This window comes from Engystomops pustulosus, unplaced genomic scaffold, assembly GCF_040894005.1.
Source record: "Engystomops pustulosus unplaced genomic scaffold, aEngPut4.maternal MAT_SCAFFOLD_231, whole genome shotgun sequence".
NCBI classification, from domain to species: Eukaryota; Metazoa; Chordata; class Amphibia; order Anura; family Leptodactylidae; genus Engystomops; species Engystomops pustulosus.
The window spans coordinates 30,001-165,975 of NW_027285110.1; the positions used below are offsets into that span (position 1 = coordinate 30,001).

The window sequence follows — 135,975 nt, forward strand, 5'->3', positions numbered from 1 at the left end:
GAGAGAGAGAGAGAGAGAGAGAGAGACGGGAAGAGGGAGAGAGAGAGAGAGAGACGGGAATAGAGAGAGGACGGGAAGAGAGAAGGAGACGGGAAGAGAGAAAGAGACGGGAAGAGAGAAAGAGACGGGAAGAGAGAAAGAGACGGGAATAGAGAGAGAGATGGGAATAGAGAGACGGGAGAGAGGGAGAGAGAGAGACGGGAGAGAGGGAGAGAGAGAGACGGGAGAGAGGGAGAGAGAGACGGGGAGAGAGAGACGGGAAGAGAGAGAGACGGGAATAGGGAGAGAGAGAGACGGGAATAGGGAGAGAGAGAGACGGGAAGAGGGAGAGAGAGACGGGAATAGGGAGAGAGAGACGGGAAGAGGGAGAGAGAGACGGGAAGAGGGAGAGAGACGGGAAGAGAGAGACGAGAAGAGAGACGGGAAGAGAGAGAGAGAGAGACGGGAAGAGAGAGAGAGAGAGACGGGAAGAGAGAGAGAGAGACGGGAAGAGAGAGAGAGAGACGGGAAGAGGGAGAGAGAGACGGGAAGAGGGAGAGAGAGACGGGAAGAGGGAGAGAGAGAGACGGGAAGAGGGAGAGAGAGAGACGGGAAGAGGGAGAGAGAGAGACGGGAAGAGGGAGAGAGAGAGACGGGAAGAGGGAGAGAGAGAGACGGGAAGAGGGAGAGAGAGAGACGGGAAGAGGGAGAGAGAGAGACGGGAAGAGGGAGAGAGAGAGACGGGAAGAGGGAGACAGCGACGGGAAGAGGGAGAGAGAGACGGGAAGAGGGAAAGAGAGACGGGAAGAGGGAGAGAGAGACGGGAAGAGGGAGAGAGACGGGAAGAGAGAGAGAGACGGGAAGAGGGAGACGGGAAGAGAGAGAGAGACGGGAAGAGAGAGAGAGACGGGAAGAGAGAGAGAGAGACGGGAAGAGAGAGAGAGAGACGGGAAGAGAGAGAGAGAGAGACGGGAAGAGAGAGAGAGAGAGACGGGAAGAGAGAGAGAGAGACGGGAAGAGAGAGAGAGAGAGACGGGAAGAGAGAGAGAGAGAGAGACGGGAAGAGAGAGAGAGAGAGAGACGGGAAGAGAGAGAGAGATGGGAAGAGAGAAAGAGAGAGGGGGAGAGAGAGAGGGGGAGAGAGAGACGGGAAGAGGGAGAGAGAGACGGGAAGAGGGAGAGAGAGACGGGAAGAGGGAGAGAGAGACGGGAAGAGGGAGAGAGAGACGGGAAGAGAGAGACGGGAAGAGGGAGAGAGAGAGAGAGAGAGAGAGAGAGAGACGGGAAGAGGGAGAGAGAGAGAGAGAGACGGGAATAGAGAGAGGACGGGAAGAGAGAAGGAGACGGGAAGAGAGAAAGAGACGGGAAGAGAGAAAGAGACGGGAAGAGAGAAAGAGACGGGAATAGAGAGAGAGATGGGAATAGAGAGAGAGAGACGGGAATAGAGAGAGAGAGACGGGAAGAGGGAGAGAGACAGGAAGAGGGAGAGACGGGAAGAGGGAGAGACGGGAAGAGGGAGAGACGGGAAGAGGGAGAGACGGGAAGAGAGAGAGACGGGAAGTGAGAGAGACGGGAAGAGAGAGAGATGGGAATAGAGAGAGGACGGGAAGAGAGAAAGAGACGGGAAGAGAGAAAGACGGGCAGAGTTAGAGAGAGAGACGGGAAGAGTTAGAGAGAGAGACGGGAAGAGTTAGAGAGAGAGACGGGAAGAGTTAGAGAGAGAGACGGGAAGAGTTAGAGAGAGAGACGGGAAGAGTTAGAGAGAGAGACGGGAAGAGTTAGAGAGAGAGACGGGAAGAGTTAGAGAGAGAGAGAGAGACGGGAAGAGAGAGATGGGAATAGAGAGAGAGAGACGGGAAGAGGGAGAGACGGGAAGAGAGAGTGACGGGAAGAGAGAGTGACGGGAAGAGGGAGAGAGAGTGACGGGAAGAGGGAGAGAGAGACGGGAGAGAGGGAGAGAGAGACGGGAGAGAGGGAGAGAGAGACGGGAGAGAGTGAGAGAGAGACGGGAGAGAGTGAGAGAGAGACAGGAGAGAGGGAGAGAGAGAGACGGGAAGAGGGAGAGACGGGAAGAGGGAGAGACGGGAAGAGGGAGAGAGGGGAAGAGAGAGAGAGGGGAAGAGAGAGTGACGGGAAGAGAGAGTGACGGGAAGAGAGAGTGACGGGAAGAGGGAGAGAGAGTGACGGGAAGAGGGAGAGAGAGTGACGGGAGAGAGGGAGAGAGTGTCGGGAAGAGGGAGAGAGAGACGGGAGAGAGGGAGAGAGAGACGGGAGAGAGGGAGAGAGAGACGGGAGAGAGGGAGAGAGAGACAGGAGAGAGGGAGAGAGAGAGACGGGAAGAGGGAGAGACGGGAAGAGGGAGAGACGGGAAGAGGGAGAGAGGGGAAGAGAGAGTGACGGGAAGAGAGAGTGACGGGAAGAGGGAGAGAGAGTGACGGGAAGAGGGAGAGAGAGTGTCGGGAAGAGGGAGAGAGAGACGGGAGAGAGGGAGAGAGAGACGGGAGAGAGGGAGAGAGAGACGGGAGAGAGGGAGAGAGAGACGGGAGAGAGGGAGAGAGAGACGGGAGAGAGGGAGAGAGAGACGGGAGAGAGGGAGAGAGAGACGGGAGAGAGGGAGAGAGAGAGACGGGAGAGAGGGAGAGACGGGAAGAGGGAGAGACGGGAAGAGGGAGAGACGGGAAGAGGGAGAGACGGGAAGAGGGAGAGACGGGAAGAGGGAGAGACGGGAAGAGGGAGAGAGGGGAAGAGGGAGAGAGGAGAAGAGAGAGAGAGGGGAAGAGAGAGAGAGGGGAAGAGAGAGAGACGGGAAGAGAGAGAGACGGGAAGAGAGAGAGACGGGAAGAGAGAGAGACGGGAAGAGAGAGAGACGGGAAGAGAGAGGGAGAGACGGGAAGAGAGAGGGAGAGACGGGAAGAGAGAGGGAGAGACGGGAAGAGAGAGGGAGAGACGGGAAGAGAGAGGGAGAGACGGGAAGAGAGAGGGAGAGACGGGAAGAGAGAGGGAGAGACGGGAAGAGAGATGGGAGAGAGGGTGACGGGAAGAGGGAGAGAGAGAGAGAGAGACGGGAAGAGAGAGATGGGAATAAAGAGTGAGAGACGGGAAGAGAGTGAGAGATGGGAAGAGAGTGAGAGCGAGACGGGAAGAGGGAGAGAGCGAGACGGGAAGAGGGAGAGAGCGAGACGGGAAGAGGGAGAGAGCGAGACGGGAAGAGGGAGAGAGCGAGACGGGAAGAGGGAGAGAGCGAGACGGGAAGAGGGAGAGAGCGAGACGGGAAGAGGGAGAGAGCGAGACGGGAAGAGGGAGAGAGCGAGACGGGAAGAGGGAGAGAGCGAGACGGGAAGAGGGAGAGAGCGAGACGGGAAGAGAGAGCGAGACGTGAAGAGAGAGCGAGACGTGAAGAGAGAGCGAGACGTGAAGAGAGAGCGAGACGTGAAGAGAGAGCGAGACGTGAAGAGAGAGCGAGACGTGAAGAGAGAGCGAGACGTGAAGAGAGAGCGAGACGTGAAGAGAGAGAGAGACGTGGAGAGAGAGAGAGACGTGGAGAGAGAGAGAGACGTGAAGAGAGAGAGAGACGTGAAGAGAGAGAGAGACGTGAAGAGAGAGAGAGACGTGAAGAGAGAGAGAGACGTGAAGAGAGAGAGAGACGTGAAGAGAGAGAGAGACGTGAAGAGAGAGAGAGACGTGAAGAGAGAGAGAGACAGAGGAGAGAGAGAGAGACGGGAAGAGAGAGAGAGACGGGAAGAGAGAGAGATACGGGAAGAGAGAGAGAGAGACGGGAAGAGGGAGAGAGACGGGAAGAGGGAGAGAGACGGGAAGAGGGAGAGAGACGGGAAGAGGGAGAGAGACGGGAAGAGAGAGAGAGAGACGGGAAGAGGGAGAGAGACGGGAAGAGAGAGAGAGAGACGGGAAGAGAGAGAGACGGGAAGAGAGAGAGACGGGAAGAGAGAGAGAGAGACGGGAAGAGAGAGAGAGAGACGGGAAGAGAGAGAGAGAGACGGGAAGAGAGAGAGAGAGACGGGAAGAGAGAGAGAGAGACGGGAAGAGAGAGAGAGAGACGGGAAGAGAGAGAGAGACGGGAAGAGAGAGAGAGAGACGGGAAGAGAGAGAGAGAGAGACGGGAAGAGAGAGAGAGAGAGACGGGAAGAGAGAGAGAGAGAGACGGGAAGAGAGAGAGAGAGAGACGGGAAGAGAGAGAGAGAGAGACGTGAAGAGAGAGAGAGAGAGACGTGAAGAGAGAGAGAGACGTGAAGAGAGAGAGAGACGTGAAGAGAGAGAGACAGAGGAGAGAGAGAGAGACGTGAAGAGAGAGAGACAGAGGAGAGAGAGAGAGACGGGAAGAGAGAGAGACGTGAAGAGAGAGAGAGACGTGAAGAGAGAGAGAGACGTGAAGAGAGAGAGAGACAGAGGAGAGAGACGGGAAGAGAGAGAGAGACGGGAAGAGAGAGAGAGACGGGAAAAGTGAGAGATGGGACCGGATGAGAAAGACACTGACAAGATTTTAAGATTAATAGGTGGAGAGTGGCAGAAAGAGAGTGGCAGGAGGAGAAAGAGAGACAGGATTTTAGGCTATAAACAGGTTCAGAGTAATGGGCGGGAGAGTGACAGGAGGACAGAGACAGAAAGAGAATGACAGGATGACTGGTGAAGAGGAGTAACGAGGAAAGAGAAGAGTGACAGGAGGAGAGTGAAAGGAGTAACGGGGAGAGAGGAGAGTGACAGGAGGAGAGTGATAGGAGTAACGAGGAGAGAGACAGGAGGAGAGTGATAGGAGTAACGAGGAGAGAGGAGAGAGACAGGAGGAAAGTGATAGGAGTAACGAGGAGAGAGGAGAGTGATAGGAGTAACGAGGAGAGAGGAGAGAGACAGGAGGAGAGTGATAGGAGTAACGAGGAGAGAGGAGAGTGATAGGAGTAACGAGGAGAGAGGAGAGAGACAGGAGGAGAGTGATAGGAGTAACAGGGAGAGAGGAGAGTGATAGGAGTAACGAGGAGAGAGGAGACTGACAGGAGGAGAGTGATAGGAGTAACGAGGAGAGAGGAGAGTGACAGGAGGAAAGTGATAGGAGTAACGAGGAGAGAGGAGAGTGACAGGAGGAGAGTGATAGGAGTAACGGGGAGAGAGGACAGTGACAGGAGGAGAGTGATAGGAGTAACGAGGAGAGAAGAGAGTGACAGGAGGAGAGTGATAGGAGTAACGAGGAGAGAGGAGAGAGACAGGAGGAGAGTGATAGGAGTAACGGGGAGAGAGGAGAGTGACAGGAGGAGAGTTATAGGAGTAATGGGGAGAGAGGAGAGAGACAGGAGGAGAGTGATAGGAGTAATGGGGAGAGAGGAGAGTGACAGGAGGAAAGTGATAGGAGTAACGAGGAGAGAGGAGAGTGACAGGAGGAGAGTGATAGGAGTAACGAGGAGAGAGGAGAGAGACAGGAGGAGAGTGATAGGAGTAATGGGGAGAGAGGAGAGTGACAGGAGGAAAGTGATAGGAGTAACGAGGAGAGAGGAGAGTGACAGGAGGAGAGTGATAGGAGTAACGGGGAGAGAGGAGAGAGACAGGAGGAGAGTGATAGGAGTAACGAGGAGAGAGGAGAGTGACAGGAGGAGAGTGATAGGAGTAACGGGGAGAGAGGAAAGAGACAGGAGGAGAGTGATAGGAGTAATGGGGAGAGAGGAGAGTGACAGGAGGAGAGTGATAGGAGTAACGAGGAGAGAGGAGAGTGACAGGAGGAGAGTGATAGGAGTAATGGGGAGAGAGGAGAGTGATAGGAGTAATGGGGAGAGAGGAGAGTGATAGGAGTAATGGGGAGAGAGGAGAGTGACAGGAGGAAAGTGATAGGAGTAACGAGGAGAGAGGAGAGTGACAGGAGGAGAGTGATAGGAGTAACGGGGAGAGAGGAGAGTGACAGGAGGAGAGTGATAGGAGTAACGGGGAGAGAAGAGAGTGACAGGAGGAGAGTGATAGGAGTAATGGGGAGAGAGGAGAGTGACAGGAGGAAAGTGATAGGAGTAACGAGGAGAGAGGAGAGTGACAGGAGGAGAGTGAAAGGAGTAACGAGGAGAGAGGAGAGTGACAGGAGGAGAGTGATAGGAGTAACAGGGAGAGAGGAGAGTGACAGGAGGAGAGTGATAGGAGTAACGAGGAGAGAGGAGAGTGATAGGAGTAATGGGGAGAGAGGAGAGTGATAGGAGGAAAGTGATAGGAGTAACGAGGAGAGAAGAGAGTGACAGGAGGAGAGTGAAAGGAGTAACGAGGAGAGAGGAGAGTGACAGGAGGAGAGTGATAGGAGTAACAGGGAGAGAGGAGAGTGACAGGAGGAGAGTGATAGGAGTAACGAGGAGAGAGGAGAGTGATAGGAGTAATGGGGAGAGAGGAGAGTGATAGGAGGAAAGTGATAGGAGTAACGAGGAGAGAAGAGAGTGACAGGAGGAGAGTGAAAGGAGTAACGAGGAGAGAGGAGAGTGACAGGAGGAGAGTGATAGGAGTAACAGGGAGAGAGGAGAGTGACAGGAGGAGAGTGATAGGAGTAACGAGGAGAGAGGAGAGTGATAGGAGTAATGGGGAGAGAGGAGAGTGACAGGAGGAGAGTGATAGGAGTAACGAGGAGAGAGAGGAGAGTGACAGGAGGAGAGTGATAGGAGGGATAGTAGGAAAGAGTCTTTAGAATGGTTATAGGTGAGGACTGACAGGAGGACACTGTCTCACACATTGTGCACTCACCATATATTCATCAGATTTGAATTTTCCATCTAGAAGATTCCTGGTTTGCGCCTGGACTTCCTGGCGATTGTCTCTCTCTGTTCTCTCGTCATTTGGTACCTGTTTTCTTTTGTACAATATTAATTCTTATTCTCTTCCTCGAGACATCTTCACTCTCTGCACAAGTGTCTCTTTTCACTTTTTGGTAACTTTCTCATCCTACCCGCTGTCACTTAAGCATGACTGTCTAAACTCCCTGCCGATCTGCTACTTATGTCTCTTCCTGGTCACTGGATGACTGTCTCTCCCTGCAGTCTCTGGTCATTTGCAGTCAGTCTCTTCCTGCAGTTTCTTGTCACTTGCAGTCTGTCTCTCCCTGCAGTCTCTGGTCACTTGCAGTCTGTCTCTTCCTGCAGTTTCTTGTCACTTGCAGTCTGTCTCTCCCTGCAGTCTCTGGTCACTTGCAGTCTGTCTCTCCCTGCAGTCTCTGGTCACTTGCAGTCTGTCTCTCCCTGCAGTCTCTGGTCACTTGCAGTCTGTCTCTCCCTGCAGTCTCTGGTCACTTGCAGTCTGTCTCTCCCTGCAGTCTCTGGTCACTTGCAGTCTGTCTCTTCCTGCAGTTTCTTGTCACTTGCAGTCTGTCTCTTCCTGCAGTCTCTGGTCACTTGCAGTCTGTCTCTTCCTGCAGTCTCTGGTCACTTGCAGTCTGTCTCTCCCTGCAGTCTCTGGTCACTTGCAGTCTGTCTCTCCCTGCAGTCTCTGGTCACTTGCAGTCTGTCTCTCCCTGCAGTCTCTGGTCACTTGCAGTCTGTCTCTCCCTGCAGTCTCTGGTCACTTGCAGTCTGTCTCTCCCTGCAGTCTCTGGTCACTTGCAGTCTGTCTCTTCCTGCAGTCTCTGGTCACTTGCAGTCTGTCTCTCCCTGCAGTCTCTGGTCACTTGCAGTCTGTCTCTCCCTGCAGTCTCTGGTCACTTGCAGTCTGTCTCTTCCTGCAGTCTCTGGTCACTTGCAGTCTGTCTCTCCCTGCAGTCTCTGGTCACTTGCAGTCTGTCTCTCCCTGCAGTCTCTGGTCACTTGCAGTCTGTCTCTTCCTGCAGTCTCTGGTCACTTGCAGTCTGTCTCTTCCTGCAGTCTCTAGTCACTTGCAGTCTGTCTTATCCTGCACTCTCTGATGACTGACTGTCTTCTCTGTACCCTGCAGTCTATGTCACGGGCTGTCTCCCTGCATTGTGTGCAGTCTCTCATCCGTCCCTGGGAGTCTCCTCCTGCAGCCAGAAACCTCCCTGCACAGAGCATGATGGGAAGGATCTGCAGGGAGAGGGGGAGGAGACAGAGACATGCAGGAAGAGACTGCGCAGAGAGACGGGCAGGAAGAGACTGCGCAGAGAGACGGGCAGGAAGAGACTGCGCAGAGAGACGGGCAGGAAGAGACTGCGCAGAGAGACGGGCAGGAAGAGACTGCGCAGAGAGACGGGCAGGAAGAGACTGCGCAGAGAGACGGGCAGGAAGAGACAGCGCAGAGAGACGGGCAGGAAGAGACAGCGCAGAGAGACGGGCAGGAAGAGACAGCGCAGAGAGACAGGCAGGAAGAGACAGCGCAGAGAGACAGGCAGGAAGAGACAGCGCAGAGAAACATGCAGGAAGAGACAGCGCAGAGAAACATGCAGGAAGAGACAGCGCAGAGAGACAGGCAGGAAGAGACAGCGCAGAGAGACGGGCAGGAAGAGACAGCGCAGAGAAACATGCAGGAAGAGACAGCGCAGAGAGACAGGCAGGAAGAGACAGCGCAGAGAAACATGCAGGAAGAGACAGCGCAGAGAGACAGGCAGGAAGAGACAGCGCAGAGAGACAGCGCAGAGAGACAGGCAGGAAGAGACGGCGCAGAGAGACGGGCAGGAAGAGACAGCGCAGGGAGACGGGCAGGAAGAGACAGCGCAGAGAGACAGGCAGGAAGAGACAGCGCAGGGAGACAGGCAGGAAGAGACAGCGCAGAGAGACATGCAGGAAGAGACAGCGCAGAGAGACGGGCAGGAAGAGACAGCGCAGAGAGACATGCAGGAAGAGACAGCGCAGAGAGACAGGCAGGAAGAGACAGCGCAGAGAGACGGGCAGGAAGAGACGGCGCAGAGAGACGGGCAGGAAGAGACGGCGCAGAGAGACAGGCAGAAAGAGACAGCGCAGAGAGACAGCGCAGAGAGACAGGCAGGAAGAGACAGCGCAGAGAGACAGCGCAGAGAGACAGGCAGGAAGAGACAGCGCAGAGAGACAGGCAGGAAGAGACAGCGCAGAGAGACAGGCAGGAAGAGACAGCGCAGAGAGACAGGCAGGAAGAGACAGCGCAGAGAGACAGCGCAGAGAGACAGGCAGAAAGAGACAGCGCAGAGAGACAGGCAGAAAGAGACAGCGCAGAGAGACAGCGCAGAGAGACAGGCAGGAAGAGACGGCGCAGAGAGACAGAAAGGAAGAGACAGCGCAGAGAGACAGCGCAGAGAGACAGGCAGGAAGAGACAGCGCAGAGAGACAGGCAGAAAGAGACAGCGCAGAGAGACAGGCAGGAAGAGACAGCGCAGAGAGACGGGCAGGAAGAGACGGCGCAGAGAGACAGGCAGGAAGAGACAGCGCAGAGAGACAGGCAGAAAGAGACGGCGCAGAGAGACAGGCAGGAAGAGACGGCGCAGAGAGACAGGCAGGAAGAGACAGCGCAGAGAGACAGGCAGGAAGAGACAGCGCAGAGACAGGCAGGAAGTGACAGCACATAGAGACAGCGCAGAGAGACAGGCAGGAAGAGACAGCGCAGAGAGACAGGCAGGAAGAGACAGCGCAGAGAGACAGGCAGGAAGAGACAGCGCAGAGAGACGGGCAGGAAGAGACAGCGCAGAGAGACAGGCAGGGAGAGACAGCGCAGAGAGACGGGCAGGAAGAGACAGCGCAGAGAGACGGGCAGGAAGAGACAGCGCAGAGAGACGGGCAGGAAGAGACAGCGCAGAGAGACAGGCAGGAAGAGACAGCGCAGAGAGACAGGCAGGAAGAGACAGCGCAGAGAGACAGGCAGGGAGAGACAGCGCAGAGAGACAGGCAGGAAGAGACATCGCAGAGAGACGGGCAGGAAGAGACAGCGCAGAGAGACGGGCAGGAAGAGACAGCGCAGAGAGACAGCGCAGAGAGACAGGCAGGAACAGACAGCGCAGAGAGACGGGCAGGAAGAGACAGCGCAGAGAGACAGGCAGGAAGAGACAGCGCAGAGAGACAGGCAGGAAGAGACAGCGCAGAGAGACAGGCAGGGAGAGACAGCGCAGAGAGACGGGCAGGAAGCGACAGCACATAGAGACAGCGCAGAAAGACAGGCAGGAACAGACAGCGCAGAGAGACGGGCAGGAAGAGACGGCGCAGAGAGACATGCAGGAAGAGACAGGCAGGAAGAGACAGGCAGGAAGAGACAGCGCAGAGAGACAGGCAGGAAGAGACAGCCAGAAAGAGACAGGCAGGAAGAGACAGCGCAGAGAGACAGGCAGGAAGAGACAGCGCAGAGAGACAGGCAGGAAGAGACATGCAGGAAAAGACAGCGCAGAGAGACAGGCAGGAAGAGACAGCACAGAGAGACAGGCAGGAAGAGACAGGCAGGAAGAGACAGCGCAGAGAGACGGGCAGGAAGAGACATCGCAGAGAGACGGGCAGGAAGAGACATCGCAGAGAGACGGGCAGGAAGAGACAGCGCAGAGAGACAGGCAGGAAGAGACTGCGCAGAGAGACAGGCAGGAAGAGACAGCGCAGAGAGACAGGCAGGAAGAGACAGCGCAGAGAGACAGGCAGGAAGAGACAGCGCAGAGAGACGGGCAGGAGGAGACAGCACAGAGAGACAGGCAGGAAGAGACTGCGCAGAGAGACAGGCAGGAAGAGACAGCGCAGAGAGACAGGCAGGAGGAGACAGCACATAGAGACAGCGCAGAGACAGGCAGGAAGTGACAGCACATAGAGACAGCGCAGAGAGACAGGCAGGAAGAGACAGCGCAGAGAGACAGGCAGGAAGAGACAGCGCAGAGAGACAGGCAGGAAGAGACAGCGCAGAGAGACGGGCAGGAAGAGACAGCGCAGAGAGACAGGCAGGGAGAGACAGCGCAGAGAGACGGGCAGGAAGAGACAGCGCAGAGAGACGGGCAGGAAGAGACAGCGCAGAGAGACAGGCAGGAAGCGACAGCACATAGAGACAGCGCAGAAAGACAGGCAGGAACAGACATCGCAGAGAGACGGGCAGGAAGAGACGGCGCAGAGAGACATGCAGGAAGAGACAGCGCAGAGAGACAGGCAGGAAGAGACAGGCAGGAAGAGACAGCGCAGAGAGACAGGCAGGAAGAGACAGCCAGAAAGAGACAGGCAGGAAGAGACAGCGCAGAGAGACAGGCAGGAAGAGACAGCGCAGAGAGACAGGCAGGAAGAGACATGCAGGAAAAGACAGCGCAGAGAGACAGGCAGGAAGAGACAGCACAGAGAGACAGGCAGGAAGAGACAGGCAGGAAGAGACAGCACAGAGAGACAGGCAGGAAGAGACAGGCAGGAAGAGACAGCGCAGAGAGACAGGCAGGAAGAGACAGCACAGAGAGACAGGCAGGAAGAGACAGCACAGAGAGACAGGCAGGAAGAGACAGCGCAGAGAGACAGGCAGGAAGAGACAGCACAAAGAGACAGGCAGGAAGAGACAGGCAGGAAGTGACAGCGCAGAGAGACATGGGGCCCTCTGCCCCCCCAGTAATGTGCCCTCTGCCTCCCCCGTCATGTGCACCATGCCCCCCCAATAATGTACACTCTGCCCCCCAATAATGTGCCCTCTGCCCCACCCCCAGTTATCTGCCCCCCCAGTAATGTGCCATCTTTCCCCCGAAATGTGCCATCATTCCTCTGCAATATGCCTTCTGACCCCACAGTTTTGTGCCCCCCCTGACGCTGCACATAGTACAGACTACACAGGAGGGAGGACACTGCACAGGAGGGAGGACACTGCACAGAGTACAGACTGCACAGGAGGGAGGACACTGCACATAGTACGGACTGCACAGGAGGGAGGACACTGCACATAGTACAGACTGCACAGGAGGGAGGACACTGCACATAGTACAGACTGCACAGGAGGGGGGACACTGCACATAGTACAGACTGCACAGGAGGAGGACACTACACATAGTACAGACTGCACAGGAGGGGGGACACTGCACATAGTACAGACTGCAAAGGAGGGAGGACACTGCACATAGTACAGACTGCACAGAAGGAAGGACACTGCACATAGTACAGACTGCACAGGAGAGAGGACACTGCACATAGTACAGACTGCACCGGAGGGAGGACACTGCACATAGTACAGACTGCACAGGAGGGAGGACACTGCACATAGTACAGACTGCACAGGAGGGAGGACACTGCACATAGTACAGACTGCACAGGAGAGAGGAGACTGCACATAGTACAGACTGCACAGGAGAGAGGACACTGCACATAGTACAGACTGCACAGGAGGGAGGACACTGCACATAGTACAGACTGCACAGGAGGGAGGAGAATGCACATAGTACAGACTGCACTGGATGGAGGACACTGCACATAGTACAGACTGCACAGGAGGAAGGACACTGCACATAGTACAGACTGCACAGGAGAGAGGACACTGCACATAGTACAGACTGCACAGGAGAGAGGACACTGCACATAGTACAGACTGCACAGGAGGGAGGACACTGCACATAGTACAGACTGCACAGGAGGGAGGACCCTGCACATAGTAGAGACTGCACAGGAGGGAGGACACTGCACATAGTACAGACTGCACAGGAGGGAGGACAATGCACATAGTACAGACTGCACAGGAGGGAGGACACTGCACATAGTAGAGACTGCACAGGAGGGAGGACACTGCACATAGTACAGACTGCACAGGAGGGAGGACAATGCACATAGTACAGACTGCACAGGAGGGAGGACACTGCACATAGTACAGACTGCACAGGAGGGAGGACAATGCACATAGTACAGACTGCACAGGAGGGAGGACACTGCACATAGTACAGACTGCACAGGAGGAGGACAATGCACATAGTACAGACGGCACAGGAGGGAGGAGACTGCACATAGTACAGACTCCACAGGAGGGAGGACACTGCACATAGTACAGACTGCACAGGAGGGAGGACACTGCACATAGTACAGACTGCACCGGAAGGAGGAGGCTGCACATAGTACAGACTGCACAGGAGGGAGGACACTGCACATAGTACAGACTCCACAGGAGGGAGGACACTGCACATAGTACAGACTGCACAGGAGGGAGGACACTGCACATAGTACAGACTGCACCGGAGGGAGGACACTGCACATAGTACAGACTGCACAGGAGGAGGACACTGCACATAGTACAGACTGCACAGGAGGGAGGACACTGCACATAGTACAGACTGCAAAGGAGAGAGGACACTGCACATAGTACATACTGCACAGGAGGGAGGAGACAGCACATAGTACAGACTGCACAGGAGGGAGGAGACTGCACATAGTACAGACTGCACAGGAGGGAGGACACTGCACATAGTACAGACTGCACAGGAGGGAGGACACTGCATATAGTACTGACTGCACCGGAGGGAGGACACTGCACATAGTACAGACTGCACAGGAGAGAGGACACTGCACAGTACAGACTGCACAGGAGGAGGACACTGCACATAGTACAGACTGCACCGGAGGAGGACACTGCACATAGTACAGACTGCACAGGAGGGGGGACACTGCACATAGTACAGACTGCACAGGAGAGAGGACACTGCACATAGTACAGACTGCACAGGAGGGAGGACACTGCACATAGTACAGACTGCACAGGAGGGAGGACACTGCACATAGTACAGACTGCACAGGAGGAGGACACTGCACATAGTACAGACTGCACAGGAGGAGGACACTGCACATAGTACAGACTGCACAAGAGGAGGACACTGCACATAGTACAGACTGCAAAGAAGGGAGGACACTGCACATAGTACAGACTGCACAGGAGGAGGACACTGCACATAGTACAGACTGCACAGGAGGAGGACACTGCGCATAGTACAGACTGCACAGGAGGAGGACACTGTGCATAGTACAGACTGCACAGGAGGGAGGACACTGCACATAGTACAGACTGCACAGGAGGAGGACACTGTGCATAGTACAGACTGCACAGGAGGGAGGACACTGCACATAGTACAGACTGCACAGGAGGAGGACACTGCACATAGTACAGACTGCACCGGAGGGAGGACACCGCACATAGTACAGACTGCACCGGAGGGAGGACACCGCACATAGTACAGACTGCACAGGAGAGAGGACACTGCACAGTACAGACTGCACAGGAGGAGGACACTGCACATAGTACAGACTGCACAGGAGGAGGACACTGCACATAGTACAGACTGCACAGGAGGAGGACACTGCACATAGTACAGACTGCACAGGAGGAGGACACTGCACATAGTACAGACTGCACAGGAGGGAGGACACTGCACATAGTACAAACTGCACAGGAGGAGGACACTGCACATACTGAAGACTGCACAGGAGGAGGACACTGTGCATAGTACAGACTGCACAGGAGGGAGGACACTGCACATAGTACAGACTGCACAGGAGGGAGGACACTGCACATAGTACAGATTGCACAGGAGGACACTGCACACAGTACAGACTGCACAGGAGGGAGGACACAGCACATAGTACAGACTGCACAGGAGAGAGGACACTGCACATAGTACAGACTGCACAGGAGGAGGACACTGCACATAGTACAGACTGCACAGGAGGGAGGACACTGCACATAGTACAGACTGCACAAGAGAGAGGACACTGCACATAGTACAGACTGCACAGGAGGAAGGACACTGCACATAGTACAGACTGCACAGTAGGGAGGGCACTGCACATAGTACAGACTGCACAGGAGGGAGGACACTGCATATAGTACAGACTGCACAGGAGGGAGGACACTGCACATAGTACAGACTGCACAGGAGAGAGGAGACTGAACATAGTACAGACTGCACAGGAGGGAGGACACTGCACATAGTACAGACTGCACAGGAGGGAGGACACTGCACATAGTACAGACTGCACAGGAGGAGGACACTGTGCTTAGTACAGACTGCACAGGAGAGAGGACACTTCACATAGTACAGACTGCACAGGAGGAGGACACTGCACATAGTACAGACTGCACAGGAGAGAGGAGACTGCACATAGTACAGACTGCACAGGAGGGAGGACACTGCACATAGTACAGACTGCACAGGAGGAGGACACTGCACATAGTACAGACTGCACCGGAGGGAGGACACTAAACATAGTACAGACTGGGGGGGCGTGGCCAGCAACCGAAGAGAGCGGTCGCATGTAGCTCGAGCTCCGCTCTTGCCGGGCACCTACTAAACCATCCTGCCGAAAATATACGCTACCCACACCGGGGAACACGGTGGGACGCCGTCTACAACGAGGTCCGGCTGCCATGAGCAAGGCCAAGGCGTCAGGTACCTCAGCGAAGCTCCGCGAGTTCGCGTGGCGCGGCTCACAAGATGGCGCCGGCGCCCAAACTACTACAGCAGCGTCTGAGTCACCGAGACAGGCGCCAGGCTCATCCTCTTCTCCAGAATCGGAGCCGACGCTGAAAGAGGTAACCACCCAGCTACTGGCGGCTATACAAACCTCCACCACCTCTCTTACCACTAAAATAGAGGAAATACATGTGGATGTGGGCCTTCTCCGCCATGATTTCCAGCAATTACGAGAGCGGGTCAAAGAGGCTGAGACACGCATCTCTGAGGTAGAGGACACTCTAATCCCCATACCGGACAGACTGCGATCCCTAGAGAAAGCGGCCAATATGTGGGCTCAGAAGTCTGATGATCTAGAGAACCGGCTACGCCGGAACAATATCCGTATATTGGGCCTACCGGAAAGAGCGGAGGGTACTGAGCCTGCTGCATTTATTGAAAAATGGTTTCGTGACACCTTACCAGCGGCCGCATTATCCGCAACTTACTCAGTGGAGAGGGCTCACAGAGTTCCCGCCAAGCCACCACCGCCTGGAGCCCCTGCAAGGCCCTTCCTAGCCCGTCTCCTTTGCAGCAAGGACCGGGATGCATTACTGCAAGCAGCCAGAAGACATGGCACTATTACCTACCAAAATGCAAATGTGTCGCTTTTTCCAGACTTTTCAGCTACTCTGCAGAAGTCCCGAGCATCATTCATGGGAGTAAAGCGGCAGCTGAGGGATCTTCAGATATCTTACTCCATGATCTACCCAGCGAGGCTACGAGTAATACACGAAGACAAGACTATATTCTTTGATAATCCTAGTGATGCAGAATCGTGGCTGAATACCCGCAAGCGTCCTCCGCGGCGCTGAATTGAACATTAAGCCAACTCTAGTTTGCTGCGGAATACGCTGATACCTCCGGAGAAGCTTTGAAGAACAGTTTATCGTTTATACGTTCAATACTGATGAGTATAACAATAAGTTAACTAATATGTTGTATATACGTTGCACGCCTGATAGTGCCTGGTGGGTTCGCCCCTTAAAAGAGAATCCATATGTTAAATGATCTAACCCCTCCAGAAAGATCCTCTGTTAACTGGACAACACTAACCATAACATTCCTTCTCATCCCTCCTCCAAAACCTTCCTTCCCTGTTCCTCCCCTCACAACCCATTACTCCTTGGCTAACCCTAACATCCTAAAATGATCCATATAACCCGGTGTGGAGTAATGGTATGCAGGAAAAGTAATGGTGCTAGGCCAATGGAGCAATAGTCCGTCGCACTTACACCCTTAAGCGCGGACTTGCCCCGTATATATAGGCCAAGTAGTGTGGAAGTGGATTTATCCGCTGACAGACTATTCAGATCCCTTGACCGGGAGGCACTACCAGGCGCACTTTCTGCCCTACAGTGGTAACCCCCACGGTCGCAGGGTTCTAAATATTGTAAAACACCCGTTAGTACACGGGATTTAGTTATCTTACACTTGAATTTTATTAGTTTTAGTTGTTACTGTTAAGCTTTTCTAGGATTCGGATACGGTATGCCTATTACAGCTATAACATGGAATGTTAGGGGTATGAACAATCCCCATAAGCGTAATGTTGTTTTCTCAAGACTGCGTAAATACAATCCCTCTGTCATATGTTTAATAGAAACCCATTTGGTGGCTCATAATGTCTCCTGGCTACAGAAACCCTGGGTACAGTGGTCCGCACACTCCACTTATTCCACGCACTCACGCGGGGTCTCACTCCTAATACATAGGGGACTGAGATGGGAGGGAGTGGACCAACTGATTGATCCTGATGGAAGATATTTGTTTGTGTATGGTACGGTGGACTGTCGACCATTTGTCATCTTATGTCTGTATGTGCCCCCTCCCGGTAACCTCAATATCCTGTATGAAGCGGCTCAATTTGCCACTCGCTATTCTAGAGCCACGATTATTTGCATGGGTGATTTCAACTCGGTAATTGACCCAGCACAAGATAGGTTTCCCCCTCCCCCCTCTGACAGTAGGTCAGATGGTGTGACACCACTTGCGAGCTTTTTACGAGAAATGGGATGGTATGATTTGTGGCGCCTCAGGCATCCGAGCACACAAGAATTCACATGTTACACGGCTGGCCGGGGCACCCTGTCTCGCATTGACTACGTCTGCGGAAATGACCGAGCTTGCCTTAGCCTTGAATCAGTGGAAAATTTACCTAGAGAACCCTCCGATCACTCCCCTATCATGGCGATCTTTAAAACTACTGGTTCACTGTCCCGAGTGGGTCCCCGCAAAATCCATCCTTTCTGGCTTACTTTACTTACAGAGCTAGATAGAACACCGACTTTACTAGCTGAGTTTATATCATCTAACCTCCCCTATGAGAACCATTCCTTTTTCTGGGATGCCCTCAAATCGCATATACGGGGAAGTCTCCAGTCATCTATTACATACATCAAGAAAGAATCTGCCAAGGAGGAGGAGCATCTAGCTGGGTCTTGCGCTAATATGGAAGCAGTCTTTGTTGCTAACCCTACCCCCGAGAATAGACAGGCATGGCTCCAAGTGGGAAAACAGTATATGTATTGCTTACATGAGAAAGGGAAACGCCGTATGTTTTTCACTAAGCAACTATTCTTCGAACAAGGGAATCAGTCAAGTAGCCTTTTAGCCCATCTGATACATAGAAGCTCTGCTTCTCCTACGATTATTAGTGTCAGGGATGGAAATAGTCAGTTAGTCACCTCAAATGAACTCATATTAAAAACTTTCACAGATTTTTATAAAACCCTGTACGCAACTCGGTCTGACGCTACTAGTGCCCAGATTGACAATTATCTAGAAGCTATACCATGTCCCACCCTAACACCATCTCAGAGAGACTCTCTGGAAGCTCCCATAACCATGGAGGAATTAGAGGAGGCCCTGGGGGACCTATCCAAGGGAAAGGCTTCCGGCCCGGACGGTTTGCCCCTTGAGGTTTATATCAAATATCAAGGTGAGATGCTACCGGCACTCCTTGGGGTCCTTCAGAAATCTTTTGAAAAGGGAGAATTGCCTGCATCATTTTACGATGCTAACATAGTGATTATACTCAAGCCCGATAAGGATCCCCGGGAGTGCGGGTCATATAGACCTATCTCGCTATTGAATGCGGACTATAAGCTACTAACTAGGGTCCTAGCATCTAGAGTTAATAGGGTTATTGCATCGATTGTACACAGGGACCAATCCGGTTTCATCCCTGGTCGTAGCACAGCGGATAACCTGAGAAGGACTCAGATTCTCATGCAGTTGGGGGTTGAGAATAGGGAGGAATGGGCCTTGGCCTCGCTGGACGCGGCCAAGGCCTTCGACTCCATTGAATGGCCGTTCCTGATGGGAGCCCTCCGCAGGTTTGGGTTTGGCCCTTCGTTTATCAAATGGGTATCCATCATTTATAAATGTCCGACAGCCAGTATAGCTTTAAATGGGCAACATTCTGACAGTTTTCAACTTGAGAGAGGCACTCGCCAAGGCTGCCCCCTATCGCCTCTCCTTTTTGCCTTGGCAGTGGAACCCCTGGCGGTCCAGATTCGATCGGATGTGATATATACCGGGTTTCGGCATGGCGGGCTGGAGGAGCGTCTGGCACTATATGCCGACGATCTCCTGCTCTACATGTCGGATCCGGAAAAATCGCTGCCCAGAGCCATGCAACTCATTGATAATTTTGGGGTCCTGTCGGGATTGCGTATGAACTGGGATAAATCCTGTATTATGTACATGCCAAATGCTCGGATGCCTGACGCGCAAACCCAGGAAGGATTGAGTGTGGTCCCCCACTTCAAATATCTTGGTATTGTCCTTTCCCCAGACCCGGTCACATTACAGGAAAAGAATGTTACACCACTGTTGACTCTTTTTAAAACTAAATTTGACCTATGGGCCAGGCTACCTCTGTCGGTGGCTGGGAGAATTAATCTCATAAAAATGGTCATTCAGCCAAAGTGCCTATACGTCACTACACACCTCTTCCACCCTATCCCTAAGACATTTTTTGCCTCCCTTGAGACACTAATGATCCCCTTCATATGGGGTTCCGGTAGATCTAAATTACAATTAGCCAAACTACAGAGGCCAAAGACATTGGCCGGCATGGCCCTACCTGACCCTTTCCTCTATTATCTAGCTGGTCAACTGAAGTTCCTGCAATCCTGGCTATCAGCGGACCCCCCGCAATACCCTGAAACCCATCTATCATTGTATCTAGGTGTTGATAAATTGTGGTACCCCCTGACTACTCCGGTGTGGAAGGGTTCTAGACTCCTCCCAGCACACAGGTTGGCTAGGAATGTTTGGAGAGAGGCTAAGCTGGTCACCAAAACCACCTCGGTCCCCCTAGAAACCCCTCTCTGGAGAAATCCGGACCTCCCGCACATGTCAGAAGCCCTTGACCCCCAATTCTGGTCGTCACATGGAGTCCGCACGATTAGAGACATATGGGACAAAACATCCATCCTTCCCTATGATCAGGTTGAAAAAAAGTACCAACTTCCCCAACACAGCTTTTACAGATATTTACAGTTGCGACACGCAATGCAAGTTCAATTTTCCCCTAACAACATCTCCTTATCTGACAGCCCGCTGATTGGTGTTATAAGGTCACAGGGCCCTGGTGGATTAATTTCACTCATATATTCTCACCTAATATGTGCTAAAGCGCAGGCTAAGCCGCAGAGGGCGTTGGAGGAGTGGAAGACCTTGATCCCCTATTTGAGTGAGGAGGAACACGACGAACTTCTGGAATCACATAGATATGTGTCCCCTGCAATTAACAATAAGCTTATCCAATTATACATTATTCATCAAAGCTATTTAACTCCCATTAGACTACACAAGATGGGTAACCTCCCAAATCCCGGATGTCACAGATGTAAACACATGCCCGCAGGTTTTTGGCACATGATTTGGGAATGCCCTGAAGTGCAGGGGTTCTGGAAGCAAGTCACTTCCCTACTTACTGATGTCGTAGAGACACCGTTGGCACTAGACCCCAAGATATGCCTATTCGGGTTACTTGATGAAGAAATTTGGCCCCACTATACCAGAATTCTTCTTAGGGAAACACTGTTCTTTGCCCGAAAGGCTATCGCCCTACGGTGGATGGACACCCGTCCTCCACGAATTACTCAATGGAAGTCCCTAATTAATGCTGTAGTTCCTCTAGAGCGGGTGCTGTATAAACACCGCTCCCGCCCGGATAAGTTTGAGAAGATCTGGGGGAGATGGTGTGAATCACCCTTAACTCAATACTGTACGTCAGAGCCCCCCCCCTCGCTCATCATCCCTCCTATACCCGAATAAGACCCACTGCAGGTGTGAGACTTTTAATATCCACTAGACCGATAATCTTCTTAAGCAGGACATGTCTGTTAAGTGAACCTCAATTGAGTACCCCTGATGATGTGATATTTTTTAATGAAGTGCTGCCGTATCCGATCATTAGATGCTTATCCCTTTTAATTTCTGTAATGTTATAATTGTTGTTGCTATATGCTTGAAGCAATATCTCATATCCGCTCAATCTATGCTGTAGAGAGTGGTCAATAATGCATAATGCTTTGTAATAATTGAATATATCATTGTACTGTGTATTTATAATCTTATGTGTAAGATTGGCCTGTCTTCACCACTCATGACATGTATGGATATGTGAATTTTATTATTTAATAAAACGAGTTTAAAAAAAAACATAGTACAGACTGCACCGGAGGGAGGACACCGCACATAGTACAGACTGCACAGGAGAGAGGACACTGCACAGTACAGACTGCACAGGAGGAGGACACTGCACATAGTACAGACTGCACAGGAGAGAGGACACTGCACATAGTACAGACTGTACAGGAGGGAGGACACTGCACATAGTACAGACTGCACAGGAGGGAGGACACTGCACATAGTACAGACTGCACAGGAGGGAGGACACTGCACATAGTACAGACTGCACAGGAGGGAGGACACTGACCGGAGTACAGACTGCACAGGAGAGAGGACACTGCACAGTACAGACTGCACAGGAGGGAGGACACTGCACATAGTACAGACTGCACAGGAGAGAGGACACTGCACAGTACAGACTGCACAGGAGGAGGACACTGCACATAGTACAGACTGCACAGGAGGAGGACACTGCACATAGTACAGACTGCACAGGAGGAGGACACTGCACATAGTACAGACTGCACAGGAGAGAGGACACTGCACAGTACAGACTGCACAGGAGGAGGACACTGCACATAGTACAGACTGCACAGGAGGGAGGACACTGCACATAGTACAGACTGCACAGGAGGGAGGACACTGCACATAGTACAGACCGCACAGGAGGGAGGACACTGCACATAGTACAGACCGCACAGGAGGGAGGACACTGCACATAGTACAGACTGCACAGGAGGAGGACACTGCACATAGTACAGACTGCACAGGAGGAGGACACTGCACATAGTACAGACTGCACAGGAGGAGGACACTGCACATAATACAGACTGCACAGGAGGAGGACACTGCACATAATACAGACTGCACAGGAGGAGGACACTGCACATAGTACAGACTGCACAGGAGAGAGGAGACTGCACATAGTACAGACTGCACAGGAGGGAGGACACTGCACATAGTACAGACTGCACAGGAGGGAGGACACTGCACATAGTACAGACTGCACAGGAGGGAGGACACTGCACATAGTACAGACTGCACAGGAGGGGGGACACTGCACATCGTACAGACTGCACAGGAGGGAGGACGCTGCACATAGTACAGACTGCACAGGAGGGAGGACACTGCACATAGTACAGACTGCACAGGAGGAAGGACACTGCACATAGTAAAGACTGCACAGGAGGAGGACACTGCACATAGTACAGACTGCACAGGAGGGAGGACACTGCACATAGTACAGACTGCACAGGAGGAAGGACACTGCACATAGTAAAGACTGCACAGGAGGAGGACACTGCACATAGTACAGACTGCACAGGAGGGGTGTGATACAAATGTGAAGCATTTGGAGTGTGAATGATAATTACATCAATTAGAATGTGACAATGTGGCCTATTAAGTTTCTAATAAGGACTATACAAAATGGAGTAAAACCTTGTTCTTTGTCTCATCCATGATGTGATCACGCAGTTTTAAAAGCGAGAATCACGCGCTGCACAGGACAATAACAAGTCTTCTGCACATACCAGCGCGTGATCATTGAAACATATGTTACAAAATGATGATGTGACAGTATCTAGTACGAATAATGTCTTTGTTCATTTCATGTTACAAAATGATGCGGCAGTATCTAAAATAGATGATGCCTTTGTTTATGAAATGATATAAAAGCAAGGGGATCCTGACAGGGGGCAGGGACTTTTCCAGACTCTCGAGTGGACGCACTTCGGTCTGTGATGTTGATCCGGAATTTTCCTTGCCCTGCCGAGGTCCCCCGTCAGGATAAGTGATGCTACAATATCCGGTAATGTATTGATGCTTACTTTCTAATTAATATGTACTCAGTATATAAGCAATAATTGTTAATCTGTTATTCAGCAAATAAAAATATTACTGTTTAAGATTAAATTTGTATTGACCGTAGTTCCTTCCTAATTAGTATATTAGTGAGCGCAGTAAGTAGGACGCTAGGTCCACCTTATTTTTTGACAGGCAATACATAAATTGGCGTAGTCGGGCAGGATTCCGTATAAAAACGCTGTGTTAACGGTCCGTGAGAACAGGCCCAGGCTGGATATTCCGCAAAACTGTCCAGAAACTTTACCGTATGCAGCCCTATTGCACGGGTCGGTGGAGTTGAAGGATAGGTGGGATTGAAGGAGCGAGTGGAGTGGGCTCACGGATAACACAACAATATACGGGAGACTGTAACAAAAGAACCAAAGCCTTTGCAAACATTCTGAGATTATAGGGTGGTTGTAAAGAAGGTAGGGAACCCCTGTGCAAAATTTGACCTCTTGGCAAATTGCCAAAATTTTCGATCTTTTGGCACCGAGCCAAAACATCAGAAAATGTTCAGGAGGCGAAAAAATCACACCCCAGAGGGAATAGAAGTGCCCGGCTGGTCTGAGGCACCATATTCTATCTTAGCACAAGAATTAGGAACATCAGGGTTAGCTGAACCCTGGGAAAGTAAACTCAAAACCTGTGAACCCGTAGATCTAGTGAAAATACTAGAGGAGGTCCCTGTTAGGTCAGGTGATGCAGTAACCCCTCGATCTAGTACACATACTAGAGGAGGTCCCTGTTAGGACAGGTGATGCAGTAACCCCTTCATCTAGTACACATACTAGAGGAGGTCCCTGTTAGGTCAGGTGATGCAGTAACCCCTTCATCTAGTACACATACTAGAGGAGGTCCCTGTTAGGACAGGTGATGCAGTAACCCCTCGATCTAGTACACATACTAGAGGAGGTCCCTGTTAGGTCAGGTGATGCAGTAACCCCTCGATTTAATACACATACTATAGGAGGTCCCTGTTAGGACAGGTGATGCAGTAACCCCTTCATCTAGTACACATACTAGAGGAGGTCCCTGTTAGGACAGGTGATGCAGTAACCCCTCGATCTAGTACACATACTAGAGGAGGTCCCTGTTAGGTCAGGTGATGCAGTAACCCCTCGATTTAATACACATACTAGAGGAGGTCCCTGTTAGGACAGGTGATGCAGTAACCCCTTCATCTAGTACACATACTAGAGGAGGTCCCTGTTAGGACAGGTGATGTAGTAAGCCTTTCATCTAGTACACATACTAGAGGAGGTCCCTGTTAGGTCAGGTGATGCAGTAACCCCTCGATCTAGTACACATACTAGAGGAGGTCCCTGTTAGAACAGGTGATGCAGTAACCCCTCGATCTAGTACACATACTAGAGGAGGTCCCTGTTAGGACAGGTGATGCAGTAACCCCTTCATCTAGTACACATACTAGAGGAGGTCCCTGTTAAGTCAGGTGATGCAGTTGCTTTAGGCAGACATTGTTGGATATTGGCAAGTGCCTACAGCCATATGCATGAGCGCAATCAACAACTTCAAAGGAAAGAGTCTCAGTTAGAGCAGAAACTGAGTTGGGAGGGAAGAAGGTGGTGTTGGAGTGTAATACCTGCCTTCTGAATGATAAACTACAGCATTATAAGAGCATTGCAGAAAATACTGCTGTAAAAATAGCCCAGAATAAATACAGGAAAAGAAAGGGCAAAGTTAACAAAAACAAGGTGCACAAAATTATTGCAGAAGCTTCAATAGATTGGAATCCAGATAAGTGGGATGGGGATGTGTGGGAATCTTCCTCTAATTCAGAATGGGAGGACCCCCCAGACCCTGTAATAGACACCCCCCCCCCCCCCCGAGTGTGTTAGCCAAACCTATCAGAAAAAGATTAGAGAGAACAGGAGAAAGTGAGATACAGTGGTTGGTCAGAGTAAGTGAATATGGAGGAACGGGAGTAATGCTGGATGAGGGAGATGTGGGAAAGTTTATCAATCTATCCAAAGACCCTATTACACAATGTTCTTTTAAGACCTACTTTGTGGATACCGGGATAAGGGTGCAGAATTTACTTTTAATTCTGGCTCACTGTTTCCAGAACAGGTATCCGGCAGAGTTAGATTTGCCGTTGAATGAGAAACCCTGGTATACTATAAGGGATGGTCTTGAGAGACTAAAAGAGGAGGCAATGCGTAGCGCCTTATCTGTATTAGGGATGGAAGATGATTTCCTGAACTACCCTCTCACAGCCAGCATAAGAAATAGTCACACCTCCAGCATATAAAGCAGTCATTTTAACCCTTACGGTAACAATGACTGGAGAAGCTATTAGCACAGTGTTGGCCAGAATGAGAAAGTTGCAAGATATTAGAGATTTGAAAGAGCCTGCAGCCCCCAAACACTCGGGGAACAGTAAACCTTATAACTCAGATTGGAGGAAAAAACAAGAAGGGGATTCTAGTAGGGTCTTGAGGAAAGATATGTTCCAAGCTCTGCTGAAAGCTGGGGTGAAAAAGGAACATATCGATGGGAAGGAAACTCAGGAATTATAGAGAATGTATAAACAAAAAGTATCATCAGTAAAAAAGGCTAGCACAGGAGAGCCCCTAAAAGAAGGACGTTCTTAAACCATAGGAAATTTCTTGGACAGATTATCAAGATGTGTATCCTCGGGAGGAACTGGCGGCCGCGGTTGCAACCAAGGTAACACAAGAAATGGATTAAAAGTCATTAATCACTGATTTAGGATCAGATAATGAAACAGCATGAGTAGCCAGCCAAACCCCTGTGTTTATAAAAAGAGATGATCACCCCTATGTTAATCTTAGCATCCATTGAAAGGGGGTAATATTCAAAGAGTCCCAGCTTTGATTGATAAGGGGGCAAAGGCTACTTTAATATGTGGAAATCTCAAAAAATTTAGAGGTCCTAAAGGTAACTTGCCCATTAGAAACTACCCCGTTTTGGTGGTCCCGATACCAGAATACATTATTGACATTGATATTCTTAAAGGGATAACACTACATTTGAAAGAAGGAAAATTTGCATTTGGGGTAAGAAAAACGGAAAATTAAGCATGTCCGTTATTGGAAGGGAAGGTATAAATGCCCCCAATACATATTCTCCCGGCTTCTAAACTAGTTGCCCTGAAACAGTATCAAATTTCCGGGGGATACAAATAAATTCTTGAATACACCCCTACTACTGTTTTTCATGTTGATGCTCATGTACCAACTGATTCACTTGAACGTTTGTTTAATTCCAAAGCAGATAAACAAGCAGCGATCAGAACAGCAGACACTTCTTCCAAAAAGAAAAGCAATCATGGCTTCAGGGTACACAACAAAAGTGGGCACTTGAAAAAAAAAAAAAAAAAGCTACTTACAGGTGGACCCAAGATAGAGGAATTCCTCTAACCCTTGACATAATTAAAGGTACCATCCAGAATTGCCCAATATGTCAACATAGCCAGAAAAGAGAAGTTCCCCACACAGTAATGGGACACATAGGTCGAGGACAACTACCAGCTCAAATTTGACAAATTTATTTCATTGGCCCTCTGCCAGAAAGCAGGGGATGCAGATATTTGTGTACGGCAGTGGATACATACTCAGGATTGAGGGTAGGATTTCCTTGTAAATCTGCCACTCAATGGAGTACACTGAGAACTTTGGAAACTGTTGCCCAGTATTATGGAGTCCCGTTGCAGATGCAATCAGACAATGGGTCACATTTTACTGGAAAACAGGATAAAAAGTATGCACAAAACAACAACATCCACGGGGTATATCATATGCCTTACTATCCTCAAGCAGCAGTGTTAGTGGAAAGGATGAATGGGTTGCTTAAAAGCACCCTAAAGAAGCTAAACCCGTCAGACAGTGCATATGGGCAATGGAAGGATCACCTTAGTGAGGCTCTATGGATTTTAAATAATAGGCCCATTACTGATTCAATGACTCCTTTAATGAGGATGTTGACCCCTAATATCACTGTAAAAGTTAATAATATAATAGATTCACTGCTGTATAAGAAAATTCAGGAGAATGCAGTTACACCCATTCGAGCTACTCCACTGTCGGCAGGTTTGGATCTCAGCTCAATGGAGGTAAATCTTATCTCCTCAGGTAAGGTTCAGGAAATAGCCACTTGTTTAGGATGTAAAATTACAAAAGTTCACTATGAGCAAATAGTCACAAGATCTAGTTTAGCTCTGAAAGGATGTATAGTGTTGGGAGGCGTAATTGATGAAGATTATCAGGGTGAGATGACCAAATTGGGTACAGAGAAAAACCAAACAATTGCCCAGTTATTGCTTATTCCCATCAATAATGCTACTCCAAAAGAAGGGTCTGTCCCATTAGAAGTTAACATAAGGGGAGATAAAAGTTTTGGCTCTTCTGATGCTACCAATTTTGGAGCTAAAATATGGGTTCTAAATAACCAAGGACCGCCCTCTCCCACAGAAGTGATAGCAGTGGGGAAAGCTAGAACCTTGTTGATCATGAGACCTGGAGTAGAAAAATGGGAATATGTTCCACAGGAAAAATGTTACTTAAGAGAATGAGGAAATATAATGTTTGTGTTTCTTTCCCTTAGACGTACCTAACTATTGGAATCCTTGGAGGCGGGTATTTGGCCGGAAGTAAAACCTGAACGCCTGGTGCCTTATTGGAAAAGACTAACATCACCACACTAGGATGGAGTTGGAAAGGAAATCCTACTAATCGAACCTAGGATAATTTCACCTGTTTTGCAAAGAAAACATGTTTGGTTGCTGATATATCTTTTGAACAAGGACAAGGTTGGAGAGGACCACCGGAATCCTCCAGCAACCTATTTAGGCCTTGGTATTTGATGTACCAGGACAATTTGAATACAATCATTGATTCTAAAGTACAATTAAAATGTTGTAAACAGCTAGCAAATTAGCCATGTGCCATGTGCCTAGTCCTAATAACAAAAGTAGATCCAGGACATATTAAAAGAATACCCTCTACTTGTGCCAAAGTGGGAACAAAAAAAAAAACTGTTATAATGACTACAGTGACATTTCTTCCTCTACCTGAATGTAACAAGAAAAGTAAAAGAAGAGCTTGGTGTGATATTTTACTGGGAGGATACGGTGCAGTAACTGGTACTCTCAATGGATTTGATATTGAGACTATAGCCAACAAGCTAAGCCAAGCTGGAAAAAGAATTCAGGATGCATTGACTCTACAAGGACAATGGATGCCTACCATATGGCACCCTTGGCGATAAGCCATTGATGTGGACACTTTTCTATAAAGGACTGTTAATAGAACTGATAATATTTTAGAGGGTTTAGAGGTTAATACTGGCACAGTTTTGAATTTCACTCTATGTACTATGCAAGTAGTATACTATATACAACAGCATGATGCTATACAAACTAAGTTGATGACTGGGAATGAAGCAGTGTGGCGAGAAGTGTTTAAAACTGCCATACCGAGTCAATCCTGGCACAAGATTGATGCTCCAAAAATGATACATATATATATGGTATAATCAATGTATACAATGTAACCAAGGTAAAAAACTATGTGTAAATTTGTAGTAATGTTTATATTGTTGGGGCCCCCAGGATCTCAGCACTATTGGATGCAAGAGTTCCAGGGGACCTACATAGATTCACAGAATTATACTCATGATTTATCTTTTTGTGATGACACATTAGAGGGAAAGATTTGTAGATTACAATCCAAGACGTATGAATCATGCTTGTTACAGGGTTCTATTAATGTATGTAAATTTACTATATTGCCATTAACCTATCAGTTATTAGTTGAAGTAGCCCCTCAAGAAATATGTGTGGTCACTAATGTTCCTGTTATTCCAAGAATGGAAATGCCCTTTGTAGGATGCATTATCACATCATATCCAAAGATCTAAAATGGACTCCACTTACTCTAGAAGTGCAGTCATGGGATTTGAATTTGACTAAGTTAAAACAATTGATCCAACATTCAAAGTTTGGACAACATTTGATTCAACAATTGAATAAGAGTGTGCAATACCATACTGTCACAACAACTATAGTAGCTGATAAAATAGTTAAGATGGGTTCTTCCATCCAAGAAGCTACATCACATCACTGGTGGGACATTTCCATGGGATATTCTCCATCTGCAGAGAGGATGTTAAATTGGTTGATACATCCTGTGATTGTAATTGCTATTATTGTAATTACATTATCTGGAATTGCTTTATGGATATAAATTGTTTACCAGACCACGAGTTGTCATGGTCAACTACAGAAACATCAAATAGTCTACATTGTCAAGGACCGATTGTGATACAAATGTGAAGCATTTGGAGTGTGAATGATAATTACATCAATTAGAATGTGACAATGTGGCCTATTAAGTTTCTAATAAGGACTATACAAAATGGAGTAAAACCTTGTCCTTTGTCTCATCCATGATGTGATCACGCAGTTTTAAAAGCGAGAATCACGCGCTGCACAGGACAATAACAAGTCTTCTGCACATACCAGCGCGTGATCATTGATACATATGTTACAAAATGATGATGTGACAGTATCTAGTACGAATAATGTCTTTGTTCATTTCATGTTACAAAATGATGCGGCAGTATCTAAAATAGATGATGCCTTTGTTTATGAAATGATATAAAAGCAAGGGGGTCCTGACAGGGGGCAGGGACTTTTCCAGACTCTCGAGTGGACGCACTTCGGTCTGTGATGTTGATCCGGAATTTTCCTTGCCCTGCCGAGGTCCCCCGTCAGGATAAGTGATGCTACAATATCCGGTAATGTATTGATGCTTACTTTCTAATTAATATGTACTCAGTATATAAGCAATAATTGTTAATCTGTTATTCAGCAAATAAAAATATTACTGTTTAAGATTAAATTTGTATTGACCGTAGTTCCTTCCTAATTAGTATATTAGTGAGCGCAGTAAGTAGGACGCTAGGTCCACCTTATTTTTTGACAGGCAATACAAGGGGGGACACTGCACATAGTACAGACTGCACAGGAGGGGGGACACTGCACATAGTACAGACTGCACAGGAGGTAGGGCACTGCACATAGTACAGACTGCACAGGAGGGGGGACACTGCAAATAGTACAGACTGCACAGGAGGGGGGACTCTGCACATAGTACAGACTGCACAGGAGGGAGGACACTGCACATAGTACAGACTGCACAGGAGGGGGGACACTGCACATAGTACAGACTGCACAGGAGGGAGGACACTGCACACGGTACAGACTGCACAGGAGGGAGGACACTGCACATGGTACAGACTGCACAGGAGAGAGGACACTGCACATAGTAGAGACTGCACAGGAGGAGGACACTGCACATAGTACAGACTGCACAGGAGAGAGGACACTGCACATAGTACAGACTGCACAGGAGGAGGACACTGCACATAGTACAGACTGCACAGGAGGGAGGACACTGCACATAGTACAGACTGCACAGGAGGAGGACACTGCACATAGTACAGACTGCACAGGAGAGAGGACACTGCACATAGTACAGACTGCGCAGGAGGGAGGACACTGCACATAGTACAGACTGCGCAGGAGGGAGGGCACTGCACATAGTACAGACTGCACAGGAGGGAGGACACTGCACATAGTACAGACTGCACAGGAGAGAGGAGACTGCACATAGTACAGACTGCACAGGAGGGAGGACACTGCACATAGTACAGACTGCACAGGAGAGAGGACACTGCACATAGTACAGACTGCACAGGAGGGGGGACACTGCACATAGTACAGACTGCACAGGAGGGGGGACACTGCAAATAGTACAGACTGCACAGGAGGGGGGACTCTGCACATAGTACAGACTGCACAGGAGGGAGGACACTGCACATAGTACAGACTGCACAGGAGGGGGGACACTGCACATAGTACAGACTGCACAGGAGGGAGGACACTGCACACGGTACAGACTGCACAGGAGGGAGGACACTGCACATGGTACAGACTGCACAGGAGAGAGGACACTGCACATAGTAGAGACTGCACAGGAGGAGGACACTGCACATAGTACAGACTGCACAGGAGAGAGGACACTGCACATAGTACAGACTGCACAGGAGGAGGACACTGCACATAGTACAGACTGCACAGGAGAGAGGAGACTGCACATAGTACAGACTGCACAGGAGGGAGGACACTGCACATAGTACAGACTGCACAGGAGAGAGGACACTGCACATAGTACAGACTGCACAGAAGGAGGACACTGCACATAGTACAGACTGCACCGGAGGGAGGACACTGCACATAGTACAGACTGCACAGGAGAGAGGACACTGCACAGTACAGACTGCACAGGAGGAGGACACTGCACATAGTGCAGACTGCACCGGAGGGAGGACACCGCACATAGTACAGACTGCACAGGAGGGAGGACACTGCACATAGTACAGACTGCACAGGAGAGAGGACACTGCACATAGTACAGACTGCACAGGAGAGAGGACACTGCACATAGTACAGACTGCACAGGAGAGAGGACACTGCACATAGTACAGACTGCACAGGAGAGAGGACACTGCACATAGTACAGACTGCACAGGAGGGAGGACACACTGCACATTGTAGAGACTGCACAGGAGGGAGGACACTGCACATAGTACAGACTGCACAGGAGGGAGGGCACTGCACATAGTGCAGACTGCACAGGAGAGAGGACACTGCACATAGTACAAACTGCACAGGAGGGAGGACACTGCACATAGTACAGACTGCACAGGAGGAAGGACACTGCACATAGTACAGACTGCACAGGAGGAAGGACACTGCACACAGTACAGACTGCACAGGAGGGAGGACACTGCACATAGTACAGACTGCACAGGAGGAGGGAGGACACTGCACATAGTACAGACTGCACAGGAGGGAGGACACTGCACATAGTACAGACTGCACAGGAGGAGGACACTGCACATAGTACAGACTGCACAGGAGGGAGGACACTGCACATAGTACAGACTGCACAGGAGGAGGGAGGACACTGCACATAGTACAGACTGCACAGGAGAGAGGACACTGCACATAGTACAGACTGCACAGGAGAGAGGACACTGCACATAGTACAGACTGCACAGGAGAGAGGACACTGCACATAGTACAGACTGCACAGGAGGAGGACAATGCACATAGTACAGACTGCACAGGAGAGAGGACACTGCACATAGTACAGACTGCACAGGAGGAGGACACTGCACATAGTACAGACTGCACAGGAGAGAGGAGACTGCACATAGTACAGACTGCACAGGAGGGAGGACACTGCACATAGTACAGACTGCACAGGAGAGAGGACACTGCACATAGTACAGACTGCACAGAAGGAGGACACTGCACATAGTACAGACTGCACCGGAGGGAGGACACTGCACATAGTACAGACTGCACAGGAGAGAGGACACTGCACAGTACAGACTGCACAGGAGGAGGACACTGCACATAGTGCAGACTGAACAGGAGGGAGGACACTGCACATAGTACAGACTGCACTGGAGGGAGGACACTGCACATAGTACAGACTGCACAGGAGAGAGGACACTGCACAGTACAGACTGCACAGGAGGAGGACACTGCACATAGTACAGACTGCACAGGAGGGAGGACACTGCACATAGTACAGACAGCACAGGAGAGAGGAGACTGCACATAGTACAGACTGCACAGGAGGGAGGATACTGCACATAGTACAGAATGCACAGGAGGGCGGACACTGCATATAGTACAGACTGCACAGGAGAGAGGACACTGCACAGTACAGACTGCACAGGAGGGAGGACACTGCACATAGTACAGACTGCACAGGAGGGAGGACACTGCACATAGTACAGACTGCACAGGAGAGAGGACACTGCACATAGTACAGACTGCACAGGAGGGAGGACACTGCACATAGTAGAGACTGCACAGGAGGGAGGACACTGCACATAGTACAGACTGCACAGGAGGGAGGGCACTGCACATAGTGCAGACTGCACAGGAGAGAGGACACTGCACATAGTACAGACTGCACATAGTACAGACTGCACAGGAGGAAGGACACTGCACACAGTACAGACTGCACAGGAGGGAGGACACTGCACATCGTACAGACTGCACAGGAGGAGGGAGGACACTGCACATAGTACAGACTGCACAGGAGAGAGGACACTGCACATAGTACAGACTGCACAGGAGAGAGGACACTGCACATAGTACAGACTGCACAGGAGAGAGGACACTGCATTTAGTACAGACTGCACAGGAGGAGGACACTGCACATAGTGCAGACTGAACAGGAGGGAGGACACTGCACATAGTACAGATTGCACAGGAGGGAGGAGACTGCACATAGTACAGACTGCACAGGAGGGAGGACACTGCACATAGTACAGACTGCACAGGAGAGAGGACACTGCACATAGTACAGACTGCACAGAAGGAGGACACTGCACATAGTACAGACTGCACCGGAGGGAGGACACTGCACATAGTACAGACTGCACAGGAGAGAGGACACTGCACAGTACAGACTGCACAGGAGGAGGACACTGCACATAGTGCAGACTGAACAGGAGGGAGGACACTGCACATAGTACAGACTGCACCGGAGGGAGGACACTGCACATAGTACAGACTGCACAGGAGAGAGGACACTGCACAGTACAGACTGCACAGGAGGAGGACACTGCACATAGTACAGACTGCACAGGAGGGAGGACACTGCACATAGTACAGACAGCACAGGAGAGAGGAGACTGCACATAGTACAGACTGCACAGGAGGGAGGATACTGCACATAGTACAGAATGCACAGGAGGGCGGACACTGCACATAGTACAGACTGCACAGGAGAGAGGACACTGCACAGTACAGACTGCACAGGAGGGAGGACACTGCACATAGTACAGACTGCACAGGAGGGAGGACACTGCACATAGTACAGACTGCACAGGAGAGAGGACACTGCACAGTACAGACTGCACAGGAGGAGGACACTGCACATAGTACAGACTGCACAGGAGGGAGGACACTGCACATAGTACAGACTGCACAGGAGAGAGGACACTGCACATAGTACAGACTGCACAGGAGAGAGGACACTGCACATAGTACAGACTGCACAGGAGAGAGGACACTGCACATAGTACAGACTGCACAGGAGAGAGGACACTGCACATAGTACAGACTGCACAGGAGAGAGGACACTGCACATAGTACAGACTGCACAGGAGGGAGGACACACTGCACATTGTAGAGACTGCACAGGAGGGAGGACACTGCACATAGTACAGACTGCACAGGAGGGAGGGCACTGCACATAGTGCAGACTGCACAGGAGAGAGGACACTGCACATAGTACAAACTGCACAGGAGGGAGGACACTGCACATAGTACAGACTGCACAGGAGGAAGGACACTGCACACAGTACAGACTGCACAGGAGGGAGGACACTGCACATAGTACAGACTGCACAGGAGGAGGGAGGACACTGCACATAGTACAGACTGCACAGGAGGGAGGACACTGCACATAGTACAGACTGCACAGGAGGAGGACACTGCACATAGTACAGACTGCACAGGAGGGAGGACACTGCACATAGTACAGACTGCACAGGAGAGAGGACACTGCACATAGTACAGACTGCACAGGAGAGAGGACACTGCACATAGTACAGACTGCACAGGAGAGGACACTGCATTTAGTACAGACTGCACAGGAGGAGGACACTGCACATAGTACAGACTGCACAGGAGGTAAGACACTGCACATAGTACAGACTGCACAGGAGGGAGGAGACTGCACATAGTACAGACTGCACAGGAGGGAGGACACTGCACATAGTACAGACTGCACAGGAGAGAGGACACTGCACATAGTACAGACTGCACAGGAGGGAGGACACTGCACATAGTACAGACTGCACAGGAGGAGGACACTGCACATAGTACAGACTGCACAGGAGGGAGGACACTGCACATAGTACAGACTGCACAGGAGGGAGGAGACTGCACATAGTACAGACTGCACAGGAGGAAGGACACTGCACATAGTACAGACTGCACAGGAGAGAGGACACTGCACATAGTACAGACTGCACAGGAGGGAGGACACTGCACATAGTACAGACTGCACAGGAGGTAAGACACTGCACATAGTACAGACTGCACAGGAGAGAGGACACTGCACATAGTACAGACTGCACAGGAGAGAGGAGACTGCACATAGTACAGACTGCACAGGAGGAAGGACACTGCACATAGTACAGACTGCACAGGAGAGAGGACACTGCACATAGTACAGACTGCACATTAAAAAATGGTCTAAAATGTGGATCACAGCATTTCTGGCATAGACAGATTGATGAAGCATCCTCATTGTACATGTTAGTAGCGGCAGGCCTTTATACCACTCGGGGTGTGACCTCACACTGCTGTGCTTTGCGCAGCCAGTGTTATGTATTTCTCCTGGATAAATGCGTAATCTTACCTTAGTGTACATTGTTAGTAGCAGCAGGACTGTGAAATACAGAATTATATACCAGGATTGTAGGTTCTGCAAGTGCACTGGGGGTGTGTTCTTACACTGCTGTGCTCCTTTCTCTGTGTTATGAACTTCTGTAGTATCCAAGAAGCCTGCAGCAATTTTTACTCAAAGAGACTGCAAAGCAGTGTTGGGGCATTCGGTCGTAATGGGAACCGATATCCGGCTGCACCATTTGTGGCCCGGGTGTTGGTCCCCACTTTGCTCGGGGAGCACGGTCGACCTCTGACCACGCACGGGACATGACCTGTATGTTGCAGTGTTCCGGTGCACGCCTGCGCTGCTCTATGTAGACGAGTATCAGGGCAGGCTCTGGTGTCATGGAGGCTACGGCCGAGCTTCACTTCTGGGGGGCTCCTGACATTCTAGGCGCGGTCTGGGGAGGGTCCTGACATTCTAGGTGCGGTCTGTGGAGGGTCCTTACATTCTAGGTGCGGTCTGGGGAGGGTCCTGACATTCTAGGGGTGGTCTGTGGAGGGTCCTGACATTCTAGGTGCGGTCTGGGGAGGGTCCTGACATTCTAGGGGTGGTCTGTGGAGGGTCCAGACATTCTAGGTGCGGTCCGGGGAGGGTCCTGACATTCTAGGTGCGGTCCGTGGAGGGTCCTTACATTCTAGGTGCGGTCTGTGGGGCTCCTGACATTCTAGGTGCGGTCTGGGGAGGGTCCTTACATTCTAGGTGCGGTCTGGGGAGGGTCCTGACATTCTAGGGGTGGTCTGTGGAGGGTCCTGACATTCTAGGTGCGGTCTGGGGAGGGTCCTGACATTCTAGGGGTGGTCTGTGGAGGGTCCAGACATTCTAGGTGCGGTCCGGGGAGGGTCCTGACATTCTAGGTGCGGTCTGGGGAGGGTCCTGACATTCTAGGTGCGGTCTGTGGAGGATCCTTATATTCTAGGTGCGGTCTGGGGAGGGTCCTGACATTCTAGGTGCGGTCTGGGGAGGGACCTGACATTCTAGGTGCGGTCTGGGAAGGGTCCTGACATTCAGGTGCGGTCTGGGGAGGATCCTTATATTCTAGGTGCGGTCTGGGGAGGGTCCTGACATTCTAGGTGCGGTCTGGGAAGGGTCCTGACATTCAGGTGCGGTCTGGGGAGGGTCCTGACATTCTAGGTGCGGTCTGGGGAGGGACCTGACATTCTAGGTGCGGTCTGGGGAGGGTCCTGACATTCTAGGTGCGGTCTGGGGAGGGACCTGACATTCTAGGTGCGGTCTGGGGAGGGTCCTTAGATTCTAGGTGCAGTCCGGGGAGGGACCTGACATTCTAGGTGCGGTCCGGGGAGGGTCCTGACATTCTAGGTGCGGTCCGTGGAGGGTCCTTACATTCTAGGTGCGGTCTGTGGGGCTCCTGACATTCTAGGTGCGGTCTGGGGAGGGTGCTGACATTCAGGTGCGGTCTGGGGAGGATCCTTATATTCTAGGTGCGGTCTGGGGAGGGTCCTGACATTCTAGGTGCGGTCTGGGAAGGGTCCTGACATTCAGGTGCGGTCTGGGGAGGGTCCTGACATTCTAGGTGCGATCTGGGGAGGGTCCTGACATTCTAGGTGTGATCTGGGGAGGGTCCTGACATTCAGCTGCGGTCTGGGGAGGGTCCTGACATTCTAGGCGCGGTCTGGGGAGGGTCCTGACATTCTAGGCGCGGTCCGGGGAGGGTCCTGACATTCTAGGCACGGTCCGGGGAGGGTCCTGACATTCTAGGCACGGTCCGGGGAGGGTCCTGACATTCTAGGCACGGTCCGGGGAGGGTCCTGACATTCTAGGTGCGGTCTGGGGAGGGTCCTGACATTCTAGGCCCGGTCTGGGGAGGGTCCTGACATTGTAGGCGCGGTCTGGGGAGGGTCCTGACATTCTAGGTGCGGTCTGGGGAGGGTCCTGACATTCTAGGTGCAGTCTGGGGAGGGTCCTGGAGTCCCGGGCCAGACGTCTGGTCATTACAATTAGAGCAGAGGCTGCAGGGACCAGATTCTAGCGCCCCCTATGCGGCACTTCTCCTGCGCTGCCTCCATTCTCTGGAGTGTTCTCTCCCGGCCATTACCTGACTATACAGCGGAGAGGTGTCCAGGTCCCCTGTATAGGGGTCACAGGTTAAAGGTCGGGGAGCCGAGGATCATCTACAGAGACCTCACAAGGACCACGACACCACAAAGGTTTCAGAATTTTATTGGAAACGCCGTCGATGTCGCCATAAAATAAAATCTCTGACTCAAAAACTAAAATGTCTCCTCTGCCACCTCCGCCCTCCCGATGACATGACACTCCTTACATGACATCACCCGCTCCCCTCCTCCTCGGACACCTGCTCCATGGGAAGGATCCGCAGGTTGTTGGCCCTCACACTGCTGAGGGAGGAGCAACCACTCATGAGGTCCGATACCCCCGACAGAGTCACCCCAGAACCGTCCAGGCTCAGCTGTACAATGGAGGCGTGCGCCAGAAAACGAAGACCTAGTCACGAGAAAACGAGTGAGAGGTCATAGGTCACAGAGGAAAAAAGGGTATAATGGTGTACAGCACCAAGCACCTCCCCCAGGAATCCACAGACAGCAAAGAGCCCCTCCCCCGGGAATCTACAGACAGCACAGAGCCACTCCCCCGGGAATCTACAGACAGCACAGAGCCCCTCCCCCGGGAATCTACAGACAGCACAGAGCCCCTCCCCCGGGAATCTACAGACAGCACAGAGCCCCTCCCCCGGGAATCTACAGACAGCACAGAGCCCCTCCCCCGGGAATCTACAGACAGCACAGAGCCCCTCCCCCGGGAATCCACAGACAGCACAGAGCCCCTCCCCCGGGAATCCACAGGCAGCACAGAGCCCCTCCCCCAGGAATCCACAGACAGCACAGAGCCCCTCCCCCGGGAATCCACAGACAGCACTGAGCCCCTCCCCCAGGAATCCACAGACAGCACAGAGCCCCTCCCCCGGACACCACAGTATAGCTCCTCCCCCGGACACCACAGTATAGCTCCTCCCCCAGGCACCACAGTATAGCTCCTCCCCCAGGCAACACAGTATAGCTCCTCCCCCAGGCACCACAGTATAGCTCCTCCCCCAGGCACCACAGTATAGCTCCTCCCCCAGGCACCACAGTATAGCTCCTCCCCCAGGCACCACAGTATAGCTCCTCCCCCAGGCACCACAGTATAGCTCCTCCCCCTAGCACCACAGTATAGCTCCTCCCCCAGGCACCACAGTATAGCTCCTCCCCCAGGCAACACAGTATAGCTCCTCCCCCAGGCAACACAGTATAGCTCCTCCCCCAGGCACCACAGTATAGCTCCTCCCCCAGGCAACACAGTATAGCTCCTCCCCCAGACACCACAGTATAGCTCCTCCCCCAGGCACCACAGTATAGCTCCTCCCCCAGGCACCACAGTATAGCTCCTCCCCCAGGCACCACAGTATAGCTCCTCCCCCAGGCACCACAGTATAGTTCCTCCCCCAGGCACCACAGTATAGCTCCTCCCCCAGGCACCACAGTATAGCTCCTCCCCCAGGCACCACAGTATAGCTCCTCCCCCAGGCACCACAGTATATCTCCTCCCCCAGGCACCACAGTATATCTCCTCCCCCAGACACCACAGTATAGCTCCTCCCCCAGGCAACACAGTATAGCTCCTCCCCCAGGCAACACAGTATAGCTCCTCCCCCAGGCACCACAGTATAGCTCCTCCCCCAGGCAACACAGTATAGCTCCTCCCCCAGGCACCACAGTATAGCTCCTCCCCCAGCACACCTCGAGCAGACTCACCCTTGTTGGTGACTCGCGTGCGGCTTAGATTCAGTTTCAGAAGATTTTTGCATTTCTGGACACCAAACTTCAGGACATTGTCCCCAACCCCCGTGTCCGACAATCCCAGGACCTGCCCGAAGGAAAAGCTTGTAACTAGACAGCGAGACCCCAATATACTCATCACATCCCCAGACTCCTCTGTCCTCCTCCCCCTCCTCCAGACTCCTCCTCCTCCCCCGTCCTCCAGACTCCTCCTCCTCCCCCTCCTCCAGACACCTCCTCCCCCTCCTCCAGACACCTCCTCCCCCATACTCCTCCTGACACCTCCTCCCCTGTGCTCCTCCTCCTCCCCCGTCCACCACCACCTCCTCTGTCCTCCTCCTCCAGACTCCTCTGTCCTCCTCCCCGTCCTCCAGACTCCTCCTCCTCCCCCGTCCTCCAGACTCCTCCTCCTCCCCCGTCCTCCAGACTCCTCCTCCGTCCTCCCCCTCCCCCAGACCCCTCTGCCCTCCTCCTCCCCCAGACCCCTCTGCCCTCCTCCTCCCCCAGACTCCTCTGTCCTCCTCCTCCCCCAGACTCCTCTGTCCTCCTCCTCCCCCAGACTCCTCTGTCCTCCTCCTCCCCCAGACTCCTCTGTCCTCCTCCTCCCCCAGACTCCTCTGTCCTCCTCCTCCCCCAGACCCCTCTGTCCACCTCCTCCCCCAGACTCCTCTGTCCTCCTCCTCCCCCAGACCCCTCTGTCCACCTCCTCCCCCAGACCCCTCTGTCCTCCTCCTCCCCCAGACCCCTCTGTCCACCTCCTCCCCCAGACTCCTCTGTCCTCCTCCTCCCCCAGACTCCTCTGTCCTCCTCCTCCCCCAGACTCCTCTGTCCTCCTCCTCCCCCAGACCCCTCTGTCCACCTCCTCCCCCAGACTCCTCTGTCCTCCTCCTCCCCCAGACCCCTCTGTCCACCTCCTCCCCCAGACTCCTCTGTCCTCCCCCAGACTCCTCTGTCCTCCTCCTCCAGTCTCCTGGAAGCCCCCATGCCCCTGGGACAGTCAAATATATGATCTGAGTAGAAGATTGTGTAAAATCTGCATGTCAAGAGGGAGGGGCAGAGAAGAAGGGGTCAACCAATCTAAGGAACAGGGGGGGAAACCTGAAGATGTGGCAGATGGGGGATGCAATGGGACACCCCTCTGCTGGTCACTTTAGTCCGGTCCAAACTTAATTCCTCCAAAAGCTTCAGTCCCCGCAAGTGGAGAAGTCCAGCGTCTGATACGGACGTGTTACACAGGGAGAGAACACGCAACCTAAGGAGGCAACATACATGACTATGAGGGGGTCTCATCAGCCCTGACAGCCCCCTACCACCCCATAAACCTCCAACACTTCCCATCAAATTCAGCAGACCTCCAGGACCCTCACCAACCACCCATCATCTCCAACACACCTAAAAAACTCATGCAGCTCCCCCTACCCTCTCACAGCGCCCGCGTTTCCTCGCACGGCACCGCAGCCTCCTCTCACGGCGCCGCAGCCTCCTCTCACGGCGCCGCAGCCTCCTCTCACGGCGCCGCAGCCTCCTCTCACGGCGCCGCAGCCTCCTCTCACGGCGCCGCAGTCTCCTCTCACGGCGCCGCAGTCTCCTCTCACGGCGCCGCAGTCTCCTCTCACGGCGCCGCAGTCTCCTCGCACGGCGCCACAGTCTCCTCGCACGGCGCCACAGTCTCCTCGCACGGCGCCACAGTCTCCTCTCACGGCACCCAATCACCTGGTGAGCTCAGAGACATGCTGAACTCCTTGGTCTGTGATCTGCGTGTGATCCGTTAGGTCTAATTCTAAGAGACTGCTGAGATGAGACAGATGTGAGAGCCCGGCATCAGACAGGCTGTGTCTCCCTGGAAGCAGGAGGCGGGTGAGAGACAGCCCTGTGACACAGGAGAGAGGATATTACTAGGGACATCACTGAGATATAGACATCACTAAACAAGAGACATCCCAGCACTCACCAGACAGGAGCTCCAGCACTCTATTAGAGCTGAGAGACTGCACACCAGACAGTGTGAGTGTGGAGAGGAGCGGCAGGGAAGAGACAGTCTGCAGAGACTCCTCAGTCACAGAAGTGCTGTCTAAATGGAGAGTTGTCAGCTGCTTCATACCACACAATGAGGAGATGTCCGAAACCTAAGAGACAGCCAAAGAGACGGAGAATGAGTCCTGAGAACTCCATACATGAGGGGTTACTGGGACAGCCGGGCCCACCTGGGTGTGCTTCACACTCAGCACCCGCAGCTCCGGGCTCCGCTGCACCAGCAGGCCAAGGGTGCGCTCCGACACTGCTGTCTGGTTGACACTCAAGTGAGTGAGTGAGCACTCCGAGTTCAGCAGGAAATCACACACTCCGCTATCGCTCAGCTTGGTCTGGTCCAGGACAAGATGAGACAGATGCTTCAAACCTACAACAACACACACACGAAAGTCCAGAAGTGAAAAAGATACAAGGAAACCCAGACAGAGTGCAACGATGGCAGAGAGAGGAATCAGACAGAGCGCAACGATGGCAGAGAGAGGATTCAGACAGAGCGCAACGATGTCAGAGAGAGGATTCAGACAGAGCGCAACGATGTCAGACAGAGGAATCAGACAGAGCACAACGATGGCAGAGAGAGGAATCAGGAACAGCACAACAATGACAGAGAGAGGAATCAGACAGAGCGCAACAATGACAGAGAGGAATCAGACAGAGCGCAACAATGTCAGAGAGAGGAATCAGACAGAGCGCAACAATGGCAGAGAGGAATCAGACAGAGCGCAACAATGGCAGAGAGAGGAATCAGACAGAGCGCAACAATGGCAGAGAGAGGAATCAGACAGAGCGCAACAATGGCAGAGAGAGGAATCAGACAGAGCGCAACAATGGCAGAGAGAGGAATCAGACAGAGCGCAACAATGACAGAGAGGAATCAGACAGAGTGCAACAATGTCAGAGAGAGGAATCAGACAGAGCGCAACAATGGCAGAGAGGAATCAGACAGAGCGCAACAATGTCAGAGAGAGGAATCAGACAGAGCGCAACAATGGCAGAGAGAGGAATCAGACAGAGCGCAACAATGGCAGAGAGGAATCAGACAGAGCGCAACAATGTCAGAGAGAGGAATCAGACAGAGCGCAACAATGTCAGAGAGGAATCAGACAGAGCACAACAATGTCACAGAGAGGAATCAGACAGAGCGCAACGATGTCAGAGAGAGGAATCAGACAGAGCGCAACAATGACAGAGAGGAATCAGACAGAGCGCAACAATGTCAGAGAGAGGAATCAGACAGAGCGCAACAATGGCAGAGAGGAATCAGACAGAGCGCAACAATGGCAGAGAGAGGAATCAGACAGAGCGCAACAATGGCAGAGAGAGGAATCAGACAGAGCGCAACAATGGCAGAGAGGAATCAGACAGAGCGCAACAATGTCACAGAGAGGAATCAGACAGAGCGCAACAATGTCAGAGAGGAATCAGACAGAGCGCAACAATGTCAGAGAGGAATCAGACAGAGCACAACAATGTCAGAGAGAGGAATCAGACAGAGCGCAACAATGGCAGAGAGAGGAATCAGACAGAGCGCAACGATGTCAGAGAGAGGAATCAGACAGAGCGCAACGATGGCAGAGAGAGGAATCAGACAGAGCGCAACGATGGCAGAGAGAGGAATCAGACAGAGCGCAACGATGGCAGAGAGAGGAATCAGACAGAGCGCAACGATGGCAGAGAGAGGAATCAGACAGAGCGCAACGATGGCAGAGAGAGGAATCAGACAGAGCGCAACAATGGCAGAGAGAGGAATCAGACAGAGCGCAACAATGGCAGAGAGAGGAATCAGACAGAGCGCAACAATGGCAGAGAGGAATCAGACAGAGCGCAACAATGGCAGAGAGGAATCAGACAGAGCGCAACGATGGCAGAGAGAGGAATCAGACAGAGCGCAACGATGGCAGAGAGAGGAATCAGACAGAGCGCAACGATGGCAGAGAGAAGAATCAGACAGAGCGCAACGATGTCAGAGAGAGGAATCAGACAGAGCGCAACGATGGCAGAGAGAGGAATCAGACAGAGCGCAACGATGTCAGAGAGAGGAATCAGACAGAGCACAACGATGGCAGAGAGAGGAATCAGGAACAGCACAACAATGAAAGAGAGGAATCAGACAGAGCACAACAATGACAGAGAGGAATCAGACAGAGCGCAACAATGGCAGAGAGGAATCAGACAGAGCACAACAATGGCAGAGAGGAATCAGATAAGAGCACAACAATGGCAGAGAGAGGAATCAGACAGAGCGCAACAATGTCAGAGAGGAATCAGACAGAGCACAACAATGGCAGAGAGGAATCAGACAGAGCACAACAATGTCAGAGAGAAATCAGACAGAGCACAACAATGTCAGAGAGAGGAATCAGACAGAGCGCAACAATGGCAGAGAGGAATCAGACAGAGCGCAACAATGTCACAGAGAGGAATCAGACAGAGCGCAACGATGGCAGAGAGAGGAATCAGACAGAGCGCAACGATGGCAGAGAGAGGAATCAGACAGAGCGCAACGATGGCAGAGAGAGGAATCAGACAGAGCGCAACGATGGCAGAGAGAAGAATCAGACAGAGCGCAACGATGGCAGAGAGAGGAATCAGACAGAGCGCAACGATGGCAGAGAGAGGAATCAGACAGAGCGCAACGATGGCAGAGAGAGGAATCAGACAGAGCACAACGATGGCAGAGAGAGGAATCAGGAACAGCACAACAATGAAAGAGAGGAATCAGACAGAGCACAACAATGACAGAGAGGAATCAGACAGAGCGCAACAATGACAGAGAGGAATCAGACAGCACAACAATGGCAGAGAGGAATCAGACAGAGCACAACAATGGCAGAGAGGAATCAGACAGAGCACAACAATGGCAGAGAGAGGAATCAGACAGAGCGCAACGACGGCAGAGAGAGGAATCAGACAGAGCGCAACGACGGCAGAGAGAAGAATCAGACAGAGCGCAACGATGGCAGAGAGAGGAATCAGACAGAGCGCAACGATGGCAGAGAGAGGAATCAGACAGAGCGCAACGATGGCAGAGAGAGGAATCAGACAGAGCGCAACGATGGCAGAGAGAGGAATCAGACAGAGCGCAACGATGGCAGAGAGAAGAATCAGACAGAGCGCAACGATGGCAGAGAGAGGAATCAGACAGAGCGCAACGATGGCAGAGAGAGGAATCAGACAGAGCGCAACGATGGCAGAGAGAGGAATCAGACAGAGCGCAACGATGGCAGAGAGAGGAATCAGACAGAGCACAACGATGGCAGAGAGAGGAATCAGGAACAGCACAACAATGAAAGAGAGGAATCAGACAGAGCACAACAATGACAGAGAGGAATCAGACAGAGCGCAACAATGACAGAGAGGAATCAGACAGCACAACAATGGCAGAGAGGAATCAGACAGAGCACAACAATGGCAGAGAGGAATCAGACAGAGCACAACAATGGCAGAGAGAGGAATCAGACAGAGCGCAACAATGGCAGAGAGAGGAATCAGACAGAGCGCAACGACGGCAGAGAGAGGAATCAGACAGAGCGCAACGACGGCAGAGAGAGGAATCAGACAGAGCGCAACGATGGCAGAGAGGAATCAGACAGAGCGCAACGATGGCAGAGAGAGGAATCAGACAGAGCGCAACGATGGCAGAGAGAGGAATCAGACAGAGCGCAACGATGGCAGAGAGAGGAATCAGACAGAGCGCAACGATGGCAGAGAGGAATCAGACAGAGCACAACAATGGCAGAGAGGAATCAGATAAGAGCACAACAATGGCAGAGAGAGGAATCAGACAGAGCGCAACAATGTCAGAGAGGAATCAGACAGAGCACAACAATGGCAGAGAGGAATCAGACAGAGCACAACAATGTCAGAGAGAAATCAGACAGAGCACAACAATGTCAGAGAGAGGAATCAGACAGAGCGCAACAATGGCAGAGAGGAATCAGACAGAGCGCAACAATGTCACAGAGAGGAATCAGACAGAGCGCAACGATGGCAGAGAGAGGAATCAGACAGAGCGCAATGATGGCAGAGAGAGGAATCAGACAGAGCGCAACGATGGCAGAGAGAGGAATCAGACAGAGCGCAACGATGGCAGAGAGAAGAATCAGACAGAGCGCAACGATGGCAGAGAGAGGAATCAGACAGAGCGCAACGATGGCAGAGAGAGGAATCAGACAGAGCGCAACGATGGCAGAGAGAGGAATCAGACAGAGCACAACGATGGCAGAGAGAGGAATCAGGAACAGCACAACAATGAAAGAGAGGAATCAGACAGAGCACAACAATGACAGAGAGGAATCAGACAGAGCGCAACAATGACAGAGAGGAATCAGACAGCACAACAATGGCAGAGAGGAATCAGACAGAGCACAACAATGGCAGAGAGGAATCAGACAGAGCACAACAATGGCAGAGAGAGGAATCAGACAGAGCGCAACAATGGCAGAGAGAGGAATCAGACAGAGCGCAACGACGGCAGAGAGAGGAATCAGACAGAGCGCAACGACGGCAGAGAGAGGAATCAGACAGAGCGCAACGACGGCAGAGAGAGGAATCAGACAGAGCGCAACAATGGCAGAGAGAGGAATCAGACAGAGCGCAACAATGGCAGAGAGAGGAATCAGACAGAGCGCAACAATGGCAGAGAGAGGAATCAGACAGAGCGCAACGATGGCAGAGAGAGGAATCAGACAGAGCGCAACGATGGCAGAGAGAGGAATCAGACAGAGCGCAACGATGGCAGAGAGAGGAATCAGACAGAGCGCAACGATGTCAGAGAGAGGAATCAGACAGAGCACAACGATGGCAGAGAGAGGAATCAGGAACAGCACAACAATGAAAGAGAGGAATCAGACAGAGCACAACAATGACAGAGAGGAATCAGACAGAGCGCAACAATGGCAGAGAGGAATCAGACAGAGCACAACAATGGCAGAGAGGAATCAGACAGAGCACAACAATGTCAGAGAGGAATCAGACAGAGCACAACAATGGCAGAGAGGAATCAGACAGAGCACAACAATGTCAGAGAGAAATCAGACAGAGCACAACAATGTCAGAGAGAGGAATCAGACAGAGCGCAACAATGGCAGAGAGGAATCAGACAGAGCGCAACAATGTCACAGAGAGGAATCAGACAGAGCGCAACGATGGCAGAGAGAGGAATCAGACAGAGCGCAACGATGGCAGAGAGAGGAATCAGACAGAGCGCAACGATGGCAGAGAGAGGAATCAGACAGAGCGCAACGATGGCAGAGAGAAGAATCAGACAGAGCGCAACGATGGCAGAGAGAGGAATCAGACAGAGCGCAACGATGGCAGAGAGGAATCAGACAGAGCGCAACGATGGCAGAGAGAGGAATCAGACAGAGCGCAACGATGGCAGAGAGAGGAATCAGGAACAGCACAACAATGAAAGAGAGGAATCAGACAGAGCACAACAATGACAGAGAGGAATCAGACAGAGCGCAACAATGACAGAGAGGAATCAGACAGCACAACAATGGCAGAGAGGAATCAGACAGAGCACAACAATGGCAGAGAGGAATCAGACAGAGCACAACAATGGCAGAGAGAGGAATCAGACAGAGCACAACAATGTCAGACAGAGGAATCAGACAGAGCGCAACGATGGCAGAGAGGAATCAGACAGAGCACAACAATGTCAGAGAGAGGAATCAGACAGAGCGCAACGATGTCAGAGAGAGGAATCAGACAGAGCGCAACGATGTCAGAGAGAGGAATCAGACAGAGCGCAACGATGGCAGAGAGAGGAATCAGACAGAGCGCAACGATGGCAGAGAGAGGAATCAGAGAGAGCACAACGATGGCAGAGAGAGGAATCAGACAGAGCGCAACGATGTCAGACAGAGGAATCAGACAGAGCACAACGATGGCAGAAAGAGGAATCAGGAACAGCACAACAATGACAGAGAGAGGAATCAGACAGAGCGCAACAATGACAGAGAGGAATCAGACAGAGCGCAACAATGTCAGAGAGAGGAATCAGACAGAGCGCAACAATGTCAGAGAGAGGAATCAGACAGAGCGCAACGATGTCAGAGAGAGGAATCAGACAGAGCGCAACAACGGCAGAGAGAGGAATCAGACAGAGCACAACAATGGCAGAGAGAGGAATCAGACAGAGCACAACAATGGCAGAGAGAGGAATCAGACAGAGCGCAACAATGGCAGAGAGGAATCAGACAGAGCGCAACAATGTCAGAGAGAGGAATCAGACAGAGCGCAACAATGGCAGAGAGGAATCAGACAGAGCGCAACGATGGCAGAGAGAGGAATCAGACAGAGCGCAACGATGGCAGAGAGAGGAATCAGACAGAGCGCAACGATGGCAGAGAGAGGAATCAGACAGAGCGCAACGATGGCAGAGAGAGGAATCAGACAGAGCGCAACGATGGCAGAGAGAGGAATCAGACAGAGCGCAACGATGGCAGAGAGAGGAATCAGACAGAGCGCAACGATGGCAGAGAGAGGAATCAGACAGAGCACAACGATGGCAGAGAGAGGAATCAGGAACAGCACAACAATGAAAGAGAGGAATCAGACAGAGCACAACAATGACAGAGAGGAATCAGACAGAGCACAACAATGACAGAGAGGAATCAGACAGAGCGCAACAATGACAGAGAGGAATCAGACAGAGCACAACAATGGCAGAGAGGAATCAGACAGAGCACAACAATGGCAGAAAGGAATCAGACAGAGCACAACAATGGCAGAGAGGAATCAGACAGAGCACAACAATGGCAGAGAGAGGAATCAGACAGAGCGCAACAATGACAGAGAGAGGAATCAGACAGAGCGCAACAATGGCAGAGAGAGGAATCAGACAGAGCGCAACGACGGCAGAGAGAGGAATCAGACAGAGCGCAACGATGGCAGAGAGAGGAATCAGACAGAGCGCAACAATGGCAGAGAGAGGAATCAGACAGAGCGCAACAATGGCAGAGAGAGGAATCAGACAGAGCGCAACAATGTCAGAGAGAGGAATCAGACAGAGCACAACGATGGCAGAGAGAGGAATCAGACAGAGCGCAACAATGGCAGAGAGAGGAATCAGACAGAGCGCAACAATGGCAGAGAGAGGAATCAGACAGAGCGCAACAATGGCAGAGAGGAATCAGACAAAGCGCAACAATGTCACAGAGATGGCAGAGAGAGGAATCAGACAGAGCGCAACAATGACAGAGAGGAATCAGACAGAGCGCAACAATGTCAGAGAGAGGAATCAGACAGAGCACAACGATGGCAGAGAGAGGAATCAGACAGAGCACAACAATGGCAGAGAGGAATCAGACAGAGCGCAACAATGGCAGAGAGAGGAATCAGACAGAGCGCAACGATGGCAGAGAGAGGAATCAGACAGAGCACAACGATGGCAGAGAGAGGAATCAGACAGAACTTAATGATGGCAGAGAGAGAAATCAGCACATAGAAAAGGACCACACACATGAAGCAAGCGGTTCTCACCTCGGAGGTGGTGCAGGCAGGAATCTGTGAGCTTGCGGCAGGCGCTAAGGTTCAGGTGCTGTAATCTGTACAGATGCTGCAGCACGCTCAGGCCCTGATCTGAGGAGACACTTGGCCATTACAACACCTGATGTCAGGTAGTAGAATGGGGGAGGGGGTGCGAACTTACCTGTGATGAGGCTGGAGGAGCTGAGTTTGAGACGCCGCAGGCCCGGGAAGCCCCGCAGCTGTCGCATCAGATCATTGGTGCAGTAGGGGTAACAGTTCAGTGTGATCCTGCGGACGGGGCACCCAGCAAACAGCTCGAGGGTTTTTGGCCGCAGAACTTGTTCCTTAATCATGTAATCAATGATCATCTCAGCCAAATCTGGGGTGAGCCCAGACAGAGAGCCGGGGTACTGCATGCTGGGGGCTGAGGGGGCACACAAGACACATCAGTACTCCAAGACATATCCCAGAGACACCCCGAATACGAGGGGGGGTGACACCCCAAGTATGAGAGGAGCAACATCCCACCACTCCCCGAGTATGAGAGGGGCCACACCCCAAGTATGAGAGGGGCAACATCCCACCACTCCCCGAGTATGAGAGGGGCCACACCCCAAGTATGAGGGGCCACACCCCAAATATGAGAGGGGCAACATCCCACCACTCCCCGAGTATGAGAGGGGCCACACCCCAAGTATGAGAGAGGCCACACCCCGAGTATGAGAAGGGCCACACCCCAAGTATGCGAGGGGCAACATCCCACCACTCCCCGAGTATGAGAGGGGCCACACCCCAAGTATGAGAGGGGCCACACCCCAAGTATGAGAGGGGCCACACCCCAAGTATGAGAGGGGCCACACCCCAAGTATGAGAGGGGCCACACCCAAAGTATGAGAGGGGCCACACCCCGAGTATGAGAGGGGACACACCCCGAGTATGAGAGGGGCCACACCCCAAATATGAAAGGGGCCACACCCCAAATATGAGAGGGGCAACATCCCACCACTCCCCGAGTATGAGAGGGGCCACACCCCAAGTATGAGAGGGGCCACACCCCAAATATGAGAGGGGCAACATCCCACCACTCCCCGAGTATGAGAGGGGCCACACCCCAAGTATGAGAGAGGCCACACCCCGAGTATGAGAGGGGCCACACCCCAAGTATGCGAGGGGCAACATCCCACCACTCCCCGAGTATGAGAGGGGCCACACCCCAAATATGAGAGGGGCAACATCCCACCACTCCCCGAGTATGAGAGGGGCCACACCCCGAGTATGAGAGGGGCCACACCCCGAGTATGAGAGGGGCCACACCCCGAGTATGAGAGGGGCCACACCCCGAGTATGAGAGGGGCCACACCCCAAGTATGAGAAGGGCCACACCCCAAGTATGAGAGGGGCAACACCCCAAATATGAGAGGGGCAACATCCCATCACTCCCCGAGTATGAGGGGGCCACACCCCAAGTATGAGAGGGGCCACACCCCAAATATGAGAGGGGCAACATCCCACCACTCCCCGAGTATGAGAGGGGCCACACCCCAAGTATGAGAGGGGCCACACCCCGAGTATGAGAGGGGCCACACCCCGAGTATGAGAGGGGCCACACCCCGAGTATGAGAGGGGCAACATCCCACCACTCCCCGAGTATGAGAGGGGCCACACCCCAAGTATGAGAGGGGCCACACCCCAAGTATGAGAGGGGCCACGTCTCCCCATGCAGCACCCCATGATATGCACACACCATCCTGCAGACCCCCAGGACTTGCCGGTGATGACGGGCAGTGCCCGCTGCAGTGCCAGGCTCTTTAATGTGGCGATGGCCGATGTCCTGCAGAGTCTCGGGGGCTCCGGTCTCTCCGCACTCTCCTGCCGCATTTCTGCAGCCGCCCGCGCCATGACACGTGGAGGATGGGGGGAGGGGGCGCTGTCACGTGACGGCCTGAAAGACACAGGAAGGGGAGTCCCAGGAAACAGGGTGAATACCCATTATATAACCCATCACCCTATGAGAACAGCTATAAGAACCCCATAGATGTAGCCCCCCATTATACTATCACCCCAATACTCCGTCACCCCGTATAATCAGGGTAACTTGGTACAACAATGATATGGGGGGATACGTGAGATTGTGGGGTGCCCCATGACCCCAATACACTCCGTCACCCCGTATAATCAGGGTAACCTGGTATAACAATGATATGGGGGGATACATGAGATTGTGAGGCGCCCCATGACCCCAATACACTCCGTCACCCCATATAATCAGGGTAACCTGGTATAACAATGATATGGGGGGATACATGAGATTGTGGGGCGCCCCATGACCCCAATACACTCCGTCACCCCATATATTCAGGGTAACCTGGTATAACAATGATATGGGGGGATACGTGAGATTGTGGGGCGCCCCATGACCCCAATACACTCCGTCACCCCATATATTCAGGGTAACCTGGTATAACAATGATATGGGGGGATACGTGAGATTGTGGGGCGCCCCATGACCCCAATACACTCCGTCACCCCATATAATCAGGGTAACCTGGTATAACAATGATATGGGGGGATACGTGAGATTGTGGGGCGCCCCATGACCCCAATACACTCCGTCACCCCATATATTCAGGGTAACCTGGTATAACAATGATATGGGGGGATACGTGAGATTGTGGGGCGCCCCATGACCCCAATACACTCCGTCACCCCATATAATCAGGGTAACCTGGTATAACAATGATATGGGGGGATACGTGAGATTGTGGGGCGCCCCATGACCCCAATACACTCCGTCACCCCATATATTCAGGGTAACCTGGTATAACAATGATATGGGGGGATACATGAGATTGTGGGGCGCCCCATGACCCCAATACACTCCGTCACCCCGTATAATCAGGGTAACCTGGTATAACAATGATATGGGGGAGATACATGAGATTGTGGGGCGCCCCATGACCCCAATACACTCCGTCACCCCATATATTCAGGGTAACCTGGTATAACAATGATATGGGGGGATACGTGAGATTGTGGGGCGCCCCATGACCCCAATACACTCCGTCACCCCATATAATCAGGGTAACCTGGTATAACAATGATATGGGGGGATACATGAGATTGTGAGGCGCCCCATGACCCCAATACACTCCGTCACCCCATATAATCAGGGTAACCTGGTATAACAATGATATGGGGGGATACGTGAGATTGTGGGGCGCCCCATGACCCCAATACACTCCGTCACCCCATATATTCAGGGTAACCTGGTATAACAATGATATGGGGGGATACATGAGATTGTGGGGCGCCCCATGACCCCAATACACTCCGTCACCCCATATAATCAGGGTAACCTGGTATAACAATGATATGGGGGGATACGTGAGATTGTGAGGCGCCCCATGACCCCAATACACTCCGTCACCCCATATATTCAGGGTAACCTGGTATAACAATGATATGGGGGGATACGTGAGATTGTGGGGCGCCCCATGACCCCAATACACTCCGTCACCCCATATAATCAGGGTAACCTGGTATAACAATGATATGGGGGGATACGTGAGATTGTGGGGCGCCCCATGACCCCAATACACTCCGTCACCCCGTATAATCAGGGTAACCTGGTATAACAATGATATGGGGGGATACGTGAGATTGTGGGGCGCCCCATGACCCCAATACACTCCGTCACCCCATATAATCAGGGTAACCTGGTATAACAATGATATGGGGGGATACATGAGATTGTGGGGCGCCCCATGACCCCAATACACTCCGTCACCCCGTATAATCAGGGTAACCTGGTATAACAATGATATGGGGGGATACGTGAGATTGTGAGGCGCCCCATGACCCCAATACACTCCGTCACCCCATATAATCAGGGTAACCTGGTATAACAATGATATGGGGGGATACGTGAGATTGTGGGGCGCCCCATGACCCCAATACACTCCGTCACCCCATATAATCAGGGTAACCTGGTATAACAATGATATGGGGGGATACGTGAGATTGTGGGGCGCCCCATGACCCCAATACACTCCGTCACCCCATATATTCAGGGTAACCTGGTATAACAATGATATGGGGGGATACATGAGATTGTGGGGCGCCCCATGACCCCAATACACTCCGTCACCCCATATAATCAGGGTAACCTGGTATAACAATGATATGGGGGGATACATGAGATTGTGAGGCGCCCCATGACCCCAATACACTCCGTCACCCCATATAATCAGGGTAACCTGGTATAACAATGATATGGGGGGATACATGAGATTGTGAGGCGCCCCATGACCCCAATACACTCCGTCACCCCATATAATCAGGGGCGCCCCATGACCCCAATACACTCCGTCACCCCGTATAATCAGGGTAACCTGGTATAACAATGATATGGGGGGATACGTGAGATTGTGGGGCGCCCCATGACCCCAATACACTCCGTCACCCCATATAATCAGGGTAACCTGATATAACAATGATATGGGGGGATACGTGAGATTGTGGGGCGCCCCATGACCCCAATACACTCCGTCACCCCATATATTCAGGGTAACCTGGTATAACAATGATATGGGGGGATACGTGAGATTGTGGGGCGCCCCATGACCCCAATACACTCCGTCACCCCATATAATCAGGGTAACCTGGTATAACAATGATATGGGGGGATACGTGAGATTGTGGGGCGCCCCATGACCCCAATACACTCCGTCACCCCATATATTCAGGGTAACCTGGTATAACAATGATATGGGGGAGATACATGAGATTGTGGGGCGCCCCATGACCCCAATACACTCCGTCACCCCATATAATCAGGGTAACCTGGTATAACAATGATATGGGGGGATACATGAGATTGTGGGGCGCCCCATGACCCCAATACACTCCGTCACCCCATATATTCAGGGTAACCTGGTATAACAATGATATGGGGGGATACATGAGATTGTGGGGCGCCCAATGACCCCAATACACTCCGTCACCCCGTATAATCAGGGTAACCTGGTATAACAATGATATGGGGGGATACGTGAGATTGTGGGGCACCCCATGACCCCAATACACTCCGTCACCCCATATAATCAGGGTAACCTGGTATAACAATGATATGGGGGGATACGTGAGATTGTGGGGCGCCCCATGACCCCAATACACTCCGTCACCCCATATATTCAGGGTAACCTGGTATAACAATGATATGGGGGGATACGTGAGATTGTGGGGCGCCCCATGACCCCAATACACTCCGTCACCCCATATAATCAGGGTAACCTGGTATAACAATGATATGGGGGGATACGTGAGATTGTGGGGCGCCCCATGACCCCAATACACTCCGTCACCCCATATATTCAGGGTAACCTGGTATAACAATGATATGGGGGAGATACATGAGATTGTGGGGCGCCCCATGACCCCAATACACTCCGTCACCCCATATATTCAGGGTAACCTGGTATAACAATGATATGGGGGGATACGTGAGATTGTGGGGCGCCCCATGACCCCAATACACTCCGTCACCCCATATAATCAGGGTAACCTGGTATAACAATGATATGGGGGGATACGTGAGATTGTGGGGCGCCCCATGACCCCAATACACTCCGTCACCCCATATAATCAGGGTAACCTGGTATAACAATGATATGGGGGGATACATGAGATTGTGGGGCGCCCCATGACCCCAATACACTCCGTCACCCCATATATTCAGGGTAACCTGGTATAACAATGATATGGGGGGATACGTGAGATTGTGGGGCGCCCCATGACCCCAATACACTCCGTCACCCCATATAATCAGGGTAACCTGGTATAACAATGATATGGGGGGATACGTGAGATTGTGGGGCGCCCCATGACCCCAATACACTCCGTCACCCCATATAATCAGGGTAACCTGGTATAACAATGATATGGGGGGATACGTGAGATTGTGGGGCGCCCCATGACCCCAATACACTCCGTCACCCCATATATTCAGGGTAAATGGTATAACAATGATATGGGGGAGATACATGAGATTGTGAGGCGCCCCATGACCCCAATACACTCCGTCACCCCATATAATCAGGGTAACCTGGTATAACAATGATATGGGGGGATACGTGAGATTGTGAGGCGCCCCATGACCCCAATACACTCCGTCACCCCATATAATCAGGGTAACCTGGTATAACAATGATATGGGGGGATACGTGAGATTGTGGGGCGCCCCATGACCCCAATACACTCCGTCACCCCATATATTCAGGGTAACCTGGTATAACAATGATATGGGGGGATACATGAGATTGTGGGGCGCCCCATGACCCCAATACACTCCGTCACCCCATATAATCAGGGTAACCTGGTATAACAATGATATGGGGGGATACGTGAGATTGTGGGGCGCCCCATGACCCCAATACACTCCGTCACCCCATATAATCAGGGTAACCTGGTATAACAATGATATGGGGGGATACGTGAGATTGTGGGGCGCCCCATGACCCCAATACACTCCGTCACCCCATATAATCAGGGTAACCTGGTATAACAATGATATGGGGGGATACGTGAGATTGTGGGGCGCCCCATGACCCCAATACACTCCGTCACCCCATATATTCAGGGTAACCTGGTATAACAATGATATGGGGGGATACGTGAGATTGTGGGGCGCCCCATGACCCCAATACACTCCGTCACCCCATATAATCAGGGTAACCTGGTATAACAATGATATGGGGGGATACATGAGATTGTGGGGCGCCCCATGACCCCAATACACTCCGTCACCCCATATATTCAGGGTAACCTGGTATAACAATGATATGGGGGGATACATGAGATTGTGGGGCGCCCCATGACCCCAATACACTCCGTCACCCCATATAATCAGGGTAACCTGGTATAACAATGATATGGGGGGATACGTGAGATTGTGGGGCGCCCCATGACCCCAATACTCCGTCACCCCATATATTCAGGGTAACCTGGTATAACAATGATATGGGGGGATACGTGAGATTGTGGGGCGCCCCATGACCCCAATACACTCCGTCACCCCATATAATCAGGGTAACCTGGTATAACAATGATATGGGGGAGATACATGAGATTGTGGGGCGCCCCATGACCCCAATACACTCCGTCACCCCATATATTCAGGGTAACCTGGTATAACAATGATATGGGGGGATACGTGAGATTGTGGGGCGCCCCATGACCCCAATACACTCCGTCACCCCATATAATCAGGGTAACCTGGTATAACAATGATATGGGGGGATACGTGAGATTGTGGGGCGCCCCATGACCCCAATACACTCCGTCACCCCATATAATCAGGGTAACCTGGTACAACAATGATATGTGGGGATACGTGAGATTGTGGGGCGCCCCATGACCCCAATACACTCCGTCACCCCATATATTCAGGGTAACCTGGTATAACAATGATATGGGGGGATACGTGAGATTGTGGGGCGCCCCATGACCCCAATACACTCCGTCACCCCATATATTCAGGGTAACCTGGTACAACAATGATATGGGGGGATACATGAGATTGTGGGGCGCCCCATGACCCCAATACACTCCGTCACCCCATATAATCAGGGTAACCTGGTATAACAATGATATGGGGGGATACGTGAGATTGTGGGGCGCCCCATGACCCCAATACACTCCGTCACCCCATATAATCAGGGTAACCTGGTATAACAATGATATGGGGGGATACATGAGATTGTGGGGCGCCCCATGACCCCAATACACTCCGTCACCCCATATATTCAGGGTAACCTGGTATAACAATGATATGGGGGGATACATGAGATTGTGGGGCGCCCCATGACCCCAATACACTCCGTCACCCCATATAATCAGGGTAACCTGGTATAACAATGATATGGGGGGATACATGAGATTGTGGGGCGCCCCATGACCCCAATACACTCCGTCACCCCATATAATCAGGGTAACCTGGTATAACAATGATATGGGGGGATACATGAGATTGTGGGGCGCCCCATGACCCCAATACACTCCGTCACCCCATATAATCAGGGTAACCTGGTATAACAATGATATGGGGGGATACGTGAGATTGTGGGGTGCCCCATGACCCCAATACACTCCGTCACCCCATATATTCAGGGTAACCTGGTATAACAATGATATGGGGGGATACGTGAGATTGTGGGGCGCCCCATGACCCCAATACACTCCGTCACCCCGTATAATCAGGGGAAACTGGTATAACAATGATATGGGGGGATACGTGAGATTGTGGGGCGCCCCATGACCCCAATACACTCCGTCACCCCATATATTCAGGGTAACCTGGTATAACAATGATATGGGGGGATACGTGAGATTGTGGGGCGCCCCATGACCCCAATACACTCCGTCACCCCATATAATCAGGGTAACCTGGTATAACAATGATATGGGGGGATACATGAGATTGTGGGGTGCCCCATGACCCCAATACACTCCGTCACCCCATATAATCAGGGTAACCTGGTATAACAATGATATGGGGGGATACATGAGATTGTGGGGCGCCCCATGACCCCAATACACTCCGTCACCCCATATAATCAGGGTAACCTGGTATAACAATGATATGGGGGGATACGTGAGATTGTGGGGTGCCCCATGACCCCAATACACTCCGTCACCCCATATATTCAGGGTAACCTGGTATAACAATGATATGGGGGGATACGTGAGATTGTGGGGCGCCCCATGACCCCAATACACTCCGTCACCCCGTATAATCAGGGTAACCTGGTATAACAATGATATGGGGGGATACGTGAGATTGTGGGGCGCCCCATGACCCCAATACACTCCGTCACCCCATATATTCAGGGTAACCTGGTATAACAATGATATGGGGGGATACGTGAGATTGTGGGGCGCCCCATGACCCCAATACACTCCGTCACCCCATATAATCAGGGTAACCTGGTATAACAATGATATGGGGGGATACATGAGATTGTGGGGTGCCCCATGACCCCAATACACTCCGTCACCCCATATAATCAGGGTAACCTGGTATAACAATGATATGGGGGGATACATGAGATTGTGGGGCGCCCCATGACCCCAATACACTCCGTCACCCCATATAATCAGGGTAACCTGGTATAACAATGATATGGGGGGATACATGAGATTGTGGGGCGCCCCATGACCCCAATACACTCCGTCACCCCATATAATCAGGGTAACCTGGTATAACAATGATATGGGGGGATACATGAGATTGTGGGGCGCCCCATGACCCCAATACACTCCGTCACCCCATATATTCAGGGTAACCTGGTATAACAATGATATGGGGGGATACATGAGATTGTGGGGCGCCCCATGACCCCAATACACTCCGTCACCCCATATAATCAGGGTAACCTGGTATAACAATGATATGGGGGGATACATGAGATTGTGGGGCGCCCCATGACCCCAATACACTCCGTCACCCCATATAATCAGGGTAACCTGGTATAACAATGATATGGGGGGATACATGAGATTGTGGGGCGCCCCATGACCCCAATACACTCCGTCACCCCATATAATCAGGGTAACCTGGTATAACAATGATATGGGGGGATACATGAGATTGTGGGGCGCCCCATGACCCCAATACACTCCGTCACCCCATATAATCAGGGTAACCTGGTATAACAATGATATGGGGGGATACATGAGATTGTGGGGCGCCCCATGACCCCAATACACTCCGTCACCCCATATAATCAGGGTAACCTGGTATAACAATGATATGGGGGGATACATGAGATTGTGGGGCGCCCCATGACCCCAATACACTCCGTCACCCCATATAATCAGGGTAACCTGGTATAACAATGATATGGGGGGATACGTGAGATTGTGGGGCGCCCCATGACCCCAATACACTCCGTCACCCCATATAATCAGGGTAACCTGGTATAACAATGATATGGGGGGATACATGAGATTGTGGGGCGCCCCATGACCCCAATACACTCCGTCACCCCATATATTCAGGGTAACCTGGTATAACAATGATATGGGGGGATACGTGAGATTGTGGGGCGCCCCATGACCCCAATACTCCGTCACCCCATATATTCAGGGTAACCTGGTATAACAATGATATGGGGGGATACGTGAGATTGTGGGGCGCCCCATGACCCCAATACACTCCGTCACCCCATATAATCAGGGTAACCTGGTATAACAATGATATGGGGGAGATACATGAGATTGTGGGGCGCCCCATGACCCCAATACACTCCGTCACCCCGTATAATCAGGGTAACCTGGTATAACAATGATATGGGGGGATACGTGAGATTGTGGGGCGCCCCATGACCCCAATACACTCCGTCACCCCATATAATCAGGGTAACCTGGTATAACAATGATATGGGGGGATACGTGAGATTGTGGGGCGCCCCATGACCCCAATACACTCCGTCACCCCATATAATCAGGGTAACCTGGTATAACAATGATATGGGGGGATACGTGAGATTGTGGGGCGCCCCATGACCCCAATACACTCCGTCACCCCGTATAATCAGGGTAACCTGGTATAACAATGATATGGGGGGATACGTGAGATTGTGGGGCGCCCCATGACCCCAATACACTCCGTCACCCCATATATTCAGGGTAACCTGGTATAACAATGATATGGGGGGATACGTGAGATTGTGGGGCGCCCCATGACCCCAATACACTCCGTCACCCCATATAATCAGGGTAACCTGGTATAACAATGATATGGGGGGATACATGAGATTGTGGGGTGCCCCATGACCCCAATACACTCCGTCACCCCATATAATCAGGGTAACCTGGTATAACAATGATATGGGGGGATACATGAGATTGTGGGGCGCCCCATGACCCCAATACACTCCGTCACCCCATATATTCAGGGTAACCTGGTATAACAATGATATGGGGGGATACATGAGATTGTGGGGCGCCCCATGACCCCAATACACTCCGTCACCCCATATAATCAGGGTAACCTGGTATAACAATGATATGGGGGGATACGTGAGATTGTGGGGCGCCCCATGACCCCAATACACTCCGTCACCCCGTATAATCAGGGTAACCTGGTATAACAATGATATGGGGGGATACGTGAGATTGTGGGGCGCCCCATGACCCCAATACACTCCGTCACCCCATATATTCAGGGTAACCTGGTATAACAATGATATGGGGGGATACGTGAGATTGTGAGGCGCCACATGACCCCAATACACTCTGTCACCCCATATAATCAGGGTAACCTGGTATAACAATGATATGGGGGGATACATGAGATTGTGGGGCGCCCCATGACCCCAATACACTCCGTCACCCCATATATTCAGGGTAACCTGGTATAACAATGATATGGGGGGATACGTGAGATTGTGGGGCGCCCCATGACCCCAATACACTCCGTCACCCCATATAATCAGGGTAACCTGGTATAACAATGATATGGGGGGATACGTGAGATTGTGAGGCGCCCCATGACCCCAATACACTCCGTCACCCCATATAATCAGGGTAACCTGGTATAACAATGATATGGGGGGATACGTGAGATTGTGGGGTGCCCCATGACCCCAATACACTCCGTCACCCCGTATAATCAGGGTAACCTGGTATAACAATGATATGGGGGGATACGTGAGATTGTGGGGCGCCCCATGACCCCAATACACTCCGTCACCCCATATATTCAGGGTAACCTGGTATAACAATGATATGGGGGGATACATGAGATTGTGGGGCGCCCCATGACCCCAATACACTCCGTCACCCCATATAATCAGGGTAACCTGGTATAACAATGATATGGGGGGATACATGAGATTGTGGGGCGCCCCATGACCCCAATACACTCCGTCACCCCATATAATCAGGGTAACCTGGTATAACAATGATATGGGGGGATACGTGAGATTGTGGGGCGCCCCATGACCCCAATACACTCCGTCACCCCATATATTCAGGGTAACCTGGTATAACAATGATATGGGGGGATACGTGAGATTGTGGGGCGCCCCATGACCCCAATACACTCCGTCACCCCATATATTCAGGGTAACCTGGTATAACAATGATATGGGGGGATACGTGAGATTGTGGGGCGCCCCATGACCCCAATACACTCCGTCACCCCATATATTCAGGGTAACCTGGTATAACAATGATATGGGGGGATACATGAGATTGTGGGGCGCCCCATGACCCCAATACACTCCGTCACCCCGTATAATCAGGGTAACCTGGTATAACAATGATATGGGGGGATACGTGAGATTGTGGGGCGCCCCATGACCCCAATACACTCCGTCACCCCATATATTCAGGGTAACCTGGTATAACAATGATATGGGGGGATACATGAGATTGTGAGGCGCCCCATGACCCCAATACACTCCGTCACCCCATATAATCAGGGTAACCTGGTATAACAATGATATGGGGGGATACGTGAGATTGTGGGGCGCCCCATGACCCCAATACACTCCGTCACCCCATATATTCAGGGTAACCTGGTATAACAATGATATGGGGGGATACGTGAGATTGTGGGGTGCCCCATGACCCCAATACACTCCGTCACCCCATATAATCAGGGTAACCTGGTATAACAATGATATGGGGGGATACGTGAGATTGTGGGGCGCCCCATGACCCCAATACACTCCGTCACCCCATATATTCAGGGTAACCTGGTATAACAATGATATGGGGGGATACGTGAGATTGTGGGGCGCCCCATGACCCCAATACACTCCGTCACCCCATATAATCAGGGTAACCTGGTATAACAATGATATGGGGGGATACGTGAGATTGTGGGGCGCCCCATGACCCCAATACACTCCGTCACCCCATATAATCAGGGTAACCTGGTATAACAATGATATGGAGGGATACATGAGATTGTGGGGTGCCCCATGACCCCAATACACTCCGTCACCCCATATATTCAGGGTAACCTGGTATAACAATGATATGGGGGGATACATGAGATTGTGGGGTGCCCCATGACCCCAATACACTCCGTCACCCCATATATTCAGGGTAACCTGGTATAACAATGATATGGGGGGATACGTGAGATTGTGGGGCGCCCCATGACCCCAATACACTCCGTCACCCCATATATTCAGGGTAACCTGGTATAACAATGATATGGGGGGATACATGAGATTGTGGGGCGCCCCATGACCCCAATACACTCAGTCACCCCATATAATCAGGGTAACCTGGTATAACAATGATATGGGGGGATACATGAGATTGTGGGGCGCCCCATGACCCCAATACACTCCGTCACCCCATATAATCAGGGTAACCTGGTATAACAATGATATGGGGGGATACGTGAGATTGTGGGGCGCCCCATGACCCCAATACACTCCGTCACCCCATATAATCAGGGTAACCTGGTATAACAATGATATGGGGGGATACGTGAGATTGTGGGGCGCCCCATGACCCCAATACACTCCGTCACCCCATATATTCAGGGTAACCTGGTATAACAATGATATGGGGGGATACGTGAGATTGTGGGGCGCCCCATGACCCCAATACACTCCGTCACCCCATATAATCAGGGTAACCTGGTATAACAATGATATGGGGGGATACGTGAGATTGTGAGGCGCCCCATGACCCCAATACACTCCGTCACCCCATATATTCAGGGTAACCTGGTATAACAATGATATGGGGGGATACATGAGATTGTGGGGCGCCCCATGACCCCAATACACTCCGTCACCCCATATATTCAGGGTAACCTGGTATAACAATGATATGGGGGGATACGTGAGATTGTGGGGCACCCCATGACCCCAATACACTCCGTCACCCCATATATTCAGGGTAACCTGGTATAACAATGATATGGGGGGATACGTGAGATTGTGGGGCGCCCCATGACCCCAATACACTCCGTCACCCCATATATTCAGGGTAACCTGGTATAACAATGATATGGGGGGATACGTGAGATTGTGGGGCGCCCCATGACCCCAATACACTCCGTCACCCCATATAATCAGGGTAACCTGGTATAACAATGATATGGGGGGATACGTGAGATTGTGGGGCGCCCCATGACCCCAATACACTCCGTCACCCCATATAATCAGGGGCGCCCCATGACCCCAATACACTCCGTCACCCCATATATTCAGGGTAACCTGGTATAACAATGATATGGGGGGATACATGAGATTGTGGGGCGCCCCATGACCCCAATACACTCCGTCACCCCATATAATCAGGGTAACCTGGGATTATTATTACCCCCATTATAATCGCCCTGTAATCTACTCACCGGAGGCGAACGCCGTTTACTGGCCACTGGTGGGACCCTGCAGCCACGTCCTCAGCACCTGCAGGAGGAAAGAGGTGCAGGTAAGCGCCCCGCGGAGCTGGAGGTAAGCGCCCCGCGGAGCTGGAGGTAAGCGCCCCGCGGAGCTGGAGGTAAGCGCCCCGCGGAGCTGGAGGTAAGCGCCCCGCGGAGCTGGAGGTAAGCGCCCCGCGGAGCTGGAGGTAAGCGCCCCGCGGAGCTGGAGGTAAGCGCCCCGCGGAGCTGGAGGTAAGCGCCCCGCGGAGCTGGAGGTAAGCGCCCCGCGGAGCTGGAGGTAAGCGCCCCGCGGAGCTGGAGGTAAGCGCCCCGCGGAGCTGGAGGTAAGCGCCCCGCGGAGCTGGAGGTAAGCGCCCCGCGGAGCTGGAGGTAAGCGCCCCGCGGAGCTGGAGGTAAGCGCCCCGCGGAGCTGGAGGTAAGCGCCCCGCGGAGCTGGAGGTAAGCGCCCCGCGGAGCTGGAGGTAAGCGCCCCGCGGAGCTGGAGGTAAGCGCCCCGCGGAGCTGGAGGTAAGCGCCCCGCTGAGCTGGAGGTAAGCGCCCCGCTGAGCTGGAGGTAAGCGCCCCGCTGAGCTGGAGGTAAGCGCCCCGCTGAGCTGGAGGTAAGCGCCCCGCTGAGCTGGAGGTAAGCGCCCCGCTGAGCTGGAGGTAAGCGCCCCGCTGAGCTGGAGGTAAGCGCCCCGCTGAGCTGGAGGTAAGCGCCCCGCTGAGCTGGAGGTAAGCGCCCCGCTGAGCTGGAGGTAAGCGCCCCGCTGAGCTGGAGGTAAGCGCCCCGCTGAGCTGGAGGTAAGCGCCCCGCTGAGCTGGAGGTAAGCGCCCCGCTGAGCTGGAGGTAAGCGCCCCGCTGAGCTGGAGGTAAGCGCCCCGCTGAGCTGGAGGTAAGCGCCCCGCTGAGCTGGAGGTAAGCGCCCCGCTGAGCTGGAGGTAAGCGCCCCGCTGAGCTGGAGGTAAGCGCCCCGCTGAGCTGGAGGTAAGCGCCCCGCTGAGCTGGAGGTAAGCGCCCCGCTGAGCTGGAGGTAAGCGCCCCGCTGAGCTGGAGGTAAGCGCCCCGCTGAGCTGGAGGTAAGCGCCCCGCTGAGCTGGAGGTAAGCGCCCCGCTGAGCTGGAGGTAAGCGCCCCGCTGAGCTGGAGGTAAGCGCCCCGCTGAGCTGGAGGTAAGCGCCCCGCTGAGCTGGAGGTAAGCGCCCCGCTGAGCTGGAGGTAAGCGCCCCGCTGAGCTGGAGGTAAGCGCCCCGCTGAGCTGGAGGTAAGCGCCCCGCTGAGCTGGAGGTAAGCGCCCCGCTGAGCTGGAGGTAAGCGCCCCGCTGAGCTGGAGGTAAGCGCCCCGCTGAGCTGGAGGTAAGCGCCCCGCTGAGCTGGAGGTAAGCGCCCCGCTGAGCTGGAGGTAAGCGCCCCGCTGAGCTGGAGGTAGGCGCCCCGCTGAGCTGGAGGTAAGCGCCCCGCTGAGCTGGAGGTAGGCGCCCCGCTGAGCTGGAGGTAGGCGCCCCGCTGAGCTGGAGGTAGGCGCCCCGCTGAGCTGGAGGTAGGCGCCCCGCTGAGCTGGAGGTAGGCGCCCCGCTGAGCTGGAGGTAGGCGCCCCGCTGAGCTGGAGGTAAGCGCCCCGCTGAGCTGGAGGTAAGCGCCCCGCTGAGCTGGAGGTAAGCGCCCCGCTGAGCTGGAGGTAAGCGCCCCGCTGAGCTGGAGGTAAGCGCCCCGCTGAGCTGGAGGTAAGCGCCCCGCTGAGCTGGAGGTAAGCGCCCCGCTGAGCTGGAGGTAAGCGCCCCGCTGAGCTGGAGGTAAGCGCCCCGCTGAGCTGGAGGTATGTGCCCTGCTGAGCTGGAGGTAAGTGCCCCGGAGTGTCATTGTGCCTCCTCTGTGATTATATAACAAGGCACTGATCAGGATTAGAGACGTGTTCAGACCCTGCAGGTATAAATGTTCTGCCGCTCAGAGGAGACTGGACCCTCTGGCACCGGTCGCCCCGATGAAGGATAACGGGGGAACCTATCAGCCAGGACAGAGAAGAAGCTGCCAGTCTGTGATTTCTAGAATATTCCGTCTCACAAACTGATTGCGGTCCCCCCCGAAACACAAAGAGAGGACGGGATAATGCAGAGAATCTCCGTGAGGAATCCCCTCTTCCCGGCAGCTGCCCCCATGTTTAACCCCTTCAGGACTAAGGGCTTTAGGAGCCCCCAGCTCCGTGTCACTATCAGTGGTTATAACATTTCCCGGGATCCTGGTGACACATTAAACGTCTAATTAGGAGAAAGATTTGGATGAAATCTTCTGCCTGTAGTTATGGAACAGAAGGGGCGGGGGACAGAAGGGGCGGGGGACAGAAGGGGCGGGGGACAGAAGGGAGGGCGGGGGATAGAAGGGGCGGGGGACAGAAGGGAGGGCAGGGGATAGAAGGGGCGGGGGATAGGAGGGGCGGGGGATAGAAGGGAGGGCGGGGGATAGAAGGGAGGGCGGGGGACAGAAGGGAGGGCGGGGGACAGAAGGGAGGGCGGGGGGCAGAAGGGAGGGCGGGGGGCAGAAGGGAGGGCGGGGGGCAGAAGGGAGGGCGGGGGGCAGAAGGGAGGGCGGGGGGCAGAAGGGAGGGCGGGGGGCAGAAGGGAGGGCGGGGGGCAGAAGGGAGGGCGGGGGGCAGAAGGGAGGGCGGGGGGCAGAAGGGAGGGCGGGGGGCAGAAGGGAGGGCGGGGGGCAGAAGGGAGGGCGGGGGGCAGAAGGGAGGGCGGGGGGCAGAAGGGAGGGCGGGGGGCAGAAGGGAGGGCGGGGGGCAGAAGGGAGGGCGGGGGGCAGAAGGGAGGGCGGGGGGCAGAAGGGAGGGCGGGGGGCAGAAGGGAGGGCGGGGGGCAGAAGGGAGGGCGGGGGGCAGAAGGGAGGGCGGGGGGCAGAAGGGAGGGCGGGGGGCAGAAGGGAGGGCGGGGGGCAGAAGGGAGGGCGGGGGGCAGAAGGGAGGGCGGGGGGCAGAAGGGAGGGCGGGGGGCAGAAGGGAGGGCGGGGGGCAGAAGGGAGGGCGGGGGGCAGAAGGGAGGGCGGGGGGCAGAAGGGAGGGCGGGGGGCAGAAGGGAGGGCGGGGGGCAGAAGGGAGGGCGGGGGGCAGAAGGGAGGGCGGGGGGCAGAAGGGAGGGCGGGGGACAGAAGGGAGGGCGGGGGACAGAAGGGAGGGCGGGGGATAGAAGGTAGGGGGATAGAAGGGAGGGCGGGGGATAGAAGGGAGGACGGGGGACAGAAGGGAGGGCGGGGGGACAGAAGGGAGGGCGGGGGACAGAAGGGAGGGCGGGGGACAGAAGGGAGGGCGGGGGACAGAAGGGAGGGCGGGGGACAGAAGGGAGGGCGGGGGACAGAAGGGAGGGCGGGGGACAGAAGGGAGGGCGGGGGACAGAAGGGAGGGCCGGGGACAGAAGGGAGGGCGGGGGACAGAAGGGAGGGCGGGGGACAGAAGGGAGGGCGGGGGGCAGAAGGGAGGGCGGGGGGCAGAAGGGAGGGCGGGGGGCAGAAGGGAGGGCGGGGGACAGAAGGGAGGGCGGGGGACAGAAGGGAGGGCGGGGGATAGAAGGGAGGACGGGGGATAGAAGGGAGGACGGGGGATAGAGGGGCGGGGGATAGAAGGGGCGGGGGATAGAAGGGAGGACGGGGGATAGAGGGGCGGGGGATAGAAGGGAGGGGGTCCTGCGGCCCGGTGCTGAGTAATTTTGCCCGGGGCTGGGGTCCATGTAGTGACCTCTCCCTCTCCCCCGGTCACTGCTTTTCTCTCATTATCATCAGGTTTTACGTATAATAAAGGTTTGATGCTGATACTTTGGTGATTGTGTAAATCCCTGCTCTAGTGACCGGGAGACCCCGTACATCCATCACATGTGATTTGTAGTGTAATTAGTGCTCAGCTAATGAGCCCCTCAGTCCTATCATTACCAGCTCCGTCCTCTGCCTCCTCCTCCTCCTCCTCATCACTTCTATTCTCCTCCTGATGAGCCAAGCGCTGCCCCCGACCTGAGAATGATGAAGAGAACATACATTATACACCCCCATTATATTATACCCGCCCCCCGTTATATTATACCCGCCCCTCGTTATATTATATCCGCCCCCCCGTTATATTATACCCGCCCCTCGTTATATTATATCCGCCCCCCGTTATATTATACCCGCCCCCCCTTATATTATACACCCCCGTTATATTACACCCGCCCCCCCTTATATTATACACCCCCGTTATATTATACCCGCCCCCCGTTATATTATACATCCCCGTTATATTATACACCCCCGTTATATTATACACCCCTGTTATATTATACCCGCCCCCCCTTATATTATATCCACCCCCCGTTATATTATACCCGCCCCCCGTTATATTATATCCCACCTGTTACATTATATCCGCCCCCGTTATATTATACACCCCCGTTATATTATACCCGCCCCCCGTTATATTATACACCCCCGTTATATTATACCCGCCCCCCGTTATATTATATCCCACCTGTTACATTATACCCGCCCCCCGTTATATTATACACCCCCGTTATATTATACACCCCCGTTATATTATACACCCGCCCCCCCTTATATTATACCCGCCCGTTATATTATACCCGCCCCCCGTTACATTATATCCGCCCCCCGTTACATTATATCCGCCCCCCGTTATATTATACACCCCCGTTATATTATACACCCCCGTTATATTATACACCCCCGTTATATTATACCCGCCCCCCGTTACATTATATCCGCCCTCCGTTATATTATACACCCCCGTTATATTATACCCGCCCTCCGTTATATTATACACCCCCGTTATATTATACCCGCCCCCCGTTATATTATACACCCCCGTTATATTATACACCCCCGTTATATTATACCCGCCCCCCGTTACATTATATCCGCCCTCCGTTATACTATATACGCCCCCCGTTATACTATATCCGCCCTCCGTTATACTATATACGCCCCCCGTTATGTTATATTATATCCGCCCTCCGTTACATTACATCCGCCCCCCGTTGTATTACATCCGCCCCCCGTTGTATTACATCCGCCCCCCCGTTGTATTACATCCGCCCCCCGTTGTATTACATCCGCCCTCCGTTGTATTACATCCGCCCTCCGTTGTATTACATCCGCCCCCCGTTGTATTACATCCGCCCTCCGTTGTATTACATCCGCCCTCCGTTGTATTACATCCGCCCTCCGTTGTATTACATCCGCCCCCCGTTGTATTACATCCGCCCTCCGTTGTATTACATCCGCCCTCCGTTGTATTACATCCGCCCTCCGTTGTATTACATCCGCCCCCCGTTGTATTACATCCGCCCCCCGTTGTATTACATCCGCCCTCCGTTACATTACATCCGCCCTCCGTTACATTACATCCGCCCTCCGTTACATTACATCCGCCCTCCGTTACATTACATCCGCCCTCCGTTACATTACATCCGCCCTCCGTTACATTACATCCGCCCTCCGTTACATTATATCCGCCCCCCGTTGTATTATATCCGCCCCCCGTTGTATTATATCCGCCCCCCCTGTTATATTATATCTGCCCTCCGTTGTATTATATCCGCCCCCCGTTATATTATATCCGCCCCCCGTTATATTATATCCGCCCCCCGTTATATTACATCCGCCCTCCGTTACATTACATCCGCCCTCCGTTATATTATATCCGCCCCCTTTAATATTATATCCGCCCTCCGTTGTATTATATCCGCCCTCCGTTGTATTATATCCGCCCCCCGTTGTATTATATCCGCCCCCCGTTATATTATATCCGCCCCCCGTTATATTATATCCGCCCCCCGTTATATTATATCTGCCCCCCGTTATATTATATCCGCCCCCCCTGTTATATTATATCTGCCCTCCGTTGTATTATATCCGCCCCCCGTTATATTATATCCGCCCCCCGTTATATTATATCCGCCCCCCGTTATATTATATCCGCCCCCCGTTATATTATATCCGCCCCCCGTTATTTTATATCCGCCCCCCGTTGTTTTATATCCGCCCCCCGTTGTATTATATCCGCCCCCCGTTGTATTATATCCGCCCCCCGTTATTTTATATCCGCCCCCCGTTATTTTATATCCGCCCCCCGTTATATTATATCCGCCCCCCGTTATATTATATCCGCCCCCCGTTATATTATATCCGCCCCCCGTTTTATTATATCCGCCCCCCGTTTTATTATATCCGCCCCCCGTTTTATTATATCCGCCCCCCGTTATTTTATATCCGCCCCCCGTTATTTTATATCCGCCCCCCGTTGTTTTATATCCGCCCCCCGTTATATTATATCCGCCCCCCGTTATATTATATCCGCCCCCCATATATAATCACACCCCCGTCATACACACCCCAGCTGTGCTGTAGTGCGGGTTCTGCCCTCACGTGGATGTTGTGGGTCACGTTGTGGGCAGTTGAGCGGAGGATGGGCAGCAGCTGGTCCCCCTGCATCATTAGCTCCGATGTGTCACACAGGGGGGATTCGGGGGGCTGTGGGGAGGGTGCAGGGGGGTTTCCGGGGTGCACACAGAGGGTGGCGCTGGGGGTGAGGCCGAGCTCCTGGAGGCTCCGGGTCAGGTCCTGCTCATCAAAACGTCTGGAGGGAAACGTCTGCAACAATCGGCAGGAGGCGAGGGAGGGCTGCAGCCCCTGCACATGCTCATACACGCACTGCAACTGCGAGTCCCCCCGCAACGCCAGCCGCAGCGACTGCCCGCATGGGAGGCGCACCTGCAAGAGAGGAGGCGGGGTCACGTGTGCAATGTACAGAGGAGGCGGGGTCACGTGTGTAATGTATAGGGGAGGCGGGGTCACGTGTGTAATGTAGAGAGGAGGCGGGGTCACGTGTGTAATGTATAGGGGAGGCGGGGTCACGTGTGTAATGTATAGAGGCGGCAGGGTCACGTGTGTAATGTATAGAGGAGGCGGGGTCACGTGTGTAATGTAGAGAGGAGGCGGGGTCACGTGTGTAATGTAGAGGGGAGGCGGGGTCACGTGTGTAATGTATAGGGGAGGCGGGGTCACGTGTGTAATGTACAGAGGAGGCGGGGTCACGTGTGTAATGTACAGAGGAGGCGGGGTCACGTGTGTAATGTAGAGAGGAGGCGGGGTCACGTGTGTAATGTCGAGAGGAGGCGGGGTCACGTGTGTAATGTATAGGGGAGGCGGGGTCACGTGTGTAATGTATAGAGGAGGCGGGGTCACGTGTGTAATGTATAGGGGAGGCGGGGTCACGTGTGTAATGTATAGGGGAGGCGGGGTCACGTGTGTAATGTACAGAGGAGGCGGGGTCACGTGTGTAATGTACAGAGGAGGCGGGGTCACGTGTGTAATGTACAGAGGAGGCGGGGTCACGTGTGTAATGTACAGAGGAGGCGGGGTCACGTGTGTAATGTACAGAGGAGGCGGGGTCACGTGTGTAATGTACAGAGGAGGCGGGGTCACGTGTGAAATGTAGAGGGGAGGCGGGGTCACGTGTGTAATGTATAGGGGAGGCGGGGTCACGTGTGTAATGTATAGAGGAGGCGGGGTCACGTGTGTAATGTACAGGGGAGGCGGGGTCACCTGTGTAATGTATAGAGGAGGCGGGGTCACGTGTGTAATGTACAGGGGAGGCGGGGTCAAGTGTGTAATGTATAGGGGAGGCGGGGTCACGTGTGTAATGTACAGAGGAGGCGGGGTCACGTGTGAAATGTAGAGGGGAGGCGGGGTCACGTGTGTAATGTATAGGGGAGGCGGGGTCACGTGTGTAATGTATAGAGGAGGCGGGGTCACGTGTGTAATGTACAGGGGAGGCGGGGTCACCTGTGTAATGTATAGAGGAGGCGGGGTCACGTGTGTAATGTACAGGGGAGGCGGGGTCAAGTGTGTAATGTATAGGGGAGGCGGGGTCACGTGTGTAATGTATAGGGGAGGCGGGGTCACGTGTGTAATGTACAGAGGAGGCGGGGTCACGTGTGTAATGTATAGAGGAGGCGGGGTCACGTGTGTAATGTACAGGGGAGGCGGGGTCACCTGTGTAATGTACAGAGGAGGCGGGGTCACGTGTGTAATGTACAGGGGAGGCGGGGTCACGTGTGTAATGTATAGAGGAGGCGGGGTCACGTGTGTAATGTATAGAGGAGGCGGGGTCACATGTGTAATGTATAGGGGACGCGGGGTCACATGTGTAATGTATAGGGGACGCGGGGTCACATGTGTAATGTATAGGGGACGCGGGGTCACGTGTGTAATGTACAGAGGAGGCGGGGTCACGTGTGTAATGTATAGAGGAGGCGGGGTCACGTGTGTAATGTACAGAGGAGGCGGGGTCACGTGTGTAATGCATAGAGGAGGCGGGGTCACGTGTGTAATGTATAGGGGAGGCGGGGTCACATGTGTAATGTACAGAGGAGGCGGGGTCACGTGTGTAATGTATAGAGGAGGCGGGGTCACATGTGCAACCTATCCCATCCAGGGGAAGCACAACCTATCCCATCCAGAGGAAGCACAACCTATCCCATCCAGGGGAAGCCCAACCTATCCCATCCAGAGGAAGCACAACCTATCCCATCCAGAGGAAGCCCAACCTATCCCATCCAGGGGAAGCCCAACCTATCCCATCCAGGGGAAGCCCAACCTATCCCATCCAGGGGAAGCCCAACCTATCCCATCCAGGGGAAGCCCAACCTATCCCATCCAGGGGAAGCACAACCTATCCCATCCAGGGGAAGCACAACCTATCCCATCCAGAGGAAGCACAACCTATCCCATCCAGGGGAAGCCCAACCTATCCCATCCAGAGGAAGCACAACCTATCCCATCCAGAGGAAGCACAACCTATCCCATCCAGAGGAAGCACAACCTATCCCATCCAGGGGAAGCACCACCTATCCCATCCAGGGGAAGCGCAACCTATCCCATCCAGGGGAAGCGCAACCTATCCCATCCAGGGGAAGCCCAACCTATCCCATCCAGGGGAAGCCCAACCTATCCCATCCAGGGGAAGCCCAACCTATCCCATCCAGGGGAAGCCCAACCTATCCCATCCAGGGGAAGCCCAACCTATCCCATCCAGGGGAAGCCCAACCTATCCCATCCAGGGGAAGCCCAACCTATCCCATCCAGGGGAAGCGCAACCTATCCCATCCAGGGGAAGCGCAACCTATCCCATCCAGGGGAAGCGCAACCTATCCCATCCAGGGGAAGCGCAACCTATCCCATCCAGGGGAAGCACAACCTATCCCATCCAGGGGAAGCCCAACCTATCCCATCCAGGGGAAGCACAACCTATCCCATCCAGGGGAAGCCCAACCTATCCCATCCAGGGGAAGCCCAACCTATCCCATCCAGGGGAAGCACCACCTATCCCATCCAGGGGAAGCACCACCTATCCCATCCAGAGGAAGCCCAACCTATCCCATCCAGAGGAAGCCCAACCTATCCCATCCAGGGGAAGCACAACCTATCCCATCCAGGGGAAGCCCAACCTATCCCATCCAGGGGAAGCACCACCTATCCCATCCAGAGGAAGCCCAACCTATCCCATCCAGGGGAAGCACCACCTATCCCATCCAGAGGAAGCACAACCTATCCCATCCAGAGGAAGCACAACCTATCCCATCCAGAGGAAGCACAACCTATCCCATCCAGAGGAAGCACAACCTATCCCATCCAGAGGAAGCACAACCTATCCCATCCAGGGGAAGCACAACCTATCCCATCCAGGGGAAGCGCAACCTATCCCATCCAGAGGAAGCACAACCTATCCCATCCAGAGGAAGCACAACCTATCCCATCCAGGGGAAGCACAACATATCCCATCCAGGGGAAGCACAACTTATCCCATCCAGAGGAAGCGCAACCTATCCCATCCAGAGGAAGCGCAACCTATCCCATCCAGAGGAAGCGCAACCTATCCCATCCAGAGGAAGCGCAACCTATCCCATCCAGAGGAAGCGCAACCTATCCCATCCAGAGGAAGCGCAACCTATCCCATCCAGAGGAAGCGCAACCTATCCCATCCAGAGGAAGCGCAACCTATCCCATCCAGGGACAACACAACCTATCCCATCCAGGGGAAGCACAACATATCCCATCCAGAGGAAGCACAACCTATCCCATCCAGGGGAAGCACAACCTATCCCATCGAGAGGAAGCACCACCTATCCCATCCAGGGGAAGCACAACCTATCCCATCCAGAGGAAGCACAACCTATCCCATCCAGAGGAAGCACCACCTATCCCATCCAGGGGAAGCACAACCTATCCCATCCAGAGGAAGCACAACCTATCCCATCCAGAGGAAGCACAACCTATCCCATCCAGGGGAAGCGCAACCTATCCCATCCAGAGGAAGCGCAACCTATCCCATCCAGGGGAAGCACAACCTATCCCATCCAGAGGAAGCACAACCTATCCCATCCAGAGGAAGCACAACCTATCCCATCCAGAGGAAGCACAACCTATCCCATCCAGGGGAAGCACAACCTATCCCATCCAGGGGAAGCACAACCTATCCCATCCAGAGGAAGCACAACCTATCCCATCCAGGGGAAGCACAACCTATCCCATCCAGGGGAAGCCCAACCTATCCCATCCAGGGGAAGCCCAACCTATCCCATCCAGGGGAAGCACAACCTATCCCATCCAGGGGAAGCACAACCTATCCCATCCAGAGGAAGCACAACCTATCCCATCCAGAGGAAGCGCAACCTATCCCATCCAGAGGAAGCGCAACCTATCCCATCCAGGGGAAGCGCAACCTATCCCATCCAGGGGAAGCACAACCTATCCCATCCAGAGGAGACACAACCTATCCCATCCAGGGGAAGCACAACCTATCCCATCCAGGGGAAGCACAACCTATCCCATCCAGGGGAAGCACAACCTATCCCATCCAGGGGAAGCACAACCTATCCCATCCAGGGGAAGCACAACCTATCCCATCCAGGGGAAGCACAACCTATCCCATCCAGGGGAAGCACAACCTATCCCATCCAGGGGAAGCACAACCTATCCCATCCAGGGGAAGCACAACCTATCCCATCCAGGGGAAGCACAACCTATCCCATCCAGGGGAAGCCCAACCTATCCCATCCAGGGGAAGCACCACCTATCCCATCCAGAGGAAGCACAACCTATCCCATCCAGAGGAAGCCCAACCTATCCCATCCAGAGGAAGCCCAACCTATCCCATCCAGAGGAAGCACAACCTATCCCATCCAGGGGAAGCACAACCTATCCCATCCAGAGGAAGCACAACCTATCCCATCCAGAGGAAGCCCAACCTATCCCATCCAGAGGAAGCACAACCTATCCCATCCAGAGGAAGCACAACCTATCCCATCCAGGGGAAGCCCAACCTATCCCATCCAGAGGAAGCCCAACCTATCCCATCCAGAGGAAGCCCAACCTATCCCATCCAGGGGAAGCACCACCTATCCCATCCAGAGGAAGCCCAACCTATCCCATCCAGGGGAAGCACAACCTATCCCATCCAGGGGAAGCACAACCTATCCCATCCAGGGGAAGCACAACCTATCCCATCCAGAGGAAGCACAACCTATCCCATCCAGGGGAAGCACAACCTATCCCATCCAGGGGAAGCACAACCTATCCCATCCAGGGGAAGCACAACCTATCCCATCCAGGGGAAGCACAACCTATCCCATCCAGGGGAAGCGCAACCTATCCCATCCAGGGGAAGCCCAACCTATCCCATCCAGAGGAAGCACAACCTATCCCATCCAGGGGAAGCACAACCTATCCCATCCAGAGGAAGCACAACCTATCCCATCCAGGGGAAGCACAACCTATCCCATCCAGAGGAAGCACCACCTATCCCATCCAGAGGAAGCGCAACCTATCCCATCCAGAGGAAGCACAACCAATCCCATCCAGGGGAAGCACAACCTATCCCATCCAGAGGAAGCACCACCTATCCCATCCAGAGGAAGCACAACCTATCCCATCCAGAGGAAGCCCAACCTATCCCATCCAGAGGAAGCCCAACCTATCCCATCCAGAGGAAGCACAACCTATCCCATCCAGAGGAAGCACAACCTATCCCATCCAGGGGAAGCACAACCTATCCCATCCAGGGGAAGCACAACCTATCCCATCCAGGGGAAGCACAACCTATCCCATCCAGGGGAAGCACCACCTATCCCATCCAGAGGAAGCCCAACCTATCCCATCCAGGGGAAGCACAACCTATCCCATCCAGGGGAAGCACAACCTATCCCATCCAGAGGAAGCACAACCTATCCCATCCAGAGGAAGCACAACCTATCCCATCCAGAGGAAGCACAACCTATCCCATCCAGAGGAAGCACAACCTATCCCATCCAAGGGAACACAACCTATCCCATCCAGAGGAAGCACAACCTATCCCATCCAGAGGAAGCGCAACCTATCCCATCCAGGGGAAGCGCAACCTATCCCATCCAGAGGAAGCACAACCTATCCCATCCAAGGGAACACAACCTATCCCATCCAAGGGAACACAACCTATCCCATCCAGAGGAAGCACAACCTATCCCATCCAGGGGAAGCCCAACCTATCCCATCCAGGGGAAGCCCAACCTATCCCATCCAGGGGAAGCCCAACCTATCCCATCCAGAGGAAGCACAACCTATCCCATCCAGGGGAAGCACAACCTATCCCATCCAGGGGAAGCACAACCTATCCCATCCAGGGGAAGCACAACCTATCCCATCCAGAGGAAGCACAACCTATCCCATCCAGAGGAAGCCCAACCTATCCCATCCAGGGGAAGCCCAACCTATCCCATCCAGAGGAAGCCCAACCTATCCCATCCAGAGGAAGCCCAACCTATCCCATCCAGAGGAAGCCCAACCTATCCCATCCAGGGGAAGCACAACCTATCCCATCCAGGGGAAGCACAACCTATCCCATCCAGGGGAAGCCCAACCTATCCCATCCAGAGGAAGCACAACCTATCCCATCCAGAGGAAGCCTAACCTATCCCATCCAGGGGAAGCCCAACCTATCCCATCCAGGGGAAGCCCAACCTATCCCATCCAGGGGAAGCCCAACCTATCCCATCCAGGGGAAGCACAACCTATCCCATCCAGGGGAAGCCCAACCTATCCCATCCAGGGGAAGCACAACCTATCCCATCCAGAGGAAGCACCCTGTGCACGGGCTATGCTGCTGCCTGCTCTCACCATCAGAGTGCAGTGATTGTGGGCTGTCGGGTGGGCGGCCGGATGCTCCGGGTTCTCCGTTTTTGCACTCGCCACCATATTCTCTTTATCGTGCTGGATCTGCCGGTCCTCAGCGATCCGCTGGAGCACCAGATCCCGATCCTTAGGAACAAGGTTCACATGATGAGAATCACCGGACAACTCCAGAGCTGCACTCACTATTCTGCTGCTACCTCATGTCTTATCCTCCAGAGCTGCACTCACTATTCTGCTGCTACCTCATGTCTTATCCTCAAGTCACCTCCAGAGCTGCACTCACTATTCTGCTGCTACTTCATGTCTTATCCTCCAGTCGCCTCCAGAGCTGCAATCACTATTCTGCTGGTACTTCATGTATTATCCTCCAGAACTGCACTCACTATTCTGCTGCTATTTCATGTCTTATCCTCCAGTCACCTCCAGAGCTGCACTCACTATTCTGCTGCTATTTCATGTCTTATCCTCCAGTCACCTCCAGAGCTGCACTCACTATTCTGCTGCTATTTCATGTCTTATCCTCCAGTCACCTCCAGAGCTGCACTTACTATTCTGCTGCTATTTCATGTCTTATCCTCCAGTCACCTCCAGAGCTGCACTCACTATTCTTTTGCTATTTCATGTCTTATCCTCCAGTCACCTCCAGAGCTGCACTCACTATTCTGCTGCTATTTCATGTCTTATCCTCCAGTCGCCTCTAGAGCTGCACTCACTATTCTGCTGCTATTTCATGTCTTATCCTCCAGTCGCCTCCAGAGCTGCACTCACTATTCTGCTGCTATTTCATGTCTTATCCTCCAGTCGCCTCCAGAACTGCACTCACTATTCTGCTGCTATTTCATGTCTTACCCTCCAGTCGCCTTCAGAGCTGCACTCACTATTCTGCTGGTACTTCATGTCTTACCCTCCAGTCACCTCCAGAGCTGCACTCACTATTCTGCTGGAACTTCATGTCTTATCCTCCAGTCGCCTTCAGAGCTGCACTCACTATTCTGCTGGTACTTCATGTCTTACCCTCCAGTCACCTCCAGAGCTGCACTCACTATAACTAGCAGCACAGCAGGAGGCAGAGGAGAGGTGTTGTGTCAGTGTGTCAGTCCTTGTTCCTCACCTTTTTCTTCAGACGTTTTAGCTCCTTCACCTCCCTGGCCAGGCTGGCGCTGTGCCGCTCCTCGTACTCCCTCCTCTGCTGCAAGCGCCGGGAGCTGGAGAGAGGTTGGAGCTCCGGAGATGACGGAGAACCTGGAAGAGATAAGACAAAGCAATGACACCGGGGTATCCGGGCCCCCCCCCCCCCCATGACTGCCCCCCAGGAGGGACGTGGTCAGACCTGAAGAGGACGACTCCTGGGACTCTCCTCCAACCTCCAGAGGTGGATTAAAGGCGGACACGGCCGACACTCCAGACTCTGCTATCGGCTGGTGAAGGAGGACGCCCCGTGGCTGCCCGCCCTGCAGGATCCTAGGACAGAGAAGACAAATGTCACCCCCGGCGAGGAGACAATGCCAGCTGTGCCCCAAATACACCGGGACGGGGACAATCATCTCCCGGGGAGCGGCACAGGGGCCAAACAGCTGCATCAGTCACCACAAGTGTCACACCGGCCACCAGGGACCGATCCACCAGGGAGACCCGGCCACCAGGGACCGATCCACCGGGGGAGACCCGGCCACCAGGGAACGATCCACCAGGGGAGAGCCGTACACCAGGGACCGATCCACCGGGGAGACCCGGCCACCAGGGACCCATCCACCAGGGGAGACCCATCCACCGGGGGAGAGCCGTACACCAGGGGAGACCCGGCCACCAGGGACCGATCCACCGGGGGAGACCCGGCCACCAGGGACCCATCCACCAGGGGAGACCCATCCACCGGGGGAGAGCCGTACACCAGGGGAGACCCGGCCACCAGGGACCCATCCACCGGGGGAGACCCGGCCACCAGGGACCGATCCACCAGGGAGACCCGGCCACCAGGGACCGATCCACCGGGGGAGACCCGGCCACCGGGGGAGAGCCGTACACCAGGGGAGACCCGGCCACCAGGGACCCATCCACCGGGGGAGAGCCGGCCACCAGGGACCCATCCACAAGGGGAGACCCGGCCACCAGGGACCCATCCACCGGGGAGACCCGGCCACCAGGGACCGATCCACCAGGGGAGACCCGGCCACCAGGGACCGATCCACCAGGGGAGACCCGGCCACCAGGGACCGATCCACCAGGGGAGACCCGGCCACCAGGGACCGATCCACCAGGGGAGACCCGGCCACCAGGAGACCAATCCCTATACTATCTCTGCAGGGGGATATATCACATATTATCTATCACACTGATCCCTATACTATCTCTGCAGGGGGATATATCACATATTATCTATCACACTGATCCCTATACTATCTCTGCAGGGGGATATATCACATATTATCTATCACACTGATCCCTATACTATTTCTGCAGGGGGATATATCACATATTATCTATCACACTGATCCCTATACTATCTCTGCAGGGGATATATCACATATTATCTATCACACTGATCCCTATACTATCTCTGCAGGGGATATATCACATATTATCTATCACACTGATCCCTATACTATCTCTGCAGGGGGATATATCACATATTATCTATCACACTGATCCCTATACTATCTCTGCAGGATATATCACATATTATCTATCACACTGATCCCTATACTATCTCTGCAGGGGGATATATCACATATTATCTATCACACTGATCCCTATACTATCTCTGCAGGAGGATATATCACATATTATCTATCACACTGATCCCTATACTATCTCTGCAGGGGATATATCACATATTATCTATCACACTGATCCCTATACTATCTCTGCAGGGGATATATCACATATTATCTATCACACTGATCCCTATACTATCTCTGCAGGAGGATACATCACATATTATCTATCACACTGATCCCTATACTATCTCTGCAGGGGGATATATCACATATTATCTATCACACTGATCCCTATACTATCTCTGCAGGGGGATATATCACATATTATCTATCACACTGATCCCTATACTATCTCTGCAGGGGGATATATCACATATTATCTATCACACTGATCCCTATACTATCTCTGCAGGAGGATATATCACATATTATCTATCACACTGATCCCTATACTATCTCTGCAGGGGGATACATCACATATTATCTATCACACTGATCCCTATACTATCTCTGCAGGAGGATACATCACATATTATCTATCACACTGATCCCTATACTATCTCTGCAGGGGGATATATCACATATTATCTATCACACTGATCCCTATACTATCTCTGCAGGAGGATACATCACATATTATCTATCACACTGATCCCTATACTATCTCTGCAGGGGGATATATCACATATTATCTATCACACTGATCCCTATACTATCTCTGCAGGGGATATATCACATATTATCTATCACACTGATCCCTATACTATCTCTGCAGGGGATATATCACATATTATCTATCACACTGATCCCTATACTATCTCTGCAGGAGGATATATCACATATTATCTATCACACTGATCCCTATACTATCTCTGCAGGGGGATATATCACATATTATCTATCACACTGATCCCTATACTATCTCTGCAGGAGGATACATCACATATTATCTATCACACTGATCCCTATACTATCTCTGCAGGGGGATATATCACATATTATCTATCACACTGATCCCTATACTATCTCTGCAGGGGATATATCACATATTATCTATCACACTGATCCCTATACTATCTCTGCAGGAGGATACATCACATATTATCTATCACACTGATCCCTATACTATCTCTGCAGGGGATATATCACATATTATCTATCACACTGATCCCTATACTATCTCTGCAGGGGGATATATCACATATTATCTATCACACTGATCCCTATACTATCTCTGCAGGGGATATATCACATATTATCTATCACACTGATCCCTATACTATCTCTGCAGGAGGATATATCACATATTATCTATCACACTGATCCCTATACTATCTCTGCAGGGGGATATATCACATATTATCTATCACACTGATCCCTATACTATCTCTGCAGGGGATATATCACATATTATCTATCACACTGATCCCTATACTATCTCTGCAGGAGGATACATCACATATTATCTATCACACTGATCCCTATACTATCTCTGCAGGAGGATATATCACATATTATCTATCACACTGATCCCTATACTATCTCTGCAGGGGATATATCACATATTATCTATCACACTGATCCCTATACTATCTCTGCAGGGGATATATCACATATTATCTATCACACTGATCCCTATACTATCTCTGCAGGGGATATATCACATATTATCTATCACACTGATCCCTATACTATCTCTGCAGGGGATATATCACATATTATCTATCACACTGATCCCTATACTATCTCTGCAGGGGGGATATATCACATATTATCTATCACACTGATCCCTATACTATCTCTGCAGGGGATATATCACATATTATCTATCACACTGATCCCTATACTATCTCTGCAGGAGGATATATCACATATTATCTATCACACTGATCCCTATACTATCTCTGCAGGGGAATACATCACATATTATCTATCACACTGATCCCTATACTATCTCTGCAGGAGGATACATCACATATTATCTATCACACTGATCCCTATACTATCTCTGCAGGAGGATATATCACATATTATCTATCACACTGATCCCTATACTATCTCTGCAGGGGATATATCACATATTATCTATCACACTGATCCCTATACTATCTCTGCAGGGGATATATCACATATTATCTATCACACTGATCCCTATACTATCTATGCAGGGGATATATCACATATTATCTATCACACTGATCCCTATACTATCTCTGCAGGAGGATATATCACATATTATCTATCACACTGATCCCTATACTATCTCTGCAGGGGATATATCACATATTATCTATCACACTGATCCCTATACTATCTCTGCAGGGGATATATCACATATTATCTATCACACTGATCCCTATACTATCTCTGCAGGAGGATATATCACATATTATCTATCACACTGATCCCTATACTATCTCTGCAGGGGGATATATCACATATTATCTATCACACTGATCCCTATACTATCTCTGCAGGGGATATATCACATATTATCTATCACACTGATCCCTATACTATCTCTGCAGGAGGATATATCACATATTATCTATCACACTGATCCCTATACTATCTCTGCAGGGGGATATATCACATATTATCTATCACACTGATCCCTATACTATCTCTGCAGGGGATATATCACATATTATCTATCACACTGATCCCTATACTATCTCTGCAGGGGATATATCACATATTATCTATCACACTGATCCCTATACTATCTCTGCAGGGGATATATCACATATTATCTATCACACTGATCCCTATACTATCTCTGCAGGGGGATATATCACATATTATCTATCACACTGATCCCTATACTATCTCTGCAGGAGGATATATCACATATTATCTATCACACTGATCCCTATACTATCTCTGCAGGGGGATATATCACATATTATCTATCACACTGATCCCTATACTATCTCTGCAGGAGGATATATCACATATTATCTATCACACTGATCCCTATACTATCTCTGCAGGGGATATATCACATATTATCTATCACACTGATCCCTATACTATCTCTGCAGGGGATATATCACATATTATCTATCACACTGATCCCTATACTATCTCTGCAGGGGATATATCACATATTATCTATCACACTGATCCCTATACTATCTCTGCAGGGGGATATATCACATATTATCTATCACACTGATCCCTATACTATCTCTGCAGGAGGATATATCACATATTATCTATCACACTGATCCCTATACTATCTCTGCAGGGGATATATCACATATTATCTATCACACTGATCCCTATACTATCTCTGCAGGGGGATATATCACATATTATCTATCACACTGATCCCTATACGATCTCTGCAGGAGGATACATCACATATTATCTATCACACTGATCCCTATACTATCTCTGCAGGGGATATATCACATATTATCTATCACACTGATCCCTATACTATCTCTGCAGGGGAATACATCACATATTATCTATCACACTGATCCCTATACTATCTCTGCAGGAGGATATATCACATATTATCTATCACACTGATCCCTATACTATCTCTGCAGGAGGATATATCACATATTATCTATCACACTGATCCCTATACTATCTCTGCAGGGGATATATCACATATTATCTATCACACTGATCCCTATACTATCTCTGCAGGAGGATATATCACATATTATCTATCACACTGATCCCTATACTATCTCTGCAGGGGATATATCACATATTATCTATCACACTGATCCCTATACTATCTCTGCAGGGGGATATATCACATATTATCTATCACACTGATCCCTATACTATCTCTGCAGGGGGATATATCACATATTATCTATCACACTGATCCCTATACTATCTCTGCAGGGGATATATCACATATTATCTATCACACTGATCCCTATACTATCTCTGCAGGGGGATATATCACATATTATCACACTGATCCCTATACTATCTCTGCAGGGGATATATCACATATTATCTATCACACTGATCCCTATACTATCTCTGCAGGGGGATATATCACATATTATCTATCACACTGATCCCTATACTATCTCTGCAGGGGGATATATCACATATTATCTATCACACTGATCCCTATACTATCTCTGCAGGGGGATATATCACATATTATCTATCACACTGATCCCTATACTATCTCTGCAGGAGGATACATCACATATTATCACACTGATCCCTATACTATCTCTGCAGGGGGATATATCACATATTATCTATCACACTGATCCCTATACTATCTCTGCAGGAGGATACATCACATATTATCACACTGATCCCTATACTATCTCTGCAGGGGATATATCACATATTATCTATCACACTGATCCCTATACTATCTCTGCAGGGGGATATATCACATATTATCTATCACACTGATCCCTATACTATCTCTGCAGGGGGATATATCACATATTATCTATCACACTGATCCCTATACTATCTCTGCAGGGGGATATATCACATTTATGAATTGTACTTCTTGTGCTGTATTTATGTAGGGCGCTTGGTTCTTGTGCTGTATTTATGTAGTGCGCTTGGTTCTAGTGCTGTATTTATGTAGTGCGCTTGGTTCTTGTGCTGTATTTATGTAGTGCGCTTGGTTCTTGTGCTGTATTTATGTAGTGCGCTTGGTTCTTGTGCTGTATTTATGTAGTGCGCTTGGTTCTAGTGCTGTATTTATGTAGTGCGCTTGGTTCTTGTGCTGTATTTATGTAGTGCGCTTGGTTCTTGTGCTGTATTTATGTAGTGCGCTTGGTTCTTGTGCTGTATTTATGTAGTGCGCTTGGTTCTAGTGCTGTATTTATGTAGTGCGCTTGGTTCTTGTGCTGTATTTATGTAGTGCGCTTGGTTCTAGTGCTGTATTTATGTAGTGCGCTTGGTTCTTGTGCTGTATTTATGTAGTGCGCTTGGTTCTAGTGCTGTATTTATGTACTGCGCTTGGTTCTTGTGCTGTATTTATGTACTGCGCTTGGTTCTTGTGCTGTATTTATGTACTGTGCTTGGTTTTAGTGCTGTATTTATGTACCGCGCTTGGTTCTTGTGCTGTATTTATGTACTGCGCATGGTTCTTGTGCTGTATTTATGTACTGCGCTTGGTTCTTGTGCTGTATTTATGTACTGCGCTTGGTTCTAGTGCTGTATTTATGTACTGCGCATGGTTCTTGTGCTGTATTTATGTACTGTGCTTGGTTTTAGTGCTGTATTTATGTACCGCGCTTGGTTCTTGTGCTGTATTTATGTACTGTGCTTGGTTTTAGTGCTGTATTTATGTACCGCGCTTGGTTCTTGTGCTGTATTTATGTACTGTGCTTGGTTTTAGTGCTGTATTTATGTACCGCGCTTGGTTCTTGTGCTGTATTTATGTACTGCGCATGGTTCTTGTGCTGTATTTATGTACTGCGCTTGGTTCTTGTGCTGTATTTATGTACTGCGCTTGGTTCTAGTGCTGTATTTATGTACTGTGCTTGGTTCTGGTGTGGCTTTAGCGCTGCAGTTATGTATTAAGCTTGCATTGTGTGCTGTATTTACATAGTGAGCTTGGTTCTGGTACCGTATGTACTGAGCTGGACTGTACATGTACTTTGGTGTGACACGAGGGGCGTGCCTATAGTACTTAGGAGGATAAGAGTGGTAGTAGTGGAGGCACGAGGTGATGCCTCACACTGCTGTGCACTCTGTGCCTCCCCGGTACTCACCACTCTGCAGCATCGTGCACCTGGAAGCACCCGGCCCCGAAGGCGGCCTCCACCTGAGACTCCTCAAAGCCCATCTCATAGAGCGCCAGGAAGAGGTCACCAACCGTCTGCAGGAAGAAGAGAATGTCAGCTCTCCTCCGAGACCCCCCCAGAGTGACCTACGACCCTCACCCCAGAACACCCCCAGTGTGACCTACGACCCTCACCCCAGAACACCCCCAGTGTGACCCACGACCCTCATCCCACTCCTCCAAGACCCCAGAACACCCCCAGTGTGACCTACGACCCTCACCCCAGAACACCCCCAGTGTGACCTACGACCCTCATCCCACTCCTATAAGACCCCAGAACACCCCCAGTGTGACCTACGACCCTCATCCCACTCCTCCAAGACCCCAGAACACCCCCCAGTGTGCCCCACTCCTCCGAGACCCCCAGAACACCCCCAGTGTGACCTACGACCCTCACCCCAGAACACCCCCAGTGTGACCCACGATCCTCACCCCACTCCTCCAAGACCTAAGAACACCCCCAGTGTGACCTACGACCCTCACCCCAGAACACCCCCCAGTGTGCCCCACTCCTCCGAGACCCCCAGAACACCCCCATTGTGACCTACGACCCTCACCCCAGAACACCCCCAGTGTGACCTACGACCCTCACCCCAGAACACCCCCAGTGTGACCTACGACCCTCATCCCACTCCTCCAAGACCCCCCCCAGAACAACCCCAGTGTGACCTACGACCCTCACCCCAGAACACCCCCAGTGTGACCTACGACCCTCACCCCAGAACACCCCCAGTGTGACCTACGACCCTCACCCCAGAACACCCCCAGTGTGACCTACGACCCTCATCCCACTCCTCCAAGACCCCCCCAGAACACCCCCAGTGTGACCTACGACCCTCATCCCACTCCTCCAAGACCCCCCCAGAACACCCCAAGTGTGACCTACGACCCTCACCCCAGAACACCCCCCAGTGTGCCCCACTCCTCCGAGACCCCAGAACACCCCCTGTGTGACCCTCTCCTCCGAGACCCCCAGAACACCCCCAGTGTGACCTACGACCCTCACCCCACTCCTCCGAGACCCCCAGAACACTCCCAGTGTGACCTACGACCCTCACCCCACTCCTCCGAGACCCCAGAACACCCCCCAGTGTGACCTACGACCCTCACCCCACTCCTCCGAGACCCCAGAACACCCCCCAGTGTGACCTACGACCCTCACCCCACTCCTCCGAGACCCCAGAACACCCCCAGTGTGACCTACGACCCTCACCCCACTCCTCGCAGACGCCTCCATCCTCAGAAGACTTCACAGCCAGGACTGGAAAAGAGAATCACAAGAGGGAATAACGCAGCGCACAGGCAGTCTCATCCTGTCTATATACCATCCCCAGCTGTCTCTCTCTCCTCCGTCTCCTCTGTCTCCTCCGTCTCTCTCTCCTCTGTCTCCTCCGTCTCTCTCTCCTCTGTCTCCTCCGTCTCTCTCTCCTCTGTCTCCTCCGTCTCTCTCTCCTCTGTCTCCTCCGTCTCTCTCTCCTCTGTCTCCTCCGTCTCTCTCTCCTCTGTCTCCTCCGTCTCTCTCTCCTCTGTCTCCTCCGTCTCTCTCTCCTCTGTCTCCTCCGTCTCTCTCTCCTCTGTCTCCTCCGTCTCTCTCTCCTCTGTCTCCTCCGTCTCTCTCTCCTCTGTCTCCTCCGTCTCTCTCTCCTCTGTCTCCTCCGTCTCTCTCTCCTCTGTCTCCTCCGTCTCTCTCTCCTCTGTCTCCTCCGTCTCTCTCTCCTCTGTCTCCTCCGTCTCTCTCTCCTCTGTCTCCTCCGTCTCTCTCTCCTCTGTCTCCTCCGTCTCTCTCTCCTCTGTCTCCTCCGTCTCTCTCTCTCTCTCCCTCCGTCTCTCTCTCTCTCTCTCTCCTCCGTCTCTCTCTCTCTCTCTCTCCTCCGTCTCTCTCTCTCTCTCTCTCCTCCGTCTCTCTCTCTCTCTCTCTCCTCCGTCTCTCTCTCTCTCTCTCTCCCTCCGTCTCTCTCTCTCTCTCTCCCCTCCGTCTCTCTCTCTCTCTCTCTCCTCCGTCTCTCTCTCTCTCTCTCTCCTCCGTCTCTCTCTCTCTCTCTCTCCTCCGTCTCTCTCTCTCTCTCTCTCCTCCGTCTCTCTCTCTCTCTCTCTCCTCCGTCTCTCTCTCTCACACTCCTCCGTCCCTCTCTCACACTCCTCCGTCCCTCTCTCACACTCCTCCGTCCCTCTCTCACACTCCTCCGTCCCTCTCTCACACTCCTCCGTCCCTCTCTCACACTCCTCCGTCCCTCTCTCACACTCCTCCGTCCCTCTCTCACACTCCTCCGTCCCTCTCTCACACTCCTCTGTCTCTCTCTCACACTCCTCTGTCTCTCTCTCACACTCCTCTGTCTCTCTCTCACACTCCTCTGTCTCTCTCTCACACTCCTCTGTCTCTCTCACACTCCTCTGTCTCTCTCTCTCTCCTCTGTCTCTCTCTCTCTCCTCTGTCTCTCTCACACTCCTCTGTCTCTCTCACACTCCTCTGTCTCTCTCTCACACTCCTCTGTCTCTCTCTCACACTCCTCTGTCTCTCTCTCACACTCCTCTGTCTCTCTCTCACACTCCTCTGTCTCTCTCTCACACTCCTCTGTCTCTCTCTCACACTCCTCTGTCTCTCTCTCACACTCCTCTGTCTCTCTCTCACACTCCTCTGTCTCTCTCTCACACTCCTCTGTCTCTCTCTCACACTCCTCTGTCTCTCTCTCACACTCCTCTGTCTCTCTCACACTCCTCTGTCTCTCTCTCTCTCCTCTGTCTCTCTCACACTCCTCTGTCTCTCTCTCACACTCCTCTGTCTCTCTCTCACACTCCTCTGTCTCTCTCTCACACTCCTCTGTCTCTCTCACACTCCTCTGTCTCTCTCTCTCTCCTCTGTCTCTCTCTCTCTCCTCTGTCTCTCTCACACTCCTCTGTCTCTCTCACACTCCTCCGTCTCTCTCTCACACTCCTCTGTCTCTCTCTCACACTCCTCTGTCTCTCTCTCACACTCCTCTGTCTCTCTCTCACACTCCTCTGTCTCTCTCTCACACTCCTCTGTCTCTCTCTCACACTCCTCTGTCTCTCTCTCACACTCCTCTGTCTCTCTCTCACACTCCTCTGTCTCTCTCTCACACTCCTCTGTCTCTCTCTCACACTCCTCTGTCTCTCTCTCACACTCCTCTGTCTCTCTCACACTCCTCTGTCTCTCTCTCTCTCCTCTGTCTCTCTCTCTCTCCTCTGTCTCTCTCACACTCCTCTGTCTCTCTCACACTCCTCTGTCTCTCTCTCACACTCCTCTGTCTCTCTCTCACACTCCTCTGTCTCTCTCTCACACTCCTCTGTCTCTCTCTCACACTCCTCTGTCTCTCTCTCACACTCCTCTGTCTCTCTCTCACACTCCTCTGTCTCTCTCTCACACTCCTCTGTCTCTCTCTCACACTCCTCTGTCTCTCTCTCTCTCCTCTGTCTCTCTCTCTCTCCTCTGTCTCTCTCTCTCTCCTCTGTCTCTCTCACACTCCTCTGTCTCTCTCACACTCCTCTGTCTCTCTCACACTCCTCTGTCTCTCTCACACTCCTCTGTCTCTCTCTCACACTCCTCTGTCTCTCTCACACTCCTCTGTCTCTCTCACACTCCTCTGTCTCTCTCACACTCCGTGTCTCTCTCTCTCCTCTGTCTCTCTCTCCTCTGTCTCTCTCTCCTCTGTCTCTCTCTCCTCTGTCTCTCTCTCCTCTGTCTCTCTCTCTCCTCTGTCTCTCACACTCCGTGTCTCTCTCTCCTCTGTCTCTCTCTCTCCTCTGTCTCTCACTCTCTCCCCTGTTTCTCACACTCCGTGTCTCTCTCTCCTCTGTCTCTCACACTCCGTGTCTCTCTCTCCTCTGTCTCTCACACTCCGTGTCTCTCTCTCCTCTGTCTCTCACACTCCGTGTCTCTCTCTCCTCTGTCTCTCTCTCTCCTCTGTCTCTCACACTCCGTGTCTCTCTCTCCGCTGTCTCTCACACTCCGTGTCTCTCTCTCCTCTGTCTCTCACACTCCGTGTCTCTCTCTCCTCTGTCTCTCACACTCCGTGTCTCTCTCTCCTCTGTCTCTCTCTCCTCTGTCTCTCTCTCTCTCCTCTGTCTCTCTCACACTCCTCTGTCTCTCTCTCACACTCCTCTGTCTCTCTCTCACACTCCTCTGTCTCTCTCTCACACTCCTCTGTCTCTCTCTCTCTCCTCTGTCTCTCTCTCTCTCCTCTGTCTCTCTCACACTCCTCTGTCTCTCTCACACTCCTCCGTCTCTCTCTCACACTCCTCTGTCTCTCTCTCACACTCCTCTGTCTCTCTCTCACACTCCTCTGTCTCTCTCTCACACTCCTCTGTCTCTCTCTCCTCTGTCTCTCTCTCCTCTGTCTCTCTCTCCTCTGTCTCTCTCTCTCCTCTGTCTCTCACACTCCGTGTCTCTCTCTCCTCTGTCTCTCTCTCTCCTCTGTCTCTCACTCTCTCCCCTGTTTCTCACACTCCGTGTCTCTCTCTCCTCTGTCTCTCACACTCCGTGTCTCTCTCTCCTCTGTCTCTCACACTCCGTGTCTCTCTCTCCTCTGTCTCTCACACTCCGTGTCTCTCTCTCCTCTGTCTCTCTCTCTCCTCTGTCTCTCACACTCCGTGTCTCTCTCTCCGCTGTCTCTCACACTCCGTGTCTCTCTCTCCTCTGTCTCTCACACTCCGTGTCTCTCTCTCCTCTGTCTCTCACACTCCGTGTCTCTCTCTCCTCTGTCTCTCTCTCCTCTGTCTCTCTCTCTCTCCTCTGTCTCTCTCACACTCCTCTGTCTCTCTCTCACACTCCTCTGTCTCTCTCTCACACTCCTCTGTCTCTCTCTCACACTCCTCTGTCTCTCTCACACTCCTCTGTCTCTCTCTCTCTCCTCTGTCTCTCTCTCTCTCCTCTGTCTCTCTCACACTCCTCTGTCTCTCTCACACTCCTCCGTCTCTCTCTCACACTCCTCTGTCTCTCTCTCACACTCCTCTGTCTCTCTCTCACACTCCTCTGTCTCTCTCTCACACTCCTCTGTCTCTCTCTCACACTCCTCTGTCTCTCTCTCACACTCCTCTGTCTCTCTCTCACACTCCTCTGTCTCTCTCTCACACTCCTCTGTCTCTCTCTCACACTCCTCTGTCTCTCTCTCACACTCCTCTGTCTCTCTCTCACACTCCTCTGTCTCTCTCACACTCCTCTGTCTCTCTCTCTCTCCTCTGTCTCTCTCTCTCTCCTCTGTCTCTCTCACACTCCTCTGTCTCTCTCACACTCCTCTGTCTCTCTCTCACACTCCTCTGTCTCTCTCTCACACTCCTCTGTCTCTCTCTCACACTCCTCTGTCTCTCTCTCACACTCCTCTGTCTCTCTCTCACACTCCTCTGTCTCTCTCTCACACTCCTCTGTCTCTCTCTCACACTCCTCTGTCTCTCTCTCACACTCCTCTGTCTCTCTCACACTCCTCTGTCTCTCTCTCTCTCCTCTGTCTCTCTCTCTCTCCTCTGTCTCTCTCACACTCCTCTGTCTCTCTCACACTCCTCTGTCTCTCTCACACTCCTCTGTCTCTCTCACACTCCTCTGTCTCTCTCTCACACTCCTCTGTCTCTCTCACACTCCTCTGTCTCTCTCACACTCCTCTGTCTCTCTCACACTCCGTGTCTCTCTCTCTCCTCTGTCTCTCTCTCCTCTGTCTCTCTCTCCTCTGTCTCTCTCTCCTCTGTCTCTCTCTCCTCTGTCTCTCTCTCTCCTCTGTCTCTCACACTCCGTGTCTCTCTCTCCTCTGTCTCTCTCTCTCCTCTGTCTCTCACTCTCTCCCCTGTTTCTCACACTCCGTGTCTCTCTCTCCTCTGTCTCTCACACTCCGTGTCTCTCTCTCCTCTGTCTCTCACACTCCGTGTCTCTCTCTCCTCTGTCTCTCACACTCCGTGTCTCTCTCTCCTCTGTCTCTCTCTCTCCTCTGTCTCTCACACTCCGTGTCTCTCTCTCCGCTGTCTCTCACACTCCGTGTCTCTCTCTCCTCTGTCTCTCACACTCCGTGTCTCTCTCTCCTCTGTCTCTCACACTCCGTGTCTCTCTCTCCTCTGTCTCTCTCTCCTCTGTCTCCTCTGTCTCTCTCCTCTGTCTCTCTCTCCTCTGTCTCTCACACTCCGTGTCTCTCTCTCCTCTGTCTCTCACACTCCGTGTCTCTCACACTCCGTGTCTCTCTCTCCTCTGTCTCTCTCTCTCCTCTGTCTCTCACACTCCGTGTCTCTCTCTCCTCTGTCTCTCACACTCCGTGTCTCTCTCTCCTCTGTCTCTCTCCTCTGTCTCTCTCCTCTGTCTCTCGCTCTCTCCTCTGTCTCTCACACTCCGTGTCTCTCTCCGCGGTCTCTCCGTATTTCTCTGTTGCTTCCTCACACGCATCTGTCACCTCTTCCCTTGCGTCCGCGGATCTGCTCTGGGATTGGTTGCTGCACTTGTCACTCACAGATCCCTGTGAAATGATTGCTCATGGTTCTTTTGTCTCCACCTCCTCTCTTTAGTCATTGGTTAAGCCTTAATCAACTGACCCCGCCCTCACTGTTTACACGCAGATCTCCAGCAATGTCCTTCATAGCCAATGAGAGAGCGTTATCTGATCCCTTTCCGCTGATTGGAGCAGGTAACTCCTAGCCCCGCCCAGCAGCTGGCTTCAGGAGCCCCGGAAGTTGGTCGCAGGATTGTGACGTCACTGAGGCCGGGCGCGCCATGTTTGCTTGCACTGGCAGGTCCCCAGTGTGTCCAAGGTCTTGCTGCGGCTGATAGTTCTCGCATGTTCTGTGTCTTCTATAGCTGGAGATAAGACTTGATGAGCCTATGGGGGGCGCTGTTATTATACATGAGGGGTGATTATTATATGTCTGGTATGTTCTTTCCAAGGACTTTATTCACATGTGTTTTATCCTAGAATATGGACGGATGAAGAATGCAAAGCGTCTGATCCGTTACTGAGCGTCATCCGAAATAAAGGGGAATGCTAAAGGTCAAAGGTCGGGAAACCATCGGCTCTAATCCAAAAACTGATGATTGGGACACAAAACCTCCCCGACCTTTAACCTCTCACCTCGTTTCCGATGTTCATAGTGGAAATGATTCCAGAGAACAATAATCTGAACATCGGAGAATTATCTACACGTCCACGAGAAATGATCCGTGACCTCCGGAGACGCCTGATATCACGCAGTGCGAACACGAGGGGCCGAGGATGCATACCGTGTCACCTGGGGGTCCCGCGAGCCTTCTCTCCTGTGGATAACCAGGTTTCGCAGGGCAATCGCTCGTTATTACCCCTATTTTGCCGCCATTTTGGGGTCACAAGGTTTGGGTCCTCATTGAGTTTAATAGGGTACAGATTAGGGTCACATCCGGGTGCCGAAACCAAACTATTGATCGAAGTTCAGCCAAACTTGTCGCACCCGAGTTTCGAGGAGTTCGCCAACACTTTTCATACAGATCGTTCAGTGCTGGAGTCTCCAGCGATTCCCCATGGATGACGGGAGATGACGGGATTCATGGCAGAAAGCGAAGGGATCGGATAGGAAGCCGCGACTCTCGGGGTCTCTAGTAGGATGGAGATCTGTGCCCAGCCCTAGCAATGAGGTGCAATGGTTTAGGCCTGGAGCCTTAATAACATCTGTGTGGGGCTTATTTACTAAGGGTCATGGATCGCATTTTCGTCGGTCTGTTCACTGTTTTCCGGATTTGCAATGCTGTGACAGGTATTTAAAAGGGGATTGTGTCACACATGATCGGAAATGGGGGGAGTGGGCCCTTGGACGATCCGACTGATTGGGACTAAGCGCGCGATTTAACTTTCAAATAGTGTCGCATCCAATGCACTTTCATGCAGCAGGGAGAAGAAGGAGAACTCCGGGGACCTGAGCGGGGAAGCGACACATGCAGGATATCGGGCGCAGGATCTTAGTGACTCCCCGCACAGCGCATTATACATGGACAATGCACTTACATGCACCAGGAAGAAGAAGGTGAACTCCGGGGACCTGAGCGGGGAAGTGACACATGCAGGATATCGGGGGCAGGATCTTAGTGACTCCCCGCACAGCGCATTATACACGGACAATGCACTTACATGCACCAGGAAGAAGAAGGTGAACTCCTGGGACCTGAGCGGGGAAGTGACACATGCAGGATATCAGGCGCAGGATATTAGTGACTCCCCGCACAGCGCATTATACATGGACAATGCACTTACATGCACCAGGAAGAAGAAGGTGAACTCCAGGGACCTGAGCGGGGAAGTGACACATGCAGGATATCGGGCGCAGGATCATAGTGACTCCCCGCACAGCACATTATACACGGACAATGCACTTACATGCACCAGGAAGAAGAAGGTGAACTCCAGGGACCTGAGCGGGGAAGCGACACATGCAGGATATCAGGTGCAGGATCTTAGTGACTCCCCGCCCAGCACATTATACACGGACAATGCACTTACATGCACCAGGAAGAAGAAGGTGAACTCTGGGGACCTGAGCGGGGAAGTGACACATGCAGGATATCGGACGCAGGATCTTAGTGACTCCCCGCACAGCGCATTATACACGGACAATGCACTTACATGCACCAGGAAGAAGAAGGTGAACTGCGGGGAAGCGACACATGCAGGATATCAGGCGCAGGATATTAGTGACTCCCCGCACAGCACATTATACACGGACAATGCACTTACATGCACCGGGAAGAAGAAGGTGAACTCCAGGGACCTGAGCGGGGAAGAGACACATGCAGGATATCGGGGGCAGGATCTTAGTGACTCCCCGCACAGCGCATTATACACGGACAATGCACTTACATGCACCAGGAAGAGGAAGGTGAACTCCAGGGACCTGAGCGGGGAAGCGACACATGCAGGATATCGGGCGCAGGATCTTAGTGACTCCCCGCACAGCGCATTATACACGGACAATGCACTTACATGCACCGGGAAGAAGAAGGTGAACTCCGGGGACCTGAACGGGGAAGCGACACATGCAGGATATCGGGCGCAGGATCTTAGCGACTCCCCGCACAGCACATTATACACGGACAATGCACTTACATGCACCAGGAAGAAGAAGGTGAACTCCGGGGACCTGAGCGGGGAAGCGACACATGCAGGATATCGGGGGCAGGATCTTAGTGACTCCCCGCACAGCGCATTATACACGGACAATGCACTTACATGCACCAGGAAGAAGAAGGTGAACTCCAGGGACCTGAGCGGGGAAGCGACACATGCAGGATATCGGGCACAGGATCTTAGTGACTCCCCGCACAGCGCATTATACACGGACAATGCACTTACATGCACCGGGAAGAAGAAGGTGAACTCCAGGGACCTGAGCGGGGAAGCGACACATGCAGGATATCGGGGGCAGGATCTTAGTGACTCCCCGCACAGCGCATTATACACGGACAATGCACTTACATGCACCAGGAAGAAGAAGGTGAACTCCGGGGACCTGAGCGGGGAACGACACATGCAGGATATCGGGCGCAGGATCTTAGTGACTCCCCGCACAGCGCATTATACACGGACAATGCACTTACATGCACCAGGAAGAGGAAGGTGAACTCCAGGGACCTGAGCGGGGAAGCGACACATGCAGGATATCGGGCGCAGGATCTTAGTGACTCCCCGCACAGCGCATTATACACGGACAATGCACTTACATGCACCAGGAAGAAGAAGTTGAACCCTGGGGACCTGAGCAGGGAAGCGACACATGCAGGATATCAGGCGCAGGATCTTAGTGACTCCCCGCACAGCACATTATACACGGACAATGCACTTACATGCACCAGGAAGAAGAAGGTGAACTCCGGGGACCTGAGCGGGGAAGCGACACATGCAGGATATCGGGCGCAGGATCTTAGTGACTCCCCGCACAGCGCATTATACACGGACAATGCACTTACATGCACCAGGAAGAAGAAGTTGAACCCTGGGGACCTGAGCGGGGAAGTGACACATGCAGGAAATTGGGCGCACGATCCAGACGGACAATGCACTCTTGGGGATCGCACAGGACAGGTAAGTAAATGTGTTCACTAATATCTACTAACCAACCTGCTAATTAACCTTTTACATTTGTTGGTGTTTATTTTATTATGACAATAGTCTCTGACCTGATGAAGACACGGATATGGTGTTGCAACGCGTTGTCAAATAACAATCATTAATAAAAACATATCTAACTCTGGATGTAGCGCGTCAATCAATTGTACCCCACAGTTTTCTCCTCAACCTGTATATCCTGGGCAGTGTCACTCAGATGGGGCTGTCCCAGGAGGCCCTCATGTACTTCTGTTAGATGGAGCGGTGGTTGAGCATTGTGGTCCCTATGTGTCCAGGGTGGAGACACTTCCTGTGGATTACAGACTGAAATGTTATTCAGATCAATGTTATGTCGGGGTCTCTACGATTTCGAACGTAGAACATGTTCCTTATTCCCTGGTTGATCGCAGTGCGGCCTTTGGCCAGTGCCTCCTCTGCCATGTCTCTAGGGAAGTAGTCGTGGAAGGCGTGTTGTATGGCATGGACCCGTCTTGGGCTCAGGGGCATCTTATGATCGGTGCCATTGAAGTTGTGCCCATACAGTTCTTCCTCCATGAACAAGAGTTTTGCCAGCTGCCAGCCAAAAGGTCCTGGGTTATTGATGTCCACTTGACGTCTGATGGACATGGCGAGGTCTTTGTCCACCCTCAGCTCGGTGGCATTAGAGGGTACATTGGGGGAACTGATGAAGGTTATGGCTCCTTCCCAGTCACAATGAAAACGTTGCTTTCTCCGGCGTTTGACGACATGTAATTGGGGGCTGGAGGTTGGTGAGTAGAGTGCTGTGGGTTGTGGGTACAGGTGCGCGACCGCAGGCTGCTCATCATCATCTTCATCAATTTCCAGTTTCGGAGTGTGATTATCACTGGATGACGTCGCCTCTCCCGGGTCACTATCTTGGGAGGTGTCCTCCAGACTCTGCTCCTCAGACTTGTCACCATTCAGAAATGTCATCATCTCACTGACTGTGCTGAAGCAATAGACTGGGAGAGTCTGAGTAGCCGCCTCGTTCTGCTGGAACCTGGTGCACAGACCATCCTCCACAGGTGATGGCAGCCGAGGTGGGCCCTCTGCCCCATTGCCCACAATCCTGATCCCCTGGAATGAAAGGCATAATAGTCACCACAATGTCCCTCCCTGTGTTATATCCACACGGGGGTCAGGGCACATAAGGATGCGGCTCCTAAGCCAGGAGGAGCCACTAGATTGACATCAGATGTGCCCTGATCTGTTGATTCCCTCATCATCAGGGGGCAGCAGAGAGAAGGAGGCAGAGGGGGAGGATTCAGATTGTTGGCTGATGATGTGACCACATATTGTGCTACGTAGGGAGTTATTACAGTGCAGGGACCACGGAAAGGGCAGATGTAGAGTCCGGCCCGGAGCAAAGCCAAGGAGAGAAGTTACATACGGCTTTAGCTATTACTTATCACTTCTGTTACGCCACCAGCAGTGTCCGATAAGTTTCCTATATAAGTGTCTAACACCAGAATCGCACGTATTACCTTGCTGTTACCAGTAGAGATCATAGATCCCTCGTCCTCCCCCATGGATAAGATGACTTGCACTTAGCTCCCCATATGTTACCCCTTCTACAGTATCGTACTCCCGTATCCCCCTCTCTTTCTTCCCCCTCTCTATTCTATCTGCCTTAGATTCTGGGTACGCTCACCCTGCAGGCTCCTCCGGGTGCTTCCTATACCCATGGCTACGGCTGGGGCCTCTTCTAGACCTGGGGCATTAGTAGTGACGCCTCCCCTGGTCGAGCCGCATCTGCACATCCTATCTCCTATCACAGCAAACCTTTACCCCTCCCCAGGCCACGATCATTTACCCGATCCCGATGGAAGCCTCCAGGGGCCCCGCTCACTGTGGTTTGGCAAACGCCTGTTTGGGGCCGAAGTGTGACCAAGTTTTCTACTTTCTTTACTGAAAATTCACTCTGCATCTTTCATTGTAAGGAATGAATGGTGTCACTATAAGCTGCTGGAAAGATGGAGCTGGTGACCATAAGGGAACAGGCAACTTATAAGCTGCGGCACAGAAGTATATACTGGGGTCAGGATAATCAGGTGTAGTAATATGGCGGCCGTGTTAGTGAGGTCCGGGATACTTCCACCATGTTACTACACCTTCTGTGGCCAATACTAGAAGTGATGCGTCCGGCGTAGCTGACAGCTGTCGCCTCCTCCACTGCGGGTGATCCACGTTTCTCCTCCTCGGCCAGCGCTACAACAGTACATCCGCTTATAATCGGGTGAGTACCACTATCCACCAATGTGTTGGATGTCCTAGTGATGCTACATCCACATTGTAATATGTGATCCCTACCACTACCAAACCTCACTACTTACTGATCCTCCTAGATCCTGACCATTCACAACTGCACCAGGTCTCTGTATCATTGTACCATTTATACAGGTGGAAGATATCGTGTGCAATATGTATGTATCATAACTGTTGTATCAGATCATGTGCCTTATATATTCCCATTCACGTCTTCTGGAATGATCTACTTCATTCAACATGTGCACCGTAGGCCTTCGTTTGTGTCTTCTGTGTTATCATTTATGTACATGATGTCATATGCTGATGTATCTGTATTTATCCTCCATGTTACTGTGTCTGAGGAAGATCCTACTACGGATCGAAGCTCAGACCAGGCCACAGATCACTGAAGAGACAATCATGAAGCATAGATCTGCATCCTATCAATGGAAGCTCAGACCAGGCCACCGATCATGGAAGAGACAATCATGAAAAACAGATCTGCATCCTATCAATGGAAGCTCAGACCAGGCCATGGATCATGGAAGAGACAATCATGAAAAACAGATCTGCATCCTATCAATGGAAGCTCAGACCAGGCCATGGATCATGGAAGAGACAATCATGAAGAACAGATCTGCATCCTATCAACGGAAGCTCAGACCAGGCCACAGATCATGGAAGAGACAATCATGAAGCGTAGATCTGCATCCTATTAATGGAAGCTCAGAGCAGGCCACAGATCATGGAAGAGACAATCATGAAGAACAGATCTGCATCCTATCAATGGATGCTCAGACCAGGCCATGGATCATGGAGGAGACAATCATGAAGAACAGATCTGCATCCTATCAATGGAAGCTCAGACCAGGCCATGGATCATGGAGGAGACAATCATGAAGCGTAGATCTGCATCCTATCAATGGAAGCCCAGACCAGGCCATGGATCATGGAAGAGACAATCATGAAGCATAGATCTGCATCCTATCAATGGAAGCTCAGACCAGCCCACAGATCATTGAAGAGACAATCATGAATGACAGATCTGCATCCTATCAATGGAAGCTCAGACCAGGCCACCGATCATGGAGAAGACAATCATGAAGCGTAGATCTGCATCCTATCAATGGAAGCTCAGACCAGGTCATGGATCATGGAAGAGACAATCATGAAGCGTAGATCTGCATCCTATCAATGGAAGCTCAGACCAGGTCATGGATCATGGAAGAGACAATCATGAAAAACAGATCTGCATCCTATCAATGGAAGCTCAGACCAGGCCATGGATCATGGAAGAGACAATCATGAAGAACAGATCTGCATCCTATCAATGGAAGCTCAGACCAGGTCACCGATCATGGAGGAGACAATCATGAAGAACAGATCTGCATTCTATCAATGGAAGCTCAGACCAGGTCACGGATCATGGAGGAGACAATCATGAAGAACAGATCTGCATCCTATCAATGGAAGCTCAGACCAGATCACCGATTATGGAAGAGACAATCATGAAGAACAGATCTGCATCCTATCAATGGAAGCTCAGACCAGGTCACGGATCATGGAGGAGACAATCATGAAGAACAGATCTGCATCCTATCAATGGAAGCTCAGACCAGGTCACCGATCATGGAGGAGACAATCATGAAGAACAGATCTGCATCCTATCAATGGAAGCTCAGACCAGGTCATGGATCATGGAAGAGACAATCATGAAAAACAGATCTGCATCCTATCAATGGAAGCTCAGACCAGGCCATGGATCATGGAAGAGACAATCATGAAGAACAGATCTGCATCCTATCAATGGAAGCTCAGACCAGGTCACCGATCATGGAGGAGACAATCATGAAGAACAGATCTGCATTCTATCAATGGAAGCTCAGACCAGGTCACGGATCATGGAGGAGACAATCATGAAGAACAGATCTGCATCCTATCAATGGAAGCTCAGACCAGATCACCGATTATGGAAGAGACAATCATGAAGAACAGATCTGCATCCTATCAATGGAAGCTCAGACCAGGTCACGGATCATGGAGGAGACAATCATGAAGAACAGATCTGCATCCTATCAATGGAAGCTCAGACCAGGTCACCGATCATGGAGGAGACAATCATGAAGAACAGATCTGCATCCTATCAATGGAAGCTCAGACCAGGTCATGGATCATGGAAGAGACAATCATGAAAAACAGATCTGCATCCTATCAATGGAAGCTCAGACCAGGCCATGGATCATGGAAGAGACAATCATGAAGAACAGATCTGCATCCTATCAATGGAAGCTCAGACCAGGCCATGGATCATGGAAGAGACAATCATGAAGAACAGATCTGCATCCTATCAATGGAAGCTCAGACCAGGCCATGGATCATGGAGGAGACAATCATGAAGCGTAGATCTGCATCCTATCAATGGAAGCTCAGACCAGCCCACAGATCATTGAAGAGACAATCATGAATGACAGATCTGCATCCTATCAATGGAAGCTCAGACCAGGCCACCGATCATGGAGAAGACAATCATGAAGCGTAGATCTGCATCCTATCAATGGAAGCTCAGACCAGGTCATGGATCATGGAAGAGACAATCATGAAGCGTAGATCTGCATCCTATCAATGGAAGCTCAGACCAGGTCATGGATCATGGAAGAGACAATCATGAAAAACAGATCTGCATCCTATCAATGGAAGCTCAGACCAGGCCATGGATCATGGAAGAGACAATCATGAAGAACAGATCTGCATCCTATCAATGGAAGCTCAGACCAGGTCACCGATCATGGAGGAGACAATCATGAAGAACAGATCTGCATTCTATCAATGGAAGCTCAGACCAGGTCACGGATCATGGAGGAGACAATCATGAAGAACAGATCTGCATCCTATCAATGGAAGCTCAGACCAGATCACCGATTATGGAAGAGACAATCATGAAGAACAGATCTGCATCCTATCAATGGAAGCTCAGACCAGGTCACGGATCATGGAGGAGACAATCATGAAGAACAGATCTGCATCCTATCAATGGAAGCTCAGACCAGGTCACCGATCATGGAGGAGACAATCATGAAGAACAGATCTGCATCCTATCAATGGAAGCTCAGACCAGGTCATGGATCATGGAAGAGACAATCATGAAAAACAGATCTGCATCCTATCAATGGAAGCTCAGACCAGGCCATGGATCATGGAAGAGACAATCATGAAGAACAGATCTGCATCCTATCAATGGAAGCTCAGACCAGGTCACCGATCATGGAGGAGACAATCATGAAGAACAGATCTGCATTCTATCAATGGAAGCTCAGACCAGGTCACGGATCATGGAGGAGACAATCATGAAGAACAGATCTGCATCCTATCAATGGAAGCTCAGACCAGATCACCGATTATGGAAGAGACAATCATGAAGAACAGATCTGCATCCTATCAATGGAAGCTCAGACCAGGTCACGGATCATGGAGGAGACAATCATGAAGAACAGATCTGCATCCTATCAATGGAAGCTCAGACCAGGTCACCGATCATGGAGGAGACAATCATGAAGAACAGATCTGCATCCTATCAATGGAAGCTCAGACCAGGTCATGGATCATGGAAGAGACAATCATGAAAAACAGATTTGCATCCTATCAATGGAAGCTCAGACCAGGCCATGGATCATGGAAGAGACAATCATGAAGAACAGATCTGCATCCTATCAATGGAAGCTCAGACCAGGCCATGGATCATGGAAGAGACAATCATGAAGAACAGATCTGCATCCTATCAATGGAAGCTCAGACCAGGCCATGGATCATGGAGGAGACAATCATGAAGCGTAGATCTGCATCCTATCAATGGAAGCTCAGACCAGCCCACAGATCATTGAAGAGACAATCATGAATGACAGATCTGCATCCTATCAATGGAAGCTCAGACCAGGCCACCGATCATGGAGAAGACAATCATGAAGCGTAGATCTGCATCCTATCAATGGAAGCTCAGACCAGCCCACAGATCATTGAAGAGACAATCATGAATGACAGATCTGCATCCTATCAATGGAAGCTCAGACCAGGCCATGGATCATGGAAGAGACAATCATGAAGAACAGATCTGCATCCTATCAATGGAAGCTCAGACCAGGCCATGGATCATGGAAGAGACAATCATGAAGAACAGATCTGCATCCTATCAATGGAAGCTCAGACCAGGCCATGGATCATGGAGGAGACAATCATGAAGCGTAGATCTGCATCCTATCAATGGAAGCTCAGACCAGGTCACAGATCATGGAAGAGACAATCATGAAGAACAGATCTGCATCCTATCAATGGAAGCCCAGACCAGGCCATGGATCATGGAGAAGACAATCATGAAGCGTAGATCTGCATCCTATCAATGGAAGCTCAGACCAGGTCATGGATCATGGAAGAGACAATCATGAAAAACAGATCTGCATCCTATCAATGGAAGCTCAGACCAGGCCATGGATCATGGAAGAGACAATCATGAAGAACAGATCTGCATCCTATCAATGGAAGCTCAGACCAGGCCATGGATCATGGAAGAGACAATCATGAATGACAGATCTGCATCCTATCAATGGAAGCTCAGACCAGGCCACCGATCATGGAAGAGACAATCATGAAGAACAGATCTGCCTGCATCCTATCAATGGAAACACAGACCAGGCCATGGATCATGGAAGAGACAATCATGAAGCATAGATCTGCATCCTATCAATGGAAGCTCAGACCAGATCACCGATTATGGAAGAGACAATCATGAAGAACAGATCTGCATCCTATCAATGGAAGCTCAGACCAGGTCACGGATCATGGAGGAGACAATCATGAAGAACAGATCTGCATCCTATCAATGGAAGCTCAGACCAGGTCACCGATCATGGAGGAGACAATCATGAAGAACAGATCTGCATCCTATCAATGGAAGCTCAGACCAGGCCACGGATCATGGAAGAGACAATCATGAAGCGTAGATCTGCATCCTATCAATGGAAGCTCAGACCAGGCCACAGATCATGGAAGAGACCATCATGAATGACTGATCTGCATCCTATCAATGGAAGCTCAGACCAGGCCACAGATCATGGAAGAGACAATCATGAAGAACAGATCTGCATCCTATCAATGGAAGCTCAGACCAGGCCACAGATCATGGAAGAGACAATCATGAAGCGTAGATCTGCATCCTATCAATGGAAGCTCAGACCAGGCCACAGATCATGGAAGAGACCATCATGAATGACTGATCTGCATCCTATCAATGGAAGCTCAGACCAGGCCACAGATCATGGAAGAGACAATCATGAAGAACAGATCTGCATCCTATCAATGGAAGCTCAGACCAGGCCACAGATCATGGAAGAGACAATCATGAAGAACAGATCTGCATCCTATCAATGGAAGCTCAGACCAGGTCACAGATCATGGAAGAGACAATCATGAAGAACAGATCTGCATCCTATCAATGGAAGCTCAGACCAGGCCACCGATCATGGAAGAGACAATCATGAAAAACAGATCTGCATCCTATCAATGGAAGCTCAGACCAGGTCACGGATCATGGAAGAGACAATCATGAAGAACAGATCTGCCTGCATCCTATCAATGGAAGCTCAGACCATGCCACAGATCATGGAAGAGACAATCATGAAGCGTAGATCTGCATCCTATCAATGGAAGCTCAGACCAGGCCACAGATCATGGAAGAGACCATCATGAATGACTGATCTGCATCCTATCAATGGAAGCTCAGACCAGGCCACAGATCATGGAAGAGACAATCATGAAGAACAGATCTGCATCCTATCAATGGAAGCTCAGACCAGGCCACAGATCATTGAAGAGACAATCATGAAGAACAGATCTGCATCCTATCAATGGAAGCTCAGACCAGGTCACGGATCATGGAAGAGACAATCATGAAGAACAGATCTGCATCCTATCAATGGAAGCTCAGACCAGGCCATGGATCATGGAGGAGACAATCATGAAGAACAGATCTGCATCCTATCAATGGAAGCTCAGACCAGGCCATGGATCATGGAAGAGACAATCATGAATGACAGATCTGCATCATATCAATGGAAGCTCAGACCAGGCCACGGATCATGGAAGAGACAATCATGAAGAACAGATCTGCATCCTATCAATGGAAGCTCAGACCAGGTCACCGATCATGGAAGAGACCATCATGAAAAACAGATCTGCATCCTATCAATGGAAGCTCAGACCAGGCCATGGATCATGGAAGAGACAATCATGAATGACAGATCTGCATCATATCAATGGAAGCTCAGACCAGGCCACAGATCATTGAAGAGACAATCATGAAGAACAGATCTGCATCCTATCAATGGAAGCTCAGACCAGATCACCGATCATTGAAGAGACCATCATGAAAAACAGATCTGCATCCTATCAATGGAAGCTCAGACCAGGTCACGGATCATGGAAGAGACAATCATGAAGAACAGATCTGCCTGCATCCTATCAATGGAAACTCAGACCAGGTCATGGATCATGGAAGAGACAATCATGAAGAACAGATCTGCATCCTATCAATGGAAGCTCAGACCAGGCCACAGATCATAGAAGAGACAATCATGAAGAACAGATCTGCATCCTATCAATGGAAGCTCAGACCAGGCCACAGATCATGGAAGAGACAATCATGAAGCGTAGATCTGCATCCTATCAATGGAAGCTCAGACCAGGCCACAGATCATGGAAGAGACAATCATGAAGAACAGATCTGCATCCTATCAATGGAAGCTCAGACCAGGCCATGGATCATGGAGGAGACAATCATGAAGAACAGATCTGCATCCTATCAATGGAAGCTCAGACCAGGCCATGGATCATGGAAGAGACAATCATGAATGACAGATCTGCATCCTATCAATGGAAGCTCAGACCAGGCCACAGATCATTGAAGAGACAATCATGAATGACAGATCTGCATCTTATCAATGGAAGCTCAGACCAGGCCATGGATCATGGAGGAGACAATCATGAAGCGTAGATCTGCATCCTATCAATGGAAGCTCAGACCAGGTCACCGATTATGGAAGAGACAATCATGAAGAACAGATCTGCATCCTATCAATGGAAGCTCAGACCAGGTCACCGATCATGGAAAAGACAATCATGAAAAACAGATCTGCATCCTATCAATGGAAGCTCAGACCAGGTCACCGATTATGGAAGAGACAATCATGAAGAACAGATCTGCATCCTATCAATGGAAGCTCAGACCAGGTCACCGATCATGGAAAAGACAATCATGAAAAACAGATCTGCATCCTATCAATGGAAGCTCAGACAAGGTCATGGATCATGGAAGATACAATCATGAAGAACAGATCTGCATCCTATCAATGGAAGCTCAGACCAGGTCACAGATCATGGAAGAGACAATCATGAATGACAGATCTGCATCCTATCAACGGAAGCTCAGACCAGGCCACAGATCATGGAAGAGACAATCATGAAGAACAGATCTGCATCCTATCAACGGAAGCTCAGACCAGGCCACAGATCATGGAAGAGACAATCATGAAGCGTAGATCTGCATCCTATTAATGGAAGCTCAGACCAGGTCATGGATCATGAAAGAGACAATCATGAATGACTGATCTGCATCCTATCAATGGATGCTCAGACCAGGCCATGGATCATGGAGGAGACAATCATGAAGAACAGATCTGCATCCTATCAATGGATGCTCAGACCAGGCCATGGATCATGGAGGAGACAATCATGAAGAACAGATCTGCATCCTATCAATGGAAGCTCAGACCAGGCCATGGATCATGGAAGAGACAATCATGAAGCATAGATCTGCATCCTATCAATGGAAGCTCAGACCAGATCACCGATCATGGAAGAGACAATCATGAAGAACAGATCTGCATCCTATCAATGGAAGCTCAGACCAGGTCATGGATCATGGAGGAGACAATCATGAAGCGTAGATCTGCATCCTATCAATGGAAGCTCAGACCAGGCCATGGATCATGGAGGAGACAATCATGAAGCGTAGATCTGCATCCTATCAATGGAAGCTCAGACCAGCCCACAGATCATTGAAGAGACAATCATGAAGAACAGATCTGCATCCTATCAATGGAAGCTCAGACCAGGCCACCGATCATGGAGAAGACAATCATGAATGACAGATCTGCATCCTATCAATGGAAGCTCAGACCAGGTCATGGATCATGGAAGAGACAATCATGAAGAACAGATCTGCATCCTATCAATGGAAGCTCAGACCAGGCCACAGATCATGGAAGAGACAATCATGAAGAACAGATCTGCATCCTATCAATGGAAGCTCAGACCAGGCCATGGATCATGGAGGAGACAATCATGAAGCGTAGATCTGCATCCTATCAATGGAAGCTCAGACCAGGTCATGGATCATGGAAGAGACAATCATGAAAAACAGATCTGCATCCTATCAATGGAAGCTCAGACAAGGTCATGGATCATGGTGGAGACAATCATGAATGACAGATCTGCATCCTATCAATGGAAGCTCAGACCAGGCCATGGATCATGGAGGAGACAATCATGAAGAACAGATCTGCATCCTATCAATGGAAGCTCAGACCAGGCCATGGATCATGGAAGAGACAATCATGAAGAACAGATCTGCATCCTATCAATGGAAGCTCAGACCAGGCCATGGATCGTGGAAGAGACAATCATGAAGAACAGATCTGCATCCTATCAATGGAAGCTCAGACCAGGCCACAGATCATGGAAGAGACAATCATGAATGACTGATCTGCATCCTATCAATGGAAGCTCAGACCAGGCCACAGATCATGGAAGAGACAATCATGAAGAACAGATCTGCATCCTATCAATGGAAGCTCAGACCAGATCACCGATTATGGAAGAGACATTTATGAAGAACAGATCTGCATCCTATCAATGGAAGCTCAGACCAGGTCACGGATCATGGAAGAGACAATCATGAAGAACAGATCTGCATCCTATCAATGGAAGCTCAGACCAGGTCACAGATCATGGAAGAGACAATGATGAAGAACAGATCTGCATCCTATCAATGGAAGCTCAGACCAGGTCACAGATCATGGAAGAGACAATCATGAAGAACAGATCTGCATCCTATCAATGGAAGCTCAGACCAGGCCACCGATCATGGAAGAGACAATCATGAAAAACAGATCTGCATCCTATCAATGGAAGCTCAGACCAGGTCACGGATCATGGAAGAGAAAATCATGAAGAACAGATCTGCATCCTATCAATGGAAGCTCAGACCAGGCCACAGATCATGGAAGACACAAACATGAAGAACAGATCTGCATCCTATCAATGGAAGCTCAGACCAGGCCATGGATCATGGAGGAGACAATCATGAAGAACAGATCTGCATCCTATCAATGGAAGCTCAGACCAGGCCACAGATCATGGAAGAGACAATCATGAAGCGTAGATCTGCATCCTATCAATGGAAGCTCAGACCAGGCCATGGATCATGGAAGAGACAATCATGAATGACAGATCTGCATCCTATCAATGGAAGCTCAGACCAGGCCACAGATCATGGAAGAGACAATCATGAAGCGTAGATCTGCATCCTATCAATGGAAGCTCAGACCAGGCCACAGATCATGGAAGAGACAATCATGAATGACTGATCTGCATCCTATCAATGGAAGCTCAGACCAGGCCACAGATCATGGAAGAGACAATCATGAAGAACAGATCTGCATCCTATCAATGGAAGCTCAGACCAGATCACCGATTATGGAAGAGACATTTATGAAGAACAGATCTGCATCCTATCAATGGAAGCTCAGACCAGGTCACGGATCATGGAAGAGACAATCATGAAGAACAGATCTGCATCCTATCAATGGAAGCTCAGACCAGGTCACAGATCATGGAAGAGACAATGATGAAGAACAGATCTGCATCCTATCAATGGAAGCTCAGACCAGGTCACAGATCATGGAAGAGACAATCATGAAGAACAGATCTGCATCCTATCAATGGAAGCTCAGACCAGGCCACCGATCATGGAAGAGACAATCATGAAAAACAGATCTGCATCCTATCAATGGAAGCTCAGACCAGGTCACGGATCATGGAAGAGAAAATCATGAAGAACAGATCTGCATTCTATCAATGGAAGCTCAGACCAGGTCACGGATCATGGAAGAGAAAATCATGAAGAACAGATCTGCATCCTATCAATGGAAGCTCAGACCAGGCCACAGATCATGGAAGACACAAACATGAAGAACAGATCTGCATCCTATCAATGGAAGCTCAGACCAGGCCATGGATCATGGAGGAGACAATCATGAAGAACAGATCTGCATCCTATCAATGGAAGCTCAGACCAGGCCACAGATCATGGAAGAGACAATCATGAAGAACAGATCTGCCTGCATCCTATCAATGGAAGCTCAGACCAGGCCACAGATCATGGAAGAGACAATCATGAATGACAGATCTGCATCCTATCAATGGAAGCTCAGACCAGGTCATGGATCATGGAGGAGACAATCATGAAGAACAGATCTGCATCCTATCAATGGAAGCTCAGACCAGGCCACAGATCATGGAAGAGACAATCATGAAGAACAGATCTGCATCCTATCAATGGAAACTCAGATCAGGCCACCGATCATGGAAGAGACAATCATGAAGAACAGATCTGCATCCTATCAATGGAAGCTCAGACCAGGTCATGGATCATGAAAGAGACAATCATGAAGCATAGATCTGCATCCTATCAATGGAAGCTCAGACCAGGTCATGGATCATGAAAGAGACAATCATGAAGAACAGATCTGCATCCTATCAATAGAAGCTCAGACCAGGCCATGGATCAGGGAAGAGACAATCATGAAGCATAGATCTGCATCCTATCAATGGAAGCTCAGACCAGGCCATGGATCATGGAAGAGACAATCATGAAGCGTAGATCTGCATCCTATCAATGGAAGCTCAGACCAGGCCACAGATCATTGAAGAGACAATCATGAATGACAGATCTGCATCCTATCAATGGAAGCTCAGACCAGGCCACAGATCATGGAAGAGACAATCATGAAGAACAGATCTGCATCCTATCAATGGAAGCTCAGACCAGGCCATGGATCATGGAAGAGACAATCATGAAGAACAGATCTGCATCCTATCAATGGAAGCTCAGACCAGGCCACAGATCATGGAAGACACAATCATGAAGAACAGATCTGCATCCTATCAATGGAAGCTCAGACCAGGCCACAGATCATTGAAGAGACAATCATGAAGAACAGATCTGCATCCTATCAATGGAAGCTCAGACCAGGCCATGGATCATGGAAGAGACAATCATGAAGAACAGATCTGCATCCTATCAATGGAAGCTCAGACCAGGCCACAGATCATGGAAGACACAATCATGAAGAACAGATCTGCATCCTATCAATGGAAGCTCAGACCAGGCCACAGATCATTGAAGAGACAATCATGAAGAACAGATCTGCATCCTATCAATGGAAGCTCAGACCAGGCCATGGATCATGGAAGAGACAATCATGAATGACTGATCTGCATCCTATCAATGGAAGCTCAGACCAGGTCATGGATCATGGAGGAGACAATCATGAAGAACAGATCTGCATCCTATCAATGGAAGCTCAGACCAGGCCACAGATCATGGAAGAGACAATCATGAAGAACAGATCTGCATCCTATCAATGGAAACTCAGATCAGGCCACCGATCATGGAAGAGACAATCATGAAGCGTAGATCTGCATCCTATCAATGGAAGCTCAGACCAGGCCACAGATCATTGAAGAGACAATCATGAATGACAGATCTGCATCCTATCAATGGAAGCTCAGACCAGGCCATGGATCATGGAGGAGACAATCATGAAGCGTAGATCTGCATCCTATCAATGGAAGCTCAGACCAGGCCACAGATCATGGAAGAGACCATCATGAATGACTGATCTGCATCCTATCAATGGAAGCTCAGACCAGGTCACCGATTATGGAAGAGACAATCATGAAGAACAGATCTGCATCCTATCAATGGAAGCTCAGACCAGGTCACCGATCATGGAAAAGACAATCATGAAAAACAGATCTGCATCCTATCAATGGAAGCTCAGACAAGGTCATGGATCATGGAAGAGACAATCATGAAGAACAGATCTGCATCCTATCAATGGAAGCTCAGACAAGGTCATGGATCATGGTGGAGACAATCATGAATGACAGATCTGCATCCTATCAATGGAAGCTCAGACCAGGTCATGGATCATGGAAGAGACAATCATGAAGAACAGATCTGCATCCTATCAATGGAAGCTCAGACCAGGCCACCGATCATGGAAGAGACAATCATGAAGAACAGATCTGCATCCTATCAATGGAAGCTCAGACCAGGTCACCGATCATGGAAAAGACAATCATGAAAAACAGATCTGCATCCTATCAATGGAAGCTCAGACCAGGTCACCGATCATGGAAGAGACAATCATGAAGAACAGATCTGCATCCTATCAATGGAAGCTCAGACAAGGTCATGGATCATGGTGGAGACAATCATGAATGACAGATCTGCATCCTATCAATGGAAGCTCAGACCAGGCCACCGATCATGGAAGAGACAATCATGAAGAACAGATCTGCATCCTATCAACGGAAGCTCAGACCAGGCCACAGATCATGGAAGAGACAATCATGAAGCATAGATCTGCATCCTATCAATGGAAGCTCAGACCAGGCCACAGATCATGGAAGAGACAATCATGAAGAACAGATCTGCATCCTATCAATGGATGCTCAGACCAGGCCATGGATCATGGAGGAGACAATCATGAAGAACAGATCTGCATCCTATCAATGGAAGCTCAGACCAGGCCATGGATCATGGAAGAGACAATCATGAAGCGTAGATCTGCATCCTATCAATGGAAGCTCAGACCAGGTCATGGATCATGGAGGAGACAATCATGAAGAACAGATCTGCATCCTATCAATGGAAGCTCAGACCAGGCCACAGATCATTGAAGAGACAATCATGAATGACAGATCTGCATCCTATCAATGGAAGCTCAGACCAGGCCACCGATCATGGAGAAGACAATCATGAATGACAGATCTGCATCCTATCAATGGAAGCTCAGACCAGGTCATGGATCATGGAAGAGACAATCATGAAGAACAGATCTGCATCCTATCAATGGAAGCTCAGACCAGGCCACCGATCATGGAGAAGACAATCATGAATGACAGATCTGCATCCTATCAATGGAAGCTCAGACCAGGCCATGGATCATGGAAGAGACAATCATGAAGCGTAGATCTGCATCCTATCAATGGAAGCTCAGACCAGGTCATGGATCATGGAGGAGACAATCATGAAGAACAGATCTGCATCCTATCAATGGAAGCTCAGACCAGGCCATGGATCATGGAGGAGACAATCATGAATGACTGATCTGCATCCTATCAATGGAAGCTCAGACCAGGTCACCGATCATGGAAGAGACAATCATGAAGAACAGATCTGCATCCTATCAATGGAAGCTCAGACCAGGCCACAGATCATGGAAGAGACAATCATGAAGCGTAGATCTGCATCCTATCAATGGAAGCTCAGACCAGGCCATGGATCATGGAAGAGACAATCATGAAGCATAGATCTGCATCCTATCAATGGAAGCTCAGACCAGGTCACCGATCATGGAAGACACAATCATGAAGAACAGATCTGCATCCTATCAATGGAAGCTCAGACCAGGTCATGGATCATGGAGGAGACAATCATGAAGAACAGATCTGCATCCTATCAATGGAAGCTCAGACCAGGTCACCGATCATGGAGGAGACAATCATGAAGCGTAGATCTGCATCCTATCAATGGAAGCTCAGACCAGGCCATGGATCATGGAAGAGACAATCATGAAGCATAGATCTGCATCCTATCAATGGAAGCTCAGACCAGATCACAGATCATGGAAGAGACAATCATGAAGAACAGATCTGCATCCTATCAATGGAAGCTCAGACCAGGCCATGGATCATGGAAGAGACAATCATGAAGAACAGATCTGCATCCTATCAATGGAAGCTCAGACCAGGCCATGGATCATGGAAGAGACAATCATGAAGCGTAGATCTGCATCCTATCAATGGAAGCTCAGACTAGGCCACGGATCATGGAAGAGACAATCATGAATGACTGATCTGCATCCTATCAATGGAAACTCAGACCAGGTCATGGATCATGGAAGAGACAATCATGAAGAACAGATCTGCATCCTATCAATGGAAGCTCAGACCAGGCCACCGATCATGGAAGAGACAATCATGAAGAACAGATCTGCATCCTATCAATGGAAGCTCAGACCAGGCCACCGATCATGGAAGAGACAATCATGAATGACAGATCTGCATCCTATCAATGGAAGCTCAGATCAGGTCACAGATCATTGAAGAGACAATCATGAATTACTGATCTGCATCCTATCAATGGAAGCTCAGACCAGGTCACAGATCATGGAAGAGACAATCATGAAGAACAGATCTGCATCCTATCAATGGAAGCTCAGACCAGATCACCGATCATGGAAGAGACAATCATGAAGAACAGATCTGCATCCTATCAATGGAAGCTCAGATCAGGTCATGGATCATGGAAGAGACAATCATGAAGAACAGATCTGCATCCTATCAATGGAAGCTCAGACCAGGCCACAGATCATGGAAGAGACAATCATGAATGACTGATCTGCATCCTATCAATGGAAGCTCAGACCAGGCCACAGATCATGGAAGAGACAATCATGAAGAACAGATCTGCATCCTATCAATGGAAGCTCAGACCAGGCCACAGATCATGGAAGAGACAATCATGAAGCGTAGATCTGCATTCTATCAATGGAAGCTCAGACCAGGCCACAGATCATGGAAGAGACAATCATGAAGAACAGATCTGCATCCTATCAATGGAAGCTCAGACCAGGCCATGGATCATGGAGGAGACAATCATGAAGAACAGATCTGCATCCTATCAATGGAAGCTCAGACCAGGCCATGGATCATGGAAGAGACAATCATGAAGCGTAGATCTGCATCCTATCAATGGAAGCTCAGACCAGGCCATGGATCATGGAGGAGACAATCATGAAGAACAGATCTGCATCCTATCAATGGAAGCTCAGACCAGGTCATGGATCATGGAAGAGACAATCATGAAGAACAGATCTGCATCCTATCAATGGAAGCTCAGACCAGGTCATGGATCATGGAGGAGACAATCATGAAGAACAGATCTGCATCCTATCAATGGAAGCTCAGACCAGGCCATGGATCATGGAGGAGACAATCATGAAGCGTAGATCTGCATCCTATCAATGGAAGCTCAGACCAGGCCACAGATCATGGAAGAGACAATCATGAAGAACAGATCTGCATCCTATCAATGGAAGCTCAGACCAGGCCACAGATCATTGAAGAGACAATCATGAAGAACAGATCTGCATCCTATCAATGGAAGCTCAGACCAGGCCACAGATCATGGAAGAGACAATCATGAAGCGTAGATCTGCATCCTATCAATGGAAGCTCAGACCAGGCCACAGATCATGGAAGAGACAATCATGAAGAACAGATCTGCATCCTATCAATGGAAGCTCAGACCAGGCCATGGATCATGGAGGAGACAATCATGAAGAACAGATCTGCATCCTATCAATGGAAGCTCAGACCAGGCCATGGATCATGGAAGAGACAATCATGAAGCGTAGATCTGCATCCTATCAATGGAAGCTCAGACCAGGTCATGGATCATGGAGGAGACAATCATGAAGAACAGATCTGCATCCTATCAATGGAAGCTCAGACCAGGCCATGGATCATGGAGGAGACAATCATGAAGCGTAGATCTGCATCCTATCAATGGAAGCTCAGACCAGATCACCGATCATGGAAGAGACAATCATGAAGAACAGATCTGCATCCTATCAATGGAAGCTCAGACCAGGTCATGGATCATGGAGGAGACAATCATGAAGCGTAGATCTGCATCCTATCAATGGAAGCTCAGACCAGGCCATGGATCATGGAGGAGACAATCATGAAGCGTAGATCTGCATCCTATCAATGGAAGCTCAGACCAGGCCACAGATCATGGAAGACACAATCATGAAGAACAGATCTGCATCCTATCAATGGAAGCTCAGACCAGGCCACAGATCATGGAAGACACAATCATGAAGAACAGATCTGCATCCTATCAATGGAAGCTCAGACCAGGCCATGGATCATGGAAGAGACAATCATGAATGACAGATCTGCATCCTATCAATGGAAGCTCAGACCAGGCCATGGATCATGGAAGAGACAATCATGAATGACAGATCTGCATCCTATCAATGGAACATAAGGATGATCTGAGATGTGTGATGTATGGACAGGATTTCTGGTGCCCTGTGTTGTGTTGTTTTTCAGGTGTTGGGATAATTTTCTTGGTTATACTATTTACCTGCTCATGTGTCAGAATCTTTCTTCGACTTAACATTAGATTTTCTTTGTGTTTGCTGCAAAAAACAGTAAGATAAATGAATCATTTCCAGTTATATTCTCAGCCGACAGTCAATCTATTGTGAGTGGTCATCCCTATGTCTACTGGTCATGCCTTCTTCTGCTTCTCGACCTTCTGGTCTTTATCTCTAGTAGAGTAAAATTCTAAAACCTGACTTGACTACAAAACTGCCCCCATAGATCTCATCTTTCAGCCAACCATGTAGTCCAATCCAACAGGTGATCAATGTGCGCCATCCCCTCGAGCTCCTCCGGGGCCGCACCTGCCTGACTCTACACATCCTGTCACCTTCTTCTGTGGTTGCGTTTGGCATCTCCGCTGTATATGGAGCAGGGTGGACTATGTTGGTTTTGATACAACTCACCTTTTCTTGGTTAAAGGCACTTTAGGAATGATGAGTCGCGTTAGTGATGATGGGGATGTCTCCTCAGGATTCTGTGAAAAATAAAGTTGCAAATGAAAAATAGTCTAGATTTCTAGTTCAAAAAAATCTCTTGAAAGCCTCCACATGGGTGAAGCTGTAATTCTCTGTGATCGGAGAGATTCTGGAGGCCGATCCGAAGGCTCCTCACACCCTGCTCAGGGATGATCAGGGAGACCTCTATCACTGTCGTTATATTTCCTGACTAGTCAGTGACAGTGAATTGCAGTGGAGATGACCGGGTAGTGCGGACCTTGTGAGGACACTGGTCTGAGGAACACAAGATCGAATAAAAAACTAAAAATATTACAAGGTCTAATGTGTCTGTGAAGACAAGATTTCTCCGGCCTCTGTCCCTGAATAGATTGAAGCTGCTCAGTGATGCTGGACTCGGTGCTGGTATCTATGGGTTGTGTAGTTGATTTTGCAAGTCTATGTACAACAGTTGTTACCAATGTCACCAGTCTACTCTGGTCATTAGGCTCATCAGATGGTCTGCTATGTCACAAGGTTGTATAGATGTCAGGTGGATGTTCATCAGATGGTCTTCTATGTGATGTGGTTGTGTAGGTGTCAGGTGGATGATCATCAGATGGTCTTCTATGTGATGTGGTTGTGTAGGTGTCAGGTGGATGATCATCAGATGGTCTTCTATGTGATGTGGTTGTGTAGGTGTCAGGTGGATGATCATCAGATGGTCTTCTATGTGATGTGGTTGTGTAGGTGTCAGGTGGATGTACATCAGATGGTCTTCTATGTGATGTGGTTGTGTAGGTGTCAGGTGGATGTTCATCAGATGGTCTTCTATGTGATGTGGTTGTGTAGGTGTCAGGTGGATGATCATCAGATGGTCTTCTATGTGATGTGGTTGTGTAGGTGTCAGGTGGATGTTCATCAGATGGTCTTCTATGTGATGTGGTTGTGTAGGTGTCAGGTGGATGTTCATCAGATGGTCTTCTATGTGATGTGGTTGTGTAGGTGTCAGGTGGATGATCATCAGATGGTCTTCTATGTGATGTGGTTGTGTAGGTGTCAGGTGGATGATCATCAGATGGTCTTCTATGTGATGTGGTTGTGTAGGTGTCAGGTGGATGATCATCAGATGGTCTTCTATGTGATGTGGTTGTGTAGGTGTCAGGTGGATGATCATCAGATGGTCTTCTATGCGATGTGATTGTGTAGGTGTCAGGTGGATGTTCATCAGATGGTCTTCTATGTGATGTGGTTGTGTAGGTGTCAGGTGGATGTTCATCAGATGGTCTTCTATGCGATGCGGTTGTGTAGGTGTCAGGTGGATGTTCATCAGATGGTCTTCTATGCGATGTGGTTGTGTAGGTGTCAGGTGGATGTTCATCAGATGGTCTTCTATGTGATGTGGTTGTGTAGGTGTCAGGTGGATGTTCATCAGATGGTCTTCTATGCGATGTGGTTGTGTAGGTGTCAGGTGGATGTTCATCAGATGGTCTTCTATGCGATGTGGTTGTGTAGGTGTCAGGTGCATGTTCATCAGATGGTCTTCTATGTGATGTGGTTGTGTAGGTGTCAGGTGGATGTTCATCAGATGGTCTTCTATGCGATGTGGTTGTGTAGGTGTCAGGTGGATGTTCATCAGATGGTCTTCTATGTGATGTGGTTGTGTAGGTGTCAGGTGGATGTTCATCAGATGGTCTTCTATGTGATGTGGTTGTGTAGGTGTCAGGTGGATGTTCATCAGATGGTCTTCTATGTGATGTGGTTGTGTAGGTGTCAGGTGGATGATCATCAGATGGTCTTCTATGTGATGTGGTTGTGTAGGTGTCAGGTGGATGATCATCAGATGGTCTTCTATGCGATGTGGTTGTGTAGGTGTCAGGTGGATGTTCATCAGATGGTCTTCTATGCGATGTGGTTGTGTAGGTGTCAGGTGGATGATCATCAGATGGTCTTCTATGTGATGTGGTTGTGTAGGTGTCAGGTGGATGTTCATCAGATGGTCTTCTATGTGATGTGGTTGTGTAGGTGTCAGGTGGATATTCATCAGATGGTCTTCTATGTGATGTGGTTGTGTAGGTGTCAGGTGGATGTTCATCAGATGGTCTTCTATGCGATGCGGTTGTGTAGGTGTCAGGTGGATGTTCATCAGATGGTCTTCTATGCGATGTGGTTGTGTAGGTGTCAGGTGGATGTTCATCAGATGGTCTTCTATGTGATGCGGTTGTGTAGGTGTCAGGTGGATGTTCATCAGATGGTCTTCTATGTGATGTGGTTGTGTAGGTGTCAGGTGGATGATCATCAGATGGTCTTCTATGTGATGTGGTTGTGTAGGTGTCAGGTGGATGATCATCAGATGGTCTTCTATGTGATGTGGTTGTGTAGATGTCAGGTGGATGTTCATCAGATGGTCTTCTATGTGATGTGGTTGTGTAGGTGTCAGGTGGATGTACATCAGATGGTCTTCTATGTGATGTGGTTGTGTAGGTGTCAGGTGGATGTACATCAGATGGTCTTCTATGTGATGTGGTTGTGTAGGTGTCAGGTGGATGTTCATCAGATGGTCTTCTATGCGATGTGGTTGTGTAGGTGTCAGGTGGATGTACATCAGATGGTCTTCTATGTGATGTGGTTGTGTAGGTGTCAGGTGGATGTTCATCAGATGGTCTTCTATGTGATGTGGTTGTGTAGGTGTCAGGTGGATGTTCATCAGATGGTCTTCTATGCGATGTGGTTGTGTAGGTGTCAGGTGGATGTTCATCAGATGGTCTTCTATGCGATGTGGTTGTGTAGGTGTCAGGTGGATGATCATCAGATGGTCTTCTATGTGATGTGGTTGTGTAGGTGTCAGGTGGATGATCATCAGATGGTCTTCTATGTGATGTGGTTGTGTAGGTGTCAGGTGGATGATCATCAGATGGTCTTCTATGTGATGTGGTTGTGTAGGTGTCAGGTGGATGATCATCAGATGGTCTTCTATGTGATGTGGTTGTGTAGGTGTCCGGTGGATGATCATCAGATGGTCTTCTATGTGATGTGGTTGTGTAGGTGTCAGGTGGATGTTCATCAGATGGTCTTCTATGCGATGTGGTTGTGTAGGTGTCAGGTGGATGATCATCAGATGGTCTTCTATGCGATGTGGTTGTGTAGGTGTCAGGTGGATGTTCATCAGATGGTCTTCTATGCGATGTGGTTGTGTAGGTGTCAGGTGGATGATCATCAGATGGTCTTCTATGTGATGTGGTTGTGTAGGTGTCAGGTGGATGTTCATCAGATGGTCTTCTATGTGATGTGGTTGTGTAGGTGTCAGGTGGATGATCATCAGATGGTCTTCTATGTGATGTGGTTGTGTAGGTGTCAGGTGGATGTTCATCAGATGGTCTTCTATGTGATGTGGTTGTGTAGGTGTCAGGTGGATGATCATCAGATGGTCTTCTATGCGATGTGGTTGTGTAGGTGTCAGGTGGATGTACATCAGATGGTCTTCTATGTGATGTGGTTGTGTAGGTGTCAGGTGGATGTACATCAGATGGTCTTCTATGTGATGTGGTTGTGTAGGTGTCAGGTGGATGATCATCAGATGGTCTTCTATGTGATGTGGTTGTGTAGGTGTCAGGTGGATGTTCATCAGATGGTCTTCTATGTGATGTGGTTGTGTAGGTGTCAGGTGGATGTTCATCAGATGGTCTTCTATGTGATGTGGTTGTGTAGGTGTCAGGTGGATGTTCATCAGATGGTCTTCTATGTGCTGTGGTTGTGTAGGTGTCAGGTGGATGTTCATCAGATGGTCTTCTATGTGATGTGGTTGTGTAGGTGTCAGGTGGATGTTCATCAGATGGTCTTCTATGCGATGTGGTTGTGTAGGTGTCAGGTGGATGTTCATCAGATGGTCTTCTATGTGATGTGGTTGTGTAGGTGTCAGGTGGATGATCATCAGATGGTCTTCTATGCGATGTGATTGTGTAGGTGTCAGGTGGATGTTCATCAGATGGTCTTCTATGTGATGTGGTTGTGTAGGTGTCAGGTGGATGTACATCAGATGGTCTTCTATGTGATGTGGTTGTGTAGGTGTCAGGTGGATGTTCATCAGATGGTCTTCTATGTGATGTGGTTGTGTAGGTGTCAGGTGGATGTACATCAGTTGGTCTTCTATGTGATGTGGTTGTGTAGGTGTCAGGTGGATGATCATCAGATGGTCTTTTATGTGATGTGGTTGTGTAGGTGTCAGGTGGATGATCATCAGATGGTCTTCTATGCGATGTGATTGTGTAGGTGTCAGGTGGATGATCATCAGATGGTCTTCTATGCGATGTGGTTGTGTAGGTGTCAGGTGGATGATCATCAGATGGTCTTCTATGTGATGTGGTTGTGTAGGTGTCAGGTGGATGATCATCAGATGGTTTTCTATGTGATGTGCTTGTGTAGGTGTCAGGTGGATGTACATCAGATGGTCTTCTATGTGATGTGGTTGTGTAGGTGTCAGGTGGATGTTCATCAGATGGTCTTCTATGTGATGTGGTTGTGTAGGTGTCAGGTGGATGTACATCAGATGGTCTTCTATGCGATGTGGTTGTGTAGGTGTCAGGTGGATGTTCATCAGATGGTCTTCTATGTGATGTGGTTGTGTAGGTGTCAGGTGGATGATCATCAGATGGTCTTCTATGTGATGTGGTTGTGTAGGTGTCAGGTGGATGATCATCAGATGGTCTTCTATGTGATGTGGTTGTGTAGGTGTCAGGTGGATGTTCATCAGATGGTCTTCTATGTGATGTGGTTGTGTAGGTGTCAGGTGGATGTACATCAGATGGTCTTCTATGCGATGTGCTTGTGTAGGTGTCAGGTGGATGTACATCAGATGGTCTTCTATGTGATGTGGTTGTGTAGGTGTCAGGTGGATGTTCATCAGATGGTCTTCTATGTGATGTGGTTGTGTAGGTGTCAGGTGGATGTTCATCAGATGGTCTTCTATGTGATGTGGTTGTGTAGGTGTCAGGTGGATGTTCATCAGATGGTCTTCTATGTGATGTGGTTGTGTAGGTGTCAGGTGGATGTTCATCAGATGGTCTTCTATGTGATGTGGTTGTGTAGGTGTCAGGTGGATGTTCATCAGATGGTCTTCTATGTGATGTGGTTGTGTAGGTGTCAGGTGGATGTTCATCAGATGGTCTTCTATGTGATGTGGTTGTGTAGGTGTCAGGTGGATGATCATCAGATGGTCTTCTATGTGATGTGGTTGTGTAGGTGTCAGGTGGATGTTCATCAGATGGTCTTCTATGTGATGTGGTTGTGTAGGTGTCAGGTGGATGTACATCAGATGGTCTTCTATGTGATGTGGTTGTGTAGGTGTCAGGTGGATGTACATCAGATGGTCTTCTATGTGATGTGGTTGTGTAGGTGTCAGGTGGATGTTCATCAGATGGTCTTCTATGGGATGTGGTTGTGTAGGTGTCAGGTGGATGATCATCAGATGGTCTTCTATGTGATGTGGTTGTGTAGGTGTCAGGTGGATGTTCATCAGATGGTCTTCTATGTGATGTGGTTGTGTAGGTGTCAGGTGGATGATCATCAGATGGTCTTCTATGTGATGTGGTTGTGTAGGTGTCAGGTGGATGTTCATCAGATGGTCTTCTATGTGATGTGGTTGTGTAGGTGTCAGGTGGATGATCATCAGATGGTCTTCTATGCGATGTGGTTGTGTAGGTGTCAGGTGGATGTTCATCAGATGGTCTTCTATGTGATGTGGTTGTGTAGGTGTCAGGTGGATGATCATCAGATGGTCTTCTATGTGATGTGGTTGTGTAGGTGTCAGGTGGATGTTCATCAGATGGTCTTCTATGTGATGTGGTTGTGTAGGTGTCAGGTGGATGTACATCAGATGGTCTTCTATGTGATGTGGTTGTGTAGGTGTCAGGTGGATGTTCATCAGATGGTCTTCTATGGGATGTGGTTGTGTAGGTGTCAGGTGGATGATCATCAGATGGTCTTCTATGTGATGTGGTTGTGTAGGTGTCAGGTGGATGTTCATCAGATGGTCTTCTATGTGATGTGGTTGTGTAGGTGTCAGGTGGATGATCATCAGATGGTCTTCTATGTGATGTGGTTGTGTAGGTGTCAGGTGGATGTTCATCAGATGGTCTTCTATGTGATGTGGTTGTGTAGGTGTCAGGTGGATGATCATCAGATGGTCTTCTATGCGATGTGGTTGTGTAGGTGTCAGGTGGATGTTCATCAGATGGTCTTCTATGTGATGTGGTTGTGTAGGTGTCAGGTGGATGATCATCAGATGGTCTTCTATGTGATGTGGTTGTGTAGGTGTCAGGTGGATGATCATCAGATGGTCTTCTATGTGATGTGGTTGTGTAGGTGTCAGGTGGATGATCATCAGATGGTCTTCTATGCGATGTGATTGTGTAGGTGTCAGGTGGATGTTCATCAGATGGTCTTCTATGTGATGTGGTTGTGTAGGTGTCAGGTGGATGTTCATCAGATGGTCTTCTATGCGATGCGGTTGTGTAGGTGTCAGGTGGATGTTCATCAGATGGTCTTCTATGCGATGTGGTTGTGTAGGTGTCAGGTGGATGTTCATCAGATGGTCTTCTATGTGATGTGGTTGTGTAGGTGTCAGGTGGATGTTCATCAGATGGTCTTCTATGCGATGTGGTTGTGTAGGTGTCAGGTGGATGTTCATCAGATGGTCTTCTATGCGATGTGGTTGTGTAGGTGTCAGGTGCATGTTCATCAGATGGTCTTCTATGTGATGTGGTTGTGTAGGTGTCAGGTGGATGTTCATCAGATGGTCTTCTATGCGATGTGGTTGTGTAGGTGTCAGGTGGATGTTCATCAGATGGTCTTCTATGTGATGTGGTTGTGTAGGTGTCAGGTGGATGTTCATCAGATGGTCTTCTATGTGATGTGGTTGTGTAGGTGTCAGGTGGATGTTCATCAGATGGTCTTCTATGTGATGTGGTTGTGTAGGTGTCAGGTGGATGATCATCAGATGGTCTTCTATGTGATGTGGTTGTGTAGGTGTCAGGTGGATGATCATCAGATGGTCTTCTATGCGATGTGGTTGTGTAGGTGTCAGGTGGATGTTCATCAGATGGTCTTCTATGCGATGTGGTTGTGTAGGTGTCAGGTGGATGATCATCAGATGGTCTTCTATGTGATGTGGTTGTGTAGGTGTCAGGTGGATGTTCATCAGATGGTCTTCTATGTGATGTGGTTGTGTAGGTGTCAGGTGGATATTCATCAGATGGTCTTCTATGTGATGTGGTTGTGTAGGTGTCAGGTGGATGTTCATCAGATGGTCTTCTATGCGATGCGGTTGTGTAGGTGTCAGGTGGATGTTCATCAGATGGTCTTCTATGCGATGTGGTTGTGTAGGTGTCAGGTGGATGTTCATCAGATGGTCTTCTATGTGATGCGGTTGTGTAGGTGTCAGGTGGATGTTCATCAGATGGTCTTCTATGTGATGTGGTTGTGTAGGTGTCAGGTGGATGATCATCAGATGGTCTTCTATGTGATGTGGTTGTGTAGGTGTCAGGTGGATGATCATCAGATGGTCTTCTATGTGATGTGGTTGTGTAGATGTCAGGTGGATGTTCATCAGATGGTCTTCTATGTGATGTGGTTGTGTAGGTGTCAGGTGGATGTACATCAGATGGTCTTCTATGTGATGTGGTTGTGTAGGTGTCAGGTGGATGTACATCAGATGGTCTTCTATGTGATGTGGTTGTGTAGGTGTCAGGTGGATGTTCATCAGATGGTCTTCTATGCGATGTGGTTGTGTAGGTGTCAGGTGGATGTACATCAGATGGTCTTCTATGTGATGTGGTTGTGTAGGTGTCAGGTGGATGTTCATCAGATGGTCTTCTATGTGATGTGGTTGTGTAGGTGTCAGGTGGATGTTCATCAGATGGTCTTCTATGCGATGTGGTTGTGTAGGTGTCAGGTGGATGTTCATCAGATGGTCTTCTATGCGATGTGGTTGTGTAGGTGTCAGGTGGATGATCATCAGATGGTCTTCTATGTGATGTGGTTGTGTAGGTGTCAGGTGGATGATCATCAGATGGTCTTCTATGTGATGTGGTTGTGTAGGTGTCAGGTGGATGATCATCAGATGGTCTTCTATGTGATGTGGTTGTGTAGGTGTCAGGTGGATGATCATCAGATGGTCTTCTATGTGATGTGGTTGTGTAGGTGTCCGGTGGATGATCATCAGATGGTCTTCTATGTGATGTGGTTGTGTAGGTGTCAGGTGGATGTTCATCAGATGGTCTTCTATGCGATGTGGTTGTGTAGGTGTCAGGTGGATGATCATCAGATGGTCTTCTATGCGATGTGGTTGTGTAGGTGTCAGGTGGATGTTCATCAGATGGTCTTCTATGCGATGTGGTTGTGTAGGTGTCAGGTGGATGATCATCAGATGGTCTTCTATGTGATGTGGTTGTGTAGGTGTCAGGTGGATGTTCATCAGATGGTCTTCTATGTGATGTGGTTGTGTAGGTGTCAGGTGGATGATCATCAGATGGTCTTCTATGTGATGTGGTTGTGTAGGTGTCAGGTGGATGTTCATCAGATGGTCTTCTATGTGATGTGGTTGTGTAGGTGTCAGGTGGATGATCATCAGATGGTCTTCTATGCGATGTGGTTGTGTAGGTGTCAGGTGGATGTACATCAGATGGTCTTCTATGTGATGTGGTTGTGTAGGTGTCAGGTGGATGTACATCAGATGGTCTTCTATGTGATGTGGTTGTGTAGGTGTCAGGTGGATGATCATCAGATGGTCTTCTATGTGATGTGGTTGTGTAGGTGTCAGGTGGATGTTCATCAGATGGTCTTCTATGTGATGTGGTTGTGTAGGTGTCAGGTGGATGTTCATCAGATGGTCTTCTATGTGATGTGGTTGTGTAGGTGTCAGGTGGATGTTCATCAGATGGTCTTCTATGTGCTGTGGTTGTGTAGGTGTCAGGTGGATGTTCATCAGATGGTCTTCTATGTGATGTGGTTGTGTAGGTGTCAGGTGGATGTTCATCAGATGGTCTTCTATGCGATGTGGTTGTGTAGGTGTCAGGTGGATGTTCATCAGATGGTCTTCTATGTGATGTGGTTGTGTAGGTGTCAGGTGGATGATCATCAGATGGTCTTCTATGCGATGTGATTGTGTAGGTGTCAGGTGGATGTTCATCAGATGGTCTTCTATGTGATGTGGTTGTGTAGGTGTCAGGTGGATGTACATCAGATGGTCTTCTATGTGATGTGGTTGTGTAGGTGTCAGGTGGATGTTCATCAGATGGTCTTCTATGTGATGTGGTTGTGTAGGTGTCAGGTGGATGTACATCAGTTGGTCTTCTATGTGATGTGGTTGTGTAGGTGTCAGGTGGATGATCATCAGATGGTCTTTTATGTGATGTGGTTGTGTAGGTGTCAGGTGGATGATCATCAGATGGTCTTCTATGCGATGTGATTGTGTAGGTGTCAGGTGGATGATCATCAGATGGTCTTCTATGCGATGTGGTTGTGTAGGTGTCAGGTGGATGATCATCAGATGGTCTTCTATGTGATGTGGTTGTGTAGGTGTCAGGTGGATGATCATCAGATGGTTTTCTATGTGATGTGCTTGTGTAGGTGTCAGGTGGATGTACATCAGATGGTCTTCTATGTGATGTGGTTGTGTAGGTGTCAGGTGGATGTTCATCAGATGGTCTTCTATGTGATGTGGTTGTGTAGGTGTCAGGTGGATGTACATCAGATGGTCTTCTATGCGATGTGGTTGTGTAGGTGTCAGGTGGATGTTCATCAGATGGTCTTCTATGTGATGTGGTTGTGTAGGTGTCAGGTGGATGATCATCAGATGGTCTTCTATGTGATGTGGTTGTGTAGGTGTCAGGTGGATGATCATCAGATGGTCTTCTATGTGATGTGGTTGTGTAGGTGTCAGGTGGATGTTCATCAGATGGTCTTCTATGTGATGTGGTTGTGTAGGTGTCAGGTGGATGTACATCAGATGGTCTTCTATGCGATGTGCTTGTGTAGGTGTCAGGTGGATGTACATCAGATGGTCTTCTATGTGATGTGGTTGTGTAGGTGTCAGGTGGATGTTCATCAGATGGTCTTCTATGTGATGTGGTTGTGTAGGTGTCAGGTGGATGTTCATCAGATGGTCTTCTATGTGATGTGGTTGTGTAGGTGTCAGGTGGATGTTCATCAGATGGTCTTCTATGTGATGTGGTTGTGTAGGTGTCAGGTGGATGTTCATCAGATGGTCTTCTATGTGATGTGGTTGTGTAGGTGTCAGGTGGATGTTCATCAGATGGTCTTCTATGTGATGTGGTTGTGTAGGTGTCAGGTGGATGTTCATCAGATGGTCTTCTATGTGATGTGGTTGTGTAGGTGTCAGGTGGATGATCATCAGATGGTCTTCTATGTGATGTGGTTGTGTAGGTGTCAGGTGGATGTTCATCAGATGGTCTTCTATGTGATGTGGTTGTGTAGGTGTCAGGTGGATGTACATCAGATGGTCTTCTATGTGATGTGGTTGTGTAGGTGTCAGGTGGATGTACATCAGATGGTCTTCTATGTGATGTGGTTGTGTAGGTGTCAGGTGGATGTTCATCAGATGGTCTTCTATGGGATGTGGTTGTGTAGGTGTCAGGTGGATGATCATCAGATGGTCTTCTATGTGATGTGGTTGTGTAGGTGTCAGGTGGATGTTCATCAGATGGTCTTCTATGTGATGTGGTTGTGTAGGTGTCAGGTGGATGATCATCAGATGGTCTTCTATGTGATGTGGTTGTGTAGGTGTCAGGTGGATGTTCATCAGATGGTCTTCTATGTGATGTGGTTGTGTAGGTGTCAGGTGGATGATCATCAGATGGTCTTCTATGCGATGTGGTTGTGTAGGTGTCAGGTGGATGTTCATCAGATGGTCTTCTATGTGATGTGGTTGTGTAGGTGTCAGGTGGATGATCATCAGATGGTCTTCTATGTGATGTGGTTGTGTAGGTGTCAGGTGGATGTTCATCAGATGGTCTTCTATGTGATGTGGTTGTGTAGGTGTCAGGTGGATGTACATCAGATGGTCTTCTATGTGATGTGGTTGTGTAGGTGTCAGGTGGATGTTCATCAGATGGTCTTCTATGGGATGTGGTTGTGTAGGTGTCAGGTGGATGATCATCAGATGGTCTTCTATGTGATGTGGTTGTGTAGGTGTCAGGTGGATGTTCATCAGATGGTCTTCTATGTGATGTGGTTGTGTAGGTGTCAGGTGGATGATCATCAGATGGTCTTCTATGTGATGTGGTTGTGTAGGTGTCAGGTGGATGTTCATCAGATGGTCTTCTATGTGATGTGGTTGTGTAGGTGTCAGGTGGATGATCATCAGATGGTCTTCTATGCGATGTGGTTGTGTAGGTGTCAGGTGGATGTTCATCAGATGGTCTTCTATGTGATGTGGTTGTGTAGGTGTCAGGTGGATGATCATCAGATGGTCTTCTATGTGATGTGGTTGTGTAGGTGTCAGGTGGATGATCATCAGATGGTCTTCTATGTGATGTGGTTGTGTAGGTGTCAGGTGGATGTTCATCAGATGGTCTTCTATGTGATGCGGTTGTGTAGGTGTCAGGTGGATGTTCATCAGATGGTCTTCTATGTGATGTGGTTGTGTAGGTGTCAGGTGGATGTTCATCAGATGGTCTTCTATGTGATGTGGTTGTGTAGGTGTCAGGTGGATGATCATCAGATGGTCTTCTATGTGATGTGGTTGTGTAGGTGTCAGGTGGATGTACATCAGATGGTCTTCTATGTGATGTGGTTGTGTAGGTGTCAGGTGGATGTTCATCAGATGGTCTTCTATGTGATGTGCTTGTGTAGGTGTCAGGTGGATGTTCATCAGATGGTCTTCTATGTGATGTGGTTGTGTAGGTGTCAGGTGGATGTTCATCAGATGGTCTTCTATGGGATGTGGTTGTGTAGGTGTCAGGTGGATGTTCATCAGATGGTCTTCTATGGGATGTGGTTGTGTAGGTGTCAGGTGGATGATCATCAGATGGTCTTCTATGTGATGTGGTTGTGTAGGTGTCAGGTGGATGATCATCAGATGGTCTTCTATGTGATGTGGTTGTGTAGGTGTCAGGTGGATGATCATCAGATGGTCTTCTATGCGATGTGATTGTGTAGGTGTCAGGTGGATGATCATCAGATGGTCTTCTATGTGATGTGGTTGTGTAGGTGTCAGGTGGATGTTCATCAGATGGTCTTCTATGTGATGTGGTTGTGTAGGTGTCAGGTGGATGATCATCAGATGGTCTTCTATGTGATGTGGTTGTGTAGGTGTCAGGTGGATGTTCATCAGATGGTCTTCTATGTGATGTGGTTGTGTAGGTGTCAGGTGGATGATCATCCGATGGTCTTCTATGTGATGTGGTTGTGTAGGTGTCAGGTGGATGTTTATCAGATGGTCTTCTATGTGATGTGGTTGTGTAGGTGTCAGGTGGATGATCATCAGATGGTCTTCTATGTGATGTGGTTGTGTAGGTGTCAGGTGGATGATCATCAGATGGTCTTCTATGTGATGTGGTTGTGTAGGTGTCAGGTGGATGATCATCAGATGGTCTTCTATGTGATGTGGTTGTGTAGGTGTCAGGTGGATGTTCATCAGATGGTCTTCTATGTGATGTGGTTGTGTAGGTGTCAGGTGGATGATCATCAGATGGTCTTCTATGTGATGTGGTTGTGTAGGTGTCAGGTGGATGTTCATCAGATGGTCTTCTATGTGATGTGGTTGTGTAGGTGTCAGGTGGATGATCATCCGATGGTCTTCTATGTGATGTGGTTGTGTAGGTGTCAGGTGGATGTTTATCAGATGGTCTTCTATGTGATGTGGTTGTGTAGGTGTCAGGTGGATGTACATCAGATGGTCTTCTATGTGATGTGCTTGTGTAGGTGTCAGGTGGATGTTCATCAGATGGTCTTCTATGTGATGTGGTTGTGTAGGTGCCAGGTGGATGATTATCAGATGGTCTTCTATGCGATGTGCTTGTGTAGGTGTCAGGTGGATGTTCATCAGATGGTCTTCTATGTGATGTGCTTGTGTAGGTGTCAGGTGGATGTACATCAGATGGTCTTCTATGTGATGTGCTTGTGTAGGTGTCAGGTGGATGATCATCAGATGGTCTTCTATGTGATGTGGTTGTGTAGGTGTCAGGTGGATGATCATCAGATGGTCTTCTATGTGATGTGGTTTTGTAGGTGTCAGGTGGATGATCATCAGATGGTCTTCTATGTGATGTGGTTGTGTAGGTGTCAGGTGGATGTACATCAGATGGTCTTCTATGTGATGTGGTTGTGTAGGTGTCAGGTGGATGTTCATCAGATGGTCTTCTATGTGATGTGGTTGTGTAGGTGTCAGGTGGATGATCATCAGATGGTCTTCTATGTGATGTGGTTGTGTAGGTGTCAGGTGGATGTTCATCAGATGGTCTTCTATGTGATGTGGTTGTGTAGGTGTCAGGTGGATGTTCATCAGATGGTCTTCTATGTGATGTGGTTGTGTAGGTGTCAGGTGGATGTTCATCAGATGGTCTTCTATGTGATGTGGTTGTGTAGGTGTCAGGTGGATGTACATCAGATGGTCTTCTATGTGATGTGGTTGTGTAGGTGTCAGGTGGATGTACATCAGATGGTCTTCTATGTGATGTGGTTGTGTAGGTGTCAGGTGGATGTTCATCAGATGGTCTTCTATGCGATGTGGTTGTGTAGGTGTCAGGTGGATGTTCATCAGATGGTCTTCTATGTGATGTGGTTGTGTAGGTGTCAGGTGGATGTACATCAGATGGTCTTCTATGCGATGTGGTTGTGTAGGTGTCAGGTGGATGTACATCAGATGGTCTTCTATGCGATGTGGTTGTGTAGGTGTCAGGTGGATGATCATCAGATGGTCTTCTATGTGATGTGCTTGTGTAGGTGTCAGGTGGATGTTCATCAGATGGTCTTCTATGTGATGTGCTTGTGTAGGTGTCAGGTGGATGATTATCAGATGGTCTTCTATGCGATGTGCTTGTGTAGGTGTCAGGTGGATGTTCATCAGATGGTCTTCTATGTGATGTGCTTGTGTAGGTGTCAGGTGGATGATCATCAGATGGTCTTCTATGTGATGTGGTTGTGTAGGTGTCAGGTGGATGATCATCAGATGGTCTTCTATGTGATGTGGTTGTGTAGGTGTCAGGTGGATGATCATCAGATGGTCTTCTATGTGATGTGGTTGTGTAGGTGTAAGGTGGATGTACATCAGATGGTCTTCTATGCGATGTGGTTGTGTAGGTGTCAGGTGGATGTTCATCAGATGGTCTTCTATGGGATGTGGTTGTGTAGGTGTCAGGTGGATGTTCATCAGATGGTCTTCTATGTGATGTGGTTGTGTAGGTGTCAGGTGGATGTTCATCAGATGGTCTTCTATGTGATGTGGTTGTGTAGGTGTCAGGTGGATGTTCATCAGATGGTCTTCTATGGGATGTGGTTGTGTAGGTGTCAGGTGGATGATCATCAGATGGTCTTCTATGTGATGTGGTTGTGTAGGTGTCAGGTGGATGTTCATCAGATGGTCTTCTATGTGATGTGGTTGTGTAGGTGTCAGGTGGATGATCATCAGATGGTCTTCTATGTGATGTGGTTGTGTAGGTGTCAGGTGGATGATCATCAGATGGTCTTCTATGCGATGTGATTGTGTAGGTGTCAGGTGGATGTTCATCAGATGGTCTTCTATGTGATGTGGTTGTGTAGGTGTCAGGTGGATGTTCATCAGATGGTCTTCTATGTGATGTGGTTGTGTAGGTGTCAGGTGGATGATCATCAGATGGTCTTCTATGTGATGTGGTTGTGTAGGTGTCAGGTGGATGATCATCAGATGGTCTTCTATGCGATGTGATTGTGTAGGTGTCAGGTGGATGTTCATCAGATGGTCTTCTATGTGATGTGGTTGTGTAGGTGTCAGGTGGATGATCATCAGATGGTCTTCTATGTGATGTGGTTGTGTAGGTGTCAGGTGGATGTTCATCAGATGGTCTTCTATGTGATGTGGTTGTGTAGGTGTCAGGTGGATGTACATCAGATGGTCTTCTATGTGATGTGCTTGTGTAGGTGTCAGGTGGATGTTCATCAGATGGTCTTCTATGTGATGTGGTTGTGTAGGTGCCAGGTGGATGATTATCAGATGGTCTTCTATGCGATGTGCTTGTGTAGGTGTCAGGTGTATGTACATCAGATGGTCTTCTATGTGATGTGGTTGTGTAGTTGTCAGGTGGATGTTCATCAGATGGTCTTCTATGTGATGTGCTTGTGTAGGTGTCAGGTGGATGTACATCAGATGGTCTTCTATGTGATGTGCTTGTGTAGGTGTCAGGTGGATGATCATCCGATGGTCTTCTATGTGATGTGGTTGTGTAGGTGTCAGGTGGATGATCATCAGATGGTCTTCTATGTGATGTGGTTGTGTAGGTGTCAGGTGGATGATCATCAGATGGTCTTCTATGTGATGTGGTTTTGTAGGTGTCAGGTGGATGATCATCAGATGGTCTTCTATGTGATGTGGTTGTGTAGGTGTCAGGTGGATGATCATCAGATGGTCTTCTATGTGATGTGGTTGTGTAGGTGTCAGGTGGATGATCATCAGATGGTCTTCTATGTGATGTGGTTGTGTAGGTGTCAGGTGGATGTACATCAGATGGTCTTCTATGCGATGTGGTTGTGTAGGTGTCAGGTGGATGTTCATCAGATGGTCTTCTATGTGATGTGGTTGTGTAGGTGTCAGGTGGATGTACATCAGATGGTCTTCTATGTGATGTGGTTGTGTAGGTGTCAGGTGGATGTTCATCAGATGGTCTTCTATGTGATGTGCATGTGTAGGTGTCAGGTGGATGTTCATCCGATGGTCTTCTATGTGATGTGCTTGTGTAGGTGTCAGGTGGATGTTCATCAGATGGTCTTCTATGTGATGTGCTTGTGTAGGTGTCAGGTGGATGATTATCAGATGGTCTTCTATGCGATGTGCTTGTGTAGGTGTCAGGTGGATGTTCATCAGATGGTCTTCTATGTGATGTGCTTGTGTAGGTGTCAGGTGGATGATTATCAGATGGTCTTCTATGCGATGTGCTTGTGTAGGTGTCAGGTGGATGATCATCAGATGGTCTTCTATGTGATGTGGTTGTGTAGGTGTCAGGTGGATGATCATCAGATGGTCTTCTATGTGATGTGGTTGTGTAGGTGTCAGGTGGATGATCATCAGATGGTCTTCTATGTGATGTGGTTGTGTAGGTGTAAGGTGGATGTTCATCAGATGGTCTTCTATGTGATGTGGTTGTGTAGGTGTCAGGTGGATGATCATCAGATGGTCTTCTATGTGATGTGGTTGTGTAGGTGTAAGGTGGATGTACATCAGATGGTCTTCTATGTGATGTGCTTGTGTAGGTGTCAGGTGGATGTACATCAGATGGTCTTCTATGTGATGTGGTTGTGTAGGTGTCAGGTGGATGTTCATCAGATGGTCTTCTATGGGATGTGGTTGTGTAGGTGTCAGGTGGATGATCATCAGATGGTCTTCTATGTGATGTGGTTGTGTAGGTGTCAGGTGGATGTTCATCAGATGGTCTTCTATGTGATGTGGTTGTGTAGGTGTCAGGTGGATGATCATCAGATGGTCTTCTATGTGATGTGGTTGTGTAGGCGTCAGGTGGATGTTCATCAGATGGTCTTCTATGTGATGTGGTTGTGTAGGTGTCAGGTGGATGTTCATCAGATGGTCTTCTATGTGATGCGGTTGTGTAGGTGTCAGGTGGATGTTCATCAGATGGTCTTCTATGTGATGTGGTTGTGTAGGTGTCAGGTGGATGTTCATCAGATGGTCTTCTATGTGATGTGGTTGTGTAGGTGTCAGGTGGATGATCATCAGATGGTCTTCTATGTGATGTGGTTGTGTAGGTGTCAGGTGGATGTACATCAGATGGTCTTCTATGTGATGTGGTTGTGTAGGTGTCAGGTGGATGTTCATCAGATGGTCTTCTATGTGATGTGCTTGTGTAGGTGTCAGGTGGATGTTCATCAGATGGTCTTCTATGTGATGTGGTTGTGTAGGTGTCAGGTGGATGTTCATCAGATGGTCTTCTATGGGATGTGGTTGTGTAGGTGTCAGGTGGATGTTCATCAGATGGTCTTCTATGTGATGTGGTTGTGTAGGTGTCAGGTGGATGTTCATCAGATGGTCTTCTATGGGATGTGGTTGTGTAGGTGTCAGGTGGATGATCATCAGATGGTCTTCTATGTGATGTGGTTGTGTAGGTGTCAGGTGGATGATCATCAGATGGTCTTCTATGTGATGTGGTTGTGTAGGTGTCAGGTGGATGATCATCAGATGGTCTTCTATGCGATGTGATTGTGTAGGTGTCAGGTGGATGTTCATCAGATGGTCTTCTATGTGATGTGGTTGTGTAGGTGTCAGGTGGATGTTCATCAGATGGTCTTCTATGTGATGTGGTTGTGTAGGTGTCAGGTGGATGATCATCAGATGGTCTTCTATGTGATGTGGTTGTGTAGGTGTCAGGTGGATGATCATCAGATGGTCTTCTATGTGATGTGGTTGTGTAGGTGTCAGGTGGATGATCATCAGATGGTCTTCTATGTGATGTGGTTGTGTAGGTGTCAGGTGGATGATCATCAGATGGTCTTCTATGCGATGTGATTGTGTAGGTGTCAGGTGGATGATCATCAGATGGTCTTCTATGTGATGTGGTTGTGTAGGTGTCAGGTGGATGTTCATCAGATGGTCTTCTATGTGATGTGGTTGTGTAGGTGTCAGGTGGATGTTCATCAGATGGTCTTCTATGTGATGTGGTTGTGTAGGTGTCAGGTGGATGATCATCAGATGGTCTTCTATGTGATGTGGTTGTGTAGGTGTCAGGTGGATGTTCATCAGATGGTCTTCTATGTGATGTGGTTGTGTAGGTGTCAGGTGGATGATCATCCGATGGTCTTCTATGTGATGTGGTTGTGTAGGTGTCAGGTGGATGTTTATCAGATGGTCTTCTATGTGATGTGGTTGTGTAGGTGTCAGGTGGATGATCATCAGATGGTCTTCTATGTGATGTGGTTGTGTAGGTGTCAGGTGGATGATCATCAGATGGTCTTCTATGTGATGTGGTTGTGTAGGTGTCAGGTGGATGATCATCAGATGGTCTTCTATGTGATGTGGTTGTGTAGGTGTCAGGTGGATGTTCATCAGATGGTCTTCTATGTGATGTGGTTGTGTAGGTGTCAGGTGGATGATCATCAGATGGTCTTCTATGTGATGTGGTTGTGTAGGTGTCAGGTGGATGTTCATCAGATGGTCTTCTATGTGATGTGGTTGTGTAGGTGTCAGGTGGATGATCATCCGATGGTCTTCTATGTGATGTGGTTGTGTAGGTGTCAGGTGGATGTTTATCAGATGGTCTTCTATGTGATGTGGTTGTGTAGGTGTCAGGTGGATGTACATCAGATGGTCTTCTATGTGATGTGCTTGTGTAGGTGTCAGGTGGATGTTCATCAGATGGTCTTCTATGTGATGTGGTTGTGTAGGTGCCAGGTGGATGATTATCAGATGGTCTTCTATGCGATGTGCTTGTGTAGGTGTCAGGTGGATGTTCATCAGATGGTCTTCTATGTGATGTGCTTGTGTAGGTGTCAGGTGGATGTACATCAGATGGTCTTCTATGTGATGTGCTTGTGTAGGTGTCAGGTGGATGATCATCAGATGGTCTTCTATGTGATGTGGTTGTGTAGGTGTCAGGTGGATGATCATCAGATGGTCTTCTATGTGATGTGGTTTTGTAGGTGTCAGGTGGATGATCATCAGATGGTCTTCTATGTGATGTGGTTGTGTAGGTGTCAGGTGGATGTACATCAGATGGTCTTCTATGTGATGTGGTTGTGTAGGTGTCAGGTGGATGTTCATCAGATGGTCTTCTATGTGATGTGGTTGTGTAGGTGTCAGGTGGATGATCATCCGATGGTCTTCTATGTGATGTGGTTGTGTAGGTGTCAGGTGGATGATCATCAGATGGTCTTCTATGTGATGTGGTTGTGTAGGTGTAAGGTGGATGTACATCAGATGGTCTTCTATGTGATGTGGTTGTGTAGGTGTCAGGTGGATGTTCATCAGATGGTCTTCTATGTGATGTGGTTGTGTAGGTGTCAGGTGGATGATCATCAGATGGTCTTCTATGTGATGTGGTTGTGTAGGTGTAAGGTGGATGTACATCAGATGGTCTTCTATGCGATGTGGTTGTGTAGGTGTCAGGTGGATGTTCATCAGATGGTCTTCTATGGGATGTGGTTGTGTAGGTGTCAGGTGGATGTTCATCAGATGGTCTTCTATGTGATGTGGTTGTGTAGGTGTCAGGTGGATGATCATCAGATGGTCTTCTATGTGATGTGGTTGTGTAGGTGTAAGGTGGATGTACATCAGATGGTCTTCTATGCGATGTGGTTGTGTAGGTGTCAGGTGGATGTTCATCAGATGGTCTTCTATGGGATGTGGTTGTGTAGGTGTCAGGTGGATGTTCATCAGATGGTCTTCTATGTGATGTGGTTGTGTAGGTGTCAGGTGGATGTTCATCAGATGGTCTTCTATGTGATGTGGTTGTGTAGGTGTCAGGTGGATGATCATCAGATGGTCTTCTATGTGATGTGGTTGTGTAGGTGTCAGGTGGATGTTCATCAGATGGTCTTCTATGCAATGCGGTTGTGTAGGTGTCAGGTGGATGATCATCAGATGGTATTCTATGTGATGTGGTTGTGTAGGTGTCAGGTGGATGTTCATCAGATGGTCTTCTATGTTATGTGGTTGTGTAGGTGTCAGGTGGATGTTCATCAGATGGTCTTCTATGTGATGTGGTTGTGTAGGTGTCAGGTGGATGATCATCAGATGGTCTTCTATGTGATGTGGTTGTGTAGGTGTCAGGTGGATGTTCATCAGATGGTCTTCTATGTGATGTGGTTGTGTAGGTGTCAGGTGGATGTACATCAGATGGTCTTCTATGTGATGTGGTTGTGTAGGTGTCAGGTGGATGTACATCAGATGGTCTTCTATGCGATGTGGTTGTGTAGGTGTCAGGTGGATGTACATCAGATGGTCTTCTATGTGATGTGGTTGTGTAGGTGTCAGGTGGATGTTCATCAGATGGTCTTCTATGTGATGTGGTTGTGTAGGTGTCAGGTGGATGTTCATCAGATGGTCTTCTATGTGATGTGGTTGTGTAGGTGTCAGGTGGATGTACATCAGATGGTCTTCTATGTGATGTGGTTGTGTAGGTGTCAGGTGGATATTCATCAGATGGTCTTCTATGTGATGTGGTTGTGTAGGTGTCAGGTGGATGTTCATCAGATGGTCTTCTATGTGATGTGGTTGTGTAGGTGTCAGGTGGATGTACATCAGATGGTCTTCTATGTGATGTGGTTGTGTAGGTGTCAGGTGGATGTTCATCAGATGGTCTTCTATGTGATGTGGTTGTGTAGGTGTCAGGTGGATGTTCATCAGATGGTCTTCTATGTGATGTGGTTGTGTAGTTGTCAGGTGGATGTACATCAGATGGTCTTCTATGTGATGTGGTTGTGTAGGTGTCAGGTGGATGTACATCAGATGGTCTTCTATGTGATGTGGTTGTGTAGGTGTCAGGTGGATGTACATCAGATGGTCTTCTATGTGATGTGCATGTGTAGGTGTCAGGTGGATGATCATCAGATGGTCTTCTATGTGATGTGGTTGTGTAGGTGTCAGGTGGATGTACATCAGATGGTCTTCTATGTGATGTGGTTGTGTAGGTGTCAGGTGGATGTTCATCAGATGGTCTTCTATGTGATGTGGTTGTGTAGGTGTCAGGTGGATGATCATCAGATGGTCTTCTATGTGATGTGGTTGTGTAGGTGTCAGGTGGATGATCATCAGATGGTCTTCTATGTGATGTGGTTGTGTAGGTGTCAGGTGGATGTCATCAGATGGTCTTCTATGTGATGTGGTTTTGTAGGTGTCAGGTGGATGTTCATCAGATGGTCTTCTATGCGATGTGGTTGTGTAGTTGTCAGGTGGATGATCATCAGATGGTCTTCTATGTGATGTGGTTGTGTAGGTGTCAGGTGGATGTTCATCAGATGGTCTTCTATGTGATGTGGTTGTGTAGGTGTCAGGTGGATGATCATCAGATGGTCTTCTATGTGATGTGGTTGTGTAGGTGTCAGGTGGATGTTCATCAGATGGTCTTCTATGTGATGTGGTTGTGTAGGTGTCAGGTGGATGTTCATCAGATGGTCTTCTATGGGATGTGGTTGTGTAGGTGTCAGGTGGATGATCATCAGATGGTCTTCTATGTGATGTGGTTGTGTAGGTGTCAGGTGGATGATCATCAGATGGTCTTCTATGTGATGTGGTTGTGTAGGTGTCAGGTGGATGTACATCAGATGGTCTTCTATGTGATGTGGTTGTGTAGGTGTCAGGTGGATGTACATCAGATGGTCTTCTATGTGATGTGGTTGTGTAGGTGTCAGGTGGATGTTCATCAGATGGTCTTCTATGTGATGTGGTTGTGTAGGTGTCAGGTGGATGATCATCAGATGGTCTTCTATGTGATGTGGTTGTGTAGGTGTCAGGTGGATGATCATCAGATGGTCTTCTATGTGATGTGGTTGTGTAGGTGTCAGGTGGATGTTCATCAGATGGTCTTCTATGTGATGTGGTTGTGTAGGTGTCAGGTGGATGATCATCAGATGGTCTTCTATGTGATGTGGTTGTGTAGGTGTCAGGTGGATGATCATCAGATGGTCTTCTATGTGATGTGGTTGTGTAGGTGTCAGGTGGATGATCATCAGATGGTCTTCTATGTGATGTGGTTGTGTAGGTGTACAGGTGGATG

At 50.3% G+C, this 135,975-nt stretch overlaps 2 protein-coding genes and 1 long non-coding RNA gene across 6 annotated transcripts; 1 reads left to right on the forward strand and 2 right to left on the reverse strand.

The window, feature by feature from the left end:
* Positions 1 to 22,261: 22,261 nt before the first annotated feature.
* On the forward strand, positions 22,262 to 29,655 carry LOC140109604 (uncharacterized). Of its 2 annotated transcripts, none has more exons than XR_011851387.1 (2): positions 22,262 to 22,736; positions 26,027 to 29,655. It is a non-coding gene; the product is annotated as an uncharacterized lncRNA (long non-coding RNA). The 2 variants fall into 2 exon arrangements; XR_011851386.1 differs by having other exon boundaries at positions 26,030 to 29,655.
* Positions 29,656 to 37,465: 7,810 nt separating this feature from the next.
* LOC140109601 (uncharacterized) lies at positions 37,466 to 91,189 on the reverse strand. 3 transcript variants are annotated; one of them, XM_072132107.1, is made up of 18 exons: positions 91,104 to 91,189; positions 85,934 to 85,981; positions 84,650 to 84,756; positions 77,537 to 77,667; positions 77,318 to 77,448; positions 76,192 to 76,332; positions 69,372 to 69,750; positions 66,919 to 66,996; positions 62,989 to 63,046; positions 50,375 to 50,547; positions 48,787 to 49,029; positions 48,618 to 48,716; positions 41,303 to 41,496; positions 41,050 to 41,224; positions 40,812 to 40,968; positions 40,197 to 40,350; positions 39,075 to 39,186; positions 37,466 to 37,767 (listed from the first exon to the last, which is right to left on the reverse strand). In XM_072132107.1, the coding sequence occupies exons 2-18, from the start codon at positions 85,955 to 85,957 to the stop codon at positions 37,592 to 37,594; spliced, it is 2,532 nt and encodes an 843-aa protein (XP_071988208.1). In that variant the 5' UTR covers positions 85,958 to 85,981; positions 91,104 to 91,189; the 3' UTR covers positions 37,466 to 37,591. The 3 variants fall into 3 exon arrangements, with proteins under 3 accessions (XP_071988208.1, XP_071988207.1, XP_071988209.1); XM_072132106.1 differs by having other exon boundaries at positions 91,040 to 91,149; XM_072132108.1 differs by lacking the exon at positions 91,104 to 91,189 and adding an exon at positions 88,333 to 88,349.
* Positions 91,190 to 94,772: 3,583 nt separating this feature from the next.
* On the reverse strand, positions 94,773 to 114,087 carry LOC140109603 (uncharacterized; the record flags this gene model as incomplete). Its single annotated transcript, XM_072132109.1, has 3 exons — positions 94,773 to 95,870; positions 113,593 to 113,647; positions 114,017 to 114,087. Coding segments are annotated over 3 exons (888 nt in total), but the record flags the coding sequence as incomplete, so codon positions are not given.
* Between the last annotated feature and the right edge of the window lie 21,888 nt (positions 114,088 to 135,975).

What these genes read in the sequence shown, in the direction of transcription:
- LOC140109601 (XM_072132107.1), bottom strand. Translation starts at nt 85,957, where the DNA reads ATGGAGGCGTCTGCGAGGAGTGGG. An exon ending in AGGCGTCTGCGAGGAGTGGG is followed by an intron (nt 84,757 to 85,933) that starts GTGAGGGTCGTA and finishes TTCTTCCTGCAG; the next exon opens with ACGGTTGGTGACCTCTTCCT. An exon ending in CTCCTCCAGCCTCATCACAG is followed by an intron (nt 48,717 to 48,786) that starts GTAAGTTCGCAC and finishes GTGTCTCCTCAG; the next exon opens with ATCAGGGCCTGAGCGTGCTG.